This window comes from Zootoca vivipara, chromosome 6 (genome assembly GCF_963506605.1).
Source record: "Zootoca vivipara chromosome 6, rZooViv1.1, whole genome shotgun sequence".
NCBI lineage: Eukaryota > Metazoa > Chordata > Lepidosauria > Squamata > Lacertidae > Zootoca > Zootoca vivipara.
Window position 1 is genome coordinate 87718834 of NC_083281.1, and position 133770 is coordinate 87852603.

Here is a 133770-nt window from a genome sequence, read left to right on the forward strand (position 1 = left end):
TTGTCTATTTCCAAGTAGACGTGTTTAATCTCACAGCCATCCTGCTCCACTCCTGCAGTCGTGATGGTGCAATGATGTGAGTGAATTTCAATTGCAAAACTGCACATGCTCAGAGGTCTGTACTATGAATCCCCACAGAGGGAGCCATCTATGGAATAATAAGCCATATGACCCTTTTCAGGACAAAAGATTTGTGAGCCCTGCCAGAGGCGTTGACAGGCAGTAAGGTGCTGAGGTGCTTGTTCTATTTTAAGGTTCTTCACTGAGCATCAATGCTATTCCATTTATTTATTTAGAAAAGCCTGGATCCATTTCCAAGAGAGCTCAAGGGGCCTCCAAAATTCCCCACCCACCCTCGGAACTTTCCCTTGGGTTTGCAGTGCTCTGGCTTTTATTGAAACACAGAGTGCGATGTTTCAAAGTTTAGAAATCACAAAGCGTTGTGGGTAGGTAGGGATCAGGGTGTGGTCTCAGCCTCTTGCTGCAAAAAGGGAGGTAAGTTGTTAGCCCTTAAGGTGCAAGCAAAAAAAAAGATCTGTAAGTGAAGATAAACAAACAGAAAAAAATTATAAAAATAAAACAAAACTAGGCTTTCCTAAAAGTCACATTTTAAAGATTCTACTATCTGTATTAGGGCAAGGACTTTATTGGATCAGCCGAAATTTCATGAAATGCTGTGCAAGCTTTCGAATTCTCCAGAGCTCTTTATCAGGTTAGAAGGTAAATAGAGCAGTTGCAGGAGAGGAGAGTAGGTTTCTGATCATGATACCACAAGAAGACAGAAATTCCTATCCACTGCATGTAGCATAACAAAAGCCACCAGACAATCAACACCATTGTTTGAGGCTTCCCCCAAAGAATCCTGGGAACTATAGTTTGTTAGGGGTCTCCTAGCAACTCTCAGCACCTTTAGCAAACTATGGTTCCCAGAATTATTTGGTGGAAGCCCAAAGTGGTAGATAAGAGTGTTTTTAAAAGTATGGTACATATGTGACGATTGTATCACTTAAATATCCCTGCATTGCAGGGGGTTTGACTAGATGACCCTCATGGTCCCTTCCAACTCTACAACACTAGGATTTCTATGAAACATTTCTTTTTCAAGGGAATCAAAAAGCAATATTGTGCAGGAAATCCACAGGAAAGTCTCCATCTGAAACATAATTTTAGTCCTAAACTTCAGGACAATGTCCCAAAAGACCCAGAAACCCATCCATTGATGTAGCTGCAACTCGCGAAGGAAAACACACTCTGCATATGCCCAGAGGCAGCCAGCTCTCAGAGTGAAACCCTAAGCAGCTCTCAGAGTGAAACCCGCCTCAGATAAACAAGCCCTGGTCTAAGAACTTTGCAATCTACCCAAAGCTGTGCTGGGGGCCACGCAGGGACTCTGACTTCTGGAAGCCCAAATGTGTTTCCCTTGGAAGTGTCCCTAGGAGCCCTTGTCCCCATGAGCTCTTCAGAGGAACAGTCAAAGTCCCTATAAATTCTGGTGCTTGATCCTCCAAATCCCGGCAGGAGGTAACCTGAGTCCTTTTTGGCACCAGCAAAAACCCCCACAATGGAGCACTTAGAAGAGATAAACAGTCTTGTTTGTTTCAACCCACGGGAATCTGCACTTTGCAAAATGAAAACAAGCCTTCTGAATGCAGCTTTGTACATCTTGAAACAAACAAGCTTTCTTGACACTTCCTCGTCCTTGATTTATTCATCGCCTTTCCAACAACCGGCTGAAGGCAATGCACACAAAAGATGGTTAAAAACAGTTAAGGTTCATATAATCGTAGAGTTGAAAAGGACCCCCAAAAGTCCTCTAGCTCAGGGCCGGCTCTAGGTAGACCTCCGGTGGTGTGGTGCGCCGGGCTGGTAGGCAGGCCGCTGCGCGGCAAAGCCACACAGAAACCATGCTGCACCCTGCGAGGGTGGGGGAACCAGAGCGATCTCCGCCCCTCAGCACCAGGGCGCGCGACCTGCTCGAGACTGTCCTGCTCTAGCCCAACAACCCCCTTGCAGTGCAGGGATCGCAGCTAAAGAATTTCTGACAGATGGCCATCCAGGTTCTGTTTAGAAATCTCCAATGAAGGAGAGTCCACCACCTTCTGAGGTGGTCAAAAGCATAAAAAGAGCAAGTGCATTTAAACTAAAACTAAAACTGTGGAAAGAAGAAAGAGTCCCCACCAGAGACGAATAGCAAACTAAGCTGATGGACTGCGCCGAAATGGCAAAGTTGACTGGAAAGCTCAGGAACCAAGAGGACAAAAACTTTAAAAAAGAATGGGAAAAATTTATGACTTACAGTATTTAGGAGACCACTGCAAGCAGATGAAAACATTAGCAGGATTTGAATCTCACTTGTAATGAAACAATTATTATGGACAATATGGAGTGATACAAAATATAGACTATGGAATACAGTGGTACCTCGGTTTAAGTACACAATTGGTTCCAGAAGTCTGTACTTAACCTGAAGCGTACTTAACCTGAAGTGAACTTTCCCATTGAAAGTAATGGAAAGTGGATTAATCCGTTCCAGATGGGTCTGCGGAGTACTTAAACTGAAAGTACTCAAACTGAAGCGTACTTAAACCGAGGTATGACTGTAATATGCAGTTCTAAATGTTGACAATAGGACCCAAGTGTTGATATTCAGAGTAATCTCTATATATGAATATACATTTGGATTACTATAATTTTATATTTGTAAAATCAAATAGAAATGATGAAAATAAAAATAAATTAACTGAAGCTAAAACTACAAATCTGCAATGAGTGGGCACTCCAGGAGTACACCCCAAATTCCCCCAAATTGTAGAGAAAAACTGTCCCCTGGGGGCAGCTACCGGTATTTCCCAGAGGAGTTTGTCTTCTCTCATAGAATCATAGTGTTGGAAGAGACCACAAGGGCCATCCAGTCCAACCCCCTGCCAAGCAGGAAACACCATCAAAGCATTCTTGACATATGCCTGTCAAGCCTCTGCTTAAAGACCTCCAAAGAAGGAGACTCCACCACACTCCTTGGTAGCAAATTCCACTGCCGAACAGCTCTTACTGTCAGGAAGTTCTTCCTAATGTTCAGGTGGAATCTTCTTTCTTGTAGTTTGAATCCATTGCTCCGTGTCCGCTTCTCTGGAGCAGCAGAAAACAACCTTTCTCCCTCCTCCATATGACATCCTTTCATATATTTGAACATGGCTATCACATCACCCCTTAACCTTCTCTTCTCCAGGCTAAACATACCCAGCTCCCTAAGCCGTTCCTCATAAGGCATCGTTTCCAGGCCTTTGACCATTTTGGTTGCCCTCCTCTGGACACGTTCCGGCTTGTCAGTATCCTTCTTGGACTGTGGTGCCCAGAACTGGACACAGTACTCCAGGTGAGGTCTGACCAGAGCAGAATACAGTGGTACTATTACTTCCCTTGATCTAGATGCTATACTCCTATTGATGCAGCCCAGAATTGCATTGGCTTTTTTAGCTGCTGCATCACACTGCTGACTCGTGTCAAGTTTGTGGTCTACCAAGACTCCTAGATCCTTTTCACATGTACTGCTCACAGTGAGAGGTGTCACTCTCACTGGCCTTCTCGTTCAATTTCCCAAATCAACTTCCAAACAATTGTGGTTAGATTACTGCAATGCACTCAGTGTGGGGCTTCCGTTGAAGCTAGCCAGGGAACTACACCTGGGAGGGAATGCAGTTCCCAGGGGTGGATAGTGAAATGGAATCACCCAACACAGATCTCGAAGGCGCTGCAACTGGACCCAATTCAAGATTGGAAAGGTTGCAGCATTTGGGATTTTTGAGTCTAGAGAAAAGGCGAGTAAGAGACAGCATGACCAAAAAGTTTATAAAATTATTCCTGGCATGGAGAAAGTGCGTAAATAATAGGTTTTCTCCCTCTCTTATAACACTAGAACTGGTGGGAAATTTGGGGGAAAATTCTGCCCCACATCAGAGGAAGCTGCTGATCTCAGTTTACCTGCTAGCCTGATCTTGTTACCCTGCAAATCTCCACGGACAGACTTGGGAGGTGGGGAGACTGGGTGGTGGTGGGACAGGGACAAAACATTTCTATTCAGGGCAGCTGTCAATTTAGCACAGTTAATGGTGACATTTGTGGCTTGCCAGTGGGGACACTCATTGCACCAGAATGTTGACAAGGTGGATCAATACCCAGCTGAGCGGTGGCATGCGCTATTCTCCCCCAAATCCCCTGGCACCAGCTCTGAATTTCTCTCCTGCAATCCACCCTGTCACCTGCTCCACTTGCAAAGGCCCACCCTCAGTTGCATATCTTAATTAAAGCATATCTGGCCACACAGCAACCTTAAACGACTCTAGGTGGGCTCCCTCCTTTTTTCATTGAATTTTCCAGCTGGCTTGTCTTGCCTCTTCCCCCACCCTTTGTGATGCTTGCTTTGTGGGGAGCTGGACTAGGTGACTCTATGATTCGGTTTCATTTTAGTTAGGAGAAGATCCCTCCTCTTCAGAGAGGGGGGAATTTGTGGGCGGGACCCGCTCTATGCTCCAAGCAGGGGGCGGGCCCGCCCCCCTGCTCCACCTTTACCTGCCGCGCTCAGGGCTGGCCAATAGGGCCAGCTGGGGGGCGGGGCTACCAGGTCTTTAAAAAAACGCGGCAGGCTCCAGATCGCCCCTTTTCGCCCCTGCACCTCTTCGGATCTCCCACCCACCCGCCCTTTAGGTCTTCCCTTAGTTAGGATGTTCGCTTTGACCTTGCTATGGACTTCGGTTGGTCGCCTTTGGTTGCCCAAAGGGTCCTGGTAGGAGTTTTTTATCCAATTGGCTAATTGGCACCGGCCTCTTGGTTTTTTCGCCTACCTCGTGGCAATTTGTCACAACTTCTTCGGTATTTGGCGGTAGGCATTGGAATATGGAGTTGTCTGGTGTGTTCGAGGACTGGTTGTGGCCATCATCCAACCCTCCTCTTATAGGGGTATCCCCTTAAGGGATCCGGCGGTCGTGGATCCCGTCCTACGCCCTGCTGGTGGCTAGCGCCATGGCACGACCCCGCTGGCACCAGGGTGAGCTTTCAGTTGTATTTGCATCAACAGGCTCCTCCCTTGGGGTGTTAACCTGATATGCCCCCCCGCCGAGCGGGGTGGAGTCACGCTTGCTAGCGAGTCCAATGCCTAAGCCAATACCTCTCACTTGCTTTAACCAACAAAGTTGTGGCCTTATTCTACCCATTAACCCTTATACCATGTGTCACTGTGTTTTTATTTATCGCGGGGGGCGGGTCCTCGAACCACAAAAGAAGCATTGCTGCCTCCGGCCGTGGAGGCAGAACATAGCCATCCTGGCTAGCAGCCATCGATAGCTATCAATAGCTCCTCCATGAATCTGTCTAATCCTCTTTTGAAGCCATCAAAGTCAATGGCCTTCATTGCCCTCCTGCAGGAGCAAATTCCATTTAGCACTCCACTCCCTAAAGATGGACTTCCTTTTAGCGGTCCTGAATCTTCCAGGTTTCCATCTGAAAGCAGCAGCCCTCCTCTTTGCTGAGCATCCCAAGGAGCTTGGCAGTCCAAGGTAGACTTCATCTGAACTCAGAGGCTCTACTTCTCTGCAATGTCTAATAGCCAGGGATGGGCCTGCAGAACCTCTTGGCCAAGCATCATGCCATCTACAGGGGCCAGCAAGATGCACATCTTTGCCCAAGTGTGACTTCATCCCTTGGCATCTATTTTTTTAAATTGTCTACATCTCACCCAGAAGCACAGTTTGATTTCTTATTTATATTCTTTTTTTATTTTTACTTAAGCAATAAATACCAGCAATGCTTTAAGGCCTAAGTAACTTTTCTTCGGAACTTTTGATCCGTTCCGAACTACATTATACTATACTTGGGTTTGGACTAGATGACCGTTGGGTGCCCCTCCCAACTCTACAATTCTATGATTCCTTATCTTTGCATGCCTGGAAAGAATATAAGAACAGGGATCTCTGGGATAGGGAGCAATAAAGCGGGCAGTCTGTTTACACAACAAATGTTAAAAAAAATAGTAAAATGTCACAATCAGAATACTTAATAGTGCAAAGATTTTTGGGACAAAAAGGAATCTATTTCTCTGTTATCCCTGACAAATAAACCTCTCTCCCTGCATGGATTTGTTCACCTCCCGCACCTTCTTAAAAACAAACTATGGTATTTCGGTTCCTGCTGTTTAAAGCTTTAAACCATGTTGCAAACCGCTGCGGCACTTTTTTTTTTTTAACGACGCAGCGGTATATAAATGCTTTTGCAACTAAAGAACATAGCTGCCAAGTTTTCGCTTTTCTCGCGAGGAAGCCTATTCAGCATAAGGGAAAATCCCTGTAAAAAAGGGATAACTTGGCAGCTATGCTAAAGAAATGCGCTCTTCACCTGCTCAGAGGCACGGTGGGAGAGCTAAGCCCCAGGTGAACTCTAGGCGGCGCCACGCCGGGCGCTTCTCTCTCTCCGCAACCAACTTAACAGCCCCTCGACTTTGCTAAAAATACAGTTCGCTCTCTTTAATGGAGAGCTGGGCGATTTGCTCTCTCTCTCTCTCTCTCTCTCTCTCAAATGGCTTTGATTGACAGCCTCCCTCCCCACCCCGCACCGAGGGGCGGGGCCGGGCTTAGGCAGGCAGCGGCCGACAGGCGACGGGGCTCAGTGGCCACCTGTGGGACCAACCGAGGCGGCTCCTCCCGGCACGATGGGGCACGATCGGACGCTCCGGCTGCAGTTCGGGAACCGGATCGAGGTGGTTTGCGTGGTGGGCACCCGCCTCTGCACCGACGTCTATGGGTGAGGCCGCCTATACTTCCATCTCCCCCCACCAAAAAAAAAGTTTTGGATCTTCAGAAAGGGAAACCCCCCCCCGCCGCCGCACCAGAAGGACCCAGCACGACTTTCCAGGTCCTTTTGGATCTCTCCTTCCCAAATAGCTCCACCCCCCCAAAAAAATTGCATCGTCTGAAGGGGACCCCCACCACTGCATAAAAGCGCCTTTATTTTCGATTCCCATCCTTTCTTTAGCCCAGCATCTGCTGCCACCACCCCCAGCAAGAAATCCTTTTCAAAGCAGTCCCTTCCTTGACACCCCCCAACCCCCTATTGGTTTTGCTGCCGGACCCTCACCATTACCCACCCCAGCCCCATGCTGGCACCTGCCTATCCTCACCCATATTCCTTTAGTTCCTTTAGCAATGCCCCCCCTTTCTAATCACCCCTCCCAGTAAAATGTCTCTCCACCATCTTCTTAGGTGCAAACAGCCTCCTTTAGCATCACCTGTTTTTGGCGGATATTGGTGCTCCGATTTTCATTTCCCTATATTTGGGAGCCCCACCCCACCCCACTCCTTGCTGCCAATATTTCCAGAGTCTGGTGAAACCCCCTGCACAGTGGCAGAGCAGCTGCCTTGCATGCAGAAGGTCCTAGCTAGGGCTGGGAGAGGCTCCCTGCATGAAATCCTTGGGGATATATGTTTCAAAAGTGGTGGTTTGCCACTGGAACCCGCTTCCGATGCGCTGCATTTAAAACCTGGACCCCCACCTTCCCCTACGGCCCCTCGGAAACCTTTCAGAATTATTTGCTGAGGAGTAGTGGTATGAAAACTCTGTCTCTGGTTGGTGAAGCGGTCTGCAAGGTTCTGAGCTATACAGAGCTCTTTGTCGCTTGCGGCTTCGAAGCTGTGCTTAGGAATGCCAGTGCAGCTCCCTTAAGTGACTTGGCTCATTGATGAAAGACTAACATGACTGGGAGCCCTCTGGGGTGTCTGTAGGAGAGGGGGCGCAAGGCAGCCAAAAGCAAGTGTTGGGCTAGGACCTGAGTTCAAATGCAGCTCAGCCATGTGAAGCTTTACCTGGCGACCTCGAAGGCCGCTCACTGTCTCTCAGCCTAGCCTACCTCACAAGGTTGCCATGAGGATTAAGAACAGGGAGGGGGAAACCTTGAGGAAAGGTGGGCTATACATGCAATGATAAATTTAAGTGAATAACGGAGCATGCCTTGCTCACACCTGACGCCTTGTATAGTCAGCTCTTAGCCAACTAAGTATTACTTAGAACAGGCCCACTGGAGCTGAGTTAGTCATGCCCATTAACTTCAATTGGTCTGCTCTTTGAGCAGGAATGGAACTTGTTACAGCCTATGGTTTTTGATAGCCACCTTCGTGTTTGGTGTGACGCAGCTTCCTGTGTTAACCTGCAGTTCTGCCGATTCCTCCACCTGCGGCTCATTGGGGAGATCACCCTGCTGTATTTTTCCACGGAAGTTTGATCATTCCTGGAAAACTGGAGCCTGCTTTGCTTTGGACTCTTAGCTGTGGTTCTCAGCACCAGGACACCTCCTATGATTCCCCCCTCCTAATGGAAAAGGGGGTTATTGACGACTATTATACCCGATGGTTTTCCTCTGCCCTCCACATTCAGAGGCAGCCATGCTTCTGAAATCCCAGTTACTGGAAACGGCAGGAGGAGAGAGTTGCTCTTGTGTTTGAATCCTGCTTGGGGCACGTGGTTGGCCAGAGGATGCTGGACTAGATGGGTCTAGAGCAGTGATGGGCAACCTTTTAAGCTTGGTGTGTTAATATTCGCCAAAAAAACCGAGCATAACTTGGGTGGTGTGTCACTTCGAGAAAAAACACCATAATTTTGCAATATTTATAGTTTAAATAACAAAAATGTATAATTGTAATATATAACTGTATTTAATAAATCAAAAACTAATTATTTAACCTAACCAAACCAAAAAACCCTTATTTATCAGTTACATGACTAACTCAGTTGTTGAGCTTTTTGGGGGGAGCTGCTGACCAAAGTTTTGGAGGTTTTTGGGGGGGTGCAAAGGTTGCTTTGCTTTTGGGGGGGATGCCCCAAAGCTGCTGCGCTTTTTTTGGGGGGGGGAAGAGAACAGAAATAAATGACGAATAATACCTTCACTGGAACTAACACGCAGCACCGACATAGTCTGCCAAAGCGCCAGAAAAAAACAGCACAGAAAGGGTTAAAAAACCAATCTCTGGCTACCAGCAACAACAACAACATAAAAGGATCCGGGTTTTAGCTGTAGCATGAGGAGGAGCGGGAGAACAAATGGGGGGGGGCGACAACAACAACAGCTTGAATGGGCCGTTGGGGCGCGTCCCAGCAGTGAGGGCTCTGCGTGTCACGTCTGACACGCGTGTCATAGGTTCGCCATCACTGGACTAGAGGATCCATCAGGCTCCTCTTACGGTACTTCTTTTCCCCATTATCCACTTTCTTTTACTCCTGTCCTGCGGCAAAGCTTCTCCTGTGGTCAGCTCAGCCACCCCAAGCAGCTGTTTGAGGTCAGCCCTGGAATCCTTTCCCGGAGCATGCGAGTGTTGAGATTAAATCTCAATCCTTCGAATTCCTGCTCAAGTAAGGGGTTTCTTGGTGTCGTGAGTGGGTGCCAGAGATGGAGAGAGTGACCTGTCGTCCCTTCCTCTGATGAGGGAGGGCTGTCAAGAGTCCTGTCTTCAGCACAGAGGTTTCAATGACAAATATATATATATATATACACAGTATATATATATATTTAAAACCCTTTAGGCTTTCCAGACTCCAGCATGCTTTCCATGTCTTTGAACCGCCTGGAAAAGGCATGCCCGTTGCTGCCAGCGCATGAGGTCCAGTGGTGAGAGAGCAGCACTCTGCGTATGCTCAGGGTTGGACCTCCTTTAGGGTGTAAGGTTGTGCATTTCAGGAGCAGAACAGAGCCTTGGGGTTGGTTCCGTTGCTAAATTCGAACATCCGAAGGAGCACGATCCTGTGCATGTTTTCCTCCTGAATAAATCCCACTGTGTTAAGGGGGCTTACTCCCAGCACGGCATGCACCCAGTCACGCGCTTTAGTTCAGATTTCACAGCTCTTTTAACCTGCAATGGCAAACATTGTTTGTGTGCCATTGTTGAGAGGTGGCGCTTTCAAACCAAACATCCTCCCGGGGGGTTTGAAATGATCTAGGTTGCAGGTGAGGACTTTGGTGCCATCTGTCACGGATGCTTTAGCTGAGATTCCTGCATTGTAGGGGGGTTGGACTAGGTGACCCCTGAGTTCCCTTCCAACTCTACAAATCCTATGATTGTTGCTAAACTAAAACTCCCACAATCCCCCCCTTTTTAAATTTTACAATTGACTTTATTAAGATTGAAAATTAAAATACAATCCATACATACTCGGAGATCGCAGTCATACCAAACACAAATTCATATATACAAAATCATATAAATCATAATATACAGAATCATATAAATCATATAAATCAGTATGCTGATGATACCCAGCTCTACCTCTCTTTTAAATCAGAACCAGTGAAGGCGGTGAAGGTCCTGTGTGAGTGCTTGGAGGCGGTTGGAGGATGGATGGCGGCTAACAGATTGAGATTGAATCCTGACAAGACAGAAGTACTGTTTGTGGGGGACAGGAGGCGGGTGGGTGTGGAGGACTCCCTGGTCCTGAATGGGGTAACTGTGCCCCTGAAAGACCAGGTGCGCAGCCTGGGAGTCATTTTAGACTCACAGCTGTCCATGGAGGCACAGGTCAACTCTGTGTCCAAGGCAGCTGTTTATCAGCTCCATCTGGTACGCAGGCTGAGTCCCTACCTGCCCGCTGACTGTCTCTCCAGAGTGGTGCATGCTCTAGTTATCTCTCGCTTGGACTACTGCAATGCGCTCTACGTGGGGCTACCTTTGAAGGTGACCCGGAAACTACAACTAATCCAGAATGCGGCAGCTAGACTGGTGACTGGGAGCGGCCGCCGAGACCACATAACACCGGTCCTGAAAGACCTACATTGGCTCCCAGTACGTTTCCGAGCACAATTCAAAGTGTTGATGTTGACCTTTAAAGCCCTAAACGGCCTCGGTCCGGTATACCTGAAGGAGCGTCTCCACCCCCATCGTACTGCCCGGACACTGAAGTCCAGCTCCGAGGGCCTCCTGGCGGTTCCCTCACTACGAGAAGCCAAGTTACAGGGAACCAGGCAGAGGGCCTTCTCGGTAGTGGCACCCACCCTGTGGAATGCCCTCCCACTAGAGGTCAAAGAGAACAACAATTACCAGACCTTTAGAAGGCATCTCAAGGCAGCCCTGTTTAGGGAAGCTTTTAATGTTTGATGGATTTCTGTATTGGATTTTTGTATTTTAGAATTTCTGTTTTGTTGGAAGCCGCCCAGAGTGGCTGGGGAACCCGGCCAGATGGGCGGGGTATAAATAATAAATTATTATTATTATTATTATTATTATTATTATTATTATTATATTATAATAATAAAGAAAAGAAAGAAAAAAGAAAGAATATATTCCAAAACCTAAGAAGGAAAAAAGAAACAAAGAAACAAAGGAGAAAGAATAAAAAGGAAAGAGAGAAGGGGGGGGAAAGGAGAAAAAAAGAAAACATACATTTATCTCATCATTCTCATCCAGAAACTAACCAATAACAGTATCCTCTAAATTCATTAAAGTATTCATCAATACTTATTGAATTATATTTACTTGGGAATGCAGTAACAGGAAACAATATCTAGAGAAATCTGAGAATAGGGATAAGTGGGAGTCTTTAGTGGGAGGAACATAGGTATTAGATTGAGATCTTTAAAACTCCCACAATCCCTGACGGTTGGCTGGGGTGGCTGCTGGGAGTTGAAATCCAGCAATAATACCTGAAGGTATTATTACCTTCAATGCTCCATCGCTGGCTACCTCCATCACTGCTCTGCCGTTTTCTAACGTAAGGATGGGCAGCCTGTGGCCCTCCACCTCCCAACCTCTGACCATTGACCAAACTGGTTGCTGAGGCTTATCAGAGATAGATTCCAGCATTGTCTGCACGGCCACAGGGTCCCCGCTTGCCTTCCCTGCCTCTGGCTACCTCCATCGCCAATCTGCCTTTCCAAAGGCAGGGGTGGGCAATTTTAATGTCTCAGCATTCCTGGTGACTGTTCACCAGACTGGCTGCTGGGAACTGGGGGTCCAATATCACCTGAAGGGCATTGGGTTCCCCATCCGTGAACTAGACCCTCACTTGCCTTTACTGCCCCTAGCTACCACCATCCCTGACTATAGACTAGGGTGGCTGGTGCTGGCAGGAGTTGGGCGTCTAAACAACACCTTGAAAGCCGCAAGCTCCCCATCCCTGAACTAAGCCCTCGCTGGTCTTCACTGCCCCTAGCTACCTCCATCACCACTTTGCTTTTTTTTATAATGCAAGGATGGGCAGCCTGCAGCCCTAGGACTTCAAAGCATTTAACATTCAGTGGCTCTAGAAAAGCGTTTTGCATGAGCTCAGATTACCATCTTACATCTAAGTGGGGAACTTCAGGTGCATTTTGCACCTGGCTGTTGGCCACTTGCAACCAAGCCAGGATGGCGCCTGACATCTCCACCATCTGGAGGCGCATGCCTGGGGATGCTTGGATCCTGACTTTTTTTGCTCACCAATGCTCTGTCCTGTAGAATTCTATCTGCTCTATTTTATCCGCACAGTCAGAATGAATTTCAGGAACCAAAATGCTTTTTCTGTGCAGCTGCAGCGGGAGCAGTGAATGACGCTACAGTTAACTGTTGTCGCTTGCCTTCACTTCCCCCACCCCAATGCCCTGCTCACAGTTGTGAAGAGTATTCCTACTACGTTATGAATGGTCCGTGTCACCATTAAGAAAAAGAGGTCGGAACTGGCTAATACTGTATATATGTGGTCTGCCCCTGGATCAAGTGACTTTTCTTTTTTTATATTCTCAAAGTTCTTAACCTAGCTCAAGATTGTCACCTTAACTTAACTAGCCAGATCTTTAAACTGAGAATCAATCCATCGTTTGAAAAATAAGAGCCCTCTTGCCCCCAAACTTGCAACTAGACATTCCATTTTGGCGACTGCAACCTTGGTTTAAGGAACCATTTGACGCCTAGCTTATATACCTGAGTTTCTAAGACTGGGGAAGAGACATTGGAGCTCAAGGTTGCCTTGAAACCTATGCTCTGTAACCCAGGCATCCCCAACTGCGGCCCTCCAGATGTTTTGGCCTACAACTCCCATGATCCCTAGCTAACAGGACCAATGGTCAGGGATGATGGGAATTGTAGTCCAAAACATCTGGAGGGCTGAAGTTTGGGGATGCCTGCTGTACCTCTCATCCCAAATCCTAGATGTAGAAGCTGGTAGTCTGGTTGCTTGGTAGCTAAGAATAGCGGGCAGTTTGCATATGCTCAGAGGTCTGTTTTGTTAGCTGTTTGTTTTGGGGTCCTGTCCCTTGCTTTGCAAACTGGCTCTGGGAGCTGAACTGTATTGAGATGCCCCTTTACCCATTGCCTGTCTGTATTTTTAAACGGTCATCCGTCCAGAGAGAACCCAGTAATCCTTTGTAAGCTTCCCCTGTCACTGCAAATGCTTGTTTGCAGCTGATTGTCCATTGTCCTGCTCGCTGAATGAGGCGTTTATGCCAGGCTTTCTGCCAGGGGCATTTGCAGATGGCACCGTCACCCATTGTGTGATCTCTCTCTCTCTCTCTCTCTCTCTCTCTCTCTCTCTCTCTCTCTCTCTCTCTCTCTCTCTCTGTGTGTGTGTGTGTGTGTGTGTGTGTGTTTTAAGCAGTGGAGTTGCCAAGTCAGTTATGCCATTGGAAGTGGAATTCAGAGGGCTTTAAAGAATGCTTGCCTCTGCAGGATAATTTTTCTCCCTTTCCGATACACTAAAAACGCCCAGACTTCTGTGGCTAAGCTTTCTTACATTTTAGTGGCTAGGGGCATGGTCATAGCTCAGGGACAGGACATCTGCCTTGCATGCAGAAGGTCCCAGGTTCAATCCTTGGCACCTCCAGGCACATCTTGAGAGAGACCCCCTGAGTCTGAAACCCTGGTGCGCCACTGCCTGCCAGAGAAGACAATGCTGAGCTAGATGGACCAACAGTCTGACTCACTGAAAAGCAGCTTCCTAGTTAACATGAGCCCTGCATTCAGAACCATGGGGACTGGAATCTTGCTCAATTTTATGACAAGGGTTGCAGCTCAGTGTGCACCTCAGGTTCAATCCCCTCTGGCAGCATTTCCAGCATTTTTTAAATTGCATTTTATATGTGTTTGTGCATTGAGTGCAAATCATAAAGGATCTGCTTTGATTGCATGTTGTTGTTTAGTCGTTTAGTCGTGTCCGACTCTTCGTGACCCCATGGACCAGAGCACGGCAGGCACTCCTGTCTTGCACTGCCTCCCGCAGTTTGGTCAAACTCATGTTCGTAGCTTCGAGAACACTGTCCAACCATCTCATCCTCTGTCGTCCCCTTCTCCTTGTGCCCTCAATCTTTCCCAACATCAGGGTCTTTTCCAGGGAGTCTTCTCTTCTCATGAGGTGGCCAAAGTATTGGAGCCTCAGCTTCACGATCTGTCCTTCAAGTGAGCACTCAGGGCTGATTTCCTTCAGAATGGATAGGTTTGATCTTCTTGCAGTCCATGGGACTCTCAAGAGTCTCCTCCAGCACCATAATTCAAAAGCATCAATTCTTCGGCGATCAGCCTTCTTTATCGTCCAGCTCTCATCACTACTGGGAAAACCATAGCTTTAACTATACGGACCTTTGTCGGCAAGGTGATGTCTCTGCTTTTTAAGATGCTGTCTAGGTTTGTCATTGCTTTTCTCCCAAGAAGCAGGCGTCTTTTAATTTCGTGACTGCTGTCACCATCTGCAGTGATCAAGGAGCCCAAGAAAGCAAAATCTCTCACTGCCTCCATTTCTTCCCCTTCTATTTGCCAGGAGGTGATGGGACCAGTGGCCATGATCTTGGTTTTTTTTATGTTGAGCTTCAGACCATATTTTGCGCTCTCCTCTTTCACCCTCATTAAAAGGTTCTTTAATTCCTCCTCGCTTTGATTGCATAGGTCAGATCTAAGGTTGTGCAAAGAGCACCTTTAATATAGTTTTGGTGCCTGTTTGGGAATGTAGTTGAATGAATGCAAATCCTTTTTAAAAAAATTACTCCGATTTCTTTCGTTTATGGGTGATATATTGGGGGAGATTCTGGGTGGCATCTGAAATCTCATTTTTTCAGAGAGCAGGGCTAGGATGTCAACTGCCCAGAGCTTTTGGGGGCATGTCGACAGGACACCAGTCCTGGGTGTAACCAAGGAGGAAGCTTTGTGTGGTTTCCAACTGCCCTGAGGTTTCTCATTATCAACTTCAATCTGCTGTGTCAACTGCTGCAGCTACCCCCCCTCCTCCCACAAGGGAGTTGCAGTGGGTTATCCAGCTGCCACTGTCAGGGGGTCTAGTTGACGCAGCATTTAAAAATAGATGTGGGAAGCTTAGGGGTGTTATGCAATGACTCCCAAAAGGGTGAAGTGGGTGGGCCAGCCAGCCACCAAAGATCCAAAAGAGGAAGGGGTTCAGGTTTCCATCCCTGACCTTGGAGCCCATGGCTGCACTACAAAAGCGAACCTGAGGCTGGGGCGTGTAGAAATCAGGATGCTTAACAATGATAATCGCATTCTTCGGAGATCGTATTTTCTTAAACCAGTGTCGTCTGGCGGTTCATGTTCAACACAGCCTGTTCTGGTTTATAGCAGAGCCAGGGTCCTTGCTTTGAGGATTGAAGCTTAGGTTTTGCAGGGCTCCTGCAGGAAGTTCTCAGTAGCTGAAATCTATAGAGTCTTGCAAGGAGAGGCTGTCGGTCGAACAGGGAATGTGCCCCTCAAAACAATCCAAAGGAGAATTCGGGGGGGGGGGAGAGAGAAACACAAGAAGAAACTGGCATATTATTGGAATCATAAAATTGTAGAGTTGGAAGGGACCCCAGGTATGATAAGAAATTCTATATTACCGGGTTGGCCTGAATATAAGCCTCACTTTCCCCCCAAATTCCGACCGTGAAGTGCGGCTTATATTAGTGACATTAGTATGCAGCCGGGAGCGCAGGGCAAACAGCGCCAGCGTAGTCCCTTGTCCTCTCCTCCAGGCTGGGAAGGGGAAAGGCTGCCGGGAATAGAGCGTGGCTCTCCCCCCCCCCCCAGTATTCAGCCAGGAGCAGTGAGGAATGGAGCGGCTTATATTCGGGTATTTTCTTTTCTTTTCTTTTTTCTCTCCCCCCCTCCAATTTTAAAGGTACGGCTTATATTCAGGTGTGGCTTATATTCGGGCCAATATGGTATTTCTATGTTATTGGTGTATGTGTCTATTGCGGTTGGGAGGGCTGGAGTCCATATGTCTGCCTCTCCTGAAGCTTCAAGAATCGCCAAGCGCATTTTGCACCTGGCTTGTCAGCAACTTGCAACCAAGTGAAGATGCCAGGGCTCCAGGATAGCGCCTGACATCTGCACCACCTGGAGGGGCATACCTCACTAGCAACACATTGTGTAGAATTCTATCTGTTATATTTCATCTGTGCAATCAGAAATGAATTTCAGGAAGCAAAAAGTCACATTGACAAATGTGACTTTAGAGCCGCCTGGCCCCCAAAATGGCAACTAGGCATTCTGTTTTGGCAACTGTAACCCTGGTTTAAGGAGCCACTTGGCACTCAGCTTATATATATCTGAGTTTCTCACACTGTCGCCAGGTATATATAGGAAAGGGCGAGGGAGGGGACAGAGCTCTGCACATCATGCGAACTCTGCTGCTCACTGTACAGCTGTGGTGGCAGTCAATCTCTCCCGCTAACAGAGACGTCTTTGGCTCTCCTGGCTTGGAGTCTTTTCCAGCACATGTGTGCAAGATTAAATTTGCTCTCTCTTTCAAGGGTTGAGTTCTCCCAGAGTAGGATTGCTCCTTCCATGCCAGCTGACAGACCTGGCGAGTGGGTGATGAAAGGAGGTGCAGTGGGGAAAGCTGCCAGTCAGTGCAGACGACACTAGATGAGATGGACCCAATAGTCCCTTTCTATACTCCTGTTTAAATCAGCCCTTCTGTCAGAACAATGAGGACTAGAAGCTTGCTTTATTTTTAAAGAAAAGACCGTGGCTCAGTGGGAGAGCACCTGATTTGCATGCGGAAGGTCCCAGGTTTGATCCCTCAGAGGGTCTAAAGACTTCCTGTCTCTAATAACAACAATAATAACAATAACTTATTATTTATACCCCGCCCATTTGGCTGGGTTTCCCCAGCCACTCTGAGTGGCTCCCAACAGAATATATAAAACACAATAAAACATCAAACATTAAAAACTTCTTTAAACGGGGCTGCCTTCAGATGTCTCCTAAAAGTCAGATAGTTGTTTATTTCCTTGACATCTGACAGGAGGGCGTTCCACAGGCCTGGCACCACTACCGAGAAGGCCCTCTGCCTCATTCCCTGTAACCTCACTTCTTGCAGTGATGGAACTGCCAAAAGACCCTCAGAAGTGGATCTCAGTGTCCGGGCTGAATGATGGGGGTATACTGACCTTTTAGGGCTTTAAAGGTCAGCACCAACACTTTGAATTGTGCTCGGAAATGTACTGGGGGCCAATGTGGGTCTTTCAGGACCAGTGTTATATGGTCTTGGCGGCTGCTCCCAGTCACCAGTCTAGCTGGAGAGCTGTTTTCTGTCGGTCAGTGAAGCCAGTAATGTGCTAGGTAGACTTATGGGTCAGTAATAATGCAACTTCCTCTGTTCTTATTTAAATTGGCTCACCCTTCAAAACCATGAGGACTGGAGTCTTCCTATTGCGCACCACCCCGGGCTCCAAGCAGCAAGAGACTCCGGGGGTTCCAGGCGCTTCCCGGCGAAAAAGATGGAGGAAGAAGAGGAAAGTCAAAGCTTGGGCAATGTTGTGGCTGTGACCAGAAAATGAAGTCTATGCAAATGTAGATTGTAGGCTCTCTGGGGCAAAGACTGGGGGGGAGTTTCAGGGTTCTGTGCCTGCAAACACCCAGTTTCGCATGACCACCCTCCTTCTGCCTGCTCCCTTACAGAGCAGCGCCTGCTGATGCCGTCACGTTTGCCGTGAAGCACTCGGATGATGTCGAGGTTGAAATCGTCCGCGACGGCCAGTCGGAGCATGCCCCCGCCAATGGCGGGACGCAGTGGCCTCTGGACCCCAAGACCACCTTGAGTATAAGGATGACGCGTCCTAGCACCGAAGCCAACGACAACAAAGTAAGAGGCATTCTCGCGCTCGTTGCTTCCCTGAGCTCCTGGTAGGCTCAGTTTTGCATTCCAAGCAGGGGCAGCATTTAGCAGTGGTTTCTGCGTTGCAGGGGGGTTGGACTAGATGACCCTCGGGGTCCCTTCTATGATTCTTTAGCTGTGATTACTGCACTGCAAAGGCTTTGACTAGATGGCCCTTTGGATTCCCTTCCCACTCTACAATTCTGTTATTCTTCGAGTATCGGGACTTGCAGGATTTTTATTTACAAATGTACAGCTTGATCAGGACCAAGCAGGACCAGGCACATGGCGAGGCAGGGATGGGGGCCTTTGCTGAGCAAATGCAAATGATGCAATTTAAATTCACTTTTGAGGGAGCATCAGCTGCCGCTGAATAAACATGCACCAGTTTTCTTGGCAGTTGTGAGGAGGGGCAAAAGTGTAGGGTCATGTGAATCTATTGTTTCAGTTCTGCTTGCAGCTGATTGCAAAACTGAAATCACTCTTGGTGTTTCTAAAGGGGCTGTGGTGTGGCAAGGGCTGTGGTTTTGTGCCAGTCCCCTAACGCTGCAAGCTTCATCCTCAAAAATACCAAGGCGGGCAGTTATGTTCCTGGCATAGAGACTGGAGAGCTCTCAGCTGGGAAGGACTGGCGGTGAACCTGCAGCAATGGAGCTGACCCTTATCTGGCACAACGTATCCTTGGATCCCTTTTCCATTTCCTAGGGTTGTAGCGTTGGAAGGGTACCCTGAGGATCATCTAGTCCAACCCCCTGCAATGCAGGAATCACAGACGGCCATCCAACCTTTGCTTTAAAACTGCCAAGGAAGGAGAATCGATCACCTTCCGAGGGAGGCCATTGCGCTGTCAACTCCGTCAACCATTCCTCATAAGGCTTGGTTTCCAGACCATCGTCATCATCTTGGTCAACCCCCTCTGCAAATCTTCCAGCTCGTCAATATCGTTCCACATTGTTCCTTTGGCTTTTCAAAACTTTAACTCTGCATTGTACGTTCTTTCCTTCCTCAGGTAACTGTGGGCTATTATGGTGAGAATGGAGGCCACCCCATTGACCAAGCTGGCGTTTTCCTGACGGGAATTGGTAAGTAGGAAGATGTGCTCTCGCCCTCTCTTTCTCTGTCTTTTCCCCTAGAATCATAGAGTAAGGGAAGGACCAGATGGCCTTCCAAACTCTGCTTAGAAACCTCCAGTGAAGGAGTGTGCACAACCTCCCAAGGCAGCCTGTTTCACTGTTTCACTGTCAGAAAGTTCTTCCTGATGTTGATATATTTTAGAGACAGCTATCCTGTCACCTCTGTCTCCTCTTTTCCACACTAAACATACCCAGATCCTTCAACCATTCCTCATCTGGCTTGGTCTCCAGACCCTTGATCATCTCGGTTGCCCTCCTCTGCACGCATTCCAGCTTGTCAATATCCTTCTTAAATTGCCTTGCCCAGAATTGGACACAGTATTCCAGGTGTGGTTTGACCAAGGCAGAATAGAGTACAGTAGTACGATTACATCCCTTGATCGGGACACGAGACTTCTGTTGGTGCAACCTAGAATAGCATAAACTTTCTTTGCTGCTGCATCACACTGTTATGTTAAGCTTGTGTTCCACTAAGACTGCTAGATCCTTTTCACATGTACTACTGGCAAACCAGGTGTCCCCCATCTTATATTTGTGCATCCGGTTCTTCCTGCCTAAGTGCAGAACCTTACGTTTGTCCCTGTTGAAATTCATTTTGTTAATTTGGGCCCAGTTCTCCAATCTGTTAAGGTCATTTTGAATCCTGATTCTGTCTACTGCGGCATTAGCTACCCCTCCCAGTTTGGTGCCCTCTGCAAAGAGGCAGTTTTTGTCTCCCCACCAAGGAATTTTCATCTGACGCAGCTAAGACGAATGGAGGCTGCCGTTCTTCTGAATCCCAGTTGCTGGAAACTGCTGGAGGGCGGTGGGCTCTTGTGCTTGGGTCCTGTTTCCAGAATTCCCATGGGGGTATCTGGCCATTGAGTGTGAGAACAGGATGCTGTGCTGGATGGGCCATTGGCCTGATAGTGCAGGCTGTTTTTAGGATCTTTCTTATGCTATGCTTCTTATCAAGCGGTTTTAAACTCTTGCTAAACAAAACAACTCTGAGTTGTCTCCCTGGAATTCCTGGCTACATCTGGAAGAACTTATCAGTGGTGGTTGTGGAGGCGGTGGAGCAATTTTTATCTACAGCCGTACCTTGGTTCTCGAACGGAATCCATTCTGGAAGTCCATTTGACTTCTGAAAGCATTCGAAAACCAAGGCGCAGGAGCACATCGGCTTCCAAAAAAAGTTTGCAAACAGGAACGCTCACTTCCGGGAGCCGAAACGTTCGAGTCACAAGGAGTTTGAAAACCAAGGCACGACTGTATTCATTTTGCTCCGGCCTTTTTTTGTGAAAGCAGGGAGCTCCTTCCAGCCCAGCTGCGCTGGCTCTTGTGGCTGTCGCTCCAGAGAAACCGTAGCTGTGAGCGTTGTCCCTCTGGTCTCCAAGGCAGCAGCAAAAACAGCTCTCCAGCAATGCTGGGGTTGTCTCACATGATGGGTCCGGATGCCATTGGGAAACTGGATAGTTGGCCCTCCTTGAAAGGTGGGTGGGGTGTATGTTACTGGACTCTTGAATTCACACACACACACACACACACACACACACACACACACACACACACACGCTTTGTTCCTTACTCTTGGAATCATAGAATTGTGGAGTTGGAAGGGACCCCCAAGGGTCAGCCAGTCCAACCCCCTGCAATGTAGGAATCTCAACTAAAACATCCATGACAGATGGCCTTCCAACCTCTGCTTAAAAACCTCCACCACCTTCCGAGGGAGTCCTAAGCTAAGGGTTCAGTCGGAATCTCCTCATTTGAATCCATCCATTTGGGTCCTGCCCTCTGGAGCAGCAGAAAACAAGCTTGCTCCCTCTTCTGTGTGCTCCTTGAGGACTAGCACCTTGCATTATTTTTAGCAGGAGGCGCTAGCTCTGTGGTGCAGCACCTGCTTTGCATGCAGAAGGTTCTGGGTTCAATCCCCAGCAGAATCTCCAGGTAGAGCTGGGGAAAGATTCCCTGTCTGAAGCCCTGGAGAAGCTGCTGCCAGCCAGTGTAGACACTGCTGGGGTAGGTGGACCAGAGCTCTGACACATCAGAAGGCAGCTTCCTAGGTTTTTATTTTAAATAAGCCCATCATTCAGATCCATGAAGGCTGGGATCTTAGGGGAAAGAGTACAGTGGTAGCATGGAACTGTTATAGATGGATCGGGAAACTGGGAAACCACCCAATAATCTGGCTTTTCTCTCTACCACCCCATGGCTATTTTACAATACAGGAATTGTCCCGGATATGCCACAAAGTGGGGAGGGCTTGCTGACTTGACTTTTGTATTTTTTCTAGAGATTTCTCTGGATGTCGATGCTGACCGCGATGGGGTGGTGGAGAAGAACCACCCCAAAAAGGTGAACATTTCTTCCTGCTTCTGTTTGCATAGAGATTTGCAAAGATGTGGTGAAGAGATTTAATATAAATAAAAATTGCCACGGGTAACCCAGCTTTGGCCACCTCAGGAGAAGAGAAGATTCCCTGGAAAAGACCCTGATGTTGGGAAAGATGGAGGGCACAAGGAGAAGGGGACGACAGAGGACGAGATGGTTGGACAGTGTTCTCGAAGCTACGAACATGAGTTTGACCAAACTGCGGGAGGCAGTGGAAGACAGGAGTGCCTGGCGTGCTCTGGTCCATGGGGTCACAAAGAGTCGGACACGACTAAACAACAACAACCCAGCTTTGAATCCCTTCACCAGCCTGATCAGTGCTTCCCCCCCCAAAAAATGTTTAGGGATACTCTCACTTTCCTACTCACATTGAATTACCGCCACTCAATGAGGCCAAACTTAGATTCACCAGATGTTTAGGGGTTTGCATACCCCTGCATCCCCCCAGAAAAAAAGCACTGAGCCCGATGCTCTCCACCTGTTTAGAATCACAACTCCCATCATCCAGTGCCACCAGAAATGCTCTCTCTGTGGCTGATGGGTGTTGTAGTCCATCGCAGCTAGAGGGGCACTCAGGTGGGTGACGGCTGGACTAAGGTCACTTGCGGGGCCTGGCCTAGAGCTGGACCGTGGCTTCCTAGGATGACTGCGGATCATTTGAAACTCTTCTCCGTGACCCTAAGCTCTCCTGCCTGAAATCTGAAGGCTGATATCTGTCTGAAATCCTGGAGAGCTGCTGACAGTCAGAGTAGACCGTACTGAGATGCATGGACCAGTGAAAGGCAGCTTCCTTGTTATATCATAACCTTCAGGACTGGAGTGTCTGCCTCCTTGGTCCCGGTTGTGTGCTTCTGTCCCCAAGGCCTCGCGGAAGCGAGACAGCTTGCCTCTCCAGCTGGGGAGGTGGGGGCGCAGGATGGAGTCAAATGGGGTTAGCCCTCAGCCCTGCGAGGCATTTAAATTGCCATGCAAAGCTCCCACGGAAAGGCTGGGACACTCTGTACGAAAGGGGAGCCTCCCGCTCTGCTCTGCTCCGCCCTGCCCTGCCCTGCCACCCGTCCTTTGGCACAGAGGCCCTCCATTCCTCCAGGCTCCCTGCTGAGACGAGGCAGTGATCCCTCTGGGCTGCAGCAACACTCCTTGGAAAGAGCCTCTTGCTACCCTGGGGTCAATCGGGGCAGAATGCTGCGCCCAACAGAACTGCAACCCAGAGCCTTCCTTAGAATCTGACTCCCAAGGAAAAGTGGCACTGAGTGTCCCCACCACTGTTTAGGAGAAGAACATCAGAAAAACCCCATGCTGATCAGGCCAATGGCTAATAATAATAATAATAATAACAATAATTTTGTTATTTGTACCCTGCTCATCTGGGTAGCCTCAGCCACGCTGGGCAGCTTCCAAAATACAGTGGTACCTCGTTTTTCGGATGTCTCCATTGCCGAACGTTTCGGTTTTCGAATGCCAAAAACCTAGAAGTAAATGCTTCCATTTTCGAACGCGCATCGGAAGTCGAATGGTGTTTTTCAATTTTCTCAATTGAATTGGCAGACAACCCTTTGCGCCTCGGTTTTCGAACGTTTTGGAAGTTGAATGGTCTTCCGGGACGGATTATGTTCGAGAACCGAGGTACCACTGTATACACTAACATAATAAAACATTAAATATTTTTAAAACTTCCGTATACAGGACCGCCTTCAGATGTCTTCTGAAGGTTGTATAGTTACTTATTTCCTTGGCTCGGGGGTGACATAACTCCATACCCTCCAACATCTCTTTGATGGAACAAGGGATGTCCTAAGGAAAAGAGGGACATTCCGAGATCAAATCAGAAACTGGGATGGCTTCTGTAAATGCGGGGCTGTCCCTGGAAAATAGGGACACTTTGAGGGTCTGCAAAATGATTGTCAATCTCACTGAGACAACTGATTAAATTTTTTTTAAAAAAAATTATTTATTTCACAATGAACATTTCTTGGTTGTAGAAGGGGGAAAAACCTCAAAGGTTAAACAATACAATTATCTATAAGAATAATGGTTTTAAAAAAATCATTGAAGGCGAATGCATACAGAAAGTCATTGACTAACCCACAGTAATTTAGTCACAAATCTGCAAGACCATAATGTGCTGCTTTGTATAGTTACTCATCTCCTTGTCATCTGATGGGAGGGCATTCCACAGGGAGGACACCACCACCAAGAAGGCCCTTTCACTGGTTCCCTGTAACCTCACTTCTTGCAGGGAGGGAACCGCCAGAAGGCCCTCAGAGCTGGACCTTAGTGTCCGGGCTGGACGATGGGGGTGGAGACGCTCCTTTAGGTATACTGGGCCGAGGCCGCTTAGGGCTTTAAAGGTCAACACCAACACTTTGAATGGGGAGCATACAGTGAGCCAACATAGGTCTTTCAGGACCGGTGTTATGTGGTCTCGGCAGCCACTCCCAGTCACCAGTCTGGTAGCCGCGTTCTAGATTGGTTGTAGTTAACTGATGGAGAATGTCCAGTGGGCAGTAGAGAAAACAGAATTTATTTTATCTTATTGGCACAACATTGGTTCAAATGATAAAAGCACAAAGGGCTTTGCCCCATTCTGCTGGCTAAACTCAAGAGGCAGTGGTGGTGTAGTAGTTAGAGTGTTGGAGTAGGACCCAGGAGAGACAAGGGTTCAAATCCGCCGCCCCGCCCCCCCGGACTTGGCCATAAAACAGGCTGGAGTAACCTTGGGCCAGTCACTGCCTCTCAGCCTAGCCTACCTCGCAGGGTTGTCGTGGGGATTAAATGAAGAGAGGGAGAGCCACCTTGAGCTCCTTGGAGATGAAAGTGCCATCAAAATGCAGTGAAAGTGTTGCAATTCCAGGCGGCGTGGACGTGGGGTCCAGATGGGCAGGGAGCTGTTCTGCTGGTGAACTGCGATAAGGAAAATCCGTACACCGGAAAGGAGGACTGCCAAGATGACAAAGTCTTCACGAAGGAAGGTAGGTGGGGTTTGTCAAATCCCCAAATCCTTTTTTTTTGTAACAGTATTTTATTCTTTTTCCAATCTAGAATGTTACGTTTGTTCCTGAGCAATTCCATTCTAATTCAGCAAAACGCGTGACTTCCTGCTCACCCGACATTGATGTTTGTAACTCAAATGACATACAATTGCATCTTAAGGTTCCGCCTTACCTAATTCCACCCTCTCTAACATGTCTCTTAATATATTCTGCTATTTTCTTGCACTTCAAACCTTGCATTTGGGAAATAACGTTTTATATAGACAAGAAAAGGGTTCCCGGTCTTTAAAAGAGTCTAGATTTGTATCAGCGCCATCAATTTTGCCATCTCTGCGTATTCCAAGATTTCCGTCACGAACCCCCAAATCCTGATGTGCATTTCTCTTTTATTTTCCTCTCCACCCCCACCCCCCACCCCGGGTCTCCTTTCCTTTCTGTCCCGGGCATCGAAACCCACCCACCCCAGACTTGGAAGACATGTCCCGCATGATCTTGAGAACAAAAGGCCCTGACCGGCTCCCTCCAGGCTACGAGATGGTCCTCTACATTCCGCTGTCCGACTGCGACAAAGTTGGGGTCTTTTACTTGCAGAGTAAGTGAGCTGTGTGTTTCCACTCTCTTTGTCATGATGTTTTTGCTGCAAGAGTCATAAGAACATAAGGAGAGCCTGGCAGCTGGATCAGGCCCAGTGCCCGCTCTGTTCCAGCCTCCTGTTCTTGCAGTGGCCACTCCAAAGAGAAGCCTACAAGCAGGATCCGAGCACAAGAGCCCTCTCCCCACCTGCAATTTCCAGCAACTGAGATTCAGAAGCATTGCTCCCTCCGACCATGGAGGCAGAGCAGAGCCATTGTGGCTGGTAGCCATCAATAGCCTCCTCTTCCTCCTCCTCCTCCTCCTCCTCCTCCTCCTCCTCCTCCTCCTCCATGAATTTGTCCAATCCTCTTTTAATGCCATCCAAGCTGGTGGCCATCACGGACCCTGTGGGAGGGAGTTACATACCCTGTTTCTCCTATTTTAAGACGTAGTCATAAAATACGCCATAGCAGGATTTTTAAGCAGTCAAGGAATATAAGCCATACCCCGAAAATAAGACAGTGATAGGCATAGCAGCAATACCGGCCGCGGCAGGAGGAGGAGGAAAAATATAAGACACCCCCTGAAAATAAGCCATAGTGTGTTTTTTTGAGGGAAAATAAATATAAGACAGTGTCTTATTTTCGGAGAAACACAGTAGTTTAACTGTGCGTTGCATGAGGAAGTCCTTCCTTTTATCCATCCTCGAGTTCCCACCATTCAGCTTCATTGGATGTCCACAAGTCCCGGGAGAGATCGAGGATGGCTTTTCACGTCTGTCGTGTCGTCTCTTGCACGCCTTTTCTCTACGCTAAAATGTCCCCAACAACGCTGCGACCTTTCCTCATAAGGGAAATCAAGGGCTCCGTCCCCTCGATTGATTTGGTTGTCCTTTTCTGAACCTTCCTCGACATCCTTTTCGAAGTGAGGCAACCAGAGCTGTCCACAGTGTGGCAAGTGTGGATGGACCATAGATTCATATGGGCAAGTTTAATTTTTAGTTCCTTTCCTAATGATCCCTGGAGCATGGGCAAGATCCCGGCACAGACTCTCTGGGGGTTGTGCTATTCCTTTCCTCACTTTCCTGGGTGTTGACTGAGCCCCCTGTCTCTTTGGGACCACACAGCAGGGGGGGGGTCTGTCTCTCTCTTCCAGCTTCTCCCTCTAAAGCAGAAGTTGGGTGGCCATCTCTCATGGAAGCATTGGTTGAGATTCCTGCATTGCAGTGGGTTGGACTAGTTCAGGCATAGGCAAACTCAGCTCTCCAGATGTTTTGGGACTACAACTCCCATCACATTCATCCAGTGCTTTACCAACTGCACTGGCTCCCGGTGGAGTACAGGATCAGGTTCAAGGTGCTGTTTTTGACCTTTAAAGCCTTATGCGGCTTAGGACCCTCGTACCTACGGGACCACCTCTCCCGGTATGACCCACAGAGGACATTAAGGTCCACAAATAATAACATATTGGAGATCCCGAGTCACAAGGTGGCTAGGCTGGCCTCGACCAGGACCAGGGCCTTCTCAGTACTGGCCCCGACCTGGTGGAACACTCTGCCCCAGGAGACTAGGGCCCTGCGGGATTTGTCATCTTTTCGTAGGGCCTGCAAGACAGAGCTGTTCCGTTTGGCCTTCGGACTGACGCAGTCTGACCCCACGGTTACCCTCCCCTAAGGTTTTATTTCATAATGGTTTTATCTTATTCGTAGATTTTTAATTTTAAAATTGAATTTTAACATTGTATTAATCTGTGTTTTAACTGAATTGTTTCTTTTATATTTGTGTTGATATTATTTGTTGTTAGCCGCCCTGAGTCCGGTCTTGACTGGGAAGGGCGGGCTATAAATAAATTATTATTATTATTATTATTATTATTATTATTATTATTATTATTATCATCATCATCATCATCATCCCTGACCACTGTTTCTGTTAGCTAAGGATGATGGGAGTTGTAGTCCCAAAACATCTGGAGGGCCGAGTTTGCCTCTGCCTGGACTAGATGACCCTTGGGGGCACCTTTCTAACTCTATGATTCTCTTCTTCTCTCCCCCCCCCCCCCCCGAGACAGAAGAGGTGCACCTCTCTGCTTCTTAGTGAATAGGCAATTCCCCCCCCCAAGAAGCATGCACATGTTATGTTAATTCTAGCACCTGCATCTCATTTGTAGCAAAGAGCAGCTTGGGAATAATTAGGCCTGATGGGTCGTCAACACATCTAATTAGAAAGGACCCCGGTGTCTTCAACATTCCAGTAGCTCTGTTGGCGCCCAGAGACAGGCCCACCGACAACTTGCTCAAACCAGGCATTGCAATTGGAGACGGGCGAGGGGAAGGGGCGGCATTCCCTGGCAAGGAGCTCCAGAGGGGCTTGTCAGTCAGCCGCTAACTCTGCCTCTGTCAGGAGCCGCTCTCTGAGAGATCCTAGGGAAGCCAGCCAAGCCCGGTGGCCTGGGGTTACCTCTCGGCGTTCTTCCTAGGGAAGCAGGCTTGTTGTTTGCTTCTCTGAGCCGTGGAAGAATTAAATGGGTGATCCGGGTGAAGGCTCCCTAAAATCTCTGGCGAAGGAGGACAGGCCCTCCCGTCTGATGTGAAGCGGGGCAAAGAGGGAAGGGGTGAAACTTCTGAGCTCCCTCTTCCTTACTTAAGGCTCACCAGCGGATGTTTTCATCGATATTTTCCTAAACTCAGGCTCGGCCAAAGTGGAGCAGGGATCGCATTTAAGCAAATATTGGCTCATTCTGTCTCGTTTTTCTGTTAAGCTACAAATGACGAGTCCAGGCATCTCCAAACTCGGCCCTCCAGATGTTTTGGGACTACAACTCCCATCATCCCTAGCTAACAGGACCAGTGGTCAGGGATGAGGGGAATTATAGTCCCCAAACATCTGGAGGGCCGAGTTTGGGGATGCCTGGACTAGTTGAAAGCGTCCTGGGCTTTGTTACTTCCGCGAACTCTTTTTCCAGAGAAGGGATATAGCTCTGTGACATGCAGAAGATGCCAGGTCCAACCCCTGGCAGCATCTCTAGAAAGGCACATCCTGTCTAAAAACCTGGAGAGCAGCTGCAAGTCAGTGTAGACACCACTGAGCTACATGGTTTGACTTAGCAGAAGGCATTTTCCTACGTTTTAAAATCAGCCCTTCATTCAGCGCAATGAGGACTGGAATCTTGGGAGGGGAAGAACATAGCTTAGTTGGAGGTCACTTGTTTTGTGTGCAGAATGTTCAATCTCTGACATCCTCTAATTAATGGAGGATTTTTTGATTGCAGACAAGGTGAAAGGACTCTTTTGGCCTGGGATTATGGCCAGCAGCTGCTGGTCAGAGTTGGCAGCACTATTCTAGATGGACAAGTAAATGCGAGTTGATATAAGATTGTGTGTGTATATAATGTTGGTATAAGAGATATCTATCTATCTATCTTATACCAACGTAAGATCTTATAACAATGTAACATTATATATATGTATGTATGTATGTATGTATGTATGTATGTATGTATGTATGTATGTATATAAAAAGGTAAAGGTAAAGGGACCCCTGACCATTAAGTTCAGTCGTGACCGACTCTGGGGTTGCGCGCTCATCTCGCATTATTGGCCGAGGGAGCCGGCGTACAGCTTCCAGGTCATGTGGCCAGCATGACAAAGCCGCTTCTGGCAAACCAGAGCAGCACATGGAAACGCCGTTTACCTTCCCGCTGTAGCGGTTCCTATTTATCTACTTGCATTTTGACGTGCTTTCGAACTGCTAGGTTGGCAGGAGCTGGGACCAAGCAACGGGAGCTCACCCCGTCACAGGGATTCAAGTAGATAAATAGGTACTGCTCTGTTGGGAAGGTAAACGGCGTTTCCGTGCGCTGCTCTGGCTCACCAGAAGTGGCTTTGTCATGCTGGCCACATGACCCAAAAGCTGTCTGCGGACAAACGGCGGCTCCCTTGGCCAGTAAAGTGAGATGAGCGCCGCAACCCCAGAGTCGTCCGCGACTGGACTTAACGGGTCAGGGGTACCTTTACACACACACACACACAAAATATGATATCTTCCCATGTCAGCTTGTATCCATCTAGACATTACCCAGAATAGACCCATTGAAATGAACAGACTGAAGTTCGTCATCATGTCCATTAATTTCAGTGGGCTTACTCTGAGCAGGGCTCCGTTGGTGGCAACGCTCAGCGTTAAACAACCGAAGGTCACGTTTTCAAGGTCTTCCGGTGATGGGTGTCTAGCTGTTAAACAGAGCTGCAGGTGGGTATGATGCCCACCCACTCCAATAAAAGCCAACCTTTGGCGGCCACCTCATTTTACAGTGGCCACAAGACATTTGCTGCAGCCCGTGACAACATCGCTCTTTTTGGCCTCCCCTAATCCCCAGGAGACATCTCTCCCCCCCCCACTACGTGCCTTGTGTCTTTTATTGCTGGTTATAAAACCAGATTCAGTTACTTGGATGTTGGATGGGGCTGAAGAAGAGGGGGGGAGGCAGTGGAGAATGCTGCTGCCCGTGTTGGAGAGGCCTGGGTGATGGGATTTGCAGCCAGGCTGAGCGTGAGGTGGATGTGCCTGTCCAAAGGGGATGAGTGAAAGAACGATCCCCGGAGGTGGCATCTATCCACCTATGGGAAAGGTTGTGGCACAGCAGTAGGACACTTGCTTTGCATGCAGAAGGGTCCAGGTTGGATCCCCAGCACCTCCAGGTGAGACTGGGAAGGATTCCCTGCCTGGAGGTCATTGCTGCCAGTCTGTGCGAGCAATAATTGAGCTCGATGGCCCAATAATCTTAACTTGGTATAAGGCAGCTTGTCTGTACAGTCATACCTCAGTTTAAGTAGGCTTCAGTTTGAGTACTTTCAGTTTAAGTACTCTGTGAACCCGTTTGGAACGGATTAATCCACTTTCCATTACTTTCAATGGGAAAGTTTGCTTCAGGTTAAGTACGCTTCAGGTTAAGTACAGACTTCTGGAACCAATTGTGTACTTAAACCGAGGTACCACTGTATTCCTAAATCCTTCTCAGAGCAGGCCCACTGAATGAATGGACCTACTTCACACAGTTGTTGTGGGGATTAAATCAGGGGCAAAGAGAAAACCATGTACACTACCTTGGGGCCCTCTGGAGGAAAAACTGGAATTGAAATGCAAAAATAAAATACCCGGTAAATAAAATAAAGTAAAGGTAAGGGGACCCCTGACCATTAGGTCCAGTCGTGACCGACTCTGGGGTTGCGGCGCTCATCTCGCGTTATTGGCCGAGGGAGCCGGCGTACAGCTTCCAGGTCATGTGGCCAGCATAACAAAGCCGCTTCTGGTGAACCAGAGCAGCGCACGGAAACGCCGTTTACCTTCCCACTTGGAGCGGTACCTATTTATCTACTTGCACTTTGACGTGCTTTCGAACTGCTAGGTTGGCAGGAGCTGGGACCGAGCAACGGGAGCTCACCCCGTCGGAGGGATTCGAACCGCCGACCTTCTGATCAGCAAGTCCTAGGCTCTGTGGTTTAACCCACAGCGCCACCTGTGTCCCTAGGCAAAGGTAAAAGGACCCCTGACCATTAGGTCCAGTCGTGACCGACTCTGGGGTTGCGGCGCTCATCTCGCATTATTGGCCGAGGGAGCCGGCGTACAGCTTCCAGGTCCTGTGGCCAGCAATACAAAGCCGAGTCTATTAACTAGCCGAGTCTATTAACTGCAGTAGGTTTGCTTAAAATCAAGCTAGCTTTGGGTACAGTCTGGAGCAACCCCCCCAAAAAATTTAATACCCCCCCTGCTTTTCCAACAAAAAAAGCACTGAAATAAGACTTTTTAGAAATGCATGGGCCTCTTTTGCAAGTTCCCTTTTTGAGAGCCCTCCTTTCTCCCTGGCTTCACAGACTCTGCTTGTTTTTGAGTCCTGAGGATCAATTGTTTGGCGTCTCTCAAGGGCATCAGAGTCGGGTGACTGGGTGAAAGCTAAGACCTCTCTGGCCAGGTTGCCAAATAAGTGTTCCCCGGGATTGAGTTGCAGGACTTTGAATTCTGGACATTCTGGTTTCCGAGCCAGGCGTTCAATTAATGTCTTAATTAGCTGGGTTGGGGGAGGGACGATGGAGTTGCCTTCACCTCCTCGATGGATAGCAGGGTAGCGTGGGCTTGCTCCTTGGACGTTGGTTTTCTTGAACCCTACCCAATCCCAATCCCCCCCCCCCAAATTACAGAAAAGGAACTCGTATTTGAACCTGGCCTTCACCATCTTGATGAAGATGTCGACCCGGTGTGTGTCAGCCATGAAAAAGGCAAATTCCATGCTCCAGGGATCATTGGGAAAGGAATTGCAAATAAAGCTGCCGATATTGTAATGGCTTCCTACAAATCTTTGGTGCGGCGGCCGCATTTGGAATACTGTGTACAGTTCTGGTTGCCTCACATCAAAACGGATATGGCAGCGTTGGGAAAGGATGTGGTTTAAATCTGTAATGCAAAAGATTTTCCTAGCCTGTTTTAATTCCATGTGGATGTTTGCATGCATCTGTACATGTAATTGTCCTGGAAGGCAATGCTTGGTAATTGTTTTTTCTTTGGTTTTTTAAATCAATTTAAAATTATTATTTTTTTTAAAGTTTCAGAAAAAGGCAGCCAAAATGATCAAAGAGAGGATGGAGAAACTCCTCTGTGAGGAAAGATTTGGGACTTAAAAAAATTAGATAAAAGTAAGAGGTGGCACAATAAAAATTTATAAAATTGTGCACAGCATAGAGAAAGTGGACAGAGAGAAGTTTACCTCCTTCTCTCATAACACTAGAACTCAGGGACGTCCAAGTGAGCTGAATGTGGGAAGGTTCAGGACAGGTAAAAAGAAGCCCCTTTTCGTTAACCTATGGAACTCCCTGCCTCAGGAGGCAGTGATGGCCGCTAACTTAGATGGCCATAAAAGAGGATCAGACAAATTGATGGAGGAAGAAAGGGATTTTGAAGGCTACTAGCCAAGATGTCTCTGCTCTGCCTCCACAGCTGGAGGAAGCAATGCTTCTGAATCCCACGGGAGGGGAGAGGCCTCTTGCTCTCAAATCCTGCTTCCAGGCTTCCTGTGAACATGATGCTGGTCTAGATGCACTCCTGCCCTGATCCAGCAGAGTTCTTCTTACTTTCTTGTGTTGATCTCCGCTTTCCTCCCCACCACAGATACCTTCTTTTTAAAAAAATAAAAAATATTTATTTGGTTTTTCAGCTCAGTATTTTACAATCTCATATCCAAGATACAACATAAAAACAAGATTCCAAAGAATTCCCTGGACTTCCCTTCTCCCCTTTGTGGGCCCTACTGCTAATCTTTTCCTCCTGCATCTTTTATAGTAATCCAAATTTTTTACCTCTCCGTTATATCCAAAATTCAACTTTAAACTGCAAGTGTTATTCCAATCCTACTAATGATTTTAACCGCTTACAATGGTTTTTAAGATAAATTATAAAAAAAATTCCCATTCCTTATTAAGATTTTGGTCTTTCTGATTCTTTCGGTCATTTTAGCCATTTCTGCATAATCCGTCATCTTAATCTACCATTCATCTCTGGACCGGGACTTTTATCTTCTTTCCATCCTTGAGCCAATAGCATCCACGCAGCCATGGTCGCATACATAAATAGATTTCTGCTCCATTGGGATTTCGGCACCTAGAATCCCTAAAAGAAAGGATTCTAGTTTTTTAAGAAAAAGTTATTTTAAGCATTTTTTTTTTCAATTCATTATATATCATTTCCCAAAATTCTTTTACTACCTGACATTTCCACCACATATGATAAAAAGGGCCTTCTTTTGCCTTACATTTCCAACATATATTTGACCCGCAGATCCCTTCTTTGGCCAGCGCTACATCCACGTCCTGGGGCCACGGAAGCTCTTCCACGTCGTGAAATACACAGGGGGCTCTGCAGAGATGGAATTCTTTGTCGAGGGTCTCCGCTTCCCGGACGACGGCTTCGACGGTCTCGTCACCATCCATGTTAGCCTGCTGGAGCCAGTTGCTGAGGTTTGGCCGGAGAAAGGGGGGGTGGGCTGGTGGGGGCAATGGAGAGGCTTTCATCCAGCAAAAAGGATGCTTCAAATACTAACAATAACAATACTATTTTTTTTATTTATATGCCTACCATCTGACTGGGTTGCCCTAGCCACTCTGGGCAGCTTCCGACAAAATATTAAAACACAAAATGAGCCTCAAACATTAAAAACCTTGTACAGGGCTGCCTTCAGGTGTCTTCTAAAAGTCAGAGAGGTGTTTATTTCCTTGACATCTGACAGTAGGGCATTCCTTTTTTTTTTTTGGTATAATAAAGTTTATTAGATTTTCACAAATTTAACGTATAAAATTCAGTGTCAGGTAAGTTTCCCATTCGGGTTGGGATGACATCATCATTACAGTTTTAAAGGCCACCTCGAGTGCTGCTTTTCAGGAAAAAGATTTTGAAGTGTCAGCTATAGAACATTGATCAACAGCGCAATGCCGCGAGGGATGTGAAAGGTCTGTGCGGGTAAGGAAGCTGGTGTGGCAGGGCAGGATGTTAGGCTGATATTTATTGTATTCACAGCCCACCTTTCTTCCTCCCAAGGAGCTCAGTGTTTCATACACGGCTCTCCCTCTCCTAAGTTACAACCCTGTGAGGAAGTTTAGACCAGGCGTCCCCAAACTGCGGCCCTCCAGATGTTTTGGCCTACAACTCCCATGATCCCTAGCTAAAAGGACCAGTTGTCAGGGATGGTGGTAATTGTAGTCCAAAACATCTGGAGGGCCGAAGTTTGGGGATGCCTGGTTTAGACAGAGGGCCAGTGGCTTGCCCAAGGCCACTCAGCAAACATCATGGCCGAGTAAGGGGGATTCGAACCCTAGTTTCTCCCAGGTCCTAGTCCAGCACTCTAACCACTATGCCACACTGTCGAAACAGCAGTATGCAGCCCAGTTAGCAAGCAGCTAATGGAAGTTGTTGCTTTCAGGCAGCCAAAAGCCGTTCCCTCCTCCTGGCCACTGGCATGGTGTAACTGCAGAAGCAGCTGCTGATGTTAGGGCTCGACACTTCACTTCACACTGTTAATGTGCCAGTTTTCCCTTGGCAGGTTCGCTTTCAAGTTTCCCTTTTCTCTTTGTTTGCTACTTCGGCAACAAAGAGGCTGCTTCTGCTTGGTGTGTGAATCTCTCTCGCTGCCTCTCCCGCCCCCCTTCCCACCTGCCTCTTCACCCCCACCCCGACAAAGCAATACAAATTGGGGGGCCGCTAAAAGAAAAGGCCAGTTTTAAATTAAGCTGGACGGCCTTCTCATGTTCTCTCACTCGCCTGCTGGAATGCTGCGCATGACTCTCGTGGGGCCTGCAACTTCTATTAGCCACCTGCTAATCTGGCTAGGGATCCCTAATGGATCTATGGTCTGCCTTTTGCTTCCTTGCCCCCAGCAGACCTTTCTCTTCCCTCACAGAAGCTGTGCTGTTGGTCAACGTCCCGTAGCTGCCTCTGTTTCTCTGGGCAGCCAGGTTTAAAAACAACGGGCCGCCGTGTTTAATGGATTGGTGGCTTTTTTATCACCGGTGCATTCTGCAACATTTCATTGGTGCAATAATAGGGTATTAACCCATGCACCGTTCTGTTTCACCAGTTGTTCTGAGATGCTACTAGCCAGGGTGGTTCTCTGCCTCCATGGTTGAAGGCAGCGATCCTTCTGCATACCAGTCCCTGAAAAAGAGCAGAAAGTTCCTCCTAATGTTTAGTCGGAATCCCCTTTCTTGTAATTTCGATCTGTTGGTCTGGGTCCTGCTGCTTTCTAGAGTAGCGGAATACGAGCTGGCTCCATCTTTCTTCCAGGGTATTCCACAGACCCCAATTTTCACAGACACTGTAGTCTTCCGGATCGCCCCATGGATCATGACCCCAAACACTTTGGCGCCACTCAACGTTTTTGTCTGCAGGTAAGGTGTCCGAAAAGGAGGGGGCGTTGGAACTTAACAGGAGATGTTTTGAATGCAGGGCTTGGTTTGAATATATAAAACCAGATTTTGCATCCTGAATCTGGGCTGAGGTTCAGGTTCTGTCCGTGGTGGGTTTCTTTTTTCCAAAAACTAAGCATCAGACAGCAACGAGGGAGATGCAACAGCCGCTGATTGTATAGAAGGAGAAACATTTTATGATGACGATCACTGATGTTTAATGCGAGTGCCATTTAATGACACTTTACAAAAGGACGAGGTCAGGAAGGCATTCGTCCCAATTTGCATTGTAAAGCAAATCTACCTAATTCTCACCGGTCCGAATTTTGCAGTGAACTTCCCTAACCAAGTGGTGTGTACAAAAAAATCATACACTGGTGCAAAGTGTAAATGAATACCATACAAGAATGCGCTGCAGTTAGGGGAAATTGCTTTGCTAAAATGTCTATTCACAAGATGTTCAAAATGCAGACTGACGTGTGTGCGTTAGGAGAAATTCTCCCAAAAATGCCGATGAATTTTGACGAATTATTATTAAAAAGAAAACCACTGTGGGAAAAGGTGGAGAACTGAAGGTAAGGTCTGAAAAAAGTTAGAAACTGAAATCAACAGGTTTTAGGGAGAAAAGGCAGAAGTATTTGTGATATCCCTGGGGGGGGGTGTAGCCTCTTGGCAGGGGCTTTGTCAACTTCAGGGGAGAGGAACATCTGGAGCACTCCAGATGTTGCTGGACTCCAGCTCCTATCACCATCCCTTAAGTCATGCTGGCTGCTGGGAGTTGGAGTCCAAGTGACACTTAGGGGGCCACAGCTTCCCTGTCCTTGAACCCAGACCTTCACTTGCCTTTGTTGCCCCCATACCTACATACCTCAAACAGTTGCCTTTATTACCTGCAGCTACCCCTTTCACCCAGGGGTAAAGACCCAGGACCCAGGTGGCGCTGTGGGCTAAACCACTGAGCCTAGGGCTTGCTGATCAGAAGGTCGGCGGTTCGAATCCCTGTGACGGGGTGAGCTCCCGTTGCTTGGTCCCAGCTCCTGCCAACCTAGCAGTTCGAAAGCACGTCAAAGTGCAAGTAGATAAATAGGAACCGCTATAGCGGGAAGGTAAACGGCGTTTCCATGTGCTGCTCTGGTTTGCCAGAAGCGGCTTTGTCATGCTGGCCACATGACCTGGAAGCTATACGTCGGCTCCCTCGGCCAATAATGCGAGATGAGCGTGCAACCCCAGAGTCGGTCACGACTGGACCTAATGGTCAGGGGTCCCTTTACCTTTACCCCTTTCACAGCTCTACCTCCTTTTAGTGGCGAACCTAAGGGTACCCTACAGATGTTACCAGCTCCCATCATCTCTGACCATTGGCCATGACGTCAACATCTGGAGGGGCACAGCTGTTCCCCAGCTCTGCTCTGTGGAATCCACCCCACCCCACCCCACTTTCAAGCTGGCCATGAAAGCATCCCCAGTTAACCCATCTTTGTCCTCCCCTGTCAGTGTGAAGGATAATTACCTCTTCCTGAAGGAGATCAAGAACTTGGTCAGCAAATCTAACTGCCATATGTCGGTCTGCTCACGATACATGAACCGAGGGGACCGGTGGATGCAGGTGAGTGGGTTGCCAGTCTTAAACCCTGGGGAGCCATGGCTGCCAGCCAGTGTGGACAGTACCAAGGTACTTGGGCCAACGGCATGACTCAGCCTAAAGCTCCCAATCCACGATTCTGTCCACATTTCCTGAACTGCAATTTCCCAGGTTTTCAGTAAAGGTAAGCTGTAAGAAGAGATCTGCTGGATCAGGCCAGTGGCCTATCTAGTCCAGCATCCTGTTCTTACAGTGGCCAACCAGATGCCCATTATGGGAAACCCAGGATTCGAACACAAGAACAATTCTCCCCTCCTGCAGTTTCCAGCAAATTGGAATTTGGAAGCAATTCCTCCTCCTCTGTGAACTTGTCCAGTCCTCTTTTAAAGCCATCCAAGTTGGTGGCCCCATCCTGTGGGAGAGAGTTCCACCGTTTAACTCTGTCTGCACAAAGAAAGACGTGCTTTTCTCTGCCCTGAGTCTTCCAACGTACATCGGATGTCCTTGGTTTTAGCTGTGGGCTCCCAGCTTCCTGGCAGGATGCATGTGTAGCATGCAGAATGTTTATTTTTTTTGGAGGGGGGGATGATTTCTATCCACAGGAGGTCATTAAGGAACTGAGCTTGCTAGATTAAAGCAAAGCTCTTTGTGAGGAGGCAGCTTTGCAATCTAATGTTACAAAAGTTGGGCGAGTTCCCCTCTTTGGCAAGAGACCCTGGGGTTCCAGGGTCTGGGTTCCTTCGGAGACACGGCAGAGATTGCCATAGCTTTAAGAAATATGGTTTATTCACCTATTTACACCTTCAGTCTGCACGGAAGGAGTCCAGATCTTGCTGGTTTCTCTTTGCAGGATGAGATTGAGTTTGGCTACATCCATGCCCCCCACAAGGCCTTCCCGGTGGTCCTGGACTCCCCAAGGAACGGAGGCCTCGAAGACTTTGCTGTGAAAGAGATTTTGGTAAGAGCACCCTCTTCTTCTTACCAATGTTACCACGACATGTGATTTATCCTGAATTCCCTTGGGCGAAGGAAGTTTTGCTAAGGCAAGGTCTGCTCTTGCCTGCCTTGTCGATGGCGGCGATCGATGTGGCAGAGAGCAGAGCCCACGCTGTCTGTCAAACGCACATCCAGGACACTTTTAAAGAAGATAAATTTCCATAAGTACCTAAGGAAAGCCTGCAGGATCAGGCCAATAGCCCATCTAGTTCAGCATCCTGATCTTAGTGGCCTGCAGGAAGCCCACAAGCAGCACAGGAGCCCTCTCCCCTACTAGGGTTTCCAAGAACTCGTATTCAGAAGCTTCACACTGCAAAGGCAGAGCACGACCATTGTGGATAGTGACCATTGATAGCTTTAACTTCCTCCGTGAATTTGTCCAACCCTCTTTTAAAGCCATCCAAGTTGGTGGCCCTCCCTGCCTCCTGTGGAAGTGATTTCCACAGTTTGAAGGTGACCTGGAAACTACAGCTAACCCAGAATGCGGCAGCTAGACTGGTGACTGGGAGCGGCCGCCGAGACCACATAACACCGGTCCTGAAAGACCTACATTGGCTCCCAGTACGTTTCCGAGCACAATTCAAAGTGTTGGTGCTGACCTTTAAAGCCCTAAACGGCCTCGGTCCAGTATACCTGAAGGAGCGTCTCCTCCCCCATCGTTCTGCCCGGACACTGAGGTCCAGCTCCGAGGGCCTTCTGGCCGGTTCCCTTGCTACGAGAAGCTAAGTTATAGGGAACCAGGCAGAGGGCCTTCTCGGTAGTGGCACCTGCCCTGTGGAATGCCCTCCCATCAGATGTCAAAGAGAAAAACAATTACCAGACCTTTAGAAGGCATCTCAAGGCAGCCCTGTTTAGGGAAGCTTTTAATGTTTGATGGATTTCTGTATTTTAATGTTTTGTTGGAAGCCGCCCAGAGTGGCTGGGGGAACCTGGCCAGATGGGCGGGGTATAAATAATAAATTATTATTATTATTATTATTATTATTATTATTATTATTATTATTATTAGTATTATTATTATTTAAACTATACTGTTGTTGGGCTCCCAGCTCCCGTCCTCATCCCTGATCCCTGGCCCTGCTGGCTGGGGCTGAAGGGAGTCAGAATCCTGTAGCGTCTGGAGGCCAGCTCATTAACCATCCCCTCCTCTGGCTGCAAACGAGGCTTGTGTGTATGACAGGGGGGGCCAAATGTGGGCATGGGAACTCTAGAAGGGTGATGTTGACCCCCCTGTGTGATGGGGGCCAAGCCTAGCTCGTCTCTCCAGAGCTCCCCGCCCCCACCTTTTGTGCTTTTTGCTGGGGAGAGAGGGCAGCAACAGTTAAGGGCGTCTAGGAGCAGCAGGAGGCTGACGTGGAACCTGCTGGGCCAGTCACCTGAAAAGAAATGGGTTTTTAATGCTGCTGTTTCGCTCTGCGAGATCACGCTGTCTTCATCTGCTCTGTTCCCCTTGCAAGGGGCAGAGCCAAGACACTAGATCAGGGGTTCCCAACAAAATTTTCTCGAGGATCCCTCATCGAGCCACTATTGTGACAAGGACCCCCATTAATTCCTAATCCTAAAATTAAAAAGTGAGAGCCAAATTAAGAGTCTTTTTATATTTTATATTTATACGTTTTTTACAGTTACAACAGAGTACTCCATCAGTATACAGTTAGTTTTAATTTTCAGTTCTTAATGAGATGAGTTAAATCTGTCCTTTGAGTCCATTATTTCTGAAATATTAGGTTTGTTTACAAACACTACTGTTTTGCAAAGAGGCAGCGCGCGCCAGGGAGGAGGGAGGGGAATGGAGAAGACAGGGTACCTGCGCAGTAGCGCACAAATGAAGTCGACGCGTGCAAAGCATCTTGGGGAGGTGAGCGTTAGTAGAATGCGCGCGCTGCCTCTTTGCAAAACAGTAGTGTTTGTAAAGCGCCACCTAACGGCATACAGCAGAACTACTGCCTCTATCTAATTCTAGTTTTGCGCTAGACTCTGCTCATGCAGGAAGCGGCCCAAACAAAAAATCTGTTATCATACGAAATATATTTAATATATTTTTTATTCTAATAGCATATTGCGGACCCCTCTGGCATAGCTCGCGGACCCCTGGGGGTCCGCGGACCACCTGTTGGGAACCACTGCACTAGATGATGCAGCACAGCTGGGCTGGGTCATCTCCCCTGTTGCTTCCCTGTCCCCTAAAAGCACCAAGATTCCCCTTTTCTGTTTTTTTTAAGTTGTTGTTATTTTATTTTGACAAAGTAATCATAAATAAATGTGCACCCCACCACCAAGACCATTCCATTGCAACTTATCCAACCTCCCAAAATTTCAACGCCTCTTGCGATGGTTTGACCCCTTTCCGTCTTAATGGTACAAATTCTACAAACACCTTCCCTATCTCCTCGAAATCACTTCTCCTGCATATTCCCTGTCTTACCTTAATGGCACATGTTAATTCATCCTTAATAGCTGTATCCCACACCTCTTTATACCATCCTTCCATTTGATATTCTGCTTGCCCCTTCCACTTCCTAGCTATCGTAATTTGTGCAGCTGTCAATAAATTTGTGAGCAAGTCCTTCACAGCCTGCGAACCTCCCACCCCACCGTAAATTGACTTTCGGTCAGCTTTAACCCACGGTTTTCTGTTATCTCCTTAAACACCCTTTGCCAGAAAAAAATGTACATATTTATATCCCCACCACGTGTGAACATAATTCCCTGTTTCCTGGCATCCCCTCCAACATAACTCCGAAAAGATTCCCCCTTTCCGTTTCCTTACAGTGAATAGAAATCAGGGGTCTGCAGTGGTTCCTCTGAGGCATCCCTTGACTCGTTTTTTGAAAAGGCCCAAATTAATTCATAGGAATCTGCCTCATATCGGGTCAGTCCATCTATCACAGTATTGTCTGCACTGACTGACAGCAGCTCTCCACGGTCTCAGATAGGGAGGGTTTTCCCAGCCCTACTTGGAGAGGCTGTGGCCGGGACCTGGGACCTTCTACATGCAAACCAGGTGCTCTACCGCCCTGCTGTGGCCCTTTTCTTAAAAGTAAAGCCAAGGTTCTAGTCCTCAATGGTTTTGGAATAAGGAGCTGACTTAAACAGCACCATGGCAGCTGCCTTTATACCCTTGGTCCACCTAGCTCAGTATTGCCTACACTGGCTGGTAGTGGTTCTCCAAAGTTTCAGATCTTTTCTAGCCCTACCTTAGGATGCTGCTGGGGATTGAACCTGGGACCTTCTGCATGCAAAGCAGATGCTCTGTATAACTCAGTTTTACAGCCCTTGCTCTTTTGGATCAACAGCAGCTCAGAAGGGCTCTCCAGACTTCTTGCTTTGGGATCGCACACGCCTTCCGTTGGAGAACATAAGAAGCGATCTGGCCCGTGGGCATCCTCTTCTCACATGTGCCCGCCAGATGCCCCAGAGCAAAACCAGCAAGCAGGATTCAAACACGAGAGCTCTCTCCCCTCTTGCCCTTTCCAGCAATTGGCATTCAGCGGCATTTACTGCCTCCAAATGCAAAGCATGGTCACCGGGCTCGTAGGCATTGACAGCCCTCTCAAGGAGAGCCAGTGTGGTGTAGTGGTTAAGAGGGTAGACTCCTAATCTCGGGCCGCTCCTCCACATGCAGCTGCTGGGTGACCTTGGGCTAGTCACACTTCTCTGAAGTCTCTCAGCCCCACTCACCTCACAGAGTGTTTGTTGTGGGGGAGGAAGGGAAAGGAGATTGTTAGCCGCTTTGAGACTCCTTCGGGTACTGATAAAGCGGGATATCAAATCCAAACTCTTCTTCTCCCTGAATTTGCCTAATGCCCTAATCCTTTTTTTAAAAGCCATCCAGATTGATGGCCATTTCTGCCTCCTGCAGGAGTGAGTTCTGCAGTTTAACTCTGTGCTGTGCACGAAGAAGGACTTCCTTTCATACACCCCGAATCTTCCAACGTTCGGTTTCATTGGATCTCCACCAGTTGTTGTGTTACGCTCTCTCCTTGCCGGGCATAATTTTATCACGTTGCCACCTTTTCTCTAAAGTCCCAAACGCTGAAGCTTTTCCTCCTAGGGGGAGCCTCCCTTTTCTGAACCATTTCCACCTCTCCAGGATCCTTTTTGAGGTGAGCGTCAAGGACAGGCAAGGCATCTAAAAACTGCCCGGTCTTGCTGGACAGCCCACTGACAGCCTGCGTCGAGCAATGTCAGTCAAGGGCAGGGAGGAGCCCTTGCCAGCAGCAAGTCAGAAAAGTGAGCAGGGTGAATGTTTGGCAACCCCTTAGCCTCATTGGACCCCAAGTCTAGATTCGCACCACCACATCTGGTCTGTGTGTGTCCTTCTAGCCTCTTGTGAGATGTCTGTACCCCTGAAATTTTTTTTTTGGGGGGGTTGCCTGGGTCTGTCTTGCCGCTGGGCGCCACCCCGCGTCACTGGTAACCGGAGACGGGCCCGCGAAGCGCCGTTGGCACCCCCCTCATGGTCCGCGCCCGCCTCAGAGAAGGTTAATCGCTTTTAAACATGGTGAGATCTATCATTTATCATGCCTCGAATGAGTACAGCCAGTCCTGGATTTGTCATGCAGGAAAGGAATACCACATTGATCTCTGGCTCTTACTTTGCAAATATACCGTATATAAATATATATGCAAGCAATCGCCCCCCCTAAAAGGGGGGTGGAATAATAGCATTTAGAAAAGCAATTTTGGACTCTGGAGCGAGCTGAGCGTATTATATTCCAGTTGTTTGCTTTGAAGCCTCCTCTATTCCGCCTCCTATCTTTTCCAATTTCATTTTCCAGATGGGACACTTTAGCCAAATATTCTCGCCCCCTTCTCCGGCAAGGCACACGTGTCCATCCATAAGCCCTTTGTGGGGCTGAATGGAAAAACTGAGAGGCGGGGGAAATTATTTCTCTGCGCAGAAGGACTTGGCTTGAATCAGCCAAGGGGAGAAGCACTCCTGGCCACAATGGTCCCATCCGAGCTGTTATAGGGACGGAAACGGGGACCTCTCTGAAGGACCTTTCCCAGAAGTGGCAAAGTAGCTAGAATCCCAAAGCGTCTCAGTGAAAAGTCGCGGAATTGTGGAATTTCTAGAAATTGGGCTTCGAAAACATTGCTGCCCCCAACTGCAGGGCAAGCTGGCTAGTAGCAGTCGCTTGCCCTCTCCTCCTCCCTGAATTTGTCCAATCCTCTTTTAAAGGTATTGGCGTTGGTGATTATCACATCCTCCTGTGCAAACAAGTTCCACAGTTTAGCTCTGTGCTCCGTGAAGAAGTCCTTTCATAATTTTATCGGCCCTGAATCTTCCAACATTCAGCTTCAGTGGAGTTCTCGCATTATGAGAAAGGAAGAAAGCATTTTGATTCCTCTATCGCATCACCTCTTATTTGCCTTTTCTCTGAACTAATAATTCACAAACACTGCAACCTTTCAATCCCTTTGATCATATTGCTTGCACTTCTCTGGGCCTTCGCCAGCTCTACCATCTCCTTTTTGAGGCAAGGCCTCAGGAGCTATGGATTTTGGAAGCACCCCCCCCCCCCTCGGCAGCAAAGTTTCAAGTCTCCTCCCCCCATGAGTGTGAAGAGGAATGAGAAGGAGGCTCCGTCCCCTCACCTCCCAGGGTTAATCGCCTCTCCGCCATTCAGGGGAAGCAAGTGGAAACCGAGGCGCTAACCCAAGACATCAAATTGTGCCCTCGGGGCATGTGCAGAAGGACGCCACCGTCTTCTCTTTTCACCAAGCGAGTCTTCCAAGCGCAAGATAAACAAGGGCTGTGATGCTTCAGGGAGCTGCTGCAAGAGGCAGGGTGCCAGGATCCTGCACCACTTGGTCAGGTGGTGTCGACTCCTTGGGGCGCCCCCTCTTCCCCACCTTATTGTTTTGTTGTTTTTGTTTTAATTATTTACTAGTGTTTTATTCTGTGAACAACCCTGTGATCTTGTAATGAAGGGTGATATATGCATTTAAAACAGGCTTCCTCAAACTCGGCCCTCCGGATGTTTTTGGCCTACAACTCCCATGATCCCTAGCTAGCAGGACCGGTGGTCAGGGATGATGGGGATTGTAGTCTCAAAACATCTGGAGGGCCGAGTTTGAGGAAGCCTGATTTAAAACACCAACATCATTATCGTATACCCGTGTGGTGTAGCTGCAAAATTTCTCTGAAAAGATGTACGTGATGCTTTATTCCAGGCATCCCCAAACTGCGGCCCTCCAGATGTTTTGGACTACAATTCCCATCATCCCTGACCACTGGTCCTCTTAGCTAGGGATCATGGGAGTTGTAGGCCAAACATCTGGAGGGCCGCAGTTTGGGGATGCCTGCTTTATTCAGTGCCTTTTTGAAGAAGCACACACAAAAGTAAAATGCCCATAGGAAGACAGGAAGCTGGGTTATACCGAGCCAGGCCCTTGGGCCCATCTAGCTCAGAGCTGTCCACACAGACTGGCAGCAGCTCTCCAGTGTTTCAGGGAGGGAGTCTTTCGCAGCCCTATTTAGAAGATGTCAGGATTGAACCTGGGGCCTTCTACAGGCCAAGCAGGTGCTCTGCCACTGAGCTGTGGCCCTTCCCTGCTTGGAGATGCTGCCAGCATTGATTGAAACTGGGACCTCCTCCGCCATGCAAAGCGGGGGCCATAATAATAATAATAATAATAATAATAATAATAATAATAATAATAATAATATATTATTTATACCCCGCCCATCTGGCTGGGTTTCCTATACCGCTGAGTCACAGCCCTGTCCGCAAACAATATTTACACAACTGTGCAATGATTGTAAATCTCACCAAGACAACTGTTTAAAAGTTTCTGACATATTTATTTCACAAAATTTATGCACTGCTTGATTGCAAAAGGGGAAAAAAAACCTCAACACAATTACCCATAAGAATAATGAACAACAATCATTCAATGCATGCAGAAAGTCACAAATTTGCAAGAGCAGAATGTGCCGGGGTGCTTTGTTTGGTTTGGTTTTTGAGGTTCTTTCGGGATTTAACAGATCTCTCTACCCAACTCCACCCAGGCAGATCCCCTTGTTAATGCCATTTGGTGGCCCTCCCCTCCGAAATCATCCAGTCCTTGGGCTCCAGCGATGCAGCTGGCACGACGCTGCCCCCTTCCCAGGGAGGCGTTTGCAGCCCGCCCCATACCATGAATTCGTAAGATGGCATCGCAATTGGCTACGGCCACGAGGCTGCCCCCAGTTATCCTCGGACGAGCAAAACAGGCCTTTGCAGTCAGGATTATTGAATGACGGAGGATTAAGGCAATGAAACAGATACCCTGAGTCATTCTGAAATCTATTTGGAGGTAGGATTCGTACGGGGAGCTCTGGTAACGTTATCCAGGCAAAAGACTGCGCTTTCTCCGGTGGCTTCCTGGCCACTCCTACCCACCCGCCATTCTGAGCCCACAAGGCCTTTAAGGAAAAGAGACGTTTTGTCCAAGGACATCACAGGGAAGGAATCCCAGTTCTTGCCTGGCCTTGGGATGAAGCCGTCGTCAAGCTGTCGTCGGCCGCAACTTTGCTTTCTCCTTGGCCGGGTTGGTGCAATCTCCGAAGCATCTCTGGCAGGAAGAAAAAGGGTCCCTCTGCGATGCGCTTCATTGCACTGCCCGGTAACGTAATCGCGGAGATGGGATTACACCTTGCAAAGTAGGTTCAAACAACCTAATACCCTGCCAGGCCGTTTTCAGTGCCAAGTCTCATTGAAACCTAGAGCCTTTTTGTGATTCCTTGCCATCTTTCCTGCTCTGAATCCCTGTTCTCCTTTCTTAAAAACATAAGGAGAGCCCTGCTGGATCAGGCCCAAGGCCCAGCTGGTTCCTAATAATAATAATAATAATAATAATAATAATAATAATAATGTATGGGCTTCCAGCACATATAAAAACATAATAAAACGCCAAACGTTAAAAACTTCCCAATATAGGGCTGCCTTCAGATGTCTTCTAAAAGCTGTGTAGTTCTTTATCAGTGCATGGGGTATCTCAGGTCTAAATCAGTTGCTCCTCTCCTTTTCCACTTAAGAGAAAAGGCCGGGAAGAGGTGAGAACAATTGGTAGAATCTTCTGCAGGAGTCAGTGATGGCCACCAACTTGAACGGCTTTAATAATAATAATAATAATAATAATAATAATAATAATAATAATAATAATTTATTATTTATACCCCGCCCATCTGGCTGGGTTTCCCCAGCCACTCTGGGCGGCTTCCAACAGAAAAATAAAACACAATAATCTATTAAACATTAAAAGCCTCCTTGAACCAGGGCTGCCTTCAGATGTCTTCTGAAAGTCTGGTAGTTGTTTTCCTCTTTGACATCTGTTGGGAGGGTGTTCCACAGGGCGGGTGCCACCACCGAGAAGACCCTCTGCCTAGTTCCCTGCAACTTGGCATCTTGCAACGAGGGAACCGCCAGAAGGCCCTCGGTGCTGGACCTCCGTGTCCGGGCAGAATGATGGAGGGTTTAAAAGAGGATTGCACAAACTCATGGAGTAGAGGGAGAGCTCAGTTGGTTAGAGCATGGTGCTGATAACGCCAAGGTTGCAGGTTTGGTCCTCGCATGGGACAGCTGCATATTTCTGCATTGTGCAGGGGGTTGGATGAGATGATCCTGAGGGTCCCTTCCAATTCTATGATGGCTACTAGCCACAATGGCCGTGCTCTGCTTCCACAGTCAGAGGCAGCAATGCTTCTGAATCCCAGTTACTGGAAACCACAGGAGGGGAGAGGGCTCTTGTGCTCAGATCCTGCTCACAGCTTTTCCACAGGCAACTGTGAGAAGAGGATACTGGGCAGGGCCGTCTTAAGCATATCTGGCGCCCTGGTGCAAAGATCCCTCCAGCACCCCCCTCTGCCCCGTTTCCCAGTGCGGCTGTCTGGTGGCCGCAGCGCGGCCCCCCCCCCCCGGCGCCCTGGCGCCCTGGCATCTTGCGCCACCCAGCCTTGCCTTAGAGCCGGCCCGGGCTGTATGATGAAAGGACTCGTGAGAGTTGTAGTCCAAAACAGCTGGAGGGCATGCTGGAGGCTGTATTGAGGGCTCTTGTCCTGAGGTCAGTGTGGGACCTTTTAAAAATAAAAACCCATGAACTTCCGTATGAGTTTCTCTCCCTCCCCCAGCCAAGCCCTCCCCTCTTCAAACATCTCCTTTTCCTTTTTTGGGCAGAGATTTTTAAACTGCCAAATTGCAGATTCCCTCTCTGTCGCTCCTAAATCTTTCTGGTGCTGACTTGAATCCATGACATCTTATCCCTGCAAGACAGCTGGTCCCCCAGCAGTTGGTGGCTACCAGCTTTCAGCACCACAAACCTCCACATACACGCAGACATACACACCCCAAAAAACTGAGGAATGATACGCTCAAGTCCTCTCTCGGGGAAGAAGGCAGGTGGGCTGGAGCTGCTTCACTGGGTGCTGAGACATCTTTCGAATTGGTGGCTTCTGTGAAAAGTTAATGGAAGGGCTGTAGCACAGCGTGGTACTAGGAGCATCTGCTTGGCATGCAGAAGGTCCTCGGTTCAATCCCCGCTGGCAGCATCTCCAGGTAGGTGTGGAAATGTCCCCTGCCTTGGAACCCTTGAGAGCCATTGCTGCAAGTCAGTGTAGGCAACATTGAGCTAGAAAAACCAATAGGTTTGATTCAATGCAAGGCTGCTTCCAATATTTCAGTTTTATGCCCAGTATGTAGCTCTCTTTGTGGCCCCCAAATTTGGACTTGATTCCAAATGAAGCTGTGTGGCTTAATAAACAGAGGCTATGTGCAATTTGCTGGCTGCCGTCTGTGTGCGTTTAAGTAGATATGAGCTTTGGTTGCAGGTGTGAGCTTGGATTAGGTGAGGCAGGGTGGGCTCTTAGCCCAGACCTTACCATATTTAGAGACGTTCGTCCTGGAAAGATGCATTTCTTTCACCCTTTCCCTTTCCCAGTTAAAGATCCCTTTTATACTTTGCTTTGGACTTCAGTGCAAAGTCAATAGCAAGAGTGCCTCTGAGCATATGTTGTTCCTGTTTCTTCTAACTTTCAACGCTGCTCTTCCCAAGGAGTCTGTTTAAGATTTTAACCTTGTTTTGGTTTTAGGCTGGTTTGAATGGATGCCTTTTCCCATTTATATTTGTGGCTCTGAGTTACACACACTCTCTCTCTCTCTCTATATATAATAATAATAATAAAGGTAAAGGGACCCCTGACCATTAGGTCCAGTCGTATCCGACTCTGGGGTTGCGGCACTCATCTCGCGTTATTGGCCGAGGGAGCCGGCGTACAGCTTCCAGGTCATGTGGCCAGCATGACAAAGCCGCTTCTGGCAAACCAGAGCAGCGCACGGAAACGCCGTATACCTTCCCGCTTGAAGCGGCACCTATTTATCTACTTACTTGCACTTTGACGTGCTTTTGAACTGCTGGGTGGGCAGGAGCTGGGACCGAGCAACGGGAGCTCGCCCCGTCGCAGGGATTCGAACCACCGACCTTTTGATCAGCAAGCCCTAGGCTCTGTGGTTTAACCCACAGCACCACCCGCGCCCCACAAATATATAATAATAGCAATAAGTTAATTCATTAAAAGCAATCTCCTTTCCCTGACACACAGAGATGCAAATAATCCTCAGAGAATTGCCACGAGCTCAGCAGATAAAGCGAAAAAGTCAATGAGGGGGGGCAGGCAGCCCACCCAGCATATGCCCTCCAAATGGAGCTTATGGGGGATTTAAACAGCTCAGGGAACTGGGATGGACCTCACTGTGGAGACATTTCATGCTTATTAGCAGAGTATTGTGACATCTTGTCTGTCAGGACAGCTGCTTCACACCTCTGAGCCCTCTGCAAGATAACATTAGGACACACGTGCCTTGTCTGCCCTTTAGAGCTTCCTTTGTGTTACTCAGCAAGGTTTGCTTCAAGACCCTTCCCTTTTATTGACCTAAGGCACCATCTACACTGTGCATTTAAAACACTGCCATCCCACTTTAAACAGTCATGGCTTCCCCAAAGAAGCATGGGAGCTGTAGTCCAGGGGTCCCCAAACTACGGCCCCCGGGCCGGATGCGGCCCAATCGGCCTCCCAATCCGGCCCGCGACGACCCCCGCCGCCCGCTGCCGCCGCCCGCTCTTACAGCGCGTGGCGCGGCGACGGTCTTAAAAATCAACAAAAACTCGCCGAAAATCCTTTGTGCGCATGCGTATGGGCCTCTCCCGACCCAGAAGAGGTCATTTCCGATGCACTTCCGGGTCGGGGGAGGCCCATACGCATGCGCACAAGCGATTTTCGGCGATTTTTTCCCCGCCCGTGTGCGTGTGCGCATGCGCACGGGCGCGCACTCCCCCGCCCTCCGGCCCGCTGCGCGCGCACTCCCCTGCCCTCCGGCCCACTGCGCGGTAAGTCTGGGGACCCCTGCTGTAGTCTGTCATGGGTGCTGAGGGTTGTTTGGAGAGTCTGGTCCCCCTCTGAGAGTTCCCAGAATTCCCCTACAATTCCCAGAGTTCCCTGGGAAGAGGGATTAATTATCAACCCATGAAGGAGCTCAGAGACAATTTATTGATGATTATGGTTATTATTATTTTATTATTATTTTATTATTATTATTATGGGAGGTTTTTAATGCTTGATGTTTTTATTATGTTTTTAGATATGCTGAAAGCTGCCCAGAGTGGCTGGGGAAAACCAACCAGATGGGCGGGGTATAAATGATTATAATAATGTTGTTGTTGTTGTTGTTGTTTCAATTTATATATAGTGGTACCTTGGATCTCAAACTTCATCCGTTCCGGAAGTCCGTTCCAAAACCAAAGCGTTCCAAAACCAAGGCACACTTTCCCATAGAAAGTAATGCAAAATGAATTAATCCGTTCCAGACTTTTAAAAACAACCCCTAAAACAGCAATTTAACATGGATTTTACTTCTAATGAGATCATTGATCCATAAAATGAAAGCAATAAACAATGTACTGCAGTCACACAATCAATCATTCAGTAGCTGAACTGGGTTCCACACAGTCACAAAAAAAAGGAGCCACAAAAACAGAAAAGCAAAATATATAGGAAAAACAGACAGACCTCAGCGTAACATTCAAAATGGAAGTGTGGCACTCAAATCGGAAGTGTAACACTCAAAACAGAAGTCTAACACTCAAAACAGAAGTGTGGCATTCAATAAGGAACATGTTTGGCTTCCTTAAAAAGTTTGCAAACCAGAACACTTCCTTCTGGGTTTGTAATGTTTGGATTCCAATTTGTTTGAGTACCAAGGTATCAAAAGATGTCAGGGCAGTGTCCAACATTAGAGAACGAATTACAAACATAGCTGCCAAGTACCCCGTTTCCCCCGGGAAACCCCCCGTTTTTACTTACCTTTTCCCGGTGGTCCCCCGTATCACTTTGTCTCCCAGTTTTCTCCGTTATTTTCTCCTGCTGGCGGCCATTTTTTTCCTTTCTGATTTGCCCTTCTATGGGCACCAAAAATGGCCACCGCCGGCTTCAAAAGTCGCATCTACGCATGCCCAGAAGTGCATAGACGTGACTTCTGGTGGTGGCGGCGGCCATTTTTGGTGCCCATAGATGGGCGGAGCGACACCGGAAGTTGCGTCGACGTACTTCCTTACATGCGTAGAAGTGACTTTCGAAGCCGGCGGCGGCCATTTTTAGTGCCCATAGAAGGGCAAAGCGACACCGGAAGTTACGTCGACGCAACTTCTGGTGTCACACGGCTGCCGGTCCCGGATTCTGCAGTCCGGGACTTGGAAGGTAAGATTACAAAGCATCAGTGATTTTTTTTGCCCGGTGTCTAAAGATGATGGCCGCAGGTGAGCCTCTCTGGGGAGAGCATTCCACAATCAAGGAGCCACCAAGGCTTCAATGGAATCTCCGAGTTGAACCCTTTCGGCCGTACACACAGGCATTCGCCACTTCCGTGTCAATTTAACACAATGATACTTAACATTGCAGTGGGCGCCCTGTGATTGAAGCAGGTATCTTTCCCACCCCCTTGCAGGGCCCGGACTTTGGCTACGTGTCCAGGGAGCCCCTCTTTGAAGAAGTCACCAGCTTGGACTCTTTTGGGAACCTGGAAGTCAGCCCGCCAGTGACTGCCAATGGAAAAGAGTACCCTTTGGGAAGAATCCTCATCGGAACCAGCTTCCCTCTGTAAGAGAGCGCCCGCGGATGTAGATATTGTACAAGACCAGATGATCACCTGAATTTCTGGTTAAAAGGAAAAGATAACCGCAAACCTGCCACTGACCATTATCCATAACTGCCAAGTTCCTCTCTGAAAAATAAGGGACCGGACCGAAATTAGCATACCGGAAGTAGCGCGCCGGCCATTTTGGAACTGGGCGGAGCATGCTCAGAAGCGACTTTTTTTTTTAAAAAAAAAATATTTTTATTAATTTTCCAATTAAAACCAATTATATCACATTCAATATTTCAAATTATACACATATATATATCAATCAAACCGAATGTTATGCCAAATCATCTAAATAATTTATTTTTGGGTTCCCATGCTTCAAGAAATTGGGAATTCCTCGCAACTGTCCACTGCCGTCTTATTTCTAAAGTTCAAATCGTCCTCCAAGCTCATAATATTCCAAATCTTCCCCTTACAGTCACCTAGATGTTTTCCACTTTCATCCGATTGTTCCAGCTGCTGAGATAAATGTCAAACGAAGTTTCACAGATGTTCTTTCTCCTGTGTGAGTTAATCAGTCCAGCCTCCCCATAAATCTTCTTAGTGGAGCTCCCTGTTGCGACGGAGTAGCAGCGCCATCTTAAAAGACTCAAATCACTTTCATTTTCTCTCATAGCCATGAAGATTTACGATTTATTTATCTTTATAGAATTTACAGCTTTTTCAGGCAGGAGACCCAAACATCCAACCATGAACTCTTGGTAAATTAATGGATCTCCTTGCCCTATAGCTGAACTTAGCTTCAGGTCGCTGCTCCAATTTAAAGTGCGTCACAGCTCATAAATCCTCCGAACGCGTCCAGAACTCCTTCCGTCTGACTAGGGGGGGGCTTTTCTCATCGGCAACTTCACATCTTTAAGAAATATGCTCAGTAACAACAGCTATAAAGTTCAACTCACACAGTCTTTTGCTTCTCTTTCACTCCAAACAAGCCAGGACATCGCGTCCGGGAAGATACGAGGCAACAATATGAAGAAAAAATAAAAACTTGCTTCCCTTATCGCTCCGTCCCCATCAATCCTTCTTCCAGATGCCGTACATTCTTTGACTCCTCTCGCTCAGCAGCATAAAATTCTCAGCAGTAAACAGCGCTTCTTCCCCTCCTTCTGAAGTATGTCCATAGATTTAAGCCTAATTATCTTCTTTAACCATGGAAATCCCCGCCATGCAGATTAGCGTCCGGGAGTCCTGGCCGTCGTAAGTGCTCAGCCCAAGCTCCCCCCACTCCAAAAACAGTCGGAGTGGGTCTGGGGGCATCGCGGGCCAGCGGCCCCTCTCCGTAACCCCCGGAGAGGGTAGGGGGTTGCCATTTACTCCCCTAGCAACCGCCAAATTCCTTACGAAGGTCAGAGAGATGGAAAACAGGTCCGCCATTCCTGCAGGCGGAAACCGGAACCTCGCTCAGCCTTTTATGTGGCCAGAAGCTGGCTGGACGGGCATCTGAGCCTCATGTCAACAGTGGCAAGAGGGATTGTGTCCTCCACTGAGGGCCCCAGGGCTTGCAGTGAAAGTAGTGCTGAACTCTGGCGAAGGAGAAGATCTGCCACCTGCTTCACTCAGAGACAAATGATAGGGCCGGCCCTGTAAATACATGTCTGTTTTCACTGGCCCCATTTTTCTCTCTCATTCTTTTCCTCCTCATCATCTGGAGGAATGTGTTTATCTAGTTAAATATACAAAGATATATTTCAAAGCACTTATCATCCAATAGTGTTTTTTTTTATATACAGTCAAACCTCGGTTGTTGAAGGTAATCCATTCCGGAAGCCCATTCGGCTTCTGAAATGTTTGACAACCAAAGTAGAGCTTCCGATTGGTTGCACTCAGTGGAAGCTGTGTAGGATGTTCAGCTTCCAAAAAACAATTGAAAACCAGAACATTTACTTCCGGGTTTTCGGCTTTTGGGAAATGTTCTGAAACTGAGGCGTTTGGGATCCGAGGTTTGACTGTACATACATAAATTCTTCTAGACTTGCCACCCCTCCTTTTCTGATGTTTATTTTTATTATTCCTTTTTATTAACTGCTTTAAAACACACATGTTTCTTATTATCTAAGCCCCAATATCACTAATTCTTTCAATAATTTGCTGCTTATATTTCAAATCCTGCCTGCAACTTCATGTGCGGGTGATAGTTTGGTAGATAACCCATCAATGGTTTCCATTCTCCCTTAAACAATTCCATCATTAGGTCCTCTTAGTTTAGCAGTCATTTTCTCCATTTCAGCACAATCCATCCATTTCATAAGCCATTCGTCCTTAATTGCTGATCCTCCTTCTTTTTCCTGGGGGGGATGTTGACCTTTTCAGGTCCGCAGGGCGGAGGATGACCAAGGTGGTACGGGATTTCCTCTATGCCCAGAAAGTCCAGTCACCCGTTGAGCTCTACTCTGACTGGCTGACGGTGGGCCACGTGGACGAGTTTTTGACTTTTGTCCCCATTCCTGGCAAAAAGGTGAGCATCAGCTGCGAAGGACTGTGACCCTTACTTGTTGTTGCTAGTTAATGATGTGTTTTTGGCTGAGAAACAGTGATGAATGCATAGCTGGCGTGGCCATAACCTTCCACTCCTATGGATTCGTCCAGTCCATACCTGCCAAGTTCCTCTCTGAAAAATAAGGGACCGGACTGAAATCAGCATACCGGAAGTAGCGCGGCGGCCATTTTGGAACTGGGCGGAGCATGCTCAGAAGTGACTTTTGATGCTCCTGTGCCCAGTTCCAAAATGGCCGCCGCGCCAGAATAAACCGGGGGAAAACAAAAAAATCCGTTTTTTCGGCTGGGGACAGCTGGAAAAACGGGGGTCTCCCGGAGAAATCGGGAGACTTGGCAGCTATGGTCCAGTCCTTTTTTAAACGGGATAGGGAGTGTATGCATGTGTGAATTCAGCAATGCTTAGTTTGTTTTGGGTTCTTACTTTGTAATATTTATTTATTTATTTATTTATACCCCGCCCATCTGGCTGTGGAAACCCAGCCACTCTGGGCGGCTTCCAACAAAACATTAAAATACAATAATCTATTAAACATTAAAAGCTTCCCTAAACAGGGCTGCCTTCAGATGTCTCCTAAAAGTCTAGTAGTTGTTTTTCTTTTTGACATCTGGTGGGAGGGCGTTCCACAGGGCAGGTGCCACTACCGAGAAGGCCCTCTGCCTGGTTCCCTGTAACTTGGCTTCTCGCAGTGAGGGAACCGCCAGAAGGCCCTCGGCATTGGACCTCAGTATCCAGGCAGAACAATGGGGGGTGGAGACGCTCCTTCAGGTATACTGGGCTGAGGCCGTTTAGGGCTTTCAAGGTCAGCACCAACACTTTGAATTGTGCTCGGAAACGTACTTTGTTAACGTAGTTCGTTAACGTTGTTAATATTGTTTTGTGGGTTATGAGCGCTGGAAGGCTCTGTGAATTTTATAATAGGACTTTTCTTGTGGTTGTGCTGTTTAGACTATTTTCTAAGTTGTTCTGTTAATGGTGTTTTATGGAAGGTGGTTGTTTCACTGGTGATTAGTTGATTATGTGATTTATGCTGCGGTTGTGATGTTCTGCTGTGTTATGATTTATGGCATGTAAGCTGCTTTGTGACTCGTGAGTTAAAAGCTGCATAGTAAAGGTAAAGGGACCCCTGACCATTAGGTCCAGTCGTGACCAACTCTGGGGTTGCGCGCTCATCTCGCATTATTGGCTGAGGGAGCCGGCGTATAGCTTCCAGGTCATGTGGCCAGCATGACAAAACCGCTTCTGGCAATCCAGAGCAGCACATGGAAACGCCGTTTACCTTCCCGCTGTAGCGGTTCCTATTTATCTACTTGCATTTTGACGTGCTTTTGAACTGCTAGGTTGGCAGGAGCTGGGACCAAGCAACGGGAGCTCACCCCGTCACAGGGATTTGAACCGCCGACCTTCTGATCAGCAAGCCCTAGGCTCAGTGGTTTAGCGACAGCGCCACCTGGGTCCCACAAAAGCTGCATAGGAATATAATAAATAAATAAACAAATAAAGCAAGCAAGCAAAGGTAAAGGTAAAGAGCCTCTGGATGGTTAAGTCCAGTCAAAGCCAACTATGGGTTTGTGGCGCTCATCTTGCTTTCAGGCCGAGGGAGCCGTCGTTTGTCCACAGACAGTTTTCCAGGTCATGTGGCCAGCATGACTAAACTGCTTCTGGCGCAACAGAACACCGTGATGGGAACCAGAGCGCACGGAAATGCCATTTACCTTCCCACCGCAGCAGTACCTATTTATCTACTTGTGCTGGTGTGCTTTTGAACTGCTAAGTTGGCCGACCTTCTGATCGGCAAGCCCAAGAGGCTCAGTGGTTTAGATTACAGCATCCCCGATAAGCAAGCAAGCAGATGGATGGGCAGCATGGCCTCCTGTGGGAGGGAGTTCCATAGTTTAACCATGAGCTGCGTGGAAAAGTCCTTTCTTTTATCTGCCCTGATACGGTCCTTCGTTTCCCTTTCCTCCTCTCAGCAATTCCGGATGCTCATGGCCAGCCCTTCCGCCTGCTACAAGCTGTTCAGGGAGAAGCAGAAAGAAGGTCACGGAGAAGCCGTCATGTTCAAAGGTAGGCTGTTTAGACAGACCCAGGATAAGAGCATAAAAAGAAACCCTGCTAGATCAGGCTGGTGGCCCATCTAAGTCCAGCATCCTGTTCTCACAGGGGCCAACTAGATGCCTGTGGGAAGCCCACAAACAGAAGCCAAGCATAAGAGCACTTTTCAGAGTATACCCATCATAGCTAATACAATTGATAACCCTCTCCTCCTCCATGAATTTGTCCAATTTTCTTTTAAAGCCATCAGGGCCGACTTAAGCATATCTGGCGCCCTGGCGTGACGATCCCACCCAGTGACCCCCTGCCCTGCGCCACCCAGCCTGGCCGTAGGGCCGTCCCTGAAAGCCATCCAGGTTGGTGGGCTGTCCCTGCCTCCTGTGGGAGAGAGTTCCGCAGTTCAACACTGTGCAAACGACTTCCTTTTACCAGTCCTGAATTTTCCGACATTCAGCTTTGCTGGGTGTCCATGAGTTGCAGTGTTACGAGAGAGGGAGAAAAGCTTTTCTCTAGCCACGTTCTTCATGCCAGGCATAGTTTTATATACCTATGTTGTGTTGCCTCTTACTTGCCTTTTCTCTAAACTAAAAAGTCCCCCAAACTGCAATCTTGCTTCCTGCAGCTGTCTTGGAACAGAGTCCTGCCTCTGAGGAGGGATTGGACTCTCTGCATGTTTGCATTTGTTTTTTGAAAATTACCTTGTGCAAAATTGGCTCATAGTTTTATGAGCATCTGCTTGGCACGCAGAAGGTCCCGGGTTCATTCTACAACTTGACAGCCTGAAACCCCGGAGGTGTGCCAGGCGGCACAGGCAATGTATTGAAAGTGCAAATCAATACATTTATTAGAATCATAGAATTGTGGAGTTGGAAGGGATCCCCAAGGTTCATCTAGTCCAACCCCGTTATTTTATTATTAGTCCTTTCTTTCCTCTGTCTTGAATCTTCCGACATACATCTTCTCTGGATATTTGAGCAAACAGATTGATTTATTCTACTTATTCGCTTAGAAGGGCTTAGCTCCCTCTGTAGGTGATTTATAGCCTGCAACAAACTCATCTGATTGCTCCCGAGAAATGCCATTGCATCCTCTTACAGTTGCCAATGTGTTGTCTTCTAGTGCCATCGCTGTCCAAGTGTGTGTGTGTGTGTGTGTGTGTGTGTGCGTGTGTGTGTGCAGTGCCATATTTACATACAAGCTTGTTTAAGCTATAGCTTAGGGCTCTGCTCTCTTGGGACCCCAAAAAAAATCAAAGGGAAAAAAAAACCACTGGATGTACATTCCCAAAATATAAGATAAAAAACAAATAAAATATAACCTACACCCAGCGTTTTGTGTTGTGTAGGCTCCCATGATATAAGTCATGGGCCCCGCCTGCTAGCCTGCTCCCTAAAACGTCACTGGTTTGCCCATTTCTATATATAGGGTGCCTACATTCTGCATGGACTGGTCTCATGGCAACATGTGCAAATGGCTTTAGAAACCTATTAGGTCCCTAAATTACCATATAGAATATATTCAACACAAAAAACAGTGACAATTTGTTGTTGACAAAGGACGAGTGGCTTCTAGGAGTAACTTTCTCCCCTCACCCGCCTTTTGTCCCCCCACCCCAGGGTACACCGGCACAGACACGAAGCGCGTCACCGTCAACAAGGTGCTCTCCAACGAGGTCATGGTGCAAGAGAATCAGTATGTGCAGGTACGTCGAGGATTAGGTAAAGGTAAAGGGACCCCTGACCATTAGGTCCAGTCGTGACCAACTCTGGGGTTGCGCGCTCATCTCGCATTATTGGCCAAGGGAGCCGGCGTATAGCTTCCAGGTCATGTGGCCAGCATGACAAAGCCGCTTCTGGCAAACCAGAGCAGCACGCGGAAACGCCGTTTACCTTCCCGCTGTAGCGGTTCCTATTTATCTACTTGCACTTTGACGTGCTTTCGAACTGCTAGGTTGGCAGGAGCTGGGACCGAGCAACGGGAGCTCACCCCGTCACAGGGATTCGAACTGCCGACCTTCTGATCAGCAAGCCCTAGGCTCAGTGGTTTAACCCACAGTGCCACCTGGGTCCCTACGTCGAGGGTTATTGAGCCGCAATTCCTGCACTGCAGCAAGTTGGAGATGCCTTGGAGATCCCTTCCAACTTGTCCTTGTCAAGTGGCTGTCCTTTTTTGTTTTAATCAAAATTACCCACCACCACCCCAAAAAAGAAGCATACTTAAATCAAGGCACAAATGAAGCCTCTGAGCCTTGGTTATGAGACCGTAAGGATAGTTACTTTTTTCTCACTTTAAAAAAGCACAGCGCTGAAGAAGGAAATTGTGAGGGTTAACCCTCTTTCCCACTTCCTCTTCCAGCTCTATGTACTTTCCAAGGCTCTGGTTAATTGTACTGGATCTGACTTACGTCCAGGTCCCATTTGAAGTGCAAAGCGGTGTGGGGAGGCTGGTCTGGGTGAGAGAGAAGGAAACGGAAGGCGGGCACCCACAGCAGTCACTCAGAAATGTTTCCACATCCTGCTTTTGGGCTTCTCCTTGGGGCACCTGCAAGAACAGGATGCTGGACCAGGTGGGACATTGGGCTGATGTAGCAGGATCTGGCTGTATGCTTCTTACATCCTTCTCACCCAAGTTAATCTCACTGTGAGGTAGCTGAAATGAAGAGGAAGAGAGTCACAGGACTCAGCTCACTCCATGGGGCTGCCTAGGTCTTTCCACTCCCTAGTTCGACACACTGCCTCTATCCTCAACGCCACACTGCCTCTCCAAGACCTATTCAAGGCATCTTTAAGGAACAGGGCTGGTGGTGGTAAGACAGGACATTTAAAGTATTCATTGGGGAAAAAACGGAACAGAGTGGTGAGGAAATGAAAAGGGAGGGAGACTGCCAACGAAATGCTGCTGCAAAATTTCCGCAATGCCGGGTAAGTTGGCTACTTCAATCCTGCAATGCGCTCTATGGAGGCTTCCCTCGCGCTTGATCCAGAAGCTGCAGTCAGTGCAGAATGCTGCAGCACAATTGCTGACGGGAGGGAGGCCTTGGTGCTCAGAGGTCTGTACCAGCTGCCGATTTGCTACCGGTCTAGGTTCAAGGTGTTGTGATTAGTACTGTATATTCCTGCATATAAGACTACATTTTAACCCAGGAAAATCTTCTCAAAAGTTGGGGGTCATCTTATATGCCGGGTCGTATTTCTTATATGGCAAGTATATCCCAAATTCTATATTTTAACTGGAAAAGTTGGGGGTCGTCTTATACTCCCAGTCGTCTTATACGGCGGAATATACGGTATATAAAGCCCTTAACAACTTGGGCCCAGTTTTACCTACCAGATCGCCTTACCCCACACGGTCCCATTCAACTGCTTCAGTTGGCAGAATTGGCAATACTACAGGTATTGCATAACCCTCGTTGTACAATTGTAAGAATTTGATATTTTAGTATGGCAGCAACTACACTCTGGAACTCTGTGTATATTGACACCAGGCGGGCACCTGCTGAAAATATTTTTGTTTAGAACAAGCCCACCCAGACAGGTAGAATGTTTCGGGAAGCATTGCAGTGATTCCCAACCTTATTTTGGCCATGCCCCACCTAAGCATCTCTAAAATCCTGACATATAATTCTTAATATTCAAAAAGTGAATTCCTATTCACAGGGAGGAAACCTAAAAGGCCATTCACTGTTAATAACTCATTCTCAAATTGCCCCCCTTAAAAATCAAATTGCCCCCTTGTGGGGTGTGTGCCCCATGTTGGGAACCACGATTTTTAAGTTTGATGTTGTCCTGTATTTTTGTTAGAAGCTGCCCATCAATCAGATGGGTGGGGTATAAGAAACAACAACAACAACTGCTATTTTTAGTTAATAAAAATATTAACCTCTGTAATGCCATTGCTGTCTGGTATGGTACAGCCTCTAAGCTGGATAAGAAGAGGCTCCAAACGAGCAGTAAGAACTGCAGAGAGGGTAATTGGTGTTAGTTTGCCTCCAACAGAGACACTTTATGCCACTCGAGTCAGGAAGAGAGCAGAGAGAATTGCTGTAGACCCTTCACGTCCTGGTAATCACCTGTTTGATTTACTCCCATCCGGACGTCAGTACAGGACTCCATATACAAAAACGTTGAGGCACAGGAATAGCTTTTTTCCTTGTGCCATCAAATTGTTGAATCTGTAGTTGTGGGTGGAAGGGAGACCAGTTGGTGGTATGGGGTCTTTTCGCTGTGCTGTTGTATTGTGAGGGGAATAGTGGTTGTATGAGGTATATTTTTTCTTTACATTGCAATGTAGTCGAAACAAAATTCCAAGTATGGTTGATACTTGGCCAATAAATTATTCTATTCTATAAATTATTCTGTTCTGTTAATTGCTTTTTTTAATCCTTTGAATGTTTTCAAGAGTTTCCTTTACTGATAATTTTATGGTTTTATTCTCTTTGTAAACCACTTTGATATTTATTAATTAATTTATTTTTACAATCAAGCGGTGTGTAAATTTTGTGAAACAAATCACATTATCTGAGGTCACTAAATCTGCGCCTGTCCCTTCTGAACCTCCCCCCAGCGATGCATTGACTGGAACCGGGACATCCTCAAGAAGGAGTTAGGTCTGGCAGAAAAGGACATCATTGACCTCCCAGCCCTCTTCAAGATAGACAAGCAAGGCAAAGCGATGGCTTACTTCCCCAACATGGTGAGAATTGTCGCGTGGGGTATTTAGCAAAAGAACTGGCTGGATCCCAGGGCTAAACAGAGTCTCCAGCAAAAGAGAGCCCCCCAGCAGAGTTTACAAAGTGTAGCATTAAACCTTTTAATATCCTGTTTGGTCCGCTACGAGAGCTTCTCCGTTTCTACCGCTCTTAGCATTAAACATACCCATACACCTTAAAGGTAAAGGTAAAGGGGCCCCTGACCATCAGGTCCAGTCGTGTCAAACTCTGGGGTTGCGGCGCTCATCTCGCTCTATAGGCCGAGGGAGCCGGCGTTTGTCCGCAGACAGCTTCCGGGTCATGTGGCCAGCATGACAAAGCTGCTTCTGGCGAACCAGAGCAGTGCACAGAAATGCTGTTTACCTTCCCGCCGGAGCGGTCCCTATTTATCTACTTGCACTTTGATGTGCTTTGAACTGCTAGGTGGGCAGGAGCTGGGACCGAGCAACGGGAGCTCACCCCGTCGCAGGGATTCGAACCGCCGACCTTCTGATCAGCAAGCCCTAGACTCTGTGGTTTAACCCACAGCGCCACCTGGGTCCCTCTAACCCATACACCTTAGTAAGTTTAAAAGTTTGTACTTACAAAACTCCAATGGTCAGATTCATGCACTGTTCTGTGCAGCAGCAGCAAAAAGAACGCAGGCAGAAAGTCTTGGGTTTACAAAATGCAGAAAGAGTCTCAGCTTGTAGCCAGCAAGCTCAGGCACATTCTATCTCATGGGAATTCATATAGTGAAAGACAAAGGAGGAAACTTAACTTCCTTTCAGGTGAGGAGTGCGATCTAATTGTTTAACTAGCATATCCAACCTAGAGCCTGGCTGGCTCAGTTGGTTATTGTGTGGTGCTGATAATGCCAAGGGTCCCTGAGGATCATCTAGTCCAGCCCCCCTGCAAATCAGGAATATGCAGCTGTCCCATACAGGGATCGAACCTGCAACCTTGGTGTTCCACACTCTAACCAACTGAGCTATCCATATTTATTTACAATGAAGCAGTATATACATTTTATGAACGAAATAAATGAAACAAATATGGTGGGTGCTGGATAAAGCAGTTGGCTGGAGGAGACCGCCCACAGGACTGCAGCCTAGTCTCTTTTTTGCTCTCTCCCTCTCCTTTTGTTTTGTTGTTTTGATATATAGTTTTATTAAATCTCCAAAGATATTTCAAAACACTGATCACCCTATACTGCTTTTTTTAATACATGCATAACTTCTTCTTGACTTCCCACCTCTCCTTTCCTGACGTTTCTTTTTATTACTCCTTTTTATTCGCCATTTTAAAAAACACGTTTTTATTATCTAAGCCCCAGTATTGTTAATTCTTTCAATAATCCGCTGCTTCTATTTCAAACCCTGCCTGCGACTTCACGTACGGGCGATAGTTTGATAGGTAACCCATCAATGGGGTTCTTTCCATTTCCCCCTTAAACAATTCATTGTTATGTCCTCGGTGGCGCAACCGTCAATTTCTCCGTTTCCTTTTGCCTCCAGGTGAACATGATTGTGCTGTCCAGGGACCTGGGCATCCCCAAGCCCTTTGGGCCTATCATCGAGGCCGAGTGCTGCCTGGAGCAGCATGTCTGCTCCCTCCTGGAGCCGCTGGGCCTGACGTGCACCTTCATCGACGACGTTTCGTCCTACCACAAGCAGCTGGGGGAGGTCCACTGCGGCACCAATGTTCAGCGCAAGCCTTCTGCCTTCAAATGGTGGGACGTGACTCCATAGTAATGAGGGGAGAATTCCTGAAAACTGGGGTAGGGAGCACGCAGGAGGGGGGGGGAGAGGATTCGGACAAGCAGTTTTGCACCCCACGTGCCTTTTTGACCTGAGTCCTCCAATCCCGAGTTTTGAATCGGGTTGGTGCCATCTTAGGCAAACGATGGACTCCAAGAGGCCTCCGTTAGTTGCAGGAGCTACACAAATCAATAGATGGTTCGTTGGGCGAGTGGGAGAAAATTGTTTGTCTGAATCCTCCGGCAGAAGCAGCTTTTCCCCCCTGTTGTTTTCCGTTGCTCGGGGACTGATAGGGCTCCTTTTGGGGGGGTGTTAACTGGATTTGTGGGGGGCTTTCTTTTTCACTGGTGACTTTGCGGGTGCTGTGCTTGTTTTTTCTCTCCCTTCTTTTTGCCTCCCAAAGTCCTTCAGCAGAATGCCAGCTTCCTTTCTCTGTGCATTCAAAAGAAGAAAAAGACCCGAAGCCCATTCCATATTCTGTGTGTTTGTGTGTGTTTATGCTAAAGCTTTTTGGAAGTCGTGGCAGCTGGAGGTGGGGGCTCGTACCTAGATAAGTCCTCCTTGGCTTGCAGGCCCCTTAGATAGTCATGTGTATTAACTTCCATGGGTCTACTCTTGAGTAGGATCGTATACAAGCCTATATAACTGGTTCGGGGCATTATACCAAAAATAGTATCATAACAAATGGAAAGACGCTTCTGAGTTGGTAACAACAACAACAATAATAATAATAAAATGGGGAAAACGCTATTGTTGGTCTTTTTAAAAAATGGTTGTATTTGTGCTTTCCTTTGGGTTGCCAGGATTCTTTGGGTTCTATATCCCTTACATTCAAGGTGTTCAAAGCAACCTTCCTCAACCACCGGGTCAGTGGTGTCCTCCTGATGTTCTCTACACACATTTAAAGCCCCTCGAAAGCACAGAGGTTATTCATGGAGACTTAGAGTAGGGTGCAGATTTCCACAAGAACCTAAGCAGTGCCTGCTGGATCGAACCAAAAGCATCCTGTTCTCACAGTGGCGCCAAAGGGAGACCCCGAAAGTAGGACCCAAGCCCAACAGCTCTCTCCTAAGAACACAAGAAGATCCATGGGGAGAGGAGCTCTAAGGCAGTGTTTCCCAACCCTGGATCTCCAGCTCTTTCTGGACTACAACTCCCATGATCCCTAGCTAGCAAGATCAGTGGTCAGAGATGATGGGAATTGTAGTCTTGAAACAGCTGGAGACCAAAGGTTGAGAAGCACTGCTCTAAGGCACCCTGGTGTAGAGGCAAGCCTCTGGGCCCAGGACCTTGAAACCAGCAAGACTGTTGCCAGAAAGGCCTGTGCTTTTGACCCTATGAATCTGAGGTTTTTTATCTGCGCCAGCCACAGACACTGGTGCAATTGCACAGCTTCCCAATCGGTGTGGAAGAGTGAAAAGGTTTGCAAGCATTGGAAGAAACAGTTCTATTTAAATTGGTCTTCCTCCCAGAAACTTGAGGGCTAGAAACTTACACCTTTCTGTAGGAGAAAAAGAACAGGTTTCCGGAAAGAATGGGGTAACAAGCCTCCTCCTCCAAGGAAAGGTATTCTTTGCATGTGCCACATTAATATCCAAATATCACACACACACACACACACACACAGAGAGAGAGAGAGGCCAAAATCAAGAGTCAGGGTATCAAATGAAATGAAATGAGGGAGACTGGATTAAGAGGCCGCAGGGGTGATCTGAGAAGGCCCCCAGCTGCCGTTAAAAAAGTAAATTAAAAAAACCCACAAAACTTCCCAGGCATTCGGACAGCGCCACCGCTGACAGAAATGTCAGCCAGAGCTGAGCAATGGAATTAAAATTAGTCCTGTGTCTTTCCAGTGGGGATAAGCATCTCTCAGGGTGCAAGACCCCTCTCTCAAATACCGGCTAGGAGAGAGAATTGCAATGACATGGCCGCCTCTGCTTGGGCACATGCCAACTCTGGGAAGCTGAGATGGCGGCCTGAGATGGAGCGCATAACTCCCTGGAGTCGCGATCGCCTCTCCGCCTTTGTTGTGGGCGAGGGTAGGGTTACCCACCAGCAGCTGGAGCTGCAGCAGCTGAGCCCAACGAAAGCAGGGGTGGCCTTGCGTCAGGACCCCCTGGCTGGCTGGCACATTGTTGCCCCCGTCCCACATAGATGCTAATCCCGGAATTATTGACATGTCGCATGCCTCCCAAACGAAGGGATCTAATGATGCCATCTAATACATGAAAAATGTTGGCTGAGGAAGACCCCCATTCCCGGCCCCAGCTAAAGCAAGGAGGGCCAGAGCTGGATCCCTGAGACAATGGATCCACAAGGGTGATGAGGAAAGGGGGCTGAAGATTCCAACTAGCCCTGTAATCCCCTCTTCCCCAGTTACTTAAAACAGTGCCCCCTTTCCCCTAGTCCTGCCCGACACCACAGTCACACAGCTCTCCTGTCGGTGTGGAGCGCGGGAGCTTGCCAGCTTTGGAAATCAGTCTTTTACTCAGAGTGGTGAGGACTAGAAACTTGCAACTCACCAGCCGGGTGCTCACATTACAGGCCAGCCCCTGGTTTTCTTGCCGGTGCCACCAGGTACAGCTAGGAACGTTCCCTGCCTGAAACCTGGGCCAACTAATACCATTCAGAGTAAGCCAGGCATCCCCAAACTTGGGCCTCCAGCTGTTTTTGGACTACAATTCCCATCATCCCTGACCACTGTTCCTGCTAGCTAGGGATGATAGGAGTTGTAGTCCAAAAAAACAGCTGGAGAGCCAAGTTTAGGAAACCCTAGCCTAAGGGCCTGACTTGGCATAAGGCACTTTCCTCCATTCCTATTTAAGTCATCCCTCAAATTGCAGCAATGAGGACTAGAAGCAGGCTTTGTTTTTAAGGGAAAGGATGTTCAACCCCTGACATCTCCAGGCAGGGCTGGGGGGTGGAACCTGCCCGGAAACCCTGAGAGCTGAAATCAATCAACATTGCTTCTAGCAATTACAGAACACAAACAGAAAAAAACACCCCAACCCTCTGCCTTCCCCAGCTCAACACAAAGCACCCGACATGAACCACTCAGATCCTTTGCAAGATAAGGCAGCCTTGCTGAATTTTGCACAGTTCAACCACAGAGCTTTCTCCCCTTTTTGCATCCATTGAAGACGATGATCTCTACAGCTGCTGCAACGACTTGAGCAGGGAGAGTCAGGCTACTGACCTCTGGCCGTCGTCGGACTCCAACCCTCAGGAACCAGCATGGCTGGTGGTCAGGGATGAAGGGAGCTGGCATCCGTGCATGAAAAGAAGGCAAAGTAGCGATGGTGGGAATTAGGGGCAGTAAAGGCAAGTGACGGCAAAGGTGAGAGAAGGAATCTGGCAACAGCCGAGGGGCCGCAGCTGCCATATCCCTGTGTGTAAAGGAGGCAGAGTTGTGATGGGGTTGTGTGGACGAACCTGTGGCCCTCCAGGCATTGGCAGATGCCAGCTCCCAAGATCCCTGCCAGCCAGCATGCCCAGTGGTCAGGGACGATGAGGGTCGCTTCAGCTCAGTAACCTTCGGAAGGCGCCAAACTGGAAAGCCCTGACCTAGAGAAACATACCAAAGCCATCATTCTGCCGCCTCAGGATGAAACAGGATGAAACCGCTATTTGGACATGCCTAGCCAAGCAATCAACGTGGGCAGATATTTTAGATTCCTCGCCGAAAGGAAAAGGCAGCTCCCGCAACTCACTGAGATTAAACTGTTTGCTTATGGCACAAATTTAGGCAATGCTACCCTCCTCTGGACAGTTTGGCTAACGCAGTTTGTCACCTCAAATTTCAGGGGTGTCCTATGTGATGCCAAAACCCAGCCTTCCCTGTCTCCCCGCCTCTCGCCTTCCACTGGATGTTGTACTTGCGGCATCCCACAAGCTCTACGTCTCAGCTGTGCAGAAAACTTGCACCAGCCTCCTCCTGCTTGCAGCTGCTCAGCATTGCCAGAATCATTCCTCCCGCAGCCGTGTTTGCTTGTTAATTGTGGGGGTCACTCCACCACTGGGCAGCAACACTCCAGCAGGAGGGCGTCATGGCCCCCAGATGTTGGGAGCTGGAGTCTAGCAATTTCTTGAGAACCACAAGCTCTCCATCCCTGAAGTAGACCCTCACTTGCCTTCACTGCCCCTAGCTGCCTCCAGTGCAACTATGGGCTCTTTAAACAGAGGGACAAGGAACCTTCGGCCGTGCAAATGTTAGCAAGGGACAACTCCCATAATCTCTGGTTCTTGGGAGTCTCTGGAAGACCATAGTCCCTGAACTGGACCGTCACTTGCCTTGCCCAGCCCTGAGCTCAACGCTTTCCTTTAATGCAGGGGGGTGGGAAACCAGTGGCAATACTGGGCCGGCTGGTTCAGTGGTCCGACTCGCTCCAAGGCAGCTTCGAGGATCTCAGGGCAGCATTCATCCCAAGACTCTCCCATCTCACAACAACCCTCGCGCTGAGAGATTATGATTGCCCCATGGCTGGGGAAGAGAACAGAGCACAGATTTGAACCCAGGTCCCCCTAGTCCTAGCCTGACACTGCAAACAACAACAACACCAGCCCCACAAAACACCCAGCAAAGTTTGGGGTCCAAACGTTCCATTTATTTCACCGTTTCTTTCTTTCCTCCCCTGTGCTCCCCGGCCACAATTTTCCTCCCAGTCTCCCCAAACAGGAAATCAGACCAACTAATAAAAGTCCATACAGACATAAAAGGAAAACCCGTTACCACTTGAACCAGCCGACGGTGGGGGCCGCGAGGTTTCATTCTGGTACATGCACCTGCCCGTGGGCCTGGAATCTGAGCCATGCGGACTTTGCCGGGATAGAAATGTTTGGCGCTTTGTTCCCTCACAAAAGCGCCTCGTTCCTCAGCTGGCCCACGGCCCACCTCACTGCACCATTGCCAGCCGCCCACCAAGCTGCGTTGAGGGGCAGCACCCAGAAACGCCACAAGCAAGAATCCAGACTCCCCTCCCCTGGGGGACCTCGCACCAGTTTTCTGTTCCTAATTGAAAAGCCCCACTCTTCCAGGAGCTCAAGCAAGGAACCCTGCGTGTTCACCCCTGTCACGCAGTGTTCTGCCGGTCAAGAACAGAACCATAGAATGGTAGAGTTGGGAGGGACCCCCAGGAGTCATCTAGTCCAACCCCCTGCAAAGCAGGCACCACAGCTCACGACAGTCAATGCCGTGCCGCTGACGGTTCCCCCCACCCCGTTGGCAGCCCTTAAATGCGGACGGTGTTGATCCGCAGCGGCTGCACATTCTTCCCGTTGGCGTGGCTCTGCCCCGGGCTGAAGTAGGAGCAGAGCTTGCCCGGGAAGCGCTCCCGGAACGTGTAGAGCCAGGACATGTCATCGGCGTTGTAGAAGATCAGGAGGCCACGGTCGTAGTCCAAGAAGACGCCCACCTTCTCCAGCTTGCTCTTGACGTTCAGCCGGGTCCAGGGCTCTGTGCAAGCGCTGTACTGGTTGCCGTCGTGCATGACAATGCAGTAGAAACCGCGGCTGGGCTGGATCTGGATGCTGCCCTTGCGCGTGACGGCCTCGTGCGCCAGGCCGATCATCCACTGCGTCTTCTCCGAGACCACCACCTCCCAGTAGTGCACCCCGCCACCAAAGGCCTCCGAGCCCAGCACCGAGACCTCCACGTCAAAGCGCTTGGGGGAGTCCTGCAGCGGCTGTGGGTGCAGGTTGCCGTAGGCCACAATGGTGCAGTCGTCGGAGAGGATGAGGCGCTGGTGGGCCGTGGAGGGGTCCAGCGTGAGTGTGGCAGGCACTGCGAGGAGAAAGATGTTGCTGTTTATTCATTTTGTATCTACACTGCTTGGTTGTGGGAGGGAAGGGGGGAACCCCCAAAGCAGTTTATGAAGAGAAGAAAACAATAAATCTAACATTGGAAAGATAAAATCAGCAGAAAACCTAAGGTAGATTCTACACGTCAGGGTAGGCATTTGCCTAAACAAATTTATTTTTCAGCAAACACCAATTGCAGCGAAGGGGCCTGCCTGGTGTCAAAGGACAGGGAGCTGCAGAATGTAGATGCTGCCAGACAGCATCTCTTATTTCCTTTCTGGTGTCTGCTAAGTATGGGATAACCAGCCTCATATCACCAACATGCTTAAGTCTATTTAATGCATGAAGGGGTTAAGACCATAAAGTAAGCTGTTCTGCCAGGCTTAGCTCACCTTGGGAGGGACTAGGAAGTCAAGACTTTCCTCCCCTCCCCACCCAGTCAAACCTGAGAAACTCAGCGTGTAAAGAGGTCTGAGCTGGTTTCTCCAAGCTCAGACCACCTGGCCCTAATAAGCCTTTCTTGAGTTCCTATACCAATAATTTAGGAACTTTCGCCACTGTAACTAAGTCAAGTTTTACTGCCTCTGCAACTTTTTCTGAATGCTGTATGGAATAGCAAATGAATGTGACCTTTGGAGAGTTTGTAAGCATACCATTTTTAATTTCCCAAATGTGGTCTTTTTAGATGTGAGGGGAGTTCTGAAACTCACAAGGGCATATTTCAACAGTCTTAACAACCTGTATTTCCATGCTTTACTTTGCTGCGTGCTTTGTGATTTTAAATCTCTTCTGGGGTTCTCTCACCAAACGTGGATTGTGGCATTCTACTTTTATACCTATTTCCCCCCCTAGCACCAACACTAAGAGCCTTCCTTTCCCAACAAACCTTTGAAGGGGAGATCTTTTATCCCAGTCTACATCTGCCTCAGATTTGCAACTGTCATATAATGCTGATTTTTGTTGCGGCCGTTCACTGTTAAAATCGGGATATTTTTGCAGGAAGCAATAATTCAGAAATGAAGCAAACACATTCACTCACCTGGGTGGATGTCCTGAAAAAGAGATTTCCAGATAGTGTACTGCAAGGGCCCCATGTACTTGGAGGTGGGGAAGTCCTCGTACGTGAGGTTCGTTTCGTGGATCTTGCCCTTGAGCCTTGTGAGGAGGAAGAGAACCAGGGTGAGCAAGGAGCACGTGGGTTGCACACACTTTCAATGGGTCTACTTGATGTTTGCTAGACACGGTGGCCAGAGGCAGTGATGCTTCTGAATGACAGGTGCTGGGAAACACATCTTTAGTTTTTTCCTTTCTTTCCCTTCTCCCTTTCTCTTTTTACTTGTCTTTTCTTTCTGGCTTTTGTCTCTTTTTTAGACTGTTTATCTTAATATAGCATTAAAAAAGTAGCTGTTTTATCTTAGTATATTATATAAAAAAAGAGATACTTTGCAATGGGTTTGTATTTTTGTATAGCTATGAATGAGCTTCATGGATCAATGCCTTGTCGTGGCGAAGGGGCTTGAATAACTCAGAGAAGCTATGAGCTATGCCATGCAGGGCCACCCAAGATGGACAGGTCATAGTGGAGAGTTTTGACTAAACGTGATCCACCTGGAGAAGGAACTGGCAAGCCACTCCAGTATCCCTGCCAAGAAAACTCCATGGAAAATCCATGGGGTCACGAAGAGTCGGACACGACTAAACGACTGAACAACAACGAACAATGAATGAGCATCAAGTTGAAAGAATGAAGGAACACAAGAGTTGCTCTTTTACTGATGTCCGGCTTGCAGGTCTCCTACTGAAGCATCTGCCTGGCCCCTGTGAGAACAGGAAGCTGGCCTGGTCCAGCAGCCCCCTCCCTGCGTTTCTGAGTGATGTTTAGTTTGACACAACCCAACAAGAATTAGCTGGGGAAGGCTGCTCTAACCCTGGGCTCCCAAGCTCCCATCTCTTGCAGGGGCTCAATTCGTGCCAGCGCCTTCTGTCAAGAGTTTGGGTGTAACCTTCGACTCCTCCCTTTCCATGGAGGCGCAGGTTGCATCCACAGGAAAGGTGGCATTTTTCCATCTCCGCCGTATTAAGCAGTTGGTCCCTTACCTCTCTCGCCCTGATCTGGCCACAGTGATCCATGCGACGGTCACCTCCAGGCTTGATTATTGTAACTCGCTCTACGCGGGGCTGCCCTTAAAGCTGACCCAGAAACTCCAGCGGGTGCAGAATGCCACAGTGAGGCTCCTTACGGGGTCCTGGCCGCGGGATCACATTCATCCAGTGCTTTACCAGCTGCACTGGCTCCCGGTGTACAGGATCAGGTTTAAGGTGCTGGTTTTGACCTTTAAAGCCCTATGCGGCTTGGGACCCTCGTACCTACGGGACCGCCTCTCCTGGTATGCCCCGCGGAGGACCTTAAGGTCCACAAACAACAATACTCTGGAGATCCCAAGCCATAGGTGGCTAGATTGGCCTCTACTAGAGCCAGGGCCTTTTCAGTATTGGCCCCAACTTGGTGGAACGCTCTTTCCCAGGAGACCAGGGCCCTGCGGGATTTGTCATCTTTCCACAGGGCCTGCAAGACAGAGCTGTTCCGGCTGGCCTTTGGGTTGGACTTAGCCTGACCCCCGTGTTTTCCTCCCTCATGGCCTGGATTTATGGACTACTTGAAATGAGGCTGCATTTTAAATTTTAATACTGTATTTTAATCTGTATTTTAATTAATTGTTTTTATGTTTTATTGTGGTTTTGTTGGTGTGAGCCACCCTGAGCCCGGTTTTTGACTGGGGAGGGCGGGGTATAAATAAAAATTTATTATTATTATTATTAAACTTCCCCTGCTGTCAGTCGCCCACACAACTCGGCCTACCTCTCGGACAAGGACGCAATGCCAGCCAGGAAGGAGTGCTTGTCCGCCTCGGCCAGCCGCTCCTGGAGGATCTGGCTGCCCTCCTGCACTTTGCGGAGCTGCTGGCTGTAGCGCTGGATCTTCTGCTCGATGTCTGTCAGAGTCCGGGCCGTGTCTGCCTCCAGCTCCTCCAACATGGCCTTCTGGCGCTCGCGGAGGAGGCGGTGCAGCCTCTCAAACGCCTCCCCGATCGTGGCCCGCAGGCTCTTGGCGGAGGACTGCGTGGAGAGAATGAGATGCAGGCAAGTCACGGGCAGAGCTTGGCTTCCCCATGACGAAGACCCGCGATCGTCTCCATACCACCCTGCAGGATTGTTGTGCGAAGATGGAGATCTTGCAGATCTTGTGACTTGTTTAAAGCAGTCTAGGAGGGGTGGGAAAAGAGACCTCCCATTTTGAAGAGAGGTGTGGCTTTAACTTTAAAGTTGCAAAATAACGAAGCACGGGACTGAGGAAGGGAGAAATCTCTGGAACAACAATGGGATACCAGCTCTGCCCAAGGCATGACAGATCACAGCAACAATCGGGGAAATACAGTATATATATCCCATTTTACAAGGACAGGAAGAAACACCCTGGACGGAACAAATGTCACACACAGGAAGAACAAGGATATAGTTTTGAGATTCTCACTTGTAGTTTCATAAATCATTTAATGTATCAACACAAATATTGTGTTGACACAAAATATTGCAGCTGTTGTATAAGGGATTATTATTATGACTGGAATGTAACTGAAATCAGTAAGATTTTGGAATGCAGAAATAAAGAAAATCATCAATTCTAGCATGTGGGGGCCACCACTTTATTTAAATTATATAATTTGGTATTTAAATGATTGATATTAGTAATTGTATTATAAATTGGTATTGTTATAATGAGGCTTTTAATGAAGGGCTGGGAAACCCTGGGCCCCCCAGATGTGGACAGCCTCCTTCAACTCCCTTCATCCCTGACCACTGCCCATGCTGGCTGTTGTGAGTTCGAATCCAGGAACATCTGGAGAGACACAGGTTCCCCACCCCGGCCTTAAAAGAAGGGCTGTAGGTCAGCGGTAGATGCCCGGCTCCATTTGCAGAAGGCCCCAGCTTCAATCCTCAGCAGCACCTTCAGGTAAAACTGGGACGTCCTCTCCATCTCAAACCCCTGGGTAGAAAGTCACGGTCAATCAGGGATGAGGATCAGGTGGGGTCCTCCAGATATTCCGGAACTACAACTCCCAGCATCCCTGAACACTGGCCACAGTGGTAGAGGCTCTTGGGAACTGGAGTCCAGCAATGTGGCCACCTGCCGGGGATTCCTTGGCCGTTATTCCTGCATTGCAGGGGGTTGGACTGGTTGACCCTTGGGAGTCCCTTCCAGCTCCCCAATTCTATGCGTCTGTAACATCAGGAGAGCTGCAGGTTCCCAAACCCCTTGCTGCAGACACAGGCAGGTGACGTATCCAGACCATTGGCCCAACTAGCTCAGTGCTGCCTACTCTGACTGGCAGAGGCTTTCCAGTTTTTCAGGCAGCGGTCTCGCAAAGATGTCTTTGGGGATTGAACCAGGTGCCTTGCACATGTGACACAGTTGCTCTGCCAATGAGTTACAGCCTTTCCTGCAAGACAATGCTGAGCCTGGTGGTCTCCAATGGTCTGTCTCACTGTAAGAAACCCCCCTTGTATGCTTAGCACCCAAGTGATTGTTACTGAAGGTGCCTTGGATGTCGAAACATGAGAAGCGTCACCACCACAAGCCTTTTATCCGAAAGCGCTGCAGTATTTGCACTCTGGGGGGAGCGATCGGATCTGAGCAATGTTCCCAGCTCCCTCCAATCCCCACAAAACAAGGGGGCTATTCATTTGGTGAGAAGGCAGACACCTGAGGCTTCAAAATCTCTTCCGCAGCTGTTATCAACAACTAGCAGACTTTAAACTAGCATGGGAAGTTTTTCAAATGGCTCCTTTTAGCAGAAGGCAGGAGCAAAACAGCTGAAAAAAATCTCTAGTATTGGTTTGCAGTCTTAGAACACAAGTCAAAATTTTCAAGGGTGGGGAGACAAACTGGCATTTATTTAAACCCCACTTACTTAAAATCAAGAGTGGGGAAATCTGTGGCCCTCCAGATACCACAGAGCTTAAGTCACACCATTTGTTCAGGGCCTTGAGGACTAGAAGCCTGTAGTATTATTATTATTTTGAGGAAAGGACCACAGCTCAAGGGCAAAGCACCTGCTTAGCATGCAGAAGGTCCCGGGTTCCGTTTCCTGGCAACATGTCCTGACAGGGCTGGAACTGTCTCCCTGCTTGGTCTAAAACCCTGCTTGGTCAGTGTTGGCAATGCTAACCTAGATGGACCAAAGGCCTGATTCAGTATAAGGGAACTTCTTATTAAGCCAGCTCTTTGTTCAGAACAATGAGGACTAGAATATTACTCTGTCTTTAGGGGAAGGTTATAGCTCAGCGGGAGACACCTTGGTCCCAGGTTCACACCGCAAAGGCACCAGCTAGGATGAGGAAGGTCACCTGCCTGAAACTCAGCATAGGCAATGATGGGTTTTGCTCAGGAGTAGAGGAAGCTGCCTTCTGCCAACACCCAGGTACAGCTTTGGGGCCGGCCAAACCACCACCCCAGCCTTTACCTTTGTCTCGGCTAGCTGCCGTTTTAGGAGAGCCAGGGCTTCTGTGTGGCCGCGCTCGCTGTCCTGCAGAGTCTGCAGCTGCTCCTTCAGTTCCCTCTGAAAAATAGAAGGGCGAGGAGGTGATGCAGTGCCTGCAGCTTCGGCCTCGTCCAGATGGGTCTCGCACCCATACCCTGCTCCCGCTGCAGAGCTCAGGGACCCTCCCAGAATGAGGCAGTTATTCACACAGCGCAGAGTTAAACTATGGAACTCCCCAGCTCAGGAGGCAGTGGTCGTGACAACCAACCTAGATGGCATTAAAAGAGGATTAGGCAAATTCATGGAGGAGGGGAGGGATGGCTTCTAGCCACCATGGCTCTGCTCTGCTGCTATAGGTGGAGGCAGCAATGCTTCAGAGTACCACAGTTGCTGGAAACCGCAGGAGGGAAGAGGGCTCTTGTGCTCAATTCCTGCTTGTGGCTTTCCCACAGGCCACTGCGAGAACAGGATGCTGGACTAGATGGGCACAACCAGGGCTTTTTTCCCCCCTCAGCCCAAGATCACAAGAACTCTGTTCCGGCACCTCTCAGGTGGGCACCACAGCCATTCTAAGAGAACAAGGGAGCAGTTCACGGTGAGCTCCAGCACCTCTAAGTTATAGAAAAATAGCACTAGGCACAACAGAAACGACATGGAACCCTTCCCCTCCAGCTCCTACAGAGACACAACAGGCACCTTCCTGCAAGCACACAACTGGGCACATCTCTTCCAGCTCCCCAGGGACATTACAGATGCCCTCCTCATACAGAGACACAACAGGCACCCTCTTCTCTCCAGAAGCACAACAGGCAGCCATCTCCCTATCCCGGCCTCCTTCTGCTGCCCAGGCGCAGCGGGCACCTCCTCCCCTCTGCGCACCTGGAGCTCCTCGAAGGCGTCGTCGAGGCTGGTGACCTGGTGCTGCTCGTGCACGGCGGGCTCGTCGCAGAAGAAGCAGACGACGGCGCGGTCGGTGAGACAGAAGAGCTTGACCTTGCCGTGCTCCTTGGCGCACGCGAAGGCGGACGCGCCGCGCTGCTGCGCGCTGAGCAGGATGGCGTCGAGAGGGAAGGCGGCGTAGCGCTCCACGATGTTGGCCAGCTTGAGGCTGGGCGCCAGCGCCGGCTCAGCGAACGTGCGCCGGCACTCGGGGCAGTCGCGGGCCGGCGCCGCCTGCGCCTCCTGGCGGCTCCAGTGTTCCGTGATGCAGCGGCGGCAGAAGTAGTGCTCGCAGCCGAAGCTCACCGGGTCCTGATAGATGCTCAGGCAGATGGAGCATAGCAGCTCGTCCTTCAGGCTGCACGACGCGCCCGACGCGCCCGCCATGGCGCGCCACCACCTGCCCCCAGCCGCGGCCACCGCTTGCCCCGGTTTGCCTCGGCCCGGCCGAGCAGCCAGGCTCCTTCTCCGGGCTCCCTTTGTGTCTCCTCCGGGGGACGGCGTGCCCGGTGGAGAGATGGAGAGGGGGCCGCCGCGGCGGAGAGGAGCGCAAACCTCGGCGCCTGGACGGCGCGCCCGGTGGAGAGATGGCGAAGGGGCCGCCGCGGCGGAGAGGAGCGCAAAGGGACCGAGAGGAAGAAGAGATGCGTCCGCCGGCCGGTCTTGCCTCCGCCTCCACCTCCGCCTCCTGCTTCTCTACCTCCGGCTCCTCCCTGCGTCTCCGACGGCTTGCAAAAGGAGGAGCAGGAGGAAGAAGAGGCGAGGTGGATCGGAAGAGCAGAGCCGGCGCTCCGCCTTCCCGTGTTGGACAAAGCAAGCCGGGATCGCAGGCTGGATGGAGGCTGCGCGGCCCGCTAGGCGGCGCCGGATTCCGGTCTCCGTCGTTTTCACACCATCCCCGAGGGATGTCACACAATCGCTTCTCCGCGTTTGTGACAACTCGGTTTTAGTGAGCCAAGACTTGGGAACTCCCTGCCAAGGGACATCGGGCGGACGCCTTCGATGTACCCTTTCCGGAATCTAGCCAAATCCTACCCAGGTGGTAAGAAAGTTGGTGCTACCTAGTTAAAAAAGGAAAAGAAAGGACATACACGAAAAGGAAGGATGCAAACAAAACTGAATTTACATTAAAACTAAACACACACCCAAAATGCGAATCTGGGTTGGTTAGTGTAAAATCCCTAACAGCGGTGCTGTTTTCTGGAGGTACGCATGGGTACGCATACGCCTAAACACAGGCATCCCCAAACTGCAGCCCTCCAGATGTTTTCGCCTACAACTCCCATGATCCCTAGCTAACAGGACCAGTGATCAGGGATGATGGTAATTGTAGTCCAAAACATCTGGAGGGCCGAAGTTTGGGGATGCCTGCCTAAGCATATGAATCTTTCTACTTTTGTCCATTTACTGTATTAATTTTTCCTAATTTGAACTATAAAATGGTGGTTTTCTTGAGTCAAAATGAGAATACCCCTAAACTTTTTTTTTAATTAGAAAAAAGCATTGGGTATTGGTATTGGGAAACCCAGCCAAATGGGCGGGTATGAATAATAAAATTGTTGTTATTATTGGTTGATGCCAGTTTTAATCTGTTTCAAGTCTGTTGCTGTTTTAAACCTTTTGAAAGTTTTAAATTGCTGTTGTCAGTTTTTCTTGTTGGTAATTTTATCTCGTTTGTAAACTGCTCTGAGGTTTGGTTTGCGGCCAACCAAGCAAATTTTATGAAATAAAAAAAATGATGGGAGTTCTGGAGGTGTCTCCTCAGATCCCCTCCAGCCCCGGGCAGAACTCTGTTTCACACTATGGCCTTTTCAGTGTTGTCGGGCCCTCATGGTGGTTCTCCATAAAACTTCTTGGCACGGGGAGCAAATCAACAAGGGTTGCAAGGGGTTGGACTAGACGGCCCTTGGGGGTCTCATCGAAATCTACCATTCCATGATGGGATGAGGATGAATGACAAAGAGGTACAAATGAAAGCCAGAAACGGCCCTAAAGAGGGGCTGGAATGTGTTGCATAGGCAGAAGTGGTAAGAGACCTCTAGCCTCAGAAGGCCCTTGAGATTGGAACGACACTGATATTGCAACTTGCACATAGCCCAAACTATTACAGTATTTTTATTTTTATTAAACTAAGCTCAAAAAGACTCACAATGAGAAACTCAGCAACCTACGTATTAATGCAAAAGGAACACGAGTAGATCACAGATTCGTAAGGGACCAGGAGGATCCGACCCTCTGCAATGCACGACCCAGAGATTAAACCCCCCTTTCAGGCAGTGCATTGTTAAACTAGCGGCACGAATGCAGTTCTCAAAAGAGGGATGGTTCCTGCCAAAGGTCTAGTCGCAGGGAGTTCCGCGGGGCAGGACATTAAAGGCTTGGCCACTAGTGACGGCCAACCGAATCTCGGCAACGGCATCCCTTTTTCTTTTGGGAGAAGGGGCACAACTAGGCTAAAATCAAGAATTTTTCCATGGAGATATCTCACCTCTAAACGTGAGGTATTTAAGAATGCTTTTATCCAAAGCGAGCCCGAAAATGCCCGTTCCAAACTAATGGAATGTGTAATTCTCCTTTTTCCTATCTCTGATATCACCGCAGCACCCGTCCTCGCGCATGCGTACAGTCCTCACGTATGAGCGCCGCAACATAGAGACGAGGAGTGGGTGGGTAGAGCGGCTATCTCCCCAATCCCGCACGAAGGTGGGTTTCTTGTCCCGCCCCCGCTACGTTCCTCTCCCGGCGCATGCGCCGTCCCTACCTCGGCCGCCATCTTCCTTCGCGGGAGGAGGAAGAAAATGGAGCCCGGCGGGGCCCGCCGCGAGAAGCTGCCGCCGCCTCCAATCCCGTTGCCGCAGCAGGGGACGCCTCCCAAGGGCAAGGACGGTCCAAGCAGCCGCATTGAGAAGGCCAAGCAGCGCGCGGCCCAGCAGGAGCTCAAGCAACGGCAACGGGCCGAGGTGGGCGGGGCCATGCTAATTGGGGCCGGCCGGTCTTCTCGGGCTTGCGCTGCTCTCGCGAGACATTACTGACGAGAAGCGGGAGGGAGGGGATCGCCTTGAAAGCAAGATAGGGGTGTGGCTTTGCTAATAAGGTACGGACGATGTTCTCGGGTCAGCGCTGCTCTCGTGAGGCAGGGAGCAGACTGGCGGAAATTCCGCCGGGTCTGCTTCATTGAAGGGCGGCAATTGACCCGGGGAACTCCCTGCTACTACTGTATGGTTGTTGTTGTTAATGATTATCGGTTTGTATGGGGCTCTAGGGGAGGGGCAGAGTGGATTTGTCAGTAAGACTTGATTTAAATCTTTTTACAGAAAGACTCATTCTTGCTGGTAAAATCTGAAGGTTTCATTTTTGAAATAATAAATTTTCAGAGCAGTTTTTACTGTTATATCAAAAATTACTGATTTGGTTATACTATTAGAAATACATAGACCGATAATGATGAAATTATTGTGAGGTTTAATAAGTTAACTGTTTATATTTGGACAACCTTTCTGCTGTACTTTATTGGAAGTAGAAAAATAATCATTTCCTTTATAACAATTTAAACAATTTATTTAACTAAAACAATAACATTATAGCACATGCATCCGTGTTTGTTTACTGATGTGGTTAAACAATTTTTTTAAAAAAAACTTAGACTGAGTTTTAGCACATGAAAAACTTAAAACAAATCCTTATTTCCTTATGAATACCCTTTGGACTATAATGTAAACTTAAATAGAAAACTATATTCAGAAAGATTTTAGCTTCAAAAGCATTTTATTTAAAAATCCAATTTTATTTTTTTAAAATCTGATATATTTTTTTAATCATTGATTTTTTATCCACGTCTGGTAGAGGGCATAGAATCATGGAGTTGAAAGGGTCCCCAAGGTCCGTCTAGTCCAACCCCCTGCAATGCAGGAATATGCAGCTGCCCCTTATGGACATGTCATGCTCCTTCTGGGGTACTTTGAGCATCTTTGGTTCCCACCTTGCACTCAGCTCTCACCTGCGGCTCCTAGAAGCTGTCAACATGCAACGTCAGCCTCACCCTGGGAAACGGCTGAACAAGGAGTTCAATAGGTAGCGAGTAACAAAGGAGGGGGGGAGAGGGGGCATCTGCAGAAGGACGCTTGGCTGTGCTTTAAAATTGTTCATGTATTAATCTGCTGCCCAATGTCTTTAAGTATTAAAACCGTAGAGCTGTCCTTGTTGGGCCTGCAGATCTACGCCCTCAACAGGGTGATGACTGAGCTGGAGCAGCAGCAGTTTGACGCCTTCTGCAAGCAGATGAAGACTCCCAGCGACTGAGGACGTGAGCTGCGCTCCAGGCGGGCCGCTCGTTAACCTCGCACCCGTGGCATCCCTTGAAGACCAGCACTTTCCCACCCATGGCCACAGTCAGCGGCCAGGCAGAACTGCACACCCAGGAGCAGGGAGGAACCGCCAACCTCTGCGCCCGATGCCACATAGCTGACACTGCCTTACTGGAGCGTTCCCCTGCCAAACCTCCCTTGAGTGGAGTTCTCCCTTGAAAACTTGTTTGTTTGTTTTTAAAGAATCCTATTTATTACTTTGGTTTGAGAAATAAAGTTGTTGTTTTTCCAAAAAATAAAGAGACGCTTCGCTCTCTCTGTGATAGCATATTGCAGCCTTCACCAAGCTGGTGTCATAGAATCATAGAATTGGAAGAGACCACAAGGGCCATCCAGTCCAACCCCCTGCCAAGCAGGAAACACCATCAAAGCATTCTTGACATATGGCTGTCAAGCCTCTGCTTAAAGACCTCCAAAGGAGGAGACTCCACCACACTCCTTGGCAGCAAATTCCACTGTCAAACAGCTCTTACTGTCAGGAAGTTCTTCCTAATGTTTAGGTGGAACCGTCTTTATTGTAGTTTGAATCCATTGCTCCGTGTCCGCTTCTCTGGAGCAGCAGAAAACAACCTTTCACCCTCCTCTATATGACATCCTTTTATATATTTGAACATGGCTATCATATCACCCCTTAACCTTCTCTTCTCCAGGCTAAACATACCCAGCTCCCTAAGCCAGGGGTCAGCAAACTTTTTCAGCAGGGGGCCGGTCCGCTGTCCCTCAGACCTTGTGGGGGGCCGGACTATATTTTGGAAAAAAATATGAAGAATTCCTATGCCCCACAAATAACCCAGAGATGCATTTTAAATAAAAGGGCACATTCTATTCATGTAAAAGCATGCTGATTCCCGGACCGTCCGCGGGCCGGATTTAGAAGGCGATTGGGCCGCATCCAGCCCCCGGGCCTTAGTTTGGGAGCCGTGGCCACTGGCTGCTTTTGACTGCAGCCCCAGTGAGCACAATTCACAAGATGTTGGGGCTGATGGGAGATGGAGTCCACTGCAGCCATAGGTTACATAGCAAACAGTGTGTTAAGGCTTTCGGAAGAGACATTTGATCTCAATAGAAGCACTAGCCTTCCATTGCCAATAAACGCAGCCTTACAGTATGACATAAGGAGAGTCCTGCTGGATCAGGCCAGTTGCTCGTCTGGTCCAGCACCCCATTCTTGAAGTGACCACCGAGAGGCTTGCGGGAAGAGCACAAGCAGGACCCTTCATTAGGAAGAATCCAGAGCAGGTGGAACTGCAATAGGCAAAGTGGGGCATTGTGTCATTCTTATCCCTGCTCGCTCCATGATTACGTAGCTAAAAATCTTCCAGCCATCCTACTCCTTTAGTCCTTCCTGCACCCCATCGAGGCCTGCTGACCAATCCCTTCGTTCCTTTTTCGAACATCCTTTGTACCGCTCAAATTATCCATGATCTGAATGTTGCCATTGTGAGTTGCTGCACACATTCTGGCTTTCCCTTTTTATTCATCCATTCAGACCAGCTCCAGAGACAGATTGTTAAATCCATACGAGATCTCTTGGTACCGAGGGCCTTCTCGGTAGTGGCACCCACCTTGTAGAACGCTCTCCCATCAGATGTCAAGGAAATAAACAACTATCTGGCTTTTAGAAGACACCTGAAAGTCCTGTTTAGGGAAGCTTTTAATGTTTGATCTTTTATCGTCTTTTTAATATTCTGTTGGGAGCCACCCAAATTATTTATTATCATCATCATCATTGGTTCCAGAAATGAGCTGGTTTCATTTTTTTTCACTTGACGCAGCTGGTGCCTCTTCTCTGGGAGACTACTCCATATGGGAGTCTCTTCCCCACCCCAAACCTTCTATTCCCCTTGCAGCTCTCCCCCTCCAATCCCTTTTCACACAATGCTAGATATCAAAAACAGTGTTTTTCACAGTTTATTTTTACAAAAATGCCAAAACAAAACAATTTGTTTCAAATGTACATTTCTAGTAACACAAATCAACTCCCTTTCCATTATCATCCCCTGGGGGTGTGGGGACAGGAAATAAGTTTTCCAAATATTTCAATAAAACAAAAACATTGACAGTGCTCCCTGGCAGAAGTATTTGATACACCCAATCTTAGAACGGCAAATCTAGGATCCATGCAGGTAATTTGATGCTCTCTTTAAAGACGACTTTGTGGTGAGGCTGCAGGGACCTATCCTTGGATTAGTCCAAAGAGGGGGAAGCTGGAAAAGTTAGCCAGTGACGAGATTTGGAAGCCAAGTTCTTTTAACAACCACCAGTGAGTAAAATTGTGGACTAAAAAAATAGAAATCTAAAAAAGCTGAACTCATTGTAAATCTTTTTCTCTTTCTATATACATATGTAAAGAACTTGTATATTCATATCTACACCAAAAGTGAGGCTTGGGAGTGTTAGCCAGATCACCCACGGCAGAGACCTCGCAGCTGTTCTGTTCCTAGTCAGGACAGTGGAAAGGTTTCCAGGGAAGGTTTTAAGCGATGTGTGGATATTAACGCTGGGTAGGCTGGTCTTTAGGGTCCTGGAGGGAGTGGCCCCACTGGGCATGTGCCCTACAGCAAGGTGCAAAAGCTGCTGTCCGTCCATGCATAACGCCACGCAAGCAAGGTTAGACTCTGTGGCTCCACAGAGCAGTTGGGAAGAAGATATACGACGAGGACCAAAGCAGGTAGTATAGCGATGCAAAGTAGGTGGCAGAGAACATCACCATCAAGATCCCTGCAATGTCAGAGAGAGAGAGAGAGAGAGAGAGATTTCACAGAATTGTAAAGTTGGAAGGGACCCTCTGGGCTCATCTAGTCCAACCCCAAGCAATGAAGGAATATTTAGCATGCAATTCTGTTTCTGCGAGAACGAAAAATGCATGTTTGGTTTTAAAATTTCATTTATTGTGATAAAAAAAATTTAGACTATTTGCCACCAACGGTTCCCACCAGGACTTTCGACAATAAGCATGTAGATTTGAAGCCATGCATGATTTAAAATAAATAACCAAAGAAAGTACGCCAATAGCTCGCGACTGTTGGACAAAAGGCTTTCCAGGCTACCAGCAGGCAAATTAATCTAGAAGCAGGGAAAAAATCATTTGTACAGTCAAACCTCGGTTCCCAAACTGCTCAGTTTTGGAACGTTTCGCCTCGAAAACCCGGAAGTAAATGCGTTTTTGAACGTTTTTTGGAAGCCAAATGTCTGACGCGGGTTCTTGCTTGAGTGCGGGAAGCTCTTGCAACCCATCAGAAGCCACGCCTTTGGTTGCCGAACATTTCAAAAGCCGAACGGGCTTCCGGAACGGATTTCATTCGACAACGAGGTTTGACTGTATAACAGGCATCCCCAAACTGCGGCCCTCCAGATGTTTTGGCCTACAACTCCCATGATCCCTAGCTAACAGGACCAGTGGTCGGGGAAGACGGGAACTGTAGTCCAAAACATCTGGAGGGCCGCAGTTTGGGGATGCCTGCTGTATAAGGATTGCAGGTTCTCCATAATTTTCAGATTGAACTGAATCATGGAATCGCAGAATTGTAGAGTCCCCTAGCCCCAACCCCTGCAATGCAGGAACCACAGCTAAGATAACATTTTGCTGTGACCTGACGTTTCTGCACGATCCCATCTTAGAAAGATTTATTATCTTTAGACAGATGGATAGAGAGAGAGAGAGAGAGATCACAGCATGAGGTTCTGCCCTGGTTCTGCCCTCAATATTTGAGCTGAAGGGGGCCGCTGCTCTGCACTCACCTCCTGCGAAGACGGCCTTCTTCCAAGGCTGAGACTCCAACACCTTGTCGTGAGGGTAGAAGCCCTGGTCCACCATGAACAAGATCATCACCATGGCGATGATACGCATCACCAGCAGGTTGCCCCCCGTCAGGAGGTAGGTGGCTGCCAGCACAGATGCTCCGTAGGGGCAGGGCAGCCCTCGGTACATGAAGGGCATCCCTAGGGAGATGAGAGGAAAGGGGGGGGGTGAGTTGACTTGGAGCGAACTGTTCCTGTGGAAGCGCCGAAGCAGAAACATGGCAAAACTAATGTGCAGAGGACGAAAATCAAGATTGGTTACAATACCACCAATTGAACGACATCTTTAAGGTAGAGTTAAAAAAAATTCCGGAAATATCGGAATTAGGTAAAGGTCTATTAAAAAAGAAAGACAAATTACTTTCCAGAATGTACAGGCTATTATTGTTAGACTAAGGAATAAAAGAAGTACAGTGGTACCTCTACTTACGAATAACTCTACTTACGAATGTTTCTACTTATGAACTGAGCTCCGCCCGCCATCTTGGATGCGGTTTAGATAGGATTTTTTCTACTTACGAATTTTTAGATAGGGTTGCTTCGACTTACAAATTTTTTCGACTTAAGAATGTGCATTCGGAACGCATTAAATTCGTAAGTAGAGGTACCACTGTAGTAGTAAAATCGGTTATGGTGCAGTGGGCAAAGGACTTTGGATATAACCAGAGCCGGATTTACGTATAAGCTAAACAAGCTATAGCTTAGGGCAGGCATCCCCAAACTTCGGCCCTCCAGATGTTTTGGACTACAATTCCCATCATCCCTGACCACTGGTCCTGTTAGCTAGGGATCATGGGAGTTGTCGGCCAAAACATCTGGAGGGCCGCAGTTTGGGGATGCCTGGCTTAAGGCCCCACTCTCTTGGGGGCCCAAAAAAAAAATTGAAGAAAAAAAATGGATGTACATTTCCAAAATATAAAAGATTGATATAAAAATATAAGATAAAAGATAAAATATAAGATATAAGATTGAGGTTGAATCCTGACAAGACAGAAGTACTGTTTGTGGGGGACAGGAGGCGGGCAGGTGTGGAGGATTCCCTGGTTCTGAATGGGGTAACTGTGCCCCTAAAGGACCAGGTGCGCAGCCTGGGAGTCATTTTGGACTCACAGCTGTCCATGGAGGTGCAGGTCAATTCTGTGTCCAGGGCAGCTGTCTATCAGGTCCATCTGGTACGCAGGCTGAGACCCTCCCTGCCCGTGGACTGTCTCGCCAGAGTTGTGCATGCTCTGGTTAATCTCCCACTTGGACTACTGCAATGTGCTTTACGTTGGGCTACCTTTGAAGGTGACCCAGAAACTGCAACTAATCCAGAATGCGGCAGAGAGACTGGTGGCTGGGAGTGGCCACTGAGACCACATAACACCGGTCTTGAAAGATCTACATTGGCTCCCAGTTTGTTTCCGAGCACAATTCAAAGTGTTGGTGCAGACCTTTAAAGCCCTAAATGGCCTCGGTTCCAGTATACCTGAAGGAGCGTCTCCACCCCCATCGTTCTGCCTGGACACTGAGGTCCAGCACTGAGGGCCTTCTGGCGGTTCCCTCGTTGTGAGAAGCCAAGTTGCAGGGCCTTCTCGGTGGTGGCACCTGCCCTGTGGAACGCCCTACCATCAGATGTCAAAGAGAAAAACAGCTACCAGATTTTTAGAAGACATCTGAAGGCAGCCCTGCTTAGGGAGGCTTTTAATGTTTAATAGATTATCTTATTTCCTTGTTCTGTTGGAAGCCGACCACAGTGGCTGGGGAAACCCAGCCAGATGGGCGGGGTATAAACAATAAATTATTATTATTATTATTATTATTATTATTAACAAATAAAATGGCTTTAGATACCTATTAGGTCCATATATTACCATATAGCATATATCCAACACAAAAACAGTGAAAATTTGTTGTTGACAAAGGACAGGTGGACATATAAAGGGCCCCATTACCTTCAGTATCTTAGGGCCTCATCAAACCTAAATCCAGCTCTGGATATAACATACAGATGGCGGAATGGGAAAATTTATGGAGAAGGGAACTGAAATTTACGGCTTGTTTTACCGTAAAAGAAAACTTTATGAAGATGCTACACAGATGGTACACCACTCCTAGCAAATTGGCCAAAATGTACAAAACCAACTCAAATTTATGCTGGAGGTGTAGAGAGTTAGAGGGAACAAATGTACCACATGTGGTGGGGTTGCAAAAAAATAAAGAGCTTTTGGGAACTAATATATAATGAATTAAAAAAACTGTTTCAAACAACGTTTATCAAAAAGCCTGAAGCGTTCCTCTTAGGTATTATGGCACCAGACATTCCTAGAGAGAAAAGGATTTTATTTTATTTTTTGTACGCGACAACAGCAGCGAGGCTGCCGATTGCCAAGGGGTGAAAAAGGAGATAAAATCCCATCAAAAGAGGAATGGCAAGTTAAACTGCTTGAATATATGGAACTAGCAAATATGACCCCTGCAGCCAAACTTAACGGGGCCATGTTATCGCCACTTCTGTGGACTCACCGCTAGAGAAGAAACACAGGCGCGTGAACACAGCCAAGACGTACACGATCACCAGAAGCCCGTCGAGGATCCCGTGGGCTTGCAGGAGAAGGGCGGTGGCCAGCCCAAATGAAGTGAAATCAGCAAAATCGTCCAGCTTGGCACCTACAGAATGTCAAAGACGGGTGCCAGTTAGCCCTGGGCAGGAGACAAGACGGGAACTCTCTAGAGGCCAGGGAGGCTCCATTTTGGGTCTTGGCGCCGCCCAATTTCCAGTACCCAGACATGGGTAGCGTGGCACCGGAAGTCACTTATATGAAGCGACTTCTGGTGCCACTCCGCCCATGCCTGGGCACCGAAAATCAGGCAGAGCGGCATCGGAAGTCGCTTCTACGCATGTCCAGACATGCGTAGAAGCGGCTTCCGGTGCCACGCCGCTGCTGATCCCGCATTTTTCAACGGGAGACTTGGCAGCTATACTGGGGGGCCAGTTCCTGTGTCTCAGACTAAACACCTCGCAAGGTTGTTGGAAAGATAAAATGGGGAGAGCTGTGTGCTCCATCTTGGGGTCATTGGAGGAGAAGCTGGGATATAAATGTATAGTGGAACCTCGGTTTACAACTACCTCTGTTTATGAACGCCTCCGTTTACGGACGCCGCAGACCCGGAAGTGTTTACATCCGGGTTCCGTGGAGTCGGATGCGCAGCTCGGCGTGCGCAGAAGCGATCTGCACAGCGTGTGTGTGCGCAAAAGCGTTCTATTAGCGCTTCGCACATGCGCAAAAGCGTGCCTTCAGGGAGCGAATGCCTCCGTTTACGAATGCCTCCGTGGAACGGATTGCGTTCGCAAACCGAGGTTCCACTGTAATGAATAACAATAAATTAATATTGGTGGCCCCACCCCCTTCCAAAAAAAGTCCCAGGGAAGGGGTACCAGAATAATTAAAAAATACAGTTATATATCTAGAAAATGCATAAAGACACCAGCCCAAAATAAAAAACACAATATTGGAAGGGTAAACTGAGCGGGCCTGAGAGCGATGTCTGTCTGTCTCCCCACTTGTGATTCCTAGCAACTGGTATTTATTTCTTTAAGGAATTTGTGTTTTCCATTCTGTGCCTCAAAGCGGTTTACAGTAAATACTAATAATAATCCCTAAAACCCTAAAACATACAATATACAAGAGTTAAAACGTAGCTCAAAACATCAGAAACGTATTTATTTCCTAAAAGTTACATACCACTTGATGGTACAAACAAGGCATAATCTCAAGGCACTTTGCAAGAAGAATAAAACGATGACATGGTCAGTATAAAAAAAAAACCTAAAAACCCAACAGTGTTTGGATTTGGATTTGATATCCCGCTTTATCACTACCCGAAGGAGTCTCAAAGCGGCTAACAATCTCCTTTCCCCTCCTCCCCCACACCCTGTGAGGTGGGTGGGGCTGAGAGACTTCAGAGAAGTGTGACTAGCCCAAGGTCACCCAGCAGCTGCATGTGGAGGAGCGGAGACGCGAACCCGGTTCCCCAGATTACAAGTCTACCACTCTTAACCACTACACCACACTGGCTCTCAGTGTGAAAGGTTCAAAAAATAATTGCAATAACTGATAAGCTAAAAGCCAGATTAAAAGACACCCCAACTTTCTAAATGTCTGGGTAGGTTTGGCTAAACAGAAAAGTTTTAAGCAGGCACCACGTCAAGAGGCAGGGAGTTCCAAAGTTAAACTAGAAGATGGATATCTTACGGAACGAGTGGTGTGTGGCACCTGTAACAGTCCCAGTGGAGACATTAGAACAGGCATCCTCAAACTGCGGCCCTCCAGATGTTTTGGCCTACAACTCCCATGATCCCTAGCTAACAGGACCAGTGGTCGGGGAAGATGGGAATTGTAGTTCAAAACATCTGGAGGGCCGAAGTTTGGGGATGCCTGCATTAGAACACCATTCACAGTGCAAAAGCTTTCTGCAATGAGACTTGTTTTGACCTGGCACCCAAAACGTAGCAGTGAGAGTGCCTGTGGGGAGCAGCCATCGCTAGCTTTCCCCTCCTTGGTGGAATTTCTCTCATCCTCTTTTTTGCTGCATCTTGTGAGATGAGCTTGCCAAGCGACGCAGGTCAAAGGCCGGAGCACCGAGGCTTTCGCAGGGAGGGTGTACTTACCCAGCGCAGAACAAGCGTTCAGCTGCCTGGCCACGGCGCCGTCCGCAAGGTCAAGCAGAAATCCGATCAGGACCAGCCAGCATGCATAATTATATTGCCTGGTGTGGGGAGAGACAGGAGAGCTCTGTTATGCATTGTCACCGCTGCCCTGCTGAATGGCCTCAATCTTCCCAAAGCCACCAAGCGAGGCAAGGAACGGTCCAGCGCATGAGGAGGGGATTAGAGCCTATCAAAGTGTCTTCGACCCTGGCCCCACCTCCTGCGCATAACCCTGTGTGGATGAAGGCCATAGCTGCCAAGTCTCCCGTATTCCCCGGGAAACCCCCGTTTTTCCAGCTGTTCCCAGCTGAAAAAACGGATTATTTTTTTTGTTTTCCCCCGGTTTATTCTGTTGCGACGGCCATTTTGGAACTGGGCGGAGCATGCTCAGAAGCGACTTTTGATGCAGCTCTGCCCAGTTCCAAAGTGGCTGCAGTGAGACTTCTGGCGCGGCGGCCATTTCGGAACTGGGCAAAGCAGCATCAAAAGTCGCTTCTGTGCATGCTCCGCCCAGTTCCAAAATGTCGGCAGCGCTACTTCCGGTCTGCTACTTCCGGTCCGGTCCCTTATTTCTCTGACAGGAACAAAGTGTTGGAGGGTATGGAGTTATGCAACACGCCCCCCCCCCCCAGGCCAAGGAGATAAGTAACTATAAAACCTTTCGAAGAAATCTGAAGGCAGCCCTGTATAGGGAAGTTTTTAAATGTTCAATGCTTTGTTTATATGTTTTTAAAATATGTTGGAAGTGTTGTTAAGAATTTAAGGTCTCAAATATATAAATTAAATATATAAATTAAATGTTCATAAGTTTACAAGGCACATACGTAAGTATATAAACCACGTGTCTGAAATACCGGTAGTACTGTACAGGAAAGCAATCCTGAAGCCATTTTGACTCTCCCAAACCATTTTGACTTTCCCAAATTGACCTCAAATATTTCTCTGCAAGGAGGAAGGAAATTGGAAAGCCTCTCCATTGTCTTTTGCAGGCATAGGCAAACTCGGGAACTGTCTTTTGCTTACCTGTCTTAAAGGCATATTTGTGTTTGAATAGGGCGAGCCTGTAACCTGGATTCAGGAATTAAAGTATTTACCATCACAAAAGAATGGCCAGGCTGCCCAGGTAAAGTAATTAGTGACCATTGTCAGGTATCCTGGCAGACAGGATTTCTGCTGTAGACCTCCTCCTTCTGTGATGTATGTATGATGTTTTGGGAAGTGGTCTTGGGGTACAGGATGGGCAATTTCAAAAGTCTATATAAGGGCTTGCACACCACTGTTCTGGGTTCTTCCTCCCTCCTGCATGTGGTGAGTGAGGATCCTGTTGCAACAGTTGGATAAAGATCAGGCTTACTAGCTGCTTTGCTTCTCAATATCCCCGGTTGGCCTCTGTTAATTTTCTCCTACCGATGGGGAACCCACTTAAGGACTCTAGATGGGCTCTTGGATACCCCATAAGGGAAAAGGAGCAGTGTTTTTTCTTATAACAGAAGCCTCCCAGAGTGGCTGGGGCATAGCTGCCAAGTCTCCCGTTTTCCCCGGGAAACCCCCGTTTTTCCAGCTGTCCCCAGCCGAAAAAACATATTTTTTTGTTTTCCCCCGGTTTATTCTGGCGCGGTGGCCATTTTGGAACTGGGCGGAGCATGCTCAGAAGCGACTTTTGATGCTGCTCTGCCCAGTTCCAAAATGGCTGCAGCGCGACTTCTGGTGCGGCGGCCATTTTGGAACTGGGCACAGCAGCATCAAAAGTCACTTCTGAGCATGCTCCGCCCACTTCCAAAATGGCCACCACGTTACTTCCGGTATGTTACTTCCAGTCCGGTCCCTTATTTTTCAGAGAGGAACTTGGCAGGCATGCAACCCAGTCAGATGAGTGGGCTGTTGTTGTTGTTGTTGTTGTTGTATAGACACTGGAGAAATGTTGCAGGGCTTACCCATTCAGACTGCAAAGGACAGACGAGAGGCCCATCACCAGGTTGGCCATAGAGATGGAGTTGGCGACATTCCGGCGCAGGAACTCCAGAGCCTGCGCCCGTTCGGCCTGATCGCTCAGGAACAGCTTCTTGGTGTGTTGGAATATACCTGGAAGGCGGCAGAGGAAGGCGTGAGCAAGAAAGGGGGAGATCCCGGCAGAGATGTCCCCTATATGTGCTGAGCATACATTACCGAATAGGGGCACGCATTAAAATTGGGTACATTAAAATTCCATTCCATCTGCCCTCCACCAACCCGTTAAGGGGAATGTTGGGAAGTGACCAATGGGAGCTGAGTGGAGGGGTGACCGGGCAGATCACCACCCCAGAATTTATGCCTTTTGGGAGGAGAAGGCCAGATCTACTTGTGTGAGTGCCTGGAAGCGGTTGGAGGATGGATGGCGGCTAACAGATTGAGATTGAATCCTGACAAGACAGAAGTCTTGGTTTTGGGGGACAGGATGGGTGGGTGTGGAGGACTCCCTGGTCTTGAATGGGGCAACTGTGCCCCTGAAGGACCAGGAGCACAGCCTGGGAATCATTGTGGACTCACAGCTGTCCATGGAGGCGCAGGTGAATTCTGTATCCAGGGCAGCTGTTTATCAGCTCCATCTGGTACGCAGGCTGAGACCCTACCTTCCCGCAGACTGTCTCGCCAGAGTGGTGCCTGCTCTGGTTATCTCCCGCTTGGACTACTGCAATGTGCTTTACGTTGGGCTACCTTTGAAGGTGACCCAGAAACTGCAACTAATCCAGAATGCGGCAGAGAGACTGGTGGCTGGGAGTGGCCACCGAGACCACATAACACTGGTCCTGAAAAACCCACATTCCCTCCCAATACGTTTCCAGGCATAATTCAAAGTGTTGGTGCTGACCTCTAAAACCCTAAACGGTCTCGGCCCAATATACCTGAAAGAGCGTCTCCACCCCCACCGTTCTGCCCAGATACTGAGGTCCAGCTCCAAGGGCCTTCTGGCAGTTCCCTCCCTGCGAGAAGCCAAGTTACAGGGAACCAGGCAGAGGGCCTTCTCAGTGGTGGCACCCTCCCGTCAGATGTCAAGGAAATAAACAACTATCTGACTTTTAGAAGACATCTGAAGGCAGTCCTGTACCGGGAGGTTTTTACCGATGCCACCCCTGAGAGATCGGGCATGCATTAAGTTGTGTGTTTTTCCCCATGCTTTGGGGTGGGGGAACCCATAAGTACACCCTGCGAAGAACTTTGTACAGCTTTAGGGTATACCTCACCTCCCTAACTGCTGAGCCAGGTGAGTCTTCAGCCTTAAACCTGGTTAGCAAACATCGTGCCAGTGAATCTTGCTTCCTGGGTGCACCTACTGCTGCCCAACCCAACCCAGGGAAGCCTTTAAAAGTCCGCAGTGGCAAGGTGCTTTGCAGAACTGTAAAACCATGCAGGCAAAAATCTGGAAGCGCGATCCCCGCCCCCCCAAAAGGTACCAAGCTGGCTTTATACCAAGCAAAGTAAGAAGCATTTTAAGTTTTGCAGAAGATGAGGTATCAGCAGAGAAGGAAGCGAACAGCAGCCCACATGCAAAGGCATAGCCCATCCCGTTAGCTTTTGTCTCCCAGCACTGTGACCAATACAGTACGTTTCTTAAAAGCATCTTGTTCTTAGTGATGCTTCTCTTCTTGTTCCTTCCCCACCCAATTTTAAATATAAAGACCAGCCCCGCTCACAATTCATTTTTTAAAAAACAACAGCAACAGCAAACTAACAGCCCTACTCGCTAACACTAAAAAGTAGATTATAGTTTATCATAACCCCAAGGGGGAAAGGTCTACTCTTGAGAAAGTGTGAGAAGGGACGTGTCCTACTGGTGTGTTTTGCACCCTGCCCTTGTCGCGTTTCCAAATCCCGGAAAGTTCGCGAGATTCTTCATCTGAAAGAAAACAGCACATCAGAGCAACCCCGAAAAAAATTAATTAAAAAAAAAATCACCTGGGTTCACACACACACACACACAGGCACACACACAACTGCTTGAGACCATCCCTCTGCCACCTCTGGGCACCCACCAAACCGCCATGACCAAAAAGCACCCGTTGGAATCACGGAATGGTAGAATTGGAAGGGACACCAATGGGCATCTAGTCCAACCCCTGAAAAGATGCCCCTCTCCGAACTCTACCCAATGCAAAAAAACCCGAAAATTTTGCTCATTCAAGAGTTGTACCAATTGTTGGGGCAGCAATTGTGTGTGTGCTTAAGTTAACAACCACCTCATTCTTTCTCCCCTTCATTTCTTCCAAAACCAACAGTTCAGACTCTTGAATAACAGTGATTGATCGGTATAGAGCCCGCCATCCAAAATGAGGGTGGTTTTTTTAGTGACAGACTCTAGATCGAGCATACTCTTCCTCACTTGAGAGCACTAACCAGCAGGAACCAGATTGATGCTCCCACTGAGGTGACTGATTTCTATACAGTGGTACCTTGGTTCTCAAATGCCTTGGTTCCCAAACGCCGAAAACCCAGACATAAGTGTTCCGGTTTTCAAACGTTTTTCGGAAGCCAACCGTTCGATGCAGCTGTCGGCTATTGTTTCCAGGGCACCTGCACCAATCAGAAGCTGCCCCTTGATTTTCGAATATTTCGGAAGTGAAACAGACTTCCGGAATAGATTAAGTTTGGCGCTTTTGTTTTTGCTCTTTATTTTGCATGTTTGTTTTGGAGGTTTTATGGGTTCATTTGTTTCTGCGACTGTGTGGAACCCAGTTCAGCTAATGACTGACTGTGTGACTGCGGAAATGGATAAAAACCCCGCATCCAAACAATGACTATCATCAGTGCAGGTAAGAAAAAAATAATAATTTTAATTTTTATCATCTACAATACTGTCTTATTTATTTTATAGTACAGTCTATTGATTATTGCTTTCATCTTATGGATCCATGGTCTCGTTAGATAGTAAAATTCATGTTCAATGGCTGTTTTAGGGGTTGTTTTTAAAAGTCTGGAACGGATCAATCCATTTTGTATTACTTTGTATGGGAAAGCGCGCCTTGGTTTTGGAACGCTTTGGTTTTGGAACGAACTTCCGGAACGGATTAAGTTTGAGAACCAAGGTACCACTGTATTTACATCACACAGCTGAAAATATTTCCAAGCACACGTTCCTGGCTTCGGAACTTGCAAGTACATGCATTGTGAACTTGGAGAGAATTACTGAGTCAACCGATCTGTTTTCGCACCATCATTGGGAGAGAGACGGTGTCCCCAAATATCTGTGCCTTGCCCCCAAACAACAAGGCAGGCCACAGGTATTTTACCCGAAACCAGAGGACTTCTTGCCTCTACAGTTAAGAGATGTCAGTTCCACGCAGAGATTTACCAGCTGCAGATAAAACTCAAGAGTTGGCAGCATGAAGACATACCCATGGCTCACATTTGCAATGTCCCAAGACCTGGTTTCACTGGATAACAATGCAAGTCATACCCGTAATTCTGTATTTCCCCCCATCTGTCCGCAGACTTAATGCCAGCTGAACGTTTTTGGCAAAAGGAGCAGAAAGCTGCTCTTGAATGTGGATGTAAAGCAGACCAGTGAGGGCCTTGTTGGGGGGGGGGATTTCGCTGCTTCTGGGGCTTGGCTGCAAATATGGGGCAGTCCTTGTAGGCTGTTCATGGGTGGCAGCGGATGCAGAAGGTGGCAGATGCCAAAGGAGAGGGTGCTGGGAAGGACATCAGTGTTACAGCATACCCGCTTCTCATAATGCCCATCCCATAATAGTTTGAAAGGGCTGGCCTGGTCTCTGTTGCATTTACAACCAACTGGCTTTCCCAGGTATCGACTGGCAAAGCTTCAAGATCTTGAGCAGGCATTGGTAGACTACAACTCCCATCATCCCTGACAACTGGCCAGGCAGATGGGATTTGTAGTCCAGCAACATCTGGGGTTTATGTAGAAGGTGCTACTGTGCAGTGCTCCATAAAAACAGAGTCCACACATTTTGAGGCAGGCAGGGGTACATTCCCAGACCTCTTTGCAGATGCTGCTCAGGATTGCACCGGAGACGTTCTGCATTCCAAGCAGGTGCTCTGCCACTGGGCTACAGCCCTTTCCTTTCCCTCTGTTTGGGACGAGGCCCTGGCTCAGTGGTAGAGCGCCTGCTTGGCATGCAGAAGCTCCCAGCTTCCGTTCCCCAGCAGCATCTCCAGCCTGAAAACGCTGGAGAGCCTCTTGCAAGTCAGTGTGTAGACAATACTAGCCCAGATGGGCCAAGGCTCTGACTCAGTCCAAGGCAGCATCATGCCACATGTGAGCCTGACTCGGCCACTGGATGATCCGAAGGCCAATCTTGAGATACAAAAGCAAGGCAAGCGAGGGAATCCTTTAGCATTGCCCAGATGAATAGGAGGATGTTTGTGTAGTTCATGGTCACAATTAGGGTTGTCAGCAGCATCCCAAACCCTGAGAATTTAGGGCCCTGAGACCTAGGGACTTCCCCTGGTGATATCACAGGAGAGGGGTATCCCCTGGAGACGGAGGTTAATTGGGACAGGGGAGGGCAGTGATGTCACAGGGCAGGCCCGAGAGACGGAGGTTAATTGGGAGAGGACATGGGCAGACACACACACACACACAAGACACACACTCACACACTCACACACCTGCCCAAATATCTATGCTATAATTTGTAACCAGCTCCTGCTGGGCTGAAACTTGCAGGCTGCATAAACAGCCTTCTTAATATATTTAAATGTATTATTAAAGCCTTTCTCACCCACCTGGAGATTTCAAGCCTGGAGGGGGCTAGGCATCCCTGGAGGCGTCAGGTCAGACGTGGAGGTCTGGCAACGCTTAGTATCCATCCCCGTTTCCTCGCCATAAGATCGCCCCCCAGATTCCGTTGCCACCCCACCTCCCAAAACAGACACAGCATCCTGCCTTCCTTTAAACCTTGCAGTCCAGTCCAGGCTTCCCCAATGTCCTCCAATTGTTTTGGGCCACAGTTCAAATGCTCCCTTCCCCAAAGGCTTCACCATTCTGCTTATTTATAACTCACTGGAGCAAACTGAAAAAAGCAAAAATCCACCCACATGCTATTATTATTATTATAATTATACACACAGCCTCAGGCAAACCGGATCACACCAGGCGTGAATTCTGCAGGAGCTCTAGGATTTTTGTGAGCAATAAATATAAAAGTGTAGCCAGTTTTCCTCGGCAAACTGGATCCCAACTCGTGCCATTTGAGGCAGCTTTCTTATACTATGCATATGGGGCTGATGGCCGTTGAAGTAATGAAAGAGTCGTAGAAAAAAATCATAATTAAGTCAGTTCGGATTTGTCGAAGCTCAGAAGAATGGATCAGAGAGCTCCGTGGAAGACCTCCAAGGACAGAGTAGAAGGGAGAGGAACCAGAGAGGAACGGTTGTTTCACGGATATCTGTAACCACTTGACCCTTCTGCCTTCTTGGGAATGCGGGGAGGCACCCAAAACAGATTGGCTGTAAACGGTATCCGCAACAAACTGACGGCACCGACTTTTGATACTGGCATCTAAAGGGTGCTGATATTTTTGAGGACATATGGTGAATCCTCAGTCTGGGAGTCATACATATATTTAATGAGCCCAAGTCAGCTGTGTCTGTTAACTTCAATGGGTCTGCTCTGAGCAGAGCTGCCAAGTCTCCCGTTTTTCGCGGGAAACCCCCGGATTTTAATCCATTTCCCAGTGTTATCCCGAATAGAAAAAAAATCCCGTAAATCCCCCGATTTCCTACCTGCCGGGGAGGCTCCTCCTGCGCATGTCTGGACATGCGCAGAACCGATTTCGGGTGCCGCTCTGCCCGATTTCCAGTGCCCAGACAGGGCAGAGCGGCACCCAAAATCGGTTCTGCGCATGTCCAGACATGCGTAGAAGTGACTTCCGGTGCCGCGCCGCTGCTGATCCCGGATTTTTCAACGGGAGACTTGGCAGCTATGGCTCTGAGTAGGGCTAGCATTGGATACAACCTAATATCCTGGAGATTTCGCTTTCTTTTTTAAAGTTTTTTATTTATACTTTTCAAATTTATACATTTCATTAGTTTTACAATCAATTTTAACATTTTCAAAATTTGACTTCCTTCCCCCTCTTTCTGCAATTCCTTAAATTTATTTTTAAAGACCTTCTGCATGCCCAAGTTCATTTAACTTGCTCATTTAATAACCTATTGTAAATATATCCTCTTACAAAACTGCAGGTCATTACAATAATCCTGCTAATGTTTTTATCTGTTTACAATTTATCTGTAAATATTCAATAAACCATTTCTATTCTTTTATAAAAAGTTTGTTATCTTGATTTCTTATTCTTCCGGCAAGTTTTGCCATTTCTGCATATTCCATAAGTTTTTGTATCCATTCTTCCTTTACTGGGACTTCTGCTTCTTTCCACTTTGGGTCAAGTAGCATTCTTGCTGCTGTAGTATTATACATAAATAAATTTCTATACAATTTAGGTAGTTCTGTCCCTATAATTCAAAAAAAAAGCTTCTGGAATCATCTAGCCCAGAGTTTTCCAAACTGTGTGTTGCGACACATTAGTTAAAAGATAAAGGATTCCTGGACGCTTAAGTCCAGTCAAAGGCGACTATGGGGTTGCAGTAGAAATTAAAGTTCTTGGGAAAGTCCAGAAATAAATGATAAATTACAAGAACTCAGGCCAAAAGAAGATGGATTTCAAATAAATCTTCACAAGGTTTTATTGATGTGATGCGGAGTTTAAATGGGAATCAATCCCAATGTTGAAGGCAAATAAAGGTAAATTCCAGTAAAAATCAGGACAAGGCCCTGTTTCGACTATTCTTCGTCAGCAAAGATTCACAGGTCAAAGTGTACCGAATATGTTTGCCTTGTGAAGATTTATTTGAAATCCATCTTCTTTTGGCCTGACTATGAGGTTGCGGCACTCATCTCGCTTTCAGCCCAAGGAAGCTGGCGTTTGTCCACAGACAACTTTCCGGCTCATGTGGCCAGCAGGACTAAACTGCTTCTGGTGCAAGGGGACACCGTGACGGAAACCAGAGCGCACGGAAACGCCATTTACCTTCCCGCCGCAGCAGTACCTCTTTTATCTACTTGCACCGGCGTGCTTTCAAACTGCTAAGTTGGCAGGAGCTGAGACAAAGCAACGGGAGCTCACGCCGTCGCGGGGATTCGAACCGCCAACCTTCCGATTGGCAAGCCCAAGAGGCTCAGTGGTTTAGACCACAGCGCCACTAGTGTGTCGCACAAAGACACCCCCGCGCTCCTCCCAGGGCTGGAAAGGGGTTAGTTTAATTTCCGGTTTGCTAGCAAAACTGAATTGCTGTGTTGCGAAATGATGCCTGTCTAAAAGGTGTGTCACCGACATGAAAAGTTTGGAGAGCTCTGATCTAGGCCAGGCTAGGGATCATGGGAGTTGTAGGCCAAAACATCTGGAGGGCCGCAGTTTGGGGATGCCTGCTCTAACCAACTGAGCTATCAAGATGCAACCCAAATGCTGAAATCAGCTGAGCACAGTTTGCATGCAGGCTAATACAGTGCGTGTGTTTCATGTGTCAGAGGCCAGGGTAAAGAGGTGCAGTCTTCAGCATAAGACGCCGTGCAACAAAGGTGTCAGAAGCGCCTCCGTGGGGAAGGCATTCCTCGGCACAGGGGCTGCCAGAACAATTCAAGTCAAGTCACAAGACTATAGGTTTTTTGAAATAACATTTGGAATTTTCCTTCCTCTCTGGTTCCCAAGCAGGCGTTGGGGGTGGGCAAGGTTATTCCACCCATCAAAAACCATCCATGAGTAAGAAACAGCCCAGGAAGAGTGGGAAACTGAGCTATATTTGAGACTCACCAGAAGGGGGAGACACCATCCACATCTTTGCTGGATTTCAAGAGGACGCTGCCCTCTGTAACTGGAGAGAAGAGAAAGGATGTTTAGAGATTTACAGGGAGCCACTAGCCAGGTTTTCAGGCAGTGGGAACAACATACACTTAAAATAGACCTCCCCAAAAATAATATTTTGTGCAGGCTGCTGGGAATTGCAGCACTGTGAAGGGTAAACTACAGTTCGCATGGTTCTTTTTGTTAAAGGTGCTGGAGACTGTAACTCTGCAAAGGAAAAACTACAGGTGCCAAGTTCCTTTTTGCAGAGGGTGCTGGGAACTGTAGCTCTGCAGGGAATAAACTACAGTTCCCAGAATTGGGGGTTTTTTTTGTGTGTGTGGCTATAAACATATGCAGTCTTAGATTTCAGATGATGAACTTCAGCCAAGCAACAAGCAAGGGGGAAATAACATATTCAGGGAAGGTTTGTGTATATTATTAAACCATGAATGAGATTCACCACCCACAACTTGGAGAAGTTCAAGAGAAGGGTAACCCAGAATAATCACGGCTGGAACCAGGGAGGGGGAATCTAAAAAAGCTGGGCTTGAGTGTTGCAGGTCAATTATTAGGTGCAACTCTAATCTAATCTATTCTAATTGGAAGGGAGTTTGTAGGTCATCTAGCTAAACCCTCTGCAGTGCTCAAGGAAGGAGAGTCCACAACTTTAGCCCTAATCTCCTTCCTTTTTATGTTCCTTTTTAACGCTGAAAGGGAATGTTTTTGATGTTCCTTTTTAACCAGGCCTTTGGTCGACCTGATCGACATCCGATACTCTTCTAAAATGTGGCTCTTTGGGTGGGGGCGTGTTATTGGGCTATTGTTTTCACTTTGATTTTATATATTGTGATCTTTTCTGTGAACCGCCCTGAGACCTCCGGGTAAAGGGAGGTATAGAAATTCAATCAATAAATAAAATAATAAATTAAGGCTATTTTTCAGCTGGAACTAACAGGAACTCAGTTCTCAAGGGGGATGCCGTTGTCATTCTAAGAGAACAAGGGAGGCGTTCGTGGAGAGTTCTGGCACCTCTTTTTCTAGAAAAATAGCCCTGTTTAAATCCATCAGTTTGGATTTATTCCCAATTGCCTGCACAATCCTGGCAGAATAGGAAATCCATTTAAAAGGTCCGCTAGATCTCTGTTGGCGGAGCATTGCACCACACTGGGTCAATGACATGAAAGGTTTAGTTTGCTGTTAGCTGGCTCCATTAATCACTGTGGGCATACTCTGAGTCAGATGCAGTCTTAGATCCTGTCCTCAAGAAGGCAAAAGCATCTCTCAAACCCATTATCAGGTGTGTGTGTGCTTGAGAGATGTGTTCCTCTTGAGAGAGAACAACTAATAATAATAATAATTTATTATTTATACCCCACCTATCTGGCTGGGTTTCCCCAGCCACTCTGGGCAGCTTCCAACAAAATATTAAAATACAATGGTCTGTTAAACATTAAAAGCTTCCCTAAACAGGGCTGCCTTCAGATGTCTTCTAAAAGTCTGGTAGTTGTTTTTCTCTTTGACATCTGATAAGAGGGTGGGTCCCACAGGGCGTTCCACACACACAAACACAAACACACACACTTTCGCAGGGCCAATGCCTTCGGAGCTGACGCATCTGAAGTCACATGGCACTGGGACAGAGGCCATGGAGTGCAGAGAGCTGGGCAAGGAGCCAAGGCCATTCAGCACCCCCGTCAAAATGCTTCCCGACCCAGTGACCCTCTCCCATACACATCTCACGTTTCCGAAACCCCAGCTCATTTCATGGGGTGTGCCGTCTGGAGGTTGCAGAGTGCAAACGTCTGTCCCAGAACGGAAGATCTAAAGGGAAGCCGAGTTACACTGGAGAGGGAACATGCGCAGAGCATCCCATGGGTTCAGGAAATGTGGGCGGCAAAGCGAGGAAGCGGGGAGGGACAGGCTGTTCTGAACTCCTTGTCCTAACATCCAAAGTCCTCCTGTTGTCTGATTAGGAAAGAGGGTTGGCTTAAGCTGTTCCTCTTTTCTGCCCATCCCTGGAATGTAAGAACATAAGAAGAGGAGCCCTTGTGCAACAGGCCGGTGGCTCATCCGATCCAGAATCCTGTTCCCACAGGGGCCAAGCAGATGCCCCCAAGGGGAGTCACCCAGCAGGATTCGAACACAAGGCCAACTCTCCACTCCTGTAGTTTCTAGCAACTGGCATTCAGAAGCATTGCTGCTTCCAACTGTGGAGGCAGAGCAGAGCCATCCTCTCCTCCTTGTCTAATCCTCTTTTAAAGCCATCCAAATTGGTAACCATGACTGCTTCCTGTGGCAGGGAGTTCCGTAGTTCAACTATGCACTGCCTGAAGAAGGGCTTTCCTGAATCTTCCAACCCTCAACTTAGTTGGATGTCTACGAGTTCTAGTGTTATGAGAGAGGGAGGACAGCGTTCTTCTATTTGCTGTTCGAAAGCACGTCAAAGTGCAAGTAGATAAATAGGGACTGTTACAGGGGGAAGGTAAACGGTGTTTCCATGTGCTGCTCTGGTTCGCCAGAAGCGGCTTAGTCATGCTGGCCACATGACCTGGAAGCTGTACGCCGGCTCCTTCGGCCAATAATGCGAGATGAGCGCGCAACCCCAGATTCGGTCACAACTGGACCTAATGGCCAGGGGTCCCTTTACCTTTATGCAATGCATAAAAGGGACGCGGGTGGCGCTGTGGTCTAAACCACTGAGCCTTGGGCTTGCCGATCGGAAGGTTGGCGGTTCGAATCCCCACAGTGGGGTGATCTCCTGTTGCTTGGTCCCAGGTCCTGCCCACCTAGCAGTTCGAAAGCACATCAAAGTGCAAGTAGATAAAGAGGGACCGCTCCGGCGGGAAAGTAAATGGCGTTTCCATGCACTGCTCTGGTTTCGCCAGAAGCGGCTTAGTCATGCTGGCCACATGACCCAGAAAAACTGTCTGCGGACAAACGTCGGCTCCCTCGGCCAGTAAAGTGAGATGAGCGCCGCAACCCCAGAGTCGTTCGTGAATGGACTTAACTGTCAGGGGTCCTTTACCTTTACCTTTTATGCAATGCATAGTTTTATAAATATCTATCGTGCCACCTCTTCCTGACCTAAAAAGCCCCAAAAACTGCCATTTTTCTCTGCAAGTTGTCACTCCATCCCCTCGGTCATTTTAGTAAATCTTTTTCAATGCTATAAAACCCTTTTCGAGGGGAGGTCATCAGGGAGCAGTCACTCATTCTCTCTCACACACATATAAACACACGCCAGCTAGGGAGCCCAGTCCCTTTTGCAACACATTACAATGCTGTCTTTTAGTGCCTGGGCATAGCTGTCTTACACAGAGCCAGACCCTTGGTCCATCAAGCTCAGTATTGTCTGCACTGACTGGCAGCAGCTTCTCCAGGATTTCAGACGGCGGGTCTTTTGCGGCCCAGATGCCCTAAGATTCCAGTCCTCGTGGTTCTAAGCAAAGAGGTGATTTTAAAACGCCAAAGAATGCCCTCTTCTAAGTCAGACCACCGGTCCAGCAGACTCTGGGTTTGTCATTTGGAGATGCCTGGGATCGAACCTGGGCCCTTCTGCATGCCAAGCAAGGGCTCTGCCACTGAGCTACACCTCCCTCTCCCAGCAGGTCAGAAAGAAACCTTTCGCACATCCCCTTCTACTGGAAATTGGGGGAAATGGAAACCTGGGGCTTTCTGCCTCCCTCGCCGAGGTATGGACCCTCCCTTGGGTGCACAACTGCACTTGACAGCACCCCACTATGGTGTTTCCTTCCCCTCACTTGTCACCCAAGCTCTTTTTGGCTCCATATACTGTATCACTGCTGCACAATCACCATCACCCACAGGGGCTCCCTATGTCTCTGAACTAGACCATCACTTGCCATTACTGCCCTCGGCTACCTCAATTACAACTGCCTCCTTTTAACGCAGGGATGGCTCTCCAGATATTACTAGACTGCATCACTAGCCACAATGGCCAGGCTCCTCCTACCTGTTTGTGGCCTCCGAATTATACCTAGTGGGGAGAGTTTTGCTCTCGCACTCGGGTCCTGCTTTTGGGTTTCCCAGAAGAGGTATCAGGGCTGGCTGCTGTGAAAGATGCCTGGGCCCGGTTCTGGCCTGATCCAGCAGCCACTCTTCTGGTGTTTGTTAGTGGGCTTTTTAGAGAAAGACAGGCCTCTCTCCCAGCTCCCAATTTCATCTCAGGGTATCAAAAGCACAGGAAGACCAAAGCAGCACTATTTGATCAGCCTGAGCATCCTGCATCTTCACTGTTGTCCAATGGGAATCCCTCAGGAAAGCAAGAGCCCACCCCCTCCAAGCACTTGACGCTAAAAGGTAGACTGCCTCTGCAGCTGGAGGCTTCCTTTGGCGATCCCACCCGACCACCCTTAACAAAAGGGGTTCTTCCCCTCCCTTCCGAGTCCCAGAGGGGTCATCACCTCCACAATAGCCTAATGGAAGACCGCTTCTGAGCACGTGCAAAGTGCCCTTTCTAACTCCCTCTTTCCTGATGGGGGGGCCGCAACATTCTCCTTCCCTCTCTCCCTCCTCTAGGGGATTTGGAGGCGCGTGGGCGGTGGGAGGGGGCTCTCACGACGATGCCCACTAAGGTGATGCGGGAGGGGGGGGGCGTCCAGATGACTGCCGCTGCTGCTACTCTCCGGGTTGCTTCTGGGGGCAGCCTCCGTCCCTCCCTCCCCTTTGCATCCAGAGGGTGTGTATCACCGTAAGGAGGAGGACGTGCGCCACCCAGCAGGCCAGGACTGGAGCTACGACGCGTCTCTCCAAAAGCGCCCAGCGCTGCCCCCAGGGCGCACGGAGCCACGCGTCACCGCGCTTGCCTTGCGCCCATCCCCAGGAGAGGATTCTCTGCGAAATTTATGCAAGGGCCGTACCTCAGCGTCACAGCTTCTGCCTTGCTGCTTGCCGAAGGTCCCGGGTTCAATCCCCGCTGCCATCTCCAGAGGGGAGGGGCAGATTCCTGCCTGAAATCCTGGACAGCTACTGCCGGCCAGCGTAGAGTCTGTGTTGACAATATTGAGCTAGCTGGGCAAGGTTCTGACAGCTATTCTGTGTGTTCTCCTCTGTCTAAGAGACACACACAGAATCCTAGTCGAGTTAGAAGGCACCCAAGGGTCATCTAGTCCAACCCCCTGCCACGCACGACTCGAACGCACGACCCGGAGATTAAGTGCTTTGCCGACTGAGCTTCTGAGTAAAGGGATCGAAGCTACGGCGCGCGCTCACTCACCAACTCGAATCCGGTGCGACGCCGTTTTCACCCTCTCCGAGAGCTGCTGATGCGGTCCAACGCTGCGGCTGCCGCTTATATGTTGCGCATCTCTCTCCCCCCCTTTCCCCCCGCCTTCCCCAGACCCAGAAAAATTCCACAGGAAGGGGCGTGGCTAGGATAGGCACCCTTTCAAAACACACCCTCGTCTGTCTGCCTCGGCGCTGGACTGCACCCGGAGTGGCCCATGCCCGCGCCCACCACCCGTCCCCTCCGGCCTCCGGACGCCTTGCAAGCGGAGACGGAGGAGGGAGACGCGGGGGAAGGAAGGATAAAAGAAAGACCCCTCGCCAAAATGCGCAGGTCCGCTTCCCATATTTGCATATTATGCAGATGAGTTGTTGATGCCGCTAATCACGTGGAACACGCACACCCCCTTTCGTAGGCGCTGCAGCTTGGAAAGGAAAAATAATGCGTTTGTTTGGTTGCTTGGTTTTTCCACGGGCGTGGAAGTCCCCCCCCCCCCACAAGGGCTGTAAGGAACATCGAGCTGGTTCTATGCTGGTCAGGAGCCAGAGGCATAGCTGCCAAGTTTTCCCTTTTCTCACGAGGAAGCCTATTCAGCATAAGGGAAAATCCCTTTAAAAAAGGGATAACTTGGCAGCTATGGCCAGAGGACGCCGCCCACCCCTGCACGCCTTCCCGGGAGTAAAGCTCTCCGCACCACCCACTCCCACCCTGTGCGCTCCTCCCTGCGTGCGTAATCTCCAGACAGTGCCCCTCAGATGGTGGCAACTGGGAGCTATGGGAGCCGTAGTCCTCCTGGCTGACGAAGAAGGCTGAGCTGCGCGGTCGATTTATTTGGTGCTCTCTCTCCCCCCCCCCCGCCCAGCCCAACTGCGCTGCCGCTTAAAATAAATAAATAATCAGGGCAAGGAAGCCCCTGGCAATAATTTCCGGTTCTGCTGGTTGCCTCTGGCTTCATTACTTTGCAGAGCAGATCCATCCAAATGACCAGATCTAAGTTTGCTTCCATTCCTTGATCGCAGGGGGTTAGACTAGATAACTTCGGAGGGCCCTTCCAACGCTACAATGCTGTGATTCACTGGAGGTTGGGCCATCTGTCCAGGATTCTTGAGCTGTGATTCCTGAATTGCAGGGGTTGGACAAGAATATTTATTATTATTATTATTATTATTATTATTATTATTAAAATATACCCTGCCCATCTGGCTGGGTTTCCCCAGCCACTCTGGGCAGCTCCCAACAGAATATTAAAAACAGAATAAAACACCAAATACTTCCGTATACACTTGGGACGTAACCTTCCAGCTCTGCAGTTCTGCAGTTAATTCGAAGAGGCCTACTCTGAGTTGGAACTGTAAACAAGGGTTACAATCCTGTGTGGGTTGGTGCTATTTCCACCTGTCTTAATAGTTCTACATCTGACTTCGATCACACTCTAAAATATAATAATCATAATAAGCTACTAGCGGCGTTTCTCTACCCTCTCAGAACATAAAACTATTCTTCTCCACCCGCATACACAAAGTCTCTCCTGTGCTGCTGTTTCTCCTCCCAGAGACCTGTATTAATGTACCCTGGTTGGATGAGCAGAGCTGCCTTCTTACAAACTCCACGGCCCTCCTGGCATCCATGTGATAGCTGGCATTTCGCGGCCTTGTGCTGGCATCATGCCCGGCTCCTGGACTTTTGCCCTGGTACAACAGCAGGACCCCATCTTCCCGCAAGGCTGTCCTGCCCCTGTTTACCAAAGAGGGAATTGACACATTTAAAAACACTTCTGTGTTCCAACAAACCTATCTGGGACACAATTGGCTCCTAAAGTGGGCAGCAGCATCACGGGGGTGGGGAGGGGTGTTTGGCTTACCCAAGGGGGTGCTAAGAGGCATAAGGGGCAATATATTGGGGGGCACTGGAGGTATCAATGACCATCAGACTTAGAAAAGCTGGCATCCCTGGAGCAAGCTCATCCATTTTGCTGAAGCAATTGAACTAAACGGTTTTTTAAAAAATGGGATTATGAATTGATGTGCAATTGTTGCCGTTTTGAATTTTTGTCATGTTATTATCTTCCTTTGCTAGTTGTGCAAACTGCTGTTGTGAATCATGCTTTTTATAGGGTGAGGTAGGGGGTTCTGGGGATGAATTTATGGGACTGACCGAGGGAACAGTGGTTTGAAAGTTTGGGAGCCTCTCATCTAGGGCTCATCCACACTTTGGTGTTTTTAAGCACAGGTCTGGGATTTGAAACTCCATCTCTGAGTGGTGGTTGGGTTTTTTTTTAAAAAAAATCCCAGTATTTTCCCCAGGAAAACCCGTGTTTTACTGCTGAATAATCACAGCAAACAGCAATTGGTCTCTCTACAGATTTATGTTTGCTCTGTTTCACATGCTTTCCCAGTAAAAGTAGACACATACTTTAAAAAGCAACAGAGCAAAGGTTAGTGTGGATATTGTATTGCTTAGTTTCATCTGTTTTCAGTGTGGTTTTCTCCCCTTGATTTTATCCTGGCTTATGTTGCTTTTTATTTTATTTCACAGGATCAAAATACCATTCAATCATAACGAAATCCTTGATAAGTGATTTACAAAAAATAAAAATAAAAGGCAGTTCTAAACAGGTGCTTTAAAAGCTTTAGAAAGCTAATTTAAGACAGCTAGCAAGATATTGCTGGGGACCCAGGTGGCGCTGTGGTTGAATCCCTGTGACGGAGTGAGCTCCCATTGCTTGGTCCCAGCTCCTGCCAACCTAGCAGTTCGAAAGCACATCAAAATGCAAGTAGATAAATAGGAACCGTTACAGCGGGAAGGTAAACGGCGTTTCCGTGTGCTGCTCTGGTTTGCCAGAAGCGGCTTTGTCATGCTGGCCACATGACCTGGAAGCTATACGCCGGCTCCCTCGGCCAATAATGCGAGATGAGCGCGCAACCCCAGAGTCGGTCACGACTGGACCTAATGGTCAGGGGTCCCTTTACCTTTACCTTTTAGCAAGAGATTAAAACACATGGCAACGTTATCCATGCCCAGATTGGCTTGTCTAACAAAAATGTTTTGTGTGTGTTATAAGAAAGAACTGCTCCTTTTCCCTTATGGGGTATCCAAGAGCCCGTATAGAGTCCTTAAGCGGGTTCCCTATCAGTAGGAGAAAATAACAGAGGTCAACCAAAGAATATTGAGAAGCAAAGCAGCTAGTAATACTGACCTTTATTCAACTGTTGCAACAGGGTCCTCACTCACCACAGACTTTTGATATTGCCACCCTGTAGCTCAAGACTATCCCCAAAAAACATCATACTGTGTTGCTCACAGTAGTCTTGGCCATCATTCAAGGCACCCCAAGGTGCCACGGCATACCAGATGAAAACCACTGCCCACCCAAAAAGCATCATACATACCGTACATCACAGAAAGAGGCAGTCTTGTCTCCTGGCTTGTCTCTTGTCATGATACCTGACAATGCTTGCTGGTTGCCCTTTTGTGGCCACTCTGAGCCATTCCCTTGAAATGGTAAATACCTCAGTTCTTGAATCGATTGTCACAGATCTACCCCTGTTTATGTGAGAGGTTTATAGCTTTTGAAGGACCTGTAAGTGAAAAGAGCTATTGGGAAAGGTTTTTCCTTTGACTGCAGAGTAAGTATCTGGGGTCATTAAGATGGTCCAGATGGCTTAGGGGTTGCTCTGTGAACTCAAAGAAAGTGTCTCTTTTTCAGGGAATATTTTATAATTTTTGAATGGTGAAGGATTGGTTTCTCTCTAGGGTGTGTGTCTGCTATGTGTGCACCTTAGGATTTGTGTAACACTCATGCCAACTTCTGTTGCCCAGCGCCTGCAAGCCCCCTACTGTGACATCATAGAATGCTTGCAGGTTTTTTTTCATAAACCCCACCAGCAACTGCCCATCAGGAGCAGAAGGGAGCAGCTTCTGTGAGTGAAGTGAAGGGCTGTTTCTCAGAGGAGGAAGCCCTGGGAGAGATCAGGGTTCAAATACCTCCTTACTCAGTTATGCAGCTCACTGGGTGACCTGGGACCAGGTTGTGGGGATTAAATGAGAAGGCGAGAGCTATGTATGGCAGCTTGAGCTCCTTGGAGAAAAAGATGGGATATCAATTCAGATGTCCTCAGAAGGTGGTGGACTCTCCTCCTTTGGAGGTTTTTTATACACAGAGGTTGGGTGGCCATTTGCAAGGCATTCTTGAATTGGATTCCTGTTTTGCAGAAGATTGGACTAGACGCCCCTTGGGGTTCTTTCCGAATCTACAATTCTATTATTTTGTTTAAGTCTCATTTTGTTGATTAGATTTGAAACCGCTTTGAGACTACTCTGAGATGCCAGTTTGGATATAAGCGCCATAAATTAGAAAAGAGAGAGACACGGCGGCCTGTGAATGACCCCAGGCAGCTGGCAGAAGGACTCGGACGTAGAGGCAGAGGGAACCCGGAGGCTTCAGGATGAAGTTTATGTTAAGCACTGGACGCCGTGCCAACTGGAAAAGGTGAGTGGCCACCTGAAATTCCCAGTTCTGTTTTAAGAGAGTTCCTGGTTTCTGCAATTGCATCCAATTCAGTTCTGTGGTCTAGCTTCTGGTGGTTTCTGTGGCAAACTTGTCTTTGTGGTAATAGAGCTCTCTGATATCTGGGGGTAGCCCGCTCTCCAATTCAAAACGGTCAGAAGAGACCAGGAGAGACCCTCAGTCTGTAGAAGGTAGAAAGGTTTGAGTAAAAAGAACAGCCTACACATTAGGGTGTAAGAAATGAACTTTTCAAGATTCAAAGGAAATGATTATGTTAATGACCTACCGGTAGGACTGTTTTGACTTTGCATTGAGAAGCGGAATGGAATCCTAGTTCTCATTTATGAGACTGGCCATTTCTAGAGTCCTGTGAAATCCATTTTACTTCACGAGGAAAATGGAAAGGTGACGTTGAAAGGACATGGGATCCATTCCCATAAAGAGATTGTGGCAGGATGTGATGTGGCAAACCCAAAGCTTGGTTACAAGAGTGCAGCAAGAAATGTCAAGTCATCAATGGCAAAACTTGCAGGATGAATAGTCAAGGACTAGGTCCAAAAGGTGGGGGAAATTAAGGGTGTGAATTAGTGAAGGGAAAGTTAGAAGAAGAAGAAGGTCTGAGTCGGTGTGTGTTGTGGCAAAAGGGAGAAAAGATCGTAAGAAAGTTTCCAGAAGGTGGTTGCAAGATGGTAAGAATACAAAATCTGAGGTTATTAGATAGAAGAGTCAGGAATAAGGAAAGTTTTTAAAAGAGCAATAAAGTTAAGAGTAGAAGGCCTACAGGAAGTCCCAAGTGTGAAGATGATTTTTCAGCTTGCCTTTCATTGTGAGTTTGTCCCTTACCTCAATTTATTCCAAAACACAAGGAATGTGTTCAAATGCCAGTGTCTTTGCTACGAATCAGAAAGTGATTATCAGGAGGTTCCTTTCTGAGATGCAGATGAGGACATGTTTGTGGATGAACCCAGCTTCCTGGTGGAAGGAAGGAGATATTCAAGATTGGCTGTGGTTACAGCAAAGACAATCCTTACCCAAGAAGGACTGCTCTCTCATTTTTCAGCACAAGAGGTTGAATTGATGGAATTGACTAGGACTCTCCCTATCTACAAAGATTCTACTTATGCTTTTGGAACATAGAATAAAGAACCGTGAAGCCAAATCTGGGTGGTGGACTTTTGATGGTACATCTTGAAGGAATTGCATCAAGAAGGACACATACATGCAGTGAGAGAATGGGGAGAATTGGTTTCTAGAATAGGCACATGTTACATTTGAACACTGTAGCCACAACACACGAGGAGATGTGAGTCCAGGAGTGAAATATATATATTTTGAGTAAGATGCAATTTTCTATTGTATCCCTTATGATCTTATAAGTTATGTTTGTTTGTTGCTTTGCTAAACAGCTTTCCTTAGGCATGTGCAGAGTGCAGTTGTTTTTGTAATGTATACCAAGTGAAATACTGTATGCAGGAGGGTGAAGATAGTCTTTTAGAAAGGAAGCGCTTGAAAGTCTTGAGGGGGGAGAATGTTACAAAAACCAAAGGTATTACAGACCCTTTTTCTGACCTGAGAAGTCAGGGGTCTGTCCCTTATTTATTCAGCAGAATAAACCTGAGTTCTGCCTCTAAGAAGTCTGACCCTCTTTCCTTCGGGGGCCAGGAGTGAATCTGGAACATGTATCCCAGGGAAGAACAGCATAGATTTAGGCAACGGGTTGTAGGCTCCATTGCTCTTCCCCCAGCGCAGCAGCACTCTTCCTTTCCCAAGGGGATTTCCCCCTCTTCACAGGAGACTTCTCCCTGCACACTCTCCAAATCTGCCTTCCCATAGGCAGCCTTGGATTCAACCCTTTGTTTCCAGCAGGGGCTGTGAAGTGCTGAAGGGACAGCAAGCCCAGATTTCCTATTGCCCCTCCCCACCTCCCCCAAACAAAAAGACTCTTTCAATGCTGGAGACTTTGGCAGAGACCTCTCTCTTATTTCATCTTCTTGGATCTTGTCTCAGCCATTGGAGGTTGCAGGTGAGAAGTATTTGGAGAGAACTGATGAGGACGTGGGGCAGGATGGTGAAAAGAGAGGGTTGTGAACACCCCCATCTCTGAGCAGCAGACGAATCCAGGGGTGCCCGTGCTTAGCCTGGGTTCAGTTTCCCTGGAATGAAGACTTTGGGATATTAGGTTTTGCCTGCACATAAATAAATGCCAGGATGAAGAGTTTCACGGCATTAACCCTCCATCTTGCTTCCCCCTTAGCTTCCCAGGGATTCCCAGGCCAAAGTTCTGGGTCCAGCTCAGAGCAAGACAATCTCCTGCCTCTCCAGATTCCAGCATCCTCCCAACTCACCAGGCGCAACCCCAGCCACCAGCCTCTATGTCTCCATCTTGGGATGATGGGCATCCCTCCAGGGAAGTGTGTAGAGGGTAGAGATTTCCCTTACTAGCTTACTTTTCACAAACCAAAACACCTGTTTCTCTTTTTAACAAAAATATTATTTATTCATTTTTGACAAAATGATATTTTTACACATTTTAACAAAAACCATAAGATCCGTATTTGCCCTTTTAAAAATATTTTTAATAAGAGAATTACAATTCTAAGAAATAAAGTGATACAAAGGGGGGAAGTGGGGGGGGAGAACAAAGAAAGAAGGAACAAAAATAATATACAAAACACTATCTCGTAACCTTGAATGCTCCCTGTTTTGCCTATCCTATTCTATACATCCATTTCAACCTATCTTACTAAAGAAAGTCCCGCTTGCTGTTTTAAGTCCCGAAAGAGTCAATAGAAAGTGTCCAGTCCTGAAATCCACTGCCAGGTGGAGGGTCGATGTTGCAGGTGTCGTCTTCAGGGCGGCTTCTTTCGCGGCTGATGACATTCTTCTTTTATCCGGACGTCTCCTCCCAGGCTCCAGCAGATAGGCCGCCGTTTCCCATCGCGGTTTTGTTCCATGCAGGAAAGAGAGAAAAGAGATTCTGTTAGAAAGGGTACGAAATCTCATGAATGTTAGACCCTCTTATTGCCCCCGCCCCTAACAATCCCCGCTCTTGGTGAATAAGCAAAGAAATGGAAGAAAGTTGCTGCTGGGGAGGACTTGAGAGGACGGCAGAGAGTCCTGCAAGGAACCGGACCCTGGGCGTACACCAGCGACTGGGGGAGCTCCATAAAGCCTGCCTGTCCTGGGGGTGGGACCCCCAACAAAGGGAAAACAAGAAAGGAAAGATCGTCCCTTTGGGGGCGATACTTATGGGGCGAGACTAGATCGTGGACTAGTTAACATCAACAGTCAAAACCAACATCAACAAAAAAGACAACAACAACAAAAGGTTTCCTACCGCTATGTACGGAGGGTCGTGAGGGCAGCACCACTCCTCTTGGTCGATCCTGATGGCCTTGATGTTCCTGGCGCTGATCCAGGCTGGATCCCACGGAGAGCAGAAGACGGTATCTCTGCAGCACAACTCTGATGTTCACGTTGCCTTGGCCTGGCGCTACTGCGGATGTTCTGTCAGGAGGAGAAAGGGGCTCCTTGAGAAATGCCACCTCCAAAGAGCCCACCAGATGCCCAAATAGCCCACCAGATGCCTCACTCACCTGGCATGCAGCTCAGGAAGTCCTGCGGGTAAGGTTCCCTGTGAATACAGCAGAGCAGCCTCCTCACAAGGCGCCGGACCCTGCCTTTCTGCCGATGTTTATAGGCCCGCTGCATGATGTTCAAGCAGCTCCTCCCTGTCCGCCTGAGCCCTTCTTCCTCGTGCTGCTGCATCTCTTCCAGCCCTGAGTGGCAAGGGAGAAAGGTTGAGCAAGGCGGAGATGCACAGGAAAAGAGCCATCCATCAATAATATTAAGACAGCCGTCAGGTGGCCCCAGCAATACGGGCCAGGGGAGGTGCGCTGGTTGTAGGGGCGGATGCAGGAGCCCACAGGGTATCCACCCCAACCAGGACACAAGCAGTGATTGTTCCCCTTGGGGAGGAGGAATCTGCTTTTCACAAGGCAAAAACTTGCAAAGCACTCCCACCGGAGCTCCACCCAGGACCAGGGTGTGGGACGGGAATATTTGTGTGTGTGAGAGAGAGCAATGAAGTCACATTCCAATCCTCTTTGCATGTTTATCTTGTGGCACCTCTGTCTGCACATACACCTGGGAACCTGCCTTCCCCTAAAGCCCTTTCTCAGCAGAAGCATCCCTCCCAGTCCTCCCTATGCCTCACTTACATGTGCCGTAGGATGCCATGTCTTGACTGTGTATGAAACCGGCATCCCGGAAAGCCAGATGACCTAGAGAGACAGGGCAAGAAAAGGGACGTCATCTCGGTGCAAAGCAAGCGGAGAAAGAGGGAGCTTGGCAGGAGGACAGGTATGCTCTGATAAATCTAGAGGCCTCCACCCTCTCGGGAGCACTCAGAGCAAGATCTGGGCGCAGATGGAGCCCTACCGAGCAGGTGGCCTGGGGACATGCCCATCCTCCCTGCCATTGTTACCAAAACGTTTCTGTCCATCCCTACCAGGGAAGGACGTGGCTTGACTTACCCAGAAGCAGAGCTGCTACCCTGGAGACTGCTGGCAGCCTGTTGGCAGATGGCTTCGTACATGCCAAGGCAGCACTCCGAAGGATGTTCTTACTGAAGGTCTTGCTCTGTTGGCAAAGACAAAGGAGAGGTGGCATCAGAGAGGCTTGAGAGTGTGGGAGAAGAGCCTGTCACCCCCAAAGACATCCCTGGGCAAAGCTGGCAACGAAGCAGAGGGACCTTACCAGATGCTTGGCAGCCTGGTGGAGAGCAAAGTGGAGGCTAAATTTGTTGGGATGAGCCCACCACTTGACTTGTGGGGCTAGATGGGAAAGAGCCCTCCTTGCGGCCTGCAACACAAGCAGAGAAGAGGGTTACAAATTGCCGTAAAAAAAATCCCGGAAGCTCCTGAGAACAATCCCTCCCTCCTACTGCGTGCGTGAGTCCACCTCCTTGGCCCTCACCTTGGCCACCTCGTCCTCGTCTTCGAGGTGAATGAGGACGGTGACCAGTTCATTAATGGCTTCTTCTTTAGTTGCTGTTATGGGAAGCCTTTGGTCTCTCGCCCAGCCCCGAAGCAGCCCAAGATATTGGATGGCTTCTGCCCGGACGGAGGCTTCCTCCTGTAGGCAGAAAAGATCAGAGGTTGTGTTTCTCATCTGATCAGTTTCCTTTCTCCTGTCCACCGAGGTGTTTTGAGGCTGCTCAGCCTCCTATCCTCCTCCTGGGGGAGACTGGGGGCAGGGGTGACTCTCACCCCTGGGTTTTCCAGGCAGGCTTCCAAGAGAAGGTGCTCCAGAGGAAGGAACACCCTCCTGAAGCCAGAAGATCTCCACTGCATGCCAGGCTAAACACCACCCTCCCTCTTCCAAAGCATTCCTCCTCCACCCTGGGCGATGTCCTGTGTTCCCTAATACTCACATGTGCAGCCATACCACAGTAGGTTGCCGCCAGCATCTTCATGTAGGCTTGGTCTACCAGCTCTAAGATCTCTGGGAAGACATCAGCTTCTGCATCAGGGAAGAAATCCGGCAGCGACAGCCGCAGAAGCGAAGGGTCCTACACAAAAGAGAGAATCTTTTCAAAGATCTGTTAGGCCCCACACTTTTTCATTTCACAGGCCCTTCAGGATTCTGCCAGCAAAAGAGTGCTGGGCCATGATTAGAAATGGGATATGTACCCCCCTCCCCCCCTCTGAGCATCACTTGCCACGTCAGAGTCCAGAATCAGGGATATCCCTCTGGCGCTGAGCTTCTGGACTTGCAGGTGGTCATGTGACAGCCAGGTGTGGAGGTGCTCCATTGTATCCTGACAGGGGACCTGCAGACGGCAGCTGAGCAGCTAAAGAGGCCCAAAGAGAAAGAAAGTCTTCAGTGATGAGAGGTTGAGGCAGGTTCTCCTTTTATCCACCACCTGTAGTTCTGCACAGAGCAAAGCCACTGAAGGGAATGGACCAAAGTTCGTCATGTAAATCAAATCCAATGGGTCTACTCTGAGGAGCAATAAAACAGGCAACAGTCCTTCGGCTCAAAGAAGCCTTGAGAAAAGCCACAGAATATGGAAGGTAAAGGCAGCTGCAAGGTTCAAATTCTAATGGAGGACACAAAGGGAGCCGAAGAACACAAAGCCCAACACTCGGCAGAAACCAAGCCAGGGCCTCCTTGCTGCACCCATTTCCTCCCGCGTCAGTCCCCCTCACCTCGATGTAGATAGCTGCCGCTACTTCTGGCATTCCGGCAAACTCCTGGTCCCCGAGAGCAGCGGTGATATTTTCCACCATGGGATGGATCCACCAACGTCGCTTTCCGACAGCTCTGAAATGGAGAACCAGGTCTGGGTAAGGAAGGGAAAGACACCACAGGAAGCAAACGGGCACAGTACGATCCCATGCCTTCAGCTCTGTTTGCCAGACCATTGGGGAAGGTTCTTCCTCTTACCTCACCATGGCAGACAACCCCTGGTTGAAATTGTCCCGGCAGAAAAGTTGGTCAATGATGGCCTCCTCAACTTGCTCTCCAGTGGTGCCGAGAAGGAGGTGCAGAACTTCCTTAGCCCCTCTGTAACAAAAGCAAGGCCAGTTTTACCATCAGGGTCATTGCCACCCACTCAAATTCCTTCCCCATCCTTCTTCCCTAGCAGCGCCTGAAGGAGAGCCTCCCTTAGAAAACCAAGTTGGACTGGAAACCCCCCCCCCCCGAGGTTGAAGGGAAAAGGACTCCATTGGCCCCTTTGCAACACACTACTCACTCGAGGAATTCCTGGTCGTAGTGGAAGTTGACAACCATCCCCAGGAGAGCGATCAGCAGCTGTGGGAAGTTCTGGCGCACAGCTGCCTTGTATTCCTCCATCCTGAGGATGGCGTGCAACAGGCTGGTGAGATGTTGCTGGAAGAGAGAGAGGTGCAAGTCACTTTCCCTGCTTTTCTGCAGAATACAGAAACCCCTCGATATTCCCCTGGGAAGAAGGAAGCCAGAAAGCAGGTGGTTCGTCCTTACCACTTGGGTGGCAGATTCCGCCAAGGGGCTTTGGTAAAGCTGCTCGGCCATGAGATGGAGCAGTTGTTCTTGGTCGGCCGATGTCAAAACCTCCTTCCATACTCTCTCGCAGTCTCTGTGAATGCAAAAACAAGAGCAATGGTCAGATTCCAGTGTTGTGCTTGGTGCCATGCCCCAGAGAGAGGAAATGGCAGGAAGGGCTTTCTGAGCAAGCCCTGCAGCTTGCCAACCTTTCCCTTAGCCCAGTAGAACCTGGAGGGCTCCATACCTGAAGGGAAAATGGAGGAGGTATTCAACCACTTTGTTCAGATGCTGGTGTGTCAAGATGGAGAACGCAAAGATGGCCATGTTTCTGCCCTCCACTGTAGGCCCCTGGGTGATCTTATAGAAGGCCTCCAGCAGCACCTCCACCTGTCAGAGAAAAAGAGAAGGATGCTGGGAGAGTTCAAGGAAGCGGGGCTGCCTGCAGGCGGATCCCTCCATCCCTCATAGAAAGAGGGATGCTTGACCTGTGCCACCCCAGCCATCTTCCTTCAAAGGTACCACTCAGGGTCCTTGGGAGTATTGGACCCAGGCAGCTCCAGGGAACCAGTTCCCTTTCCATTGTGGGCCAAGAGAAGAAGCTTCTTGTCCTGACATTGCCAGGCCCCTCCCAACAAACATGTGTCCTGGCCACTCAATGGCATGAGGTTGCCTTCCCTACATCAAGGTGGAGATTCTTCTTCTCTCCTACCTTTGCAGACACCTTACCTCCACTGCTTTGCCGCTAAACTGCTTGATGAACTCTTGCAGTAGGTGGGAGATGTCTAAGGGGTTGAATCTGCTCTCAAGAACCAGGTTGCTGGCCAGGAAGCACATGGCTTCCAAGAGTTGCTCCGCAGGGAGAAAGGCGCCAAAGACCTGAAGCAAGAGAGGAAGGTCAGAGGTGCCCAGAGGGCAGGGCTGGGGAGCAGAAAGCCCAGGTGCTTTCTCTGCGGAACCCAGAACATGTGGCTTGAGAGACCGCCGTGCCTTGTGTGACAGCGACTTACCCTGGCAAGAGAGTAGCAGTCATTGACGAACAATTCAGGAACCGGTCCTCCGGTGGAATTGAGGAACTTCTGAGCTCTGGTGATGAGTGTTGGGTTCCTTGATGTTCGTGCCAGCGTCTCTGCAAAGGAAAGCCAAAGGGTTAGTTGGGGTCTTGCTCACCCCACCCCATTCTGGGATGCATTCTTTCAGTCTTACCCTCTTTATGCCACAGGATGGGCAGAAGATGGCAGAGGGCCTCTGCTGCCCGCTGCCTGCACTCCGGGTCTGGATCCAAGGCACACAGGCAGGAAATAGCCACCAGTTGGCCAAGGGAGGATGCAGGAAGCGCTACGGATGGCTGAGAAGAAACCCAGAGAAGCAACTGATAAGAGAAGGGTGGGGCTAGAAGGGGCAGCCTGAAGGCCTTGACAGCCCTGCATGGTTGCAATGCTTTGCTTCAGAAACTCACATATTCCTGGATCTTCTGCAGGAGGGCGGAAAGATCTCGGAGCGCCTCCCTTCGGACCATCTTCTTCCCGCTCTTCATCGTGGTGACGACATCTGTAAGTCTGGCCTTCAGCTGGTCCTCGCTGAAGCCTTCAGGAGGAACATCAGCCACATCCGGAAAACCTGTGGTTGGGATGCTGAGAGGAGAGAGGAGTAGCACTTGTGTAAAAAGTTTTTATTGCCTCCCCTCCTTCAAAGACCCCAAGCACCACCACCATAGAATTGGACCGGGGGGGGGGGGCTTTTGAAAGCAATCGATTATGGGGGAGGGGCTTTAGCATAGCATTACCTTGGAGGAAGATCCTCCCCATCTTCTAGGCCGATTTCCGATATTTGATCCTCGTCGAAATCAATTCCCTGTCCATGAGAAAAGAGAGACAGGAACGTCCAAATGTGAGGAGTCGATCAGACCCACTCATGTTTTTGTGTTGATCAGGAAAGCGCAGACGAGGTAGGTTGGGAAACAAACTGAAAATCTCTGTCCTCCATTTCCTTAGAGACCTTATTCATCCATCCATTCATTTAGAGTAGGCAAGTCCAACAGGTAGATCGTGATTTAGCAGTAGATCACGTGATGTTTGTGGTAGATCACTGGTAGATCACTGGTTCCCCCCAAAGAAGCTCAACAACTTTGTTGGCTCCCCTAAAAAAAGTTCAATAATGTTGGCCTGCAACCCCCAAAACAGGGCTTTCCTTCCTAAAAAAAAAAAAGCTCAACAACACTTTGACCTGAATCCCCCAAAAGGGGGTAGATCACTGCCAGTTTTTAACTCTATAAGGTAGATCACAGTGTCTTGGGAGTTGGCCACCCCTGATTTAGAGCATTTGTATCCCTCTCTTAAGCCAAATAACCTCCAAGAGAGCCTTCCATGAAATCAAATGCAAGAAACTCCCTAATGGCAGACTTCTATTGTAATAAACAATCTGACCAACAGAAATACAACACACAAGGAAAGGGGGCAAGGAGGGCAGAGGAAAAGACAACTCACAAGCTCAGGCCCCAATGTCTAGAATGCTGTTCTTATCTCTCCCACTGAGACAGCCTGATGAAATGGCTGCCGCCCGATGACAGTTGGGGGAGAGGAGGCCTGAGGGCGCTGGCCTGTCTCAGCAGAGCCCATGGCGCTGTTTCTCACCCGTCCTTCCTCCAGGAATAGAGCTCCGCCAGGCCTCCTGTCTCTCCCTCACCTGTACCTGAGAGCAGCCCTTTCCTGCGATGGACTCTGTGGACAGGTGGGCAGCAGGGCTCCCTGCCTCAGCTCTGCAGGAAAACCAGATCCATCCATCACCCCCTTCCCCTCCACTGGGCCAGCCGCTCACGCTCTCTTGTCTCCTTCTGTTTTTCCCTTTCCCTCCAAACTATAGTACAAAGATAACATCCAGCACGTGGGAATAGAAATGAAGCCTCTCCCAGATTCCCATGTACATAAATCAGAAGAAATCCTCTGCTCAAAACAATCTTCAATCAACTGCAATATAGGACACTGAATTTTCCTTTTTGGCATTCCTTCTCCCCTTCCAAGAACCTGGGCAAATCTCAACCCTTTCTTTGACTTTGGATAGCTCTTTGCCAAACTTGGTGAGACCATTAATCTAGGTTCCAGAGTTAAGTCCCCTGGCCATGGCAACCTCCCCTTACCTCCAGGAGTCTTTGGGACGCCATCTTCTAATGTAGTGACTGAGCGAAGGTCACTACAGGCCACCTCTGCCAACCTCGAGATGCTGAGGATGCAGGAACCTCAGTTCAAACGGTCACAAGTTCCGCTGCTAGGCAACGGCAGTTGAGAACGTGGAATGCCCGGCCTCAGTGCCAGTGTTCTTAGGAGAGTCCGTGTGGCCTAGTGGTTAGAGTAGAATAGAATAATAATTTTTTGGGCGAAGTACTAATATGCAGTACTTGGAATTTTGTTTCGGCTACATTGCAATGTAAAAGTACTTCATACAAAGTGTGCAGAACGCTATTTCAAGATCACCAGTGGAGTGACTTCAGAACAGGTTGAGGTGGTTGTTGGTACCTCTGATAATGTTTGACTTTCGAACCTGCTATAAAACTGGCCCAAATAGGCATGTGAGGGGGTTTCCCCGTTCTTGGTACTAACTAGACCGTCTGCCCAAGAGAGCAAACCACAGGCCGATCTCTGCTCCCAATGAGCTTCCGCAGACATCTCCATGAGGTGGGGTCATGTTTGCAGAACATCGATTGCTGATAAGCCACCCATCCTGGCCAAATTGGATATTCAGGTGGACATACTTGTCCGTTCCATTTTGAAATGTAGTCAGGTCGCTTTCCCCCAGCTCCTCAAATTTCAGGCCAGAAGACACAGTCTATTTTGAACACAAAGCAGAAGTCTCCAGTGGGATTCAGAATCAGGAGGACTAGAATATCTGTTTTTAGGGGAACTGCCTTAGCTCAAGTGGTAGAGGAGGCATCCCCAAACTTCTGCCCTCCAGATGTTTTGGACTACAATTCCCATCTTCCCCAACCACTAGTCCTGTTAGCTAGGGATCATGGGAGTTGTAGGGGCCAAAACATCTGGAGGGCTGCAGTTTGCGGGTGCCTGTGGTAGAGCATCCGCTCTGCGTGCCCAAGATCCAGGGTTCAGTCCCTGGTAAGGCCTCTGCCAGTCTGAGAAGGCAAACCCTTGGTTATACAGCGGATTGTACAGCAAATACAGTGGTTAACTGATGGCCTGACGAGCCAACTTCCTAGGGTCCTATTTTTAAAATCTGCCTTTTACTCAATGAGGACTAGAAACTTGCTGTGTTGGGAAAGGAAGGACCATAGCACAGTGGCAGAGCTTTGCAGGAGAAAGCTCCCAAGCTCGGCACCTGTTAGCATTTCCAGGTACGGCCTGAAATCCCAGATAAGCCTCTGCCCGTCAGTTTCGGCAATGCTGAGCTGAGTGGACCATCGGGTTCCCTGAGTCTGCTCCCATGGGTTGTAGCCAGGGCTCGTCCTACTCAAGAGTAGACCCGCTGAAGTAAACTGCCATGGCTAATTTAGGCCCTTCGATCTCATTGGGTCTACTCTGGGTCGCATAAGCAGGAAGTCAGCGGAGGCAAGAGCAGATCTGGCGCTGTGTGTACATTTTATTGCCCCTGTGTGACCCGAAGCCACCCTGACCTGGCAGCCTGCCACGTGGATGAGCCCTCTGCAAACTTTGGTGGCCATGCCACATGACCTCCTGTCATTCGACTCAGCTGACCCGGGAGGGGACCTTCCGGGGGATTTAATGTTTAACCCGTTTTTATTCCACGCAAAGTCTGGGCGCTGTGTGAAATGTCACAGTGACCCACTTGGAGCCTGCGTGGGTCAAGGAGGCTGCCGCCGTAAAGAGGAGGCTGTAGCCCAGAGGACGTTTGTGGCCTGCTGTGGGCAAGGAAGGCAACAATCCATCCTTCCCCTTGCCTGTGTCGTTGCTACAATGGAAACTTCCTCCCCTAAAGCTTCCAGTTGAAACATCAGCGTCTGGGCTACATCCACATTTTAAAGCACCCCAACCTCTTCTGCCCTGGGAACTGTAGTTTGTTAGGGGTGCTGGGAATTGTAGTGCTGCAAACTACAAGCTACGGGTCCCAGGATTCTTTGGGAGAAGCCATGTGCTTTGAAGATTTAAATGCCCAGTCCTCTTTTCAAATTTCCCTCCCTCCCACCCATGGGGTTGGGGATTGTGTGAAATGCTAGAGATTGTATGAAAACACCCCGAGAGGGGGTTGACATGCGCTCACACCAGGAGCGATCACCCAAAGTCCAAGGTAAATAAGGTATTGTGGCAAGAGGTCTCGAGTCCGCTCTGAGCCCATCTCTCCTCCTGCGCTTGGGAATAAACCTGATAGCTGTGTGAGTTGCAGGAGGCGCAGGATCCAGACACATAACCCGTTGCCCGAGAGAGAGAGAGAGAGAGAGAGAGAGAGAGAGAGAGAGAGAGAGAGAGAGAGAGAGAGAGAGAAATGGAGAGGCTGGAGCCACAGTGTCAAGGTGAAGGCTATTGCTCGCTTCCCTTTGAGTGCTGAAAAACAACGAGGGCGTTCGATAACCCACAGAGGCCTACAATACGAGGCTGCCTCTTGCAGAAAAGTCTCCTTAAAGAAGGAGGAGGGTTTTTATCGCTATTAATTTCCATTTCCATTTTATTCCTCGGAGATGCGATAAGGCATTTTAGGCAGCCAGTGTCTGTGCACTCGTGTAATGTGTAATTTGCTTTCTGCGTTTCAAAAGTTGTTTGTTGTGTTACTGCAGATCTGTCATTCCTGCATCCACAGTGTGGAGGAAGCGAGCAGAGAAAAACCTCTCTCTCTCTCTTGCATTTAATGTTTATTGATTTTTTTTTTGGTATACATCACAATTTTCCTTCTCCAACGTAAGAAGAAAAGAATACTTAAATGTTGAAAATGAATTAAAATTATATACTAAAGTATTAAGACTTCCCTCCACCCGAACGTGGGTCCTCTACAATTCTGTATTAACTGCATATTTGAATAACATTTAGTTCATATTTCTCCAATATATCCTGCCAAAGATTCCAGATGTTTACAATGATCTTTTAGATATTGTGTCTGTATTTATCCCATTCTGTGTTAAATTATTGGTCATCATGAGTCCTAACTTTCCCCCTTAATCTTGTCATTTCAGTGTACAGTGGTACCTCTACTTACGAATAACTCTACTTATGAATGTTTCTACTTACGAACGGAGCTCCATCCGCCATCTTGGATGTGGTTTAGATAGGATTTTTTCTACTTACGAATTTTTAGATAGGGTTGCTTCGACTTACGGATTTTTTTTCTCCCAATGCATTCCTATGGGATTCGACTTACAATTTTTTTCGACTTACAAATGTGCGTTCGGAACCCATTAAATTCGTAAGTGGAGGTACCACTGTACTCGAATAATTTTGTCTGCAGGCAGGCAGGCAGGCAGAAAAATTTTCTTCTCGCATAACACTTGAACTTATGGACATTACTAAAATCATGACGGTATTTATTCACTCTAGCCTTTCTAAGCACCTATTTTCCCTGGCCACCAACTTGGATGGCTTTAAAATATTAGACAAATCCAAGGAGGAGGATGACTCTACTCTGGATCGAGTGACCCTTGAGTGTTGGAAGATTCAGAAAAGTCCTTCATGCTGTGCTTAGTTAAACTACGGAACTCTCTGCCACAGGAAGCAGTGATGGCCACCAACTCAGAGGATTAGACAAGGAGAGGGTGGCTCTACTCTGCCTCCACAGTTGGAAGTAGCAATGCTTCTGAATGCCAGTTGCTGAAAACTGTCTTGTGTTCGAATCCTGCTGGCTGACTCCCCTTGGGGGCATCTGCTTGGCCCCTGTGGGAACAGGATTCTGGAGCAGATGAGCCACTGTCCTGATCCAAAGGGCTCCTCTTCTTATGTTCTTATGCTCCAGGAGTGGGCAGTAAAGAGGAACAGCTTAAGCCAGCCCTCTTTCCTAATCGGATAACAGGCCAGCGTTGCTTGCTTGCAGGAGGACTTTGGACAAGGAGTTCAGAACAGCCTGTCCCCTCCCCGCTCCCTCCCTTCGCGCCCCCCCCCCACATTTCCTGAACCAGCCTCTTCCCCCAATGGGATGCTCTGCACCTCTTCTCTCTCCACTGTGACTCAACTGCCCTTTCGATCCTCCATTCTGGGACAGACACTTGCACCCTGAAACCTCCAGGCAGCACATCCGATGAACTGAGCCGGGGTTTCGGAAACGTGAGATGTGTGTTTCTGTGTGCCAAGTGGTTGGTTGCCAAACCCTCCCCGCTCCTGGGTCGGGAAGCATTGGGGGGGGGGGGTTTGCCAGCATAGCTGTCAAGTTTTCCCTTTTCTCGCGAGGAAGCCTATTCAGCATAAGGGAATTTCCCTTTAAAAAAGGGAGAACTTGACAGCTACGGTTGCTGGATGGGTCATGGCCATCTTTCTGCACTCCAGGGCTCCTGCCCCATTGCTGTGTGACTTCATCTGCAAAGATGGGCCACCTGTTCTTGATTTATATCCTGTAGTTCCTTGATTCTTGAGAAACACGGGCGTTCGATGCGTTTCCCCCCGAAACAGCTTCCGTCTGATTTGCATACATAAGCCACATTCAAAGTTGTTATAAGAAAAAACACTGCTCCTTTTCCCTATTGGGGTATCCAAGAGCCCGTACAGAGTCCTTAAGTGGGTTCCCTATCGGTAAGAGAAAATAACAGAGGCCAGCCAGAGAATATTGAGAAGCAAAGCAGCTAGTAAGCCTGCTCTTTATTCAAATGTTGCAACAGGGTCCTCACTCACCACACGCAGGAGGGAGGAGGAACCCAGAACAATGGTGTGCAAGCCTTTATATAGACTTTTGAAGTTGCCCACCATGTAGCCAGAGACCCACCCCTCCCCCCCCAAAAAAATCATACATACATCACAGAAGGAGGCGGTCTACAGCAGAAATCCTGTCTTCCAAGAAACCTGTTAATGGTCACATTGCTTTACCTGGGCAGCCTGGCCATTCTTTTGTGATGGTTAAAACCTTAGTTTCAAGGAGGGCCAGATTTGATGAAGTGGTGTGTTGTGAGGGCCGGCCGATGGGCCAACCAAAGTTGTTGAGCTTTTTAAGGGTTGGGGTTGTTTTTAGAATTTTACCCCAGGAAATAAACTGCCACACGGGCTGGATTGGGCCCCCGGAACGGACTTTGGACATGGCTGCCTTAGTTCATGGGTAAAGTAGAAATTGGAGTTCTTGGGAAAGTCCAGAAATAAACGATAAATTGCAAGAACTCAGGCCAAAAGAAGATGGATTTCAAATAAATCTTCACAAGGTTTTATTGATGTGTTACGGAGTTTAAATGGGAATCCCAATGTTGAAGGCAAATAAAGGTAAATTCCAGTAAAAATCAGGACAAGGCCCTGTTTCGACTATTCTTCGTCAGCAAAGATTCACAGGTCAAAGTGTACCAAATATGTTTGCCTTGTGAAGATTTATTTGAAATCCATCTATGTTTGTAGGCAAATGAAGGTCCAGGGCCCGGACCCGGCCCAATCGCCTTCTAAATCCAGCCTGCAGACGGTCCGGGAATCAGCATGTTTTCACATGTCCTTTTATTTAAAATGCATCTCTGGGTTATTTGTGGGGCCTGCCTGGTGTTTTTACATGAGTAGAATGTGTGCTTTTATTTAAAATGCATCTGGGTTATTTGTGGGGCATAGGAATTTGTTCTTTTATTTCTCTTCAAAATATAGGGTTGCCAGACTCAATAGAGGACAGGACTTCTGTGCCTTTAATTGCCCTGCTCTCTTTTTTCGAGTCTGGAAACCTTAAAGAGAAACCAGCAGACCCTTTGCTTGGAAATGAAACAAAGGGTCTGCTGGTTTCTCCTTAAGGTTTCCAGACTCAAAAGAGAGCAGGGCAATGAAAGGCACAGAAGTCCTGTCCTCTATTGAGTCTGGCAACCCTATCAAAATATAGTCATCGTCGCCGTCATCCCGGCACATGGTCTGACAGTGGACCAGCCCCCCTGCTGAAAAAGTTTGCTTACCCCTGCTTTAGGTCCTGACTCCAGGTCACAGGCTCATCCTAATCACACACAAATATACCCTTAAGACAGGATTTGCAAGCACAAAGACAATGGGAAGGCTTTTCCCCATTTTCCTCCCTTACTGCAGAGGAATATTTGAGGTCACTGGGAGAGTCGAAATGGCTTCAAGATTGCTCTCCTGTACTATTTCAGACACATGGTTTATATACTTGTGTTTGCCTTGTACTGTACATCTATGAACATCTAATTTATATATTTGAGACCTTAGAATTCTTATAACAAAGTTAAGCTCATGTGTGTTTGAAACAGCCACGGCTCATGCACAAAGGACAGCTTCAGGGGCAAGGAAACCATATTTGACATGTGCAAAGACCTCCTTGCCCCTTCTCGGCTATGTACTATATGAGGTGCTATTGCTGCTTGAAATTCAGCCAAGGCCACAGGATGACCTCGCTGCGCTTTAAGCCTCTAATGTGTACATAGGCTTAAACCTGATGAACCTGTGATGCTTGGACCCAGTTTATGGCTCTAGCAGAGGTGGTGAGTACCGTATTTGCAGCTATTTAATTAGTCAATCTCTGCCCCGCCATTTAAGAGCAATTTTGATAAATTGTCCCGATAAAGGAGACTTAGCTACTTCCTCTCTCCAGTCCTCTCTCACGTGCCTAGCAAGCTGGGTCGTCTTCCAGCTCTGCCTTGGCTCCTGGTTATTTAATAAATTTATATACTAGTACACACACACACACACACACACACACACACACACACACACACACACACTGATCTGGAAGCATTTCTGGAGAGGCACGGGAAAAGTCAAGCAGAACAACTGCAGCAAGTCAAACCTATAGAGCCTGAGTATTGGAATGCTCTCCCAGGGAAGTTTGCCTGGCACCTTCTTTAGGCCTTCTTGCGGTTCCCTCATTGCGAGAAGCCAAGTTGCAGGGAACCAGGCAGAGGGCCTTCTCGGTGGTGGCGCCTGCCCTGTGGAACGCCCTCCCATCAGATGCCAAAAAGGAAAACAGCTACCAGATTTTTAGAAGACATCTGAAGGCAGCCCTGTTTAGGGAGGCTTTTAATGTTTAAGAAATTAGTGTATTTTAATGTTTCTGTTGGAAGCCGCCAAGAGTGGCTGGGGAAACCCAGCCAGATGGGCAGGGTATAAATATATTATTATTATTATTATTATTATTATTATTATTATTATTATTATTATTAGACACCTTTAGGCGCCAGGCAAAAATGTTCCTTTTTAACCAGGCCTTTGGTTGACCTGACCAACATCCCATCCCCTTTTAAAATGTGGCTCTTTTCTGGGAAGTGCGTGTGTTTGTTGGGTTATTGTTTTTATTCTGATTATGTATGTTGTGATCTTTTCTGTGAACCTCCCTGAGACCTCTGGGTATAAGGCAGTATAATAATAATAATAATAATAATAATAATAATAATAATAATAATAATAATAATAATACGGTATCTCAGATAGCTTGGGCCTGAACCATGTAGGAACAGCGGAGAACATGAAACTGGGGTGGGTGGGAGGAAGCAGAAAGGAGCCCCAAATGGACAGCCTTGCCTGTTGCTAGCAACCAGGCTCCATGGACCCCACCTTGGCCCGGCCTGTCATGACTTTTCCTGGTTTGGTACAGCCACGCGCTTTTTCACAGGCTGACTCAGCACATGGCCGGGGGCAGACTAGGGGCCTACAAGGAATTGTGCGACCCTAAGCAAACAGCCTCCGCCCCCCCCTCCCCTCCCGCAAGGGCAAAATGGGTGCCCAGCCCTGTCCCATCACGCCTCCCAAGGGTGCTGGCTTGTTCCTTATTCTTCTCTTCCGCAGCAGCTCCAGAGCATGCCAACATGATAAAGGCAGCCGGGACATTTGCGGCAATAAAGTTATACAGCCCTTTATTTGACTTGCCCAGGCGACGAAAACAAATTCTGCAGCCCTGTCAACAAGAGGCTGGCCGATCTTTCTGGCGGCTCATATTTCCAATTGTCCGTGTTTTCACTTTAGTTTGTGGTGTGTGTGTGTGTGTGTGTGTGTGTGTGTTTAACATCCTCGTGAAAATTCACCAGCATTTTTGTGAGATAATTTCCCCAGGGTGGATGTGCACGCAGTTTCGCCTGATATTCCAGTTTTCGCCTAGCTGTAATTTCCTCTACTATATATGCATCCTTGCATGCTATTTGCACTGTTATAAGGCACTTGAATGCACACTAAACTCCACTTTCGTACTGGAGAGATGTATTGCCAAGTTCAAAGAAGCGCAGATTGCAGATTGAATTTTGCTTTTGTTTCAGGGAGCGCAAATCAGGTGGGTTGAACCATAGCTGCCAAGTTATCCCTCTTTTTAAGGGAAATTCCATTATGCTGAATAGGCTTCCTCGTGAGAAAAGGGAAAACTTGGCAGCTATGGTTGAACTAATCTGGATTTCTTTCGCAGGTCTGCCCAAGTTTCCCTTCCCTCTCCCGGCCACGTTTGGACCTCAGGCTATGCAATAAAATGGTATTTTGTCCCTCCGGCTAGCTGGCAAAGGGCTCAGCCGTTAATGAGGGCCCCAAGAGGAGCAACAGGCATGAGTCCGGCCAACCCCTGGGCAGAGAAAGTAGTAAATTTCCACCACAAGTGGCCCCGACTGCCCTTGAAACAAAGGCAGGCTTAAGCCTCTGAGCCTTCCCTTCTTAGCAGGGAGATTATGGGATGCTGCTGACTTGCCTTGGCCGCAGGAGCTGGCACCTGCGAGGGGGATCCTGTGATTTCACCAAGGAGGGCTGCGAAATGAGGATACACACCTACCTGGAAATAGGGTTGCCAGACTCAATAGAGGACAGGACTTCTGTGCCTTTAGTTGCCCTGCTCTCTTTTGAGTCTGGAAGCCTTAAAGAGAAACCAGCAGACCCTTTGCTTGGAAATTAAACAAAGGGTCTGCTGGTTTCTCTTTAAGGTTTCCAGACTCAAAAGAGAGCAGGGCAATTAAAGGCACAGAGGTCCTGTCCTCTATTGAGTCTGGCAACCCTACCTGGAAGCTACAGATCTATTAAAGGTAAAGGGGCCCCTGACCATCAGGTCCAGTCGTGTCCGACTCTGGGGTTGCGGCGCTCATCTCGCTCTATAGGCCGAGGGAGCCGCCGTTTGTCCGCAGACAGCTTCCGGGTCATGTGGTCATTTACCTTCCCGCCGGAGTGGTCCCTATTTATCTACTTGCACTTTGACGTGCTTTCAAACTGCTAGGTTGACAGGAGCTGGGACCGAGCAACGGGAGCTCACCCCGTTGCAGGGATTCGAACCGCCGACCTTCTGATCAGCAAGCCCTAGACTCTGTGGTTTAACCCACAGCGCCACCTGGGTCCCTCAACAGATCTATTAGAACCATTGAAATCAGTGGGCCTAAGTTTAGCTGCGTCAATTATTTTGAGGAGCTCTGCCCTGATCCAACCCAGCAAAACCACTGCTAGCCAACATAATAGAATAGAATATTTAAAACATAATAGAATATTTAAGAACTTGGTTATTCAGGGCTGCTGATGGCTTGAGGGTTGTATAGCATCATACCCTCCAAGATATCTCTGATGACGTCTGAAGGAAAAACAGGACATTCTGGGATCTGGTATAGGACAATGAAAAAAACATATGTTTTAGAGAAGCATTATCCCTATTGCATCTCCAACAGTCCTTTCATACCTTTCAAAAGGGGAAGGAGCCTCGCAGCTGAGATAGGAAGACCGGGTTGAGTGTCTGGGGAAGGTATACAGACAGGACTAAGCTGTCATCGTCTGCTGCCATCATAGACAGACTCTGCCCCATTCCCCAAAACTGCCCTCCCTATCAAGCGGCCAGCAGCCCACGGGATTTTGCTCAGCCCATCAAAGCTCTGAGGAACATGCCAACTTGTTCCCCCTCCCTCTGAGGGTGCCTGGCTCCCGGTGGGCTCTGGGTTTGCTGGGGCCAAAGAGTGCACCCGCACATCCCACCCCCATCCCATACTCGTGCCAACTCCAGCTTGACTTTACAACCTGATGTGTTGCTGCGCTTTGCCAGCTGACCCAGGGACCGTAATAAAAAGGCTTCTAGCGCAAAGGCATTCTGGTCTGGCATGTTCTTGGCTGAGTTGCTTCATGTTCGCGCCAGCAGTGATAAACACTCTATCCTCTGCCAGCTCCGTATCGCCGGCGGCTGAGATAATCACAAACGGGAACAGAGAGGATCAGCGGCCCTGCCTGTCGATTCGCACGCTGGTGCAAAGCACACATTCCCACTTCTGGAAACGGCTCAAAGATCTTCATCTCCTCCCGTTAGGAAACTGACGTGGTCACTTGCAGCCCCATAACCTTTACACGGGCCAAAATATTTGCTGGGGTCAGCCCTGTGGGCTAAAAATAGTGTCTTCTCAAGCAGGGATGATTCAGCAACACACCACCAGCTTTATTGGTTACATGGTGCATTGCTTTTCAAGCAGGTTTCCTCTCGCTCTTGATAAACCCTTAAAAACATAAGCTCTGAGGGAAGAATGGCAAACCAAGTTGATGGACTATGCTGAAATGGCAAAATTAACTGGGAAGCCCAGAAACCAGGAGGACAAGCACTTTAAAAAAGAATGGGGCAAATTGATAATATATCTACGAGACGATTGTAAACAGATGAAAACATTAGCAGGATTTTAACCACAGGATTGTGAAGTAACAAGAACTATGGATAATTTAGAGGGACCAAAAATTTGGACAACGAACTGATATGCAGGTTTAAATATTAGCATTAGGACCTATGGAGGGGGTGGGGGGGAGTTGCGAGATTCAGAGTAATCTGTGTGTGAGTGTGTGTGTATACATATACACCAAAAACAGAAGCTCTGAGGCTGATTCTGCACAAGCAGGCAGGACAAGGTGGCCAAATGGATGTACCACTGCCAGACACACACACCCTGCAAAGAAAAAAAGCTAGCTCCTCAGGGGGATTGCATCCAGCATTGAGTGCTAGATTTCTACTAGCATGGATTTTTAAAAACAACAACAACAACAGTGAAGCATTTTAGAAATGCGATCCTGGATTCCAAAGTGGCACATTTCGTTCAATCGCTTTGAGGTGAGGCCATCTCGATCCTGTTTCAATCTTCTCTGGGCAAAAGGTGAGGCCTAAACACATAGTGGGGCAGAACAGGCAAAGGAGAAGGAAGTGTTCCAAGGGAACAGGAGAGAGTACAGCGGGTTCCCTAGTCAGGTTGTTAGGGGTGGACTGAGTCCTGTTCTGGGCACCACATTTTAAGGAGGAGATTGCTAAACCGGAGTTTGTCCAGAAGCAGGCAGCCAGGATGGTTGGAGGAATGAGGAATGGTGGCATACCGGGGATTGAACCTGGGACTTCCCAAATGCCAAGCTCCATTGCGGTACAGCCTCCCACTAAAGTAAGGGTCTAGTCCTCAATGTTTTGATAAAGAAGTGATTGAAATCGAAGCACACTTGGACCATTGGTTCATCAATCTCAGTACTGTGTACAGCATACTAAGGCCCGGGGGACGGATCAGGCCCAATTGCCTTCAGGACAGGGGCGTAGCCAGGATCAAAACTAGGGGGGGGGGCAAGCCATGGTCGTTCAGGGGCGGGGCCCAAGGCACAGAAGGGGAGGGGCCACAAAGTGGGCGGGGCTAAAGGGCCAACGGGCCTGATGACATCGTGGCGGTGGCAGCAGCGGCCACCTTGTGCTTCTGGGGCTGGTAGCGTTGGCTACCCTGCTTGGCTGGAGAGGACAGGAGGGTCGGGCAGGCGAGAGGGGGTGGCAGGGCGGGCGAGGGCGAGGCAAGACACGGCCGCAGCCACGACAGCTCCGAGGCGTTGCTGCATATCAGCATAATATTTCAACCATAGTTCAAGCCCCACCTTAGGAAAAAAATCCTGCATTGGACTAGATGACCCTTGTGGTCCCTTCCGACTACAATTCTATGATTCTATTGATATATTACCATACATATGCATCATTCTGCTTTCTTGAATTGTCCTACTCCTAGGCATAGCATCCAACTCCTAGAGGCCTAGGTGCCCCCCCCCAATTACTGGTAAATACCGTATTTGAAAGAGTCATCCCCCCATGTTGATGGGCTTTCTATGTGGGGCTTATCTGCCCCCCCCCGTATTTTATTAAGGATGGAAGAGGGAGGGAAGGAAGGAAGAAATAGAGAGATAACTCATATTTGTGGGTGTCTCTGGATGACGCTGTGATGCTGGAACTCTGCAGCAAGAGGACAGGAGGGTCGGGCAGGCGAGAGGGGGTGGAAGGGCGGGCGAGGGCGGGGCAAGGCATGGCCGCAGCTACGACAGCTCCGAGGCGTTGCTGCATATCAGCATAATATTTCAACCATGGTTCAAGCCCCACCTTAGGAAAAAAATCCTGCATTGCAGCGGGTTGGACTAGATGACCCTTGTGGTCCCTTCCGACTACAATTCTACGATTCTATTGATATATTACCATACCATATGCATCGTTCTGCTTTCTTGAATTGTCCTACTCCTAGGCATAGCAGCCAACTCCTAGAGGCCTAGGTGCCTCTCCCCCCCCCCCCAATTACTGGTAAATACCGTATTTGAAAGAGTCATCCCCCCATGTTGATGGGCTTTCTATGTGGGGCTTATCTGCCCCCCCCGTATTTTATTAAGGATGGAAGAGGGAGGGAAGGAAGGAAGAAATAGAGAGAGGGATAACTCATATTTGTGGGTGCCTCTGGGTGACGCTGTGATGCTGGAACTCTGCATGTACAGGAGCCTTGTAAGCAGCTTTCTCTCTGCTTGATTTACAGCAGGCACGTCCAACAGGTAGATTGTGATCTACCAGTAGATCACTGGATGTCTGTGGTAGATCACTGGTAGGTCACTGGCACCCCTAAAAAAAGCTCACCCAAATTTTTCCTCCTCCCTCAAAAAAATTGAACTATGACCTGAAGCCCTAAACAAAAATGGGCCTCCCTCCCTCCTAAAAGAAGCTCAACAAGTTTGACCTAAACCCCAAAAAACAGGGCTTCCCTTCCTTTAAAAAAAACTCAACAGCTTTGACCTGAACCCCCCAAAATGGGGTAGATCACCCCCAGTTTTAAACTCTGAGTAGATCAGAGTCTCTTGGGAGGTGGCCACCCCTGATTTACAGTATACAGATGCAGGAGGAGGGGCAGACTGGAACACCAATGCTTTTTATAAACATCACTGTGTCTGTCAAAGCTACAGCCCCCCCTTTCTTATTCACTTCCTTTTAGCCTTGCAGAGCCACCTTAGTCAAATTGAATCCTCTGAGTCTGCACCCTCATTAAATCGCCAATAGAACTCTTAATGCTCCTGAATGCTCATTAACAAGTCCCACTTAAGAACAATAGGGTGAAATGGTCAGCTATCAAATCTTGCCTGGGGATATATGCTCCATTGTCTTAACTGCTTAACTACTGGTAGCCACTTTGCTTTATTTATTTGATGTGTTTTTGTTACTGCTGTGCCCCCCCCCCAGCAAGCGGAGACTTAGCTGCTCTTGCTAAAGCAAAGCCTTTTCCACTTCAGTTTTTGGAGGGGAAAAGTGCTGGTTATGGTCTGTAAAATACATTATTATTTTTGCTTCTAGGGGGGGCAGCTGCCCCCTCCTGCCCCCCCTGCCTACGCCCATGCTTCAGGATCCGGCCCGTGGACTGTCCATGGATCAGTGTGGGAATTCTGTTCATTCGGGCTGCGCCATTCCCCCCCCTGCGCCATTCCATTTCATCCCCCCCCTCACACACACTGCGCCGCCTCCTCCTCCCTCCCTCCTCCTGGCTTCTCCCTGCCCTGCCTAGAGGAGGAAGGGAGCTGGCTGAGCGCCATTTTAAGCAGCCCTTCTCTGGAGCCAACCCTTTCGTGCTGCTCATCTTCCCTCCGCCACCCTTGGTGCTCCTGTGGGCCAGAGAGCAGAGTGGATGAGCTCCCTCTGCCTGCCCACGAGAAGCAGCAGCAGCGGTGCTAGTGGCAGCAACAGCCCTTGGGAAGGTAAGTGCAGTGGCGGGGGGTGGGGGGTGGGGAGGAGGACTACTTGCCCCCCTCGCCTCTTCTTCCAGCCCCCCCCCCGGTGCCGCTTCTCCGACCTGCCACAAGGTCTGAGAGACAGTGAACTGCCCCGCGGCTAAAAAAAATTGACGGCCCCTGGTCTACAGGGTTTCAGGCAAGGAGTATCTCCCAAGCCAGCATTGTCTACTACACTATCTGGCAGCAGCTCTCCCAAGGTTTCAGCCAGGGAGTCTCTCTCAGCCCTACCTGGAGATCATTGGTTTTGAACCTGGGACCTTCTGCATGCCAAGCAGGTGTTCTACCACCGCAGGGGGGGCTCTGAGGGGGGAGGGAGGGGTGGAAGGAAACCCAACTACAAAATAGACCTCCCTTGGATGGTCGCACCTCATAGGTGCCTCTTGTGGCAGGAGGGGGCTTGTGGGGAGGCGGCACAAAGAAGGAGGGAAATAATGTTGATTTTTAAGAATAAGAATCGGAATTAAGAAAAGAAACCCGCCATAATTATATTAAGGAACTATGAAAATCAGGAAGAAGGGATCTGAGGAAGTCACAAATACAATGTTTAACAAAGTAAGAAATTGATATTCTTAATTGTTTGTTTGTTTGTCTATTATGCTGGAGGATTATATATAAATAGTTGGGGGGTTCCTTATCCCAATCTCTCCTTTTGCCTCGGGGCCTCCTGGTGGCAGGGGGGGGGGTCCAGGAGCTAAGGAGAGGGGGGTGAGGACAAACCCAGTTTCAAAATGGACTACCTTCGACTCTCAACACCTGCAGGATCCACTTGTGGCAGAAGGGGACTTCTGGGGGGAGGGAGGGAAGGTGGATAGAAATGTTCTTTTATGTTTTGTCTTTTTGTGTTATTATATAAAATTAATAAAAATTATTTTTTTTAAAAAAAAAAGCAGGTGTTCTACCACTGAGCTATGTCCCCTTGCCTTTATGGATTTAAATATTTTCAGTTCCATCCTGCAGTATCCTCCAGCTTAGCGCAGGGATCAGGAGCACAGGCAGATGGTCCAAGGGGAATAAGCAGGAAGCCGCAGATCCTGAAGGGTTGGGGGTGAATTAAGCAACACAGTTATTTGATGGATGGATGGATTGAGTTCCTATACTACCCCATACCCGGAAGTCTCAGGGCGGTTCACAGAAAGATCACAGCACATATAATCAGAATAAAAACAACAATCCAATAACACACACATACACCTCGAAAAGAGCCACATTTTAAAAGAGCATAGGATGTAAATCGGATCAACCAAATGCCTGGTTAAAAAGGAACGTTTTTGCCTGGCGCCTAAAGGTGTGTAATGAAGGCGCCAGGCAAACTTCCCCGGGGAGAGCATTCCACAGACGGGGAGCCACTGCAGAGAAGGCCCCGTTCTCATGTTCCCACCCATCAGACCTCTCGAGGAGGAGGGCACAGGAAGGAGGGCCTCAGAAGATGATCTCAGGGTCTGGGGTGGTTCATATGGGAAGAGGCGGTCCTTGAGGTATTGCGGTCCTGAGCCATTTAAGGCTTTGTGGGTCAGAACCAGCACTTTGAATTGGGCCTGGAAACTAATTGGTAGCCAGTGCAGTCGGACCGGGGTTGGTGTAATATGCTCAAAACGTCTTGCTCCGGTGAGCAACCTGGCCGCTGAATCCTGCACCAGCTTAAGTTTCCGAACCGTATTCAGAGGCATCCCTACCTATCTATAACGCATTGCAGTAATCTAACCTTGAGCATAGGCAACAGTAGTTAGGCTATCCCTGTCCAGATAGGTGCGTAGCTGAGCCACCAGCCGAAGCTGATGGAAGGCACTCCAGGCCCCTGAGGTCACCTGAGCCTCGAGCGACAGCAATGGATCCAGGAGGACCCCCAAGCTACGAACCTGCTCCTTCAGAGGAAGCATAACCCCATCAAGAGCCATCTGGTCTAGGGAACCACCCAGTCTTGCCCGCCTCCTTAGCTTTGAACCTGTCACCTGGTAAGGGTGTTTTCCAATGCCTCCTGAGGACTAGGGTGTTGTCGTTTGGGGCCAAAGAGGCTTCCACACACACCCAGAGATCAAATTTGCAATAAAATCACGCTGCTTCTTCAATAAAGAACAAAAGCAAGGGTCAGGATGAGTCAGGTCAGAGGCATGAGGCCGAGGTCGTCATAAAGACTCATGTGAAAGAGGGAAGGCGGAGATTGTTCCTCTTTCGGCCTGGAACGGATCTAACCATTCGAAAAACAAACAAACTGGAGCAAGGTCTATACTGAATGCCTTGCTGGATGGCCCCTAAAGGTCCCTGTAGGTCAGCCTCTTGGTTCCTCCTTACGTTAGCTGTCCGGATACAGTGGTACCTTGGTTCTCAAACGCCTTGGTACTCAACTTGGAACCCAAGCACTGCAAACCCGGAAGTAAGTGTTCCGGTTTGCGAACTTTTTTCAGAAGTGGAACGTGCTCCGCTTTGTGTGTTACGCTTCCAATTTGAGTGCCACACTTCCATTTTGAATGTTACGCTGAGGTCTGTCTGTTTTGCTGTTTATTTTGCGTTTTTGTTTTTGCGGCTCTTTTTTTGTTTTGTGACTGTGTGGAACCCAGTTCAGCTACTGATCAATTGATTGATTGATTGTGTGACTGCAGTACATTGTTTATTGCTTTCGTTTTATGGACCAACGGTCTCGTTAGATAGTAAAATTCATCTTAAACGGCTGTTTGAGGGGTTGCTTTTAAAAGTCTGGAATGGATGAATCCCTTTTGCATTACTTTCTATGGGAAAGTGTGCCTTGGTTTTGGAACGCTTTGGTTTTGGAACGGACTTGTGGAACGGATTAAGTTTGAGAACCAAGGTACCACTGTACTTGTGCTTGTATCTGCTTCTGAGCATCAATGTCATAGGATTTCAGATAGATCAGGCATCCCCAAACTTCAGCCCTCCAGATGTTTTGGACTACAATTCCCATCTTCCCTGACCACTGGTCCTGTTAGCTAGGGATCATGGGAGTTGTAGGCCAAAACATCTGGAGGGCCGCAGTTTGGGGATGCCTGAGATAGATGATAGATAGATAGATAAAAGATAGATAGATAGATAGATAGATAGATAGATAGATAGATAGATAGATATAGATAGATAGATAGATAGATAGATAGATAGATAGAGTGGAACCTCGGTTTAT

At 48.4% G+C, this 133770-nt stretch overlaps 4 protein-coding genes, 1 long non-coding RNA gene and 1 other non-coding gene across 11 annotated transcripts; 2 read left to right on the plus strand and 4 right to left on the minus strand.

The window, feature by feature from the left end:
• The first annotated feature begins 6669 nt into the window (after nt 1-6669).
• LOC118087427 (protein-arginine deiminase type-2) lies at nt 6670-62308 on the plus strand. 2 transcript variants are annotated; one of them, XM_035120053.2, is made up of 16 exons: nt 6670-6789; nt 17883-18066; nt 19088-19160; nt 21487-21548; nt 24439-24556; nt 25044-25169; nt 32977-33155; nt 34975-35078; nt 36591-36702; nt 37529-37636; nt 50658-50809; nt 53166-53310; nt 55323-55416; nt 57021-57106; nt 59968-60096; nt 61609-62308. In XM_035120053.2, the coding sequence occupies exons 1-16, from the start codon at nt 6698-6700 to the stop codon at nt 61840-61842; spliced, it is 1998 nt and encodes a 665-aa protein (XP_034975944.2). In that variant the 5' UTR covers nt 6670-6697; the 3' UTR covers nt 61843-62308. The 2 variants fall into 2 exon arrangements, with proteins under 2 accessions (XP_034975944.2, XP_034975945.2); XM_035120054.2 differs by lacking the exon at nt 25044-25169.
• A 2289-nt stretch (nt 62309-64597) lies between these two features.
• Nucleotides 64598-76947, minus strand: LOC118087754 (E3 ubiquitin-protein ligase TRIM62). 2 transcript variants are annotated; one of them, XM_035120708.2, is made up of 5 exons: nt 76888-76947; nt 73170-73265; nt 70508-70764; nt 68687-68802; nt 64598-67630 (listed from the first exon to the last, which is right to left on the minus strand). In XM_035120708.2, exons 1-5 carry the CDS (start codon nt 76897-76899, stop codon nt 67080-67082), a joined length of 1032 nt encoding a protein of 343 aa, XP_034976599.1. In that variant the 5' UTR covers nt 76900-76947; the 3' UTR covers nt 64598-67079. The 2 variants fall into 2 exon arrangements, with proteins under 2 accessions (XP_034976599.1, XP_060132251.1); XM_060276268.1 differs by lacking the exon at nt 76888-76947 and adding an exon at nt 74067-75303.
• Nucleotides 76883-78778, plus strand: SVBP (small vasohibin binding protein). Its single transcript, XM_035120710.2, has 2 exons — nt 76883-77086; nt 78339-78778. Exons 1-2 carry the CDS (start codon nt 76925-76927, stop codon nt 78423-78425), a joined length of 249 nt encoding a protein of 82 aa, XP_034976601.1. The 5' UTR covers nt 76883-76924; the 3' UTR covers nt 78426-78778.
• A 1605-nt stretch (nt 78779-80383) lies between these two features.
• On the minus strand, nt 80384-102206 carry TMEM269 (transmembrane protein 269). Of its 4 annotated transcripts, XM_035118418.2 has the most exons (9): nt 102060-102172; nt 96791-96851; nt 90791-90855; nt 90203-90242; nt 88916-89063; nt 86943-87040; nt 84797-84940; nt 82232-82432; nt 80384-81211 (listed from the first exon to the last, which is right to left on the minus strand). In XM_035118418.2, the coding sequence occupies exons 5-9, from the start codon at nt 88963-88965 to the stop codon at nt 81102-81104; spliced, it is 603 nt and encodes a 200-aa protein (XP_034974309.1). In that variant the 5' UTR covers nt 88966-89063; nt 90203-90242; nt 90791-90855; nt 96791-96851; nt 102060-102172; the 3' UTR covers nt 80384-81101. The 4 variants fall into 4 exon arrangements, with proteins under 4 accessions (XP_034974309.1, XP_034974307.1, XP_034974306.1 ...); XM_035118416.2 differs by lacking the exon at nt 90203-90242; XM_035118415.2 differs by lacking the exons at nt 90203-90242; nt 90791-90855 and having other exon boundaries at nt 102060-102206.
• On the minus strand, nt 100348-100419 carry TRNAA-GGC (transfer RNA alanine (anticodon GGC)). The gene has a single exon. It is a non-coding gene; the product is annotated as a tRNA-Ala (tRNA).
• A 7018-nt stretch (nt 102207-109224) lies between the features above and the next one.
• Nucleotides 109225-110863, minus strand: LOC132592382 (uncharacterized). Its single transcript, XR_009557851.1, has 3 exons — nt 110796-110863; nt 110172-110354; nt 109225-110082 (listed from the first exon to the last, which is right to left on the minus strand). It is a non-coding gene; the product is annotated as an uncharacterized LOC132592382 (long non-coding RNA).
• Nucleotides 110864-133770: the final 22907 nt, after the last annotated feature.

What these genes read in the sequence shown, in the direction of transcription:
- LOC118087427 (XM_035120053.2), top strand. Translation starts at nt 6,698, where the DNA reads ATGGGGCACGATCGGACGCTCCGGCTGCAGTTCGGGAACCGGATCGAG. An exon ending in CTCTGCACCGACGTCTATGG is followed by an intron (nt 6,790 to 17,882) that starts GTGAGGCCGCCT and finishes GCTCCCTTACAG; the next exon opens with AGCAGCGCCTGCTGATGCCG. An exon ending in CGTTTTCCTGACGGGAATTG is followed by an intron (nt 19,161 to 21,486) that starts GTAAGTAGGAAG and finishes TATTTTTTCTAG; the next exon opens with AGATTTCTCTGGATGTCGAT.
- LOC118087754 (XM_060276268.1), bottom strand. Translation starts at nt 74,513, where the DNA reads ATGGCGGGCGCGTCGGGCGCGTCGTGCAGCCTGAAGGACGAGCTGCTA. An exon ending in ACGCCTTCGAGGAGCTCCAG is followed by an intron (nt 73,266 to 74,066) that starts GTGCGCAGAGGG and finishes TCTATTTTTCAG; the next exon opens with AGGGAACTGAAGGAGCAGCT. An exon ending in GGCAGCTAGCCGAGACAAAG is followed by an intron (nt 70,765 to 73,169) that starts GTAAAGGCTGGG and finishes CTCTCCACGCAG; the next exon opens with TCCTCCGCCAAGAGCCTGCG.
- SVBP (XM_035120710.2), top strand. Translation starts at nt 76,925, where the DNA reads ATGGAGCCCGGCGGGGCCCGCCGCGAGAAGCTGCCGCCGCCTCCAATC. An exon ending in AGCAACGGCAACGGGCCGAG is followed by an intron (nt 77,087 to 78,338) that starts GTGGGCGGGGCC and finishes TTGGGCCTGCAG; the next exon opens with ATCTACGCCCTCAACAGGGT.
- TMEM269 (XM_035118415.2), bottom strand. Translation starts at nt 96,815, where the DNA reads ATGTGGATGGTGTCTCCCCCTTCTG. An exon ending in GATGGTGTCTCCCCCTTCTG is followed by an intron (nt 89,064 to 96,790) that starts GTGAGTCTCAAA and finishes GCCGCCTTCCAG; the next exon opens with GTATATTCCAACACACCAAG. An exon ending in GAAGGCCGTCTTCGCAGGAG is followed by an intron (nt 81,212 to 82,231) that starts GTGAGTGCAGAG and finishes CTGACATTGCAG; the next exon opens with GGATCTTGATGGTGATGTTC.